The following is a 144,179-nucleotide window of genomic DNA, read 5'->3' on the forward strand; positions in this document are numbered from 1 at the left end:
GAAGGGTAAGAGAAACCATGGTTTTAAAACAGCCTGAAGAAAAGGTTTTGGGAAAAGAAGTGAGGTTAATCTGAAGTCACAAAGTCCTGATGGTGTATTAGTACATTCTTTCATGCCTACTCCCCCTTTGATGGATGTTGTTAGCCCAAATAACATTTTATATCATAGAAGTTGAATAGGGTTATTGTATTGCCAAGGTAGAAGGAAGATTGGGGCACGTACATGTTTAAATACTGTGGGTTTGACACCTGTTTGAAAACAACTTAATGAACAAGAGTTTTAACCCAGAATTTTTTTTTCTCCCAAAGCAGATCTAAATTGTTTACTACCCAGGGTTGGAAAGGGCAGACACCTCTAGTCTTGCTTCTCTGGTTGCCCTCTACCACACCCCTTTCCAGCTCTACTTGGTTCAAGACATTTTCTGAAATGGAAATTCTACTGTTTTTCAAACTGCCATTGATTGTGAGAACTCTGTGTCCCTTGGGATCACCTCTTAGAACTCCAGTTCTCTATCATGTTTGCTGCTACATTTGTAGAATGAACTTTGCCTGTATTGATGGACTTTAACCTAATTTACAGTTCTTTATTTCTAGAGGTTTTGTCTTATCATTTGACCCATGTATAGAATTAGGATACTTTATTTCAGGAGTATACCATAACAGAATACTGGTCCCTGTATTTTTATCTTCACTTAGGCTTTGAATTTGAGTTTGCTTGTTTTGTTTTGTTTTAAATTAGAAGAGTGATAAAACCTATAATCAAGCCAAACTCAAAAAGTTCCCTGTGCTTCAGCACTGTAGTTTCTGCTGACCGTCCGTCCTCAGATGGGGCACTTTTACTTTATGTTGTGCATGTATGATTGTGTTTGTTTTGTTGTTTTTTGCTTTGGGGGCTTTTGTTTTTGTAATAATGAAGCAGAAGAAAAATGCAGTAGTAGGTCAATGACTGGTTACAAACATGTTATGCAGTTTTATTTTATAAAATCTAAGGGGAAAAGTTTAACTCTCTGTAAATCATTTCTTAGCTCTGGTAAAATGCTTATATTGCGCCTCTAAAACATGCTCAATTCAGGCCTTTCTCTTTTTTAAGTGCCTTTTTTTCTCTCCCCTCCCCCCACCCTTTTCAAACTGTTCTCATATACCCTGAAGTACAGGCTAATAAGTCAGGGGATTCAGGAGGAGGAATCTCAAACTTGCCAACTTCATGTCATGCTGTAATGTTCTTCCTTTTCTTTATATGTATATGGATATGTGTATAAGATACATACATACATATATATGTGTATATATATATGTATACATATGTAATATATATATAAAACTAGTAGCTGCTGTACCATTGCATCCTTTCTGAACACTTCCTGTCAGTGTTTGCAAGACTTCTGCCTGTTTATTCCACTGCTTTTAATCAATTCAAATGGATGGACTGGGAAGTTGTCTTTCTCCCTAAGAGCATCTGTTTGTGTGCGTGCGTGTGTGCGTGCATACATACATATATATATAAAATAAGTAGTTATTACAAGTAAAATAAATTTAGCCAACTCATTGACTATTCCTGGGTTGAACCCACTGCCCTATGCCCTTCAAACTTGGCATGAGTAATACTGGAGAAAGCATTGGAGTAACAAGTCTTTTGTGGGTCAAGTCAATAAGGTGCACTATGGCAGGCAAACAGCCATGGGGGAGCTAGAGTTAGAATCATGATATTGTATTTGAATAAGTTTTCAAGGAAGTTAGCAACTTTGTCAACATTGAAACTGCATTTTGGGGAAATTCTTTTCGGAGAATTCATATAGCTATTTTGCATATCTGTCAAAGGTTAATACATTTAGAAGTAGAAGGACTTCAGATGCCGGGGAAAACACTCATATAACCTATAGCATTATTGAAAGATCTTCAGTTTTCATTTGCCAGATAATTACATTTGGCTTAATCTGCTTTTATGACTATTTAAATCCCTCCCTTGAGCCAAATAACATAATTTTTGGCATCTAAGATTCATTTGTTTTTTGTTGAAAACATATTTGACATGTTAAGGGAGACTAAGTTGAACCAGTCCTCAAAACCCAGTACAAATATCTAGTAAGTGCTCCCTTTTAAATACATTTTAATTGGGAAGAGGAGACTAGTGGCTAAAAGGAGAAAGCAGAGGCTCCTGGTAGTGTTACCTGATAGCAACACTGTTATTAGGCAGCCTCTGTTTAGTCGTGTTACTCTTGGATTACTACGTTAGGGGGAATATCATTTAACCTTCGTGCCTCAAGATTACCCATTAGAATGTTGGGTATAATAATATTCACCTACCTCCCAGGGATATCAGAGACTTTACTAGTTCAAAAATACTTTGAGTTTTTCTAAAATGTCCTATATAATTAAAAAAGTATTATCATCGTCCTGCAGAGGCTAAAGAATGGGTATAAAAAGCACCATTTAATTTTTAATTTTAAAAATAAATCACTGGAATTCTAGTTAAGATACATATTTGTTATTTAAGTATTTTATATTTGTGGTGGGGTAAAATGGTTACTTTCAGATTAGTAAGTGGGAAGGGGGAAGTAACACATTGTTTCTTAATCATATGTAGATTTTTTTTTTGCCTTTTATGGTGTTATTTATTACAGGTGTGATTTTTGCCAAGGTTTCAGAGCTGAAACTACGTAAAATTTGGATGGTTTGTCATTGGAGTTGGTTAATGATCCCGAAAGTTTTATCTGCCTCACGTTTCCATCTTCTCCATCTAATTTTCTTGTATTAGTTGTTTGGTGATGCATAGCAAAGCGTTTAACTATCTAAGAAAGAATGGGAGTCTCCTCATTCTTGTAAATTGGAGACAGTGTACTGTTCCTGCAACTATAGGTTTATCCATCTTTGCACTGAAGGGGCAAGCACTACACACAGTCAGCAGGGTACACTTCTAGCCAGTTTCCCTTTGTGATTTATGCTTCTTCAACCCATGGAAGGGTTGTAGGAAAATGGGAGAGGGGAGGCAGGATTCACTTTCTAGCTGGGGCAGGGTTGGGAGACTGGGGGTGGAAGGAAACACGGTTTGCCCATCTCTGAAGAGGAAAGGAAGGTCTTTTTATCCTACCTTCTATCCCAGCGTATTAGGTAGTAATACATAGAATTTTCCTCCTATCATTTAAACAACAGGAAAAATGGATGCTGCCTTTCTAGTTAGGAGTAAATGCTGAGCAACAATTGCTGGGGGTTGAGTGCTGATTTAAATTGTAGCACATGTTCAGGATTAGGAAAGAATATGAAGGAAGGTGAAGAACAAACTATCTAGCTCAAGTGAGTCAGGAGAAAGCAGCAGGCCCAAGCAGACAAAGCACTGGACTGATACCCAGAATTGGCCAAGGCTCATTTAACCTCTAGTGATGGGACGTTTTTATTACTTTTTCCAGATAAGGCCTTAGTAGCCTCTGAGTATCAACTATGCAGATAAATGTACTCTTTATTTTACACATCTTTTCTTATCCATTCTTTAAATAACATGTTAAGACTTCTACCCAAAGAAATAAGGCATTAAGGTTTTGTTGAATGTGTATCTGTTCCGCTAGAGAAAATTAACAGAAGCATAAAATAGAGATATTTTATTTGTTCTTCTATCATAAAATGTGAATCTTATATTAAAAAATTAAGTGCACATCCTTTCACTGGTGCAAAACTTAGAATCATGGAATACCATTGGGTTGTTAAGTTACATTATCACCCTGGCGTTCAATTCTGAGAAAGATTTAGGTTCTGCAGCACAGTGTTCAGGTTCGTAGAACTGAACAGATTGTCCGACTCTAATTTAAAATAGCTTTGAATATTAATGTTGTATTCTTCTTTATTTCCTTTAGTCTTCATTCTTCTTTCCTTTAATTTGAGCTCTTAAGTTAACCATTTCGTCAGCCAGTTGCTACACTGGAGTATTGCGTATTGCGAAGAATCTGGGGAGGAAAGGTTAACCTGTCTTTCACCTCCTTTTCTCACTCACATGGCTATCTACCCTGTGTCCCATTGAATTCAGCAGTAAAGACTACAGTCTGTTCCAGGAGACTGTTTACATCCCAGCACAGACTGAGAGAGAGACGCTAGGGCTTTAATTAGACTGCCACTGAATAACTTGACATTAAATTGCTTTTTTCTTAGCTACTCCCAAAGTACCATTTGCTTGAAAGTAACTATTTGTGGTCTTTAATTTCCTCATACTGTAATATTTCTACTTTACTTCTCAATCTTTCTTACATATTTTCAGTTTATAACAGATTAATACTTAAGTTTCTGACACTTTCCCGAACTGTTAACCAAACAGGTCAAGAGTACTTTCAGAAGTCTTAGTAGTGTAATTAACGGGGTTGATATTTCCAGGAATTAGAATTATCACTGGTGACCAGAATTTTTTTTTCTCTTCTCCTTTGTATTAAAAAATAGATTTCTCTACTATATAATGTAGTAGCTGCAGTTTATGGCTTCTTCTTGATGCTTTCGAGGTTGTTCAGAAGAAGCACAGGCCTTTGTTAGGGGTTTAGTTCTCATAATTCTCTGCCTAGCTTTTTTTCATACTTCCCTGGGGAAAAAAACCTACTTTGCAAAGAGTTAAGTCAAACAGGTCATATGAATCCTTAGTACGAATTTTATGTTTTTTTAGAAAACTCTTTCTACATCATTTGCTCCCATTTTGCTAATAATAATATAATTCTACTAGAAACCCGATGCACAAATTCGTGCACCAGTGGGATTCCCTCGGCCTGGCCTGCGGGATCAGACTGAAACCAGCTCTCCAACTTCCCCCGAGGGGTCCCAGATTGCGAGAGGGTGCAGGCCAGACTGAGGGACCCCACTGGTGCATGGTCGGGGTCGGGGAGGGACGCAGGAGGTTGTCTAGCCTGGGAGGGACTGCGGGAGGGCTCCAGGGCATGTCCAGCCCATCTCGCTCAGTCCTGATCAGCAGGACCTCAGCAGCAAGCTAACCTACCAGTAGGAGTGTCTGCCCCCTGGTGGTCAGTGCACGTCATAGTGACTGGTTGACCAGTCGACTATCTGCCCCCTGATGGTCAGTGCACGTCATAGTGAGTGGTTGAGCGGCCTTAGCATATCATTAGCATATTATGCTTTGATTGGTTGAACAGACGACTGGACACTTAGCATATTAGGCTTTTATTATATAGGATTTTATCTTAAATCTAGTGTTAAAATATTTTATAATGGAGCATTGATGGAAACCTAATTAAATTCAAGCAAGATGACTATTACCCAAGATAACTCGGAAATACTTCAATTTTTTAAGTCAACAGCTCCATTCAGCCTCTAAGCACATTTAGGAGTTAACAGTAACCAAGACCAGCTGTTGATATGTTTTTCTGTTTGACAACCTGCCCTTAATTTGTCAGACCTCAGCTGTCTTGTATTTTCTGTCCTTGCAGCCATAACCTCATGTTTTTTGTTTGTTTTGTTTTTTTGCTTATCTCTGCTGCTTACAAGGGTATTGTGCTCTGTGCCAGCACATGGCATTTTCTTTCCCATACCTGCAAAATTACCAAGGATTACCCTAATTTGGGCTAGAGGCATTAAAAGAGTTTTTCTCAATTAACAAAGGTATTACTGTTTTATATAGTTAGTGAGAAAGTTGGCCACCTTCAGCCAACTTTTAAAGTCCCGGCTCTGCCTACATAATTAATTACATAGACCTTCAGATAAACAAGGGGCCCTTCCACCAGGAGAGGTAGGGTCCAAGGCCAGCCTCCAGAGAACAGACTCAAGCTTGGTACTGTCCTTTGTAGGCTGTCACGGAAAAATTGTATTATAGAAAGTATCAAAAATATTAATTGTTCTTAAGGAGAGTAGGCAGATCTGAGGCTTGCCATTGTGTTTTGCTTGCTAATCATTATCAAGCTTAAAAGAAGAGGAAAAGAAATCTCTGGCTGGCAAAAATTTTGTGCCCCAAATAACGTGTTAAAGTCTACTAAGGTAATGAAGTGATGGGTGTTTTCTCCCTTTTTTATAAGCAAGAAAGTTTATTTGTAGTTGTAAAAATTGTTGTGGGACTGCAGATCTATTTGCTGATTGGAAATACGGATTCTGATTTTTAATCTGGCTAAGCACATATTTCCAACTTTTACGCTATAAATTTTGATAAGGGAAAGACTTGTTTGTTAACAGAAGGAAAAACAGGTCTTAACTTATACAGTGAATGTTCACTCTGTAGAGGAACTTCCCTCCAGTTGCACATCTTCCTCTTACCATAGCCACCTCCACACTTGTTAGAGATGCCAGTGTGTTTCTCCACAATCTTGAAGGAAGGAGCCTGAATAATTGCTGCTCCTTTGAGGGAAAGGCACTGCTTATTGTATCACGTGTATTTATAGGGAGGTGCATTTATACTAACTTGAAGGGATATATTGTATTTTAAATAAGTGTGTGACTTAATATTTGGGGGTTATTTTTCTTCCTTTAAAACTGGACCTGAACAAAGCTTTGAGTTGATATTTGTAATAATCTCAGGACCTGAAAGATTGTAGCATTTAGTGTGTCTTAAAAATTATGTACTGTACCAGCCATGGATTTTTGTAAATATACCTGTCTCCCTTTTTTGTATTATTTTAGTAAAAAAATAATAATAAATTTAAATAAAAGGGGGTGGTAATGACATGTGAATGGGTGTGGTATGTATGTGTGTGTGTTTGTATAAGGCTCTTATGAGATGAACTGGTGCTTGTTTAATTTCTGGCTCTAATCAGAGCAGGAATATGGACAACTGCTGCTACTGTACTCTGCACTGAGCCTAGGTATTTCCATTTTATCTTTCCCAGTGGTTGATTAGAAACGAGCTACCAAGAAATGACTAAGAACTTAAATTCTTCCCACTGCCATCTTGCTCTGTATTCTGAGTTCGCATACCCTTTGAAGTTTAATGGTAAAGCTTTCCAATCTTTGGGGGATTCACTGGTCTCTAGTTTTTAGAGAACTCTTATCACTATTTTCTAAGAAGAAAGAAGGACAGATAATTTTTTTAACCAAAATCACACATTTCATAAAACCCTGATGAGTTATGGATATGTGAGAGGACTTAAACATTCCCGAATATGGATCTTTGAATTTGGTAAATTAACCCCATGGATATACTCCTTCAGTGCAGGGGAACTTTTTCTTTTTTCTTTTTTTGCAACAGCCTTGCTCATATTCCAGGTGTAGCTAGCGAACCCCTGTTTTAAAGCAGGAGCCTTATTTGATTTAGTGTAGTTGTTTCCTGTCAATTCTTTGTGACAGGGCCTTTTACATGCGTGGTTTTTTCTTTTTGTATGTGTTACGTGTTTATTGTATTAAATAAAGAGGAATGTGCATATTATTCTTGTGTCTGTTGTATTATTGGGCTAACTTGGATTTTAACATCTTATTCTTTCAGTAGTTGAGTATTTGTTGTCTGTATCTCACTGCACTAGGCACTATGGGATACAGAAGTAAAGTACACAGTCCCCACCCTCAGTATATCGACAGTTTACAATCACATGACAGGTTAAAAGATGCCAGTTCAAACTTTGTCACAAAGTTGTGGTCCATTGCCACCTGACATTTAGTTGAGAACAAGGGAGAAATTAGACTAGACTGCAGTGATGGCAAACCTTTTGAGCTCGGTGTGTCAGCATTTTGAAAAACCCTAACTTAACTCTGGTGCCGTGTCACATATAGAAATTTTTTGATATTTGCAACCATAGTGAAACAAAGACTTACATTTTTGATATTTATTTTATATATTTAATGCCATTTAACAAAGAAAAATCAACCAAAAAAATGAGTTCGTGTGTTACCTCTGACACGCGTGTCATAGGTTCGCCATCACTGGACCAGAGAAATTTGGGAAGACTTTGTCAAGTGAATGGTAGTTGAGCTGGGCCTCTGAAGATAAGTGGGATTTGGCTAGGAAGAAGGAAAAGGGAATGTCCCGAGTGGACAGGATGGAGCAGTAAGTAGACCAGACTGGTACGAAGTATACATAGGGATTAGTAGCAGCCAGATTGAGGGAGTCCTGGAATGCAGGACTTTGGGTTATAGGGTTTGTGTGTGTATTCCAGAATGCTACTAGGGTCAAGGCTTGAAATGTACACATGGGAATTATCTGCAAAAGTGATCATCTTTTAAAGTCTTACTTATAGAGCACTTCTAGGAACCGTATTATTAAGAGAAAAGAGTAGAAAAAAAAAATTCAGCCTCAGAAACCTAACTAGGGAATGGGAAAAGGGTGAAGAGCTAGAAAGCAACTTGTCAGAAATTGAAAAGTTTGTCATTTACAAGTGTATATAGAAAAGGAGTGGTAGTATGAGTCATTTTTATTTTTCCTTTCACTTAAGTGTGTTTTCAGTGTGTTGTCCTCAGATGAAGAATTTTGAAAAACATGGGTCCTCATGCGTGGGGGAAAGAATAGAAATGCCTTTATTAGAGAAAATAATGTTTAAGGACAGTTTTGCAAAAGTGTGTTCTTGGGAGTAGTAGTCCCTTAAGAAAAGTATGCTTAAATAATTTGACTACACTTAACTATGTTGTCGCCATCTTATAAATGTATTTGACTTTATTTTTTTTAATCCTTGCTTGAGGTTATTTTTCCCATTGACTTTTTTTTTTTTTTTTTCGAGAGTGGAAGGGAGGCAGGAAGGGGAGAGAAAGACACACATCTGTTGGTTGCCTCCCACATTCCCGGAACTGGGGCCAGACCAGGAATCTGCAGGCCGATACTGTAACCACTGAGATAAACCGGCCAGTGCTATATTAACATTTTTAAAGGGCCACTGTTAGACAAGATTTTTTTAACCCATAATTTCCCCTTATTTGACCCTGGGATGCCTTTTTTTAAAAAATATATTTTATTGATTTTTTACAGAGAAGAAGGGAGAGGGATAGAATTAGAAACATCAATGAGAGAAACATCGATCAGCTGCCTCCTGCACACCTCCTACCGAGGATGTGCCCACAACCAAGGTACATGCCCTTGACCGGAATTGAACCTGGGACCCTTCAGTCCATAAGCCAACGCTCTATCCACTAAGCCAAACTGGTTAGGGCTGGGATGCCTTTTTATTATCACTCATACTAGTTTTGTTTTATTATATTTATTTTTTTTAAGTTTTTAAGAAAAAAAAACTATGGCCCAAGGAGTTAAGGATTTCAAGAAGTAAGCAGGTAGAGAAGTGCAACCAATTCTGTAGTGTTGAATGAGAATCAGGTATCCAAAACGTGGGGTTGTTCAAGGGAGTATAGGGAAATATATGAAATGGGAAGTATGTTTTACACTTGACCACGTAGGCAGGAAATGTGTCAGACCTGAGTTTTGGCACAGGAAAATAACTGCTTTTTACAAAATTTTTATAAGGGGAACATGGACTTGTACACAGTTTTCTGAATAAGAATATTCATCTCAATGTTGCTCATAACAGTAAAAGTTTGAAACAATCTAATGCCGTGTTAGAAGGGATTGGTTCAGTAAGTAAAATAATATTAAGTGAAAATTTTAAGATAAGACCAAGATGTGCATGTATTAAATAGAAGAGCAGTTAGAAATGTAAATGCACCTCGGCACAGGGAAACATTTAGGGCACACACCCCAAAATACAGAGTTGTGTTTTATTTAATTGTGTTTTCAATGAACATGAGCAACATGAGTAAGTTCTTTGGGTTTGTTTTGGGGTTTGTTTGTTTTTTGTTGTTTTTTGTTTTTTTAATCCTCACCCCAAGATATTTTTCCATTGATTTTTAGAGAGAGTGGAAGAGAGAAGGAAAGGCAGAGAGAGATATTGATATGAGAGAAATACATCAATTGGTTGCCTCCTGTATGCGGCCTGACCTGGGCCTGAGCTGGCGAGGAGCCTGCAACCAAGGTACATGCCCTTGACTGGAATCGAACCCGGGACCCTTTGGTCTGCAGTCAGATGCTCTATTCACTGAGCCAAACTGGCTAGAGCAGTTCTTTGAGGGTTTTTTTGTTTGTTTGTTTGGGGTTTTTTTGTGTGTTTTTTTTAAGAAACAAACAGGTGGACTTGGTTGAAGGGAGGGAGAAAGAAATGGGAAGAAAACTTATCACTGGGAGAAAGGAAAAGAATTTATTCCACTCAGACCCTACTGGATCCCAAAATTGGGTCTGGCTTGGAGGTCAAAACACAATGACCTGCTTGATTTAAAATGGTGAATTTTTGGAAAAGATTATTCTTGCACTTAGTTTAAAAAAAATACCAAGTCCATACAAAGCATTTATTTCCTACCCATGGTCCCAATTTTCTTTACCCAGAGCAACCACTGTTACCAATTTCTCCAGTTCTAATTATAAATATGTATGTGACTTTTAAACATAAATATACATATCTCTCATACTATACCTAGCATTTCTTCCAAAAAAAATTTTTTTAAGCCCTGACTAGTTTGGCTCAGTGGATAGAGCGTCGGCCTGCAGACTGAAAGGTCCCAGGTTCGATTCCAGTCAAGGGCATGTACCTTGGTTGCAGGCACATCCCCAGTAGTAGGGTGTGCAGGAGGCAGCTGATCGATGTTTCTAACTTTCTATTCCCCTCCCTCTATGTAAAAAATCAATAAAATATATATTTTTTTTTAAAAAAATTTTAAGATATCTTTTTGTTGATTTTTTTTTTTAGATAGGAAGGTAGAGAGAGAGAAACTTCATAAACTGGCTGCCTCCTGCACACCCTCCATCAAGGATCAAGCCTGCAACTCAGGTATGTGCCCCGACTGGGAATCGAACCCGTGACCTCTTGGTTCATGGGTGGACACTCAACCACTGAGCCACACAGGCTGGTCTCTTCCAATTTTCTTGGAGATTACTCCACCTCAGTACCTAGAAGTCTCTATGTTCTTTTTTTACAGCTCATGGTATTCCATAGTTGGGATATCATGACAATGTATTGTATTCATTCTTTACTGGTGGGCATTTAGATTACCATCACAGGTCAAACTGTAATATCCTTTCTATATCTACAGTCTGTGAGTGCATATCAAATGGACAGTTTAAAGTTCATTTTGGCATAGATAATAATGACCTAACCTAGATTTGAAAGTCTGCCTAGAATCTGTGATTGCTTCATATCCCTGTAAGCTTTGAGAAATATGAGAACATAAATCTTGCCCTAACCGGTTTGGCTCAGTGGATAGAGCGTTGGCCTGCGGACTCAAGGGTCCCAGGTTGGATTCCGGTCAAGGACATGTACCTTGGTTGCGGGCGCATCCCCAGTAGGGGGTGTGCAGGAGGCAGCTCATCGATGTTTCTCTCTCATCGATGTTTCTAACTCTCTATCCCTCACCCTTCCTCTGTAAAAAATCAATAAAATATATTTTTAAAAAATAAAAATAAATAAGTAAACATATAAATCTTTTACTTAAAAGAGTTTTGAAAATTGGAGATGAAAGCACAAGAGCTGATTCTGGGTGCACTAAGGGTTGAGTTCCATTGCAAGTGAGATCATGAGCTTTGAAAAGGACAAACCCCTCTGATGCAGATATACTCTGGTCTGTCATGAGTGTCTTTAGCTCAAAAACAATCGCTCTTCCTCATCAATGTGTGCCTCAACATGGCCTGCTTTTTCTGTCTGTATATTTACCTCTTCTGTGTTCTTGTGTCTGCCCCTCCACTACTTGCCCCTATCTTTTCTAGTAGGGTGGCATAGCATGAAGGGAACAGGCTGACATTAAAGACTTGAGTTTACATGACTCTGTGACACTTCCGTCAAGATGGCAGCCTGTTTTCCCATTTGTACAGTGGTAAGACCCAGTGGCGGGTTCCTTGTTGAATTAGTGACATGTATAGAGAGCACCTAGCATAGTGCCTAGCACATAGAGCTAATAAACGGTGGCTACTATTCTTCTGTTTTCTGCCTTTTTTCCTTCTTAAATTCATGCTTCCCTTTGCTCTCCTAATTTCCCCAAATACCTAAGAGAAACCACAGTGTTTTTATTTTTTTTCCTTTTTAAAATTTTATTTTTTTCTTTTTTCTTTTCTTTTCTTTTCATGGTGTTTTTAAAAATATGTATATATATTACAGGCATTGATAAATATCAGTGAAGATTCTTTCATTGCAGGTATCAAACTCCTGGCTTAATAAGTAAAAGGAAACTACCCTAAAAAATAGTCTGTTAAAACAGTAAAGGGAATCTTTTAGTTCATATAACTGAGTAGAAATAAACCTAGTTTAGGTGAAGCTTTATTCAGTGACTTAATGTCACCAAGGACCTGCCCTATCTCTGGCATTCAAAGTGTCAGATTTCACAGGTAGCCTCCGACAACTTCCTGCTCTCCCTTTATAGCCAGAAGTTAGTGTGTGTTGTATCTACTGTATTTTTGCTTTATTGCCCCAAACGCAAAGCAATGCATGAATCATGTGCCTCAATTCATAGGACATGATTATCATCACTCGGTACAAGAACTCACTTTGTTTTTATTATCAATTAAGTTTTTCCTTCCTTAGTCTCCATTGTCCTCAGTCCCGTAGGCACCCACTCTTACTTTTCTAACAGGTGCCCTTGTTATGCCTGCACCCTCCTAAAACAATGTTATTTTATGAGTATGCAATTTAAATTTATACAAATAGCCCGTGTGATAAATTTTGCTGCTTCCTGCCTTTCTCACTTTTCTTAAATTTATCCATGATGCTGTATGTACATCCTATGTGTTGCTTCTTATCTCTGCCTAGTATTCCACACTGTACATCCATCTAATTTTACATATCTGCCCCCTAGAGGTGGATATCTAGATTGCCTCTAATTCCTTACTGCCACTAGAAAGGCTGTAGTCTACTGTGAACTGCCTGTTCATCTCTGCTCATCATTCAATGACATTTCTTCTTTTTTTGACATCTCCATTTTTTTTGTTACAGATAATAACTTATCAGTTTTAGATGTGTCAGATATTTTAGACTTTAGACTGTTACCTGTCTTTTAACTGTGTCAATGGCATCCTTTACTAAACAGAAAACCTTACTTTTTAATGGTTTAATCAATCTACTTTTTGTCTACATTTATGTTTTGAAGGATTTGTTATGAAATATTTGCCTAGCCCTAGGTTGCAAAGATATGCCCTACATTTTCTTATATTGGCTTTATAGTTTTGCCTTTCAGTTTTTCACTTATGATCCAGCTCTTGTCCACCTTTGTATGTTGTATAATAATTATATAGGGATCCAGCTTTACTTTTCTTCATTTAGTGAGGCAATTTTCCCAGCCCTATCTAGTAAGTCAGTACTTCTCCCATTCATTTTTGTTTTTATTTTGTTTTTGTTTATTTCTGTGCCAGTATCAATGTTTTTCAGTACTATAGGTTTATAGTATGCCTTAATACAGAAGTTCTCCCTTATCTGTGATTTTGCTTTTTGCATTTTTAGTTACCCATGGGCAACCGCTAGTCCAAAAATATTAGATGGAAAAAAATCCAGAAATAAACAGTTCATACCTTTTAAATTACGAACCATTCTGAGTAATATGAAATCTCTCACTGTCCGCTCTGTCCCACCCAGGGATGTGAATCATCCTTTTGTCCAGCATCTCCATGCTACCTGTGTGCACTACCTGCCCATTAGTCACTTAGCTGTCTCGGTTATCAGACTGACTATCAAGGCATCGCAGTGCTTGTGTTCATGTCACCCTTATTTTACTTAATAGTGGCCCCAAAGCTCAAGAATAGTGATGCCGGCAATTCAGATATGCCAAGGAGAAGCCTTAGAGTACTTCTGTTGGGTGGATATTCATATATCTATAGGAAAAGACATAGTATATATAGGGTGAAGTGCTGTCGGCCATTTCAGACATCTACTGAGGGTCTTGGAACACTTACCCTTTTGGATAAAGGGGGGACTTATATCTAGTAAGGAGAGTCTCTTTGCTCTTCTATGTTGACTGCTAATTTTGGATTTTTATCCCTTTTTATATTTTAGAATAAAATCTTCAAATTTTATTAAAAACCAAGCTGAAATATATATTATATTTCATTTGTAGGATAGTTTAGGAAGATAAGTGTAATCTATATTCATTTGTGGAAATTCGAATCCTTTTTTATGTCTTTCAATACAGCTTTTATGAGTAGTATATTTTCTCATGGTTTTTGCTGATATCAAGGAATTCTGTTGTTTTTGGAAGTTGAGTTTGCATTCAGTAACTTTTTAAAAAATATATGTTTTTATTGATTTCAGAGAGAGAAAGAGAAGCATCAATGAGAGAGAATTGTAAATAGGCTGTCTCCTCACGCCCCCTACTGGGGATCAAGGCGCAAACCAGGCATGTGCCCTGACCGGAATCAAACTGTGACCTTCTGGTTCATTGGTCCATGCTCAACCACGGAGACACACCAGCCTGGCTGTATCCAGCAATTTTGTTAAACTCTCTTATTCTATAACTAGTCTGATTATTTTCTTAACTTTTCCATGGAAATATTCATATAACTTAAAATAATGACAGTTGAATTTCCTCTCCCAATTCTTTCACTTTTTATGTTTTAGAGCATTACACTGCTTCCTTGATACTGTGTTAGACAGTAGTGGTGAAAGTGGCATCTTTGTTCCTTATGATAATGGAAAAATATATATAAATTTTCTTCATTAAGTGTAGTGTTTATTCTAGATTTTTGTTATGTAATTTTATGAAGTTAAGATAGTTTTCTATCCCTAATCTTATGGGAATGTTATAAATATGAATTGAATTATATTAGGTGATTTCCCATAACACCCGGATATGATCAACACTTGCAGAAAATTTCTTAGAAATGTATTCATAATACATTTTTTATTCTTGTCATCTCTGTGGTATCTGTATTTGTTTTCCTGTTTTCATATTGATTTATTTACATGCATCTTTTTCTTAATCAGTCTTGCCAGGCATTTATTCTTACTAACTTTTAAAGGAACCATTAATTTTTCTGGGTGCATATATGTTTATTGTGGCTATATATTTTGATCTATTTTTTAACCATTATATAATGTCCCTCATTTTTCTTTATGATGTGTTTTGTCCTAATATTAAATTTTATATATCAGCTATGTATATCGTGAATAAGAGTCCATTGTATGAACATATCACATTTTTATTTACCCATTCATCAGCTGATAGGCATTTGGGCTCTTACCACTTTTTGAATACAGTGGTGGGTAAAAGTAGGTTTACAGTTTAAGTTACACAAAACAGTTTATTATTGTATTATTATTTATTATTGTATTATTTATTTGTATTACACTGTAGACCTACTTTTATTTGTATTGCTAATGTAAACCTGCCCCTGTATTATAAATAATGCTGCTATGAACATTTGTGTACAAGTTTTTATGTCAATGTATGTTTCTTGGGTATATACCTAGGAATGGAATTGCTGAATCTCTATGGTAACTTAAACCATTTTTACATTCCCACCAGTGTACTCTTTTCCTTTTTTAAAAAAAATTACAGCTGGTAGGTATAAAGTGATATCACATTCCTTTTGATTTGTATTTCCCTAATGATTGATGGCATTGAACAATCCTTTCATGTGCTTGTTAAATACTTACTACGTTAAGTGTAATTTTCTAAGGCTTGTACATCTAAACGTATCGTCTTTGATTCCTCACATTTAAGTAATAATTTATCTGGCTATAATAGTCTCTAAGTTATTTTTCTTCATCATTTAGAAAATAAACTTCATTGTTGTTGTTGTCTCCAGCGTTTGTGTCAGGGAAAACTAATGCCAATCTATTTCTTATTCTTCAGTGGACAGCTTGTCTCTTCTCTCTAGAAGCTTTTCCAATTTTGTTTTGTCTTTAATTTTTCTAAATTTCATTATAATGTGTCAAAGTTTTGCATTTACCATACTTATTCTGTGTGGTGCTCCATGAGACCTTTGAATTGGAGTCCTTTTATCTTAAATTTTTGTAAGTTCTTTACTTATGATTGCTTTAAGCATTCTCTTCCCTAAGCCCATTTTCTCTCTTCCTGGGACTCATATTTATAAGTACTGACATTATTATTATTTGTTATATGTTCATATTTTCCATCTCTTTCCAGTGCCTTTTGGGAAAGTTGCTTGAACAGATCTAGATCATTACTCATCTTTCAGCTATGTAGCCATTCTTGTGTTTATCCAAGCTATTGGTTTTGTTCAACTAGTACATATTTCCTACCCAGTATTTCCATTTGGTTCTGTATAACTTCTTGTTCCCTATTATTATCCTCTTATCTCTGTGAGGATCTTTATTATGCTCAAGTTCTTGATCTGTCTTGTTCCATTCTGGTTTGTCTAATACAGTTTGTTCCATTACTGTCTCTTATTATGACTTGACTGTCTCTTATTGTGACTGTCTCTTATTGTGACTGTCTCTTATTGTGACTGATTATTTTCACCTGTGAGCTTGTTTTTTCCTGGGGTTATCAGTTTTCTTAGCTGATGATGTACACTAAGGGGAGAGGCCAAGGTCTCTAGCAAAAGAGAGCATTTCCCACAGTGAGATCCCAGGCATCAGAGTCAAACCTTGAACCCAACTGTGTTTTCTTCTAACTTGTTCACAGTAGCTTATCTCTCTGTGTTTGGTGATGTTGTATTATATATCCTTGCACTTTGGAACTTTAGCTATGGACATTCTTCGAAACCTGGATTTAAAGTGTTTTCCTCTGAAGAGTATTTGAGTTTGCTTCTTCCAGGCTCCTGGGAACATTACCAACCCAGGACCACTTCAAACTAAATGTTTAGCTAAAGATTTCGGGGCCACAGCAATAGGACGAATTTCACCACATATGCATTGCTGGTGGTTTAGAACTCCCTTAGCCCTGGCTGGTTTAGCTAAGTGGATAGAGGATCGGCCTGTGGACTGAAGGGTCCCAGGTTCAGTTCCGGTCAAGGGCACATGCCTGGGTTGCAGCTCTGTCCCCAGTAGGGGGCCTGCAGGAGGCAGCCAATCAATGTTTCTGTCTCTCTCCCTTCCTCTCTGAAATCAATAAAAATACATTTTAAAAAAACACACAAAACTGTAGAAGATTCCCTACCTGCCACCCACCCTGAGCTGAGGTTGATTCAGAGAAGCCTCTTCTTGGTGAGGTAAGGGATATTGTTTTTTCATTCCCAGTAATGAGGTCAATCATTGGGCATTCTATCATTTTGCAGGAGTTTATGATCTGACCTCCCACTATGCTAGTCTGAGGCTTTCTTTCCTTCTGACTGCAAATGAAAATCCAGACTCAAGGCCACTGGGAATCAGCAGATATCCTCAAAGCAAATGCTTTTCGTGCTCTCTGACCCATTCCCACTCTCTGACCTCCAGTTACTCTGGCTTCCTTTACTTTGTCAGCTCAGTCATGCTTTGAAAAAGTATTTTTGTGTATTGGCTAAAATTTTTCCAGCACTCTGTGATTATTTTGTTGTTGTTTTGTGGGGTTTTTTTGTTTTTAATTTAAATTCTTTATTGTTTAAAGTATATGATATTTTATATATTGAGATTTTTCTGTACATCTAATCTCCCATAATGTCAAAAACAAAAGTCCTATATGTTTTTTGTGTAAAGATAATTACATCTGTAAACAGGTAATATGTAAGTATTAATGTAATTAATATAAAACTAGAATTGATCATTAATATATAAATACTTAATAGTGCTATATTAGCTGTATATTCACTATATCCGATTCAGAAGTCAGACTGTCCCATATGTCCCCTCCAGGGCATCAGGTGTCCTGATGAAGAACAGGAGTTCCATAGGGAGGAGTGGTTGACAATGGTAATTTCATTTACTAAAATGGGACTCTTTCTGTGTCAGTTTCACCAGAAACCCCAAAGGCTGAGAACAAAACAATAGGTGCCAAGTCCGTCCACACACTAAAGGGAGGAGGAGCTAGAAACTGGGAAGCACCAGTTCCACCCTGGGAAGGATTAGCTCGGCCGCCACCTCCAGGCTATGTAAGAGTATGCTGGACATTTCCCTTCTCACGCTTGGGAGGGTGGGGGTGCTCCCTCTGCACCTCATGCCAAATGAATGGGGGGCACTTCAAGAGGACCATTTGGAGAGCTTGATGCATCCTGTGGAGTTTGAGGGACACAGGAACTGGTGTCTGATTCCCAACAGTCTAAAGACAAATGGTAGGTGACTAGCTCCTTGAGAAGACAGAAGAAGAGAGAAGGCTGCCTTCAGAACAGCTTGCACTCTCAGTGCTCATGAGTTCTTGTGGCCTGATGTGGTTCTCAAGAAAGGGAGCAGATTTGATCAGTTTAAGAAGGAATCCACCCAAGGAAACACCTTGGAGGGGTGAAATGACCTTGGAGGGGAAGCTGCCGGAAACTAAGGGGCTGGGACAGGAATCCTAAGCAGCCAGAGAAGGCATGGCCTACAAGAGAACAACAGGGGAGAGATCCCCAGTGATGGAGAAACCGGAGAACCAGGAGCAAGCACCTATGAGAAAAGCATCAACATTGGGAATACACTTTACAGCTCTACCGATCAGTAAGAGCTTCCCTCTTTCTTGCCTGGCTATCAAAGGACAGCAGCTAGCAAGTGAGGAGACAGTAGTATATGAGACTAGAACTGACAATGACTGTCAACTCCTTTCTCGTTTAGATTTCCAGGCTGGAGGAGGGGAGACATTTTAAATTAACTGATATTTGGAGTTTTAATAGGACACTGGATGAGGCTTGTCAATACCTAGAAAAAGAGATGATTTTAAAAATGATGATAACTCTTTAACCTGTTTGTTACTGAAAATAGACTGGGAAAGCTATCCATTTCATCCAGACATAAGAACAAATTATTACAGAAGGTTCATAGGGACACTCGTGAGAAAATAAAGTTGCTTTCTGTTTATACATCACAAGTCTAGCTTGTTCCACAAGCAGGTTGCATGTGAAGAGTAGAAGAGCAGATCAGGAAGATGGAGAGGTTGGCCATGTCCTCCGACCTGCCCAGTTTTCTTCCCCTGGCAGCCAGCCTCAGCTAACCATGGGGAGACATTTTATGGCTGAGGTTTGGAGTTTCACTGTTACACAGACTGGAATTTTTTAAAACCAAAGAAAAAACGGCTAATTGTCCTGTTATTTCCTGGAAAAGCTGCATGAACCACCCACGATTTCATACTGGAGAGAAAAAAAAAAAAAAAGCAGCCGGGCTAAGAAGAGTAAATTGCTCTCTGTTAGCATCTAGCAAGTCCAGCTTGTTTGTCAATAGTCACATTTACTTCTGAGTATTATAATGTACTGCAATTTATATGCTACAGGATGTTATCAATAAGGTTAAGACCTTTAAATAGCAGCAACTACGATGTAATGGGAAGTACCCATGGAAATCCTGTAAACCATAGAGATTGAGTGATTATCTTGCTGAAAAGTTTTTACAAGAATTGTCAAACTTCAGGATTAATTCTACGAAGCAGGCAAGTGTTTCTCATTTGCTGTCCTCCTCTGTGATGACAAGGGGCTGTTAGGAGTATGCTGCTGTGTGATCTGAAGACTGCTTTTTGGCAGCCAGCATTCATTTCCACATCCTTCTGTGCTACTCTCTGTGTCATACAGAATTACGGAAACTACATTTCCCAAACACCTTTGCCTTCAAGGTTATGGGTGTGATTTCATTTCTGCCAGTGTATTCATGTGAAATTTCGTAGGTGGGAGAAAAAAGTGGCATGACTTTTTCTCTGGCCACACCTAGCAAATTCTGCTGTACTCACCAAGTGACCTCCTTTCAGCCCCCATTTCAGTACTTGGGGCAACTCTGATCAGCAGTGGGGGTTCCCTGCATTTTTCTGATCTGGGTAACAGCAGAAACCTCCTAGTATTCTGAACTTCTGAATGTTAATGGCAACTCCCCTAATTCCTGCAGTTCTTCTGAGAGTGCATAAGCACCTCAGTGCCCTGCACTCAATTTTTTCAGTTTGAAAGGCCTACAATGGTTTCTATTTCTGACTAAGCTGCCTGCTGATATTTTGAAATAAGTGGACATACTTAATGAGTCCCTTTAAGTTAGAAGTAATTTTCTAAATTTATAAGTGAGGTATTAACTGCCTTTTTAAAAGAAACTCATGTAATGAAGAGAGAAATTTGAAAATGGATGTTTAGAAATGTTTATCACCATGTGATTTTGTTGCCCAAAGTAATGTGTTAAACCGAGATTTTCAAAATAATGAAACACACTGAATTATACATTGTTTTCAATAAAATAAACAGTAATAGTTGTTCTTTACTAAGAAAAATTAGGACTTTTTTTTTTACTGTTAATAAAATGAAAATGTTTTCAAAATATTGTTCATTTTTAAAAACATCACTTTTATTTCTGTTTTGTGTATGTTTTAAATGCATACACTACATTGGCTCAGTAGTACATGTATGTGATTTAAAAAAAGATACAAAGACTATGGCAGAGGCACAAGATGTTTACTGCTATCAATACATACAATCAAAAAAGTTTAGAAATCAGTGCTTTAGATGAATAGTGATGTACAGAGACTTGACTTGGGGTGGTGAACACACAATACAGTGTATAGAGGATGTGTTCTAGAATTGTGCACCTGAAACGTGTATAATTTTGTTAATCAGTGTCACCCCAAAAAACCCCATAAAAAATGAAAATAAATGTTTTTTAAAAGACATGCTAGACATGGATATGGTAATAGGTAATTGGGCCAGTACAATTATCATATGGTTCAGAACAAAGTGATCTTGGGATCCTGGGATGCCCAGTACGAAAATATAGAGCAACCCACTAAGATGGCTTTTGATATAAAAACAAAACAGCCCGCCCTAACCGGTTTGGCTAGGTGAATAGAGCGTTGGCCTGTGGACCCAAGGTTGCAGGCTCCTTCCCAGCCCGGGCCCTGGTCAGGGCTCGTGCAGGAGGCAACCAATCAATGTGTCTCTCTCACATTGATGTTTCTCTCTGTCTCTCCCTCTCTCTTCCACTCTCTCTAAAAATCCATGGAAAAATATCCTTGGGTGAGGATTAACAATAAATAAATAGCCCTAACCAGTTTGGCTCAGTGGATAGTGTCGGCCTGCGGACTGAAGGGTTCCAGGTTTGATTCTGGTCAAGGGCATGTACCTTGGTTACGGGCACATCCCCAGTAGGGGGTGTGCAGGAGGTAGCTGATCAATGTTTCTCTCTCATCGATGTTTCTAGCTCTCTATTCCTCTCCCTTCCTCTCTGTAAAAAAATAAATAAAATACATTTTTAAGAAAACAATAAATATAAACAAAAATAAACAAGAAGAAAACAACAAAAGCCCTTATTTCTAAAGAACAAAGGCATAGCCCTAGCTGGTTTGACTGTGGAAAGAGCATCAGCCTGGGGAATGAAGGGTCCCGTGTTTGATTCCTCTGTTGCAGGCTCAATTCCTGTCCCTGGTTGGAGTGTGTACGAAGACAACCAATTGATGTCTCTCTTTCTCTCTCCCACTCTCTCTAAAAATCAATGGAAAAATATCCTCAGGTGAGGATTAAAAAAAATAACAAAGGCATAAAATGAGCTGCCATAATAGAGTAAAACACACACACACACACACAGAATAACCAGTGCCCAGACAAGAGTCAGTTCACAGACCTGAAAGCCCATCAATGAAGGAGGGAACCCAGAAAAGCCTTGAAAAAGGCCCTAAGATGCCATCACATGTAAGTAATGTAGCAATCTTCTGGCCTTCTCCGATGGGATCCACTACCATTTGCCAAGGGTGGCTGTGCACTATAGAGAAAGGACTTGAGGATTACTGAACATTGGCTCTGAGCTATAGTTAATCCATGGATTAACTTTTACTATGGCCCACGGGTCAGAATGAGAACTAATGTGTGTCATGTGAAAGAAAAAGAAGCAATCAGCACTTTTATCCATAGTATCACAGTTGATGGGAATGAGTGCCTACAGATGTATACTCTCAGATACACCCTCTTTGATTAGTCCTGGCTTTTTCCCACCAAAATTTTCCCCAAATATCCATTTGCAAGGCCAGTCACTGCTGTAGCTGCAGCATTAAGACTGGACTCCAGGGGGTCTGTTCACACAGTTTCACTGGGCATAGAAAACTTGTCCCAAAACAACTCATTACCCTCAGAGACCTTGAAGGACAAAATAATGGTGGCCTCACAGTGGCTGGGGAATGGGAGGAGGGTGTCTCTACTTAAAAGTGTGGGTTTTACCCCACCCCAACACTTGCACACATGTAAGCTGAAGATGCCTTCACATTATTTTGGTCTCTACAAAAATGTCACCTTATCAGTTAGGATCTCCCTGAAGACACGATAACGCAGCAGGTCCCAAATCCCTGCCCCTAGCTTTATTGTCCTCCACAGCAATCAACATTTGACAAATTTTATGTTTTATTTATTGTCTGTCCACCTTTCTAGAATGGAAGCTTCATGAGTATAGGACATTTTACCTGCTCTGCTTGCCCCAGATCTAGTCCAGTGTCACTGTGTCAGCCTTGCAAGCTGTAGTGACTGCCTGGTGGTGGTTTCACTGGACTAGATCTGGGGCAGAATTTAGGGTGAAGTTCTTGGCTGTGTAGCTTCCAAGCCTGATACCTAGCCATACCAAGAAATTCTGAGAATCACCCAGAATTTTTTTAATGAAAATTCCTTTTCTGCTATGAAACTTTAACTTTGAAAAAAGGGGGGGACTTTGAGCAAGCTTTTTCGTTCTCTGGACCATGCCCATGCCTTTCCCTCTCTTCTTTCCCCAGGTAAGGGCTATCTCTTTTTCCTAAGCTCCAAGGGCCTTTTTTTTTTGCCTCTGTAACTAATTTCCTGAGTCCACACAGCTCAGCTGGATCACTTTTTTTTTTTTTTTAACCTCGGTGACTTTCTAAATACATTTTCTCTTATAATTTCAAAAAAGAAAAAAAAAAAAAGGTTTTGGCCGCTTCCCGCTGCGTCAGCGAGTGTGGCTGATGGGGGGGTGGGGGGGGGCGGGGGCGTGGGGGGCAAAAAAAAAAGGTTTTGAGTTAAGATTGTGTGGGGTCAAACAGCAGCTTCGCCAATGATCAGTTGGCTAAATCATGAAACTGCTCTGAGATTTGTAAGTTGGTAAAATCAGAGTACTACCTCATAGGATTGTGGTGAGATCAAATGAAACATTACCTGTAAAATGCCCTGGGACATAGCTCGCACACTTGCAACCAGAAGTGTTTTGACAAATAGTGTTGTGTTTAACTGGCTGCTAACACTTAAGTTATGGCATTTCATAAAAATTTTAGATTTATAACTTCTCTTTAAAAAATCAGAAGCTCTGTACTCGCTTCGGCAGCACATATACTAAAATCGGAATAATACAGAGAAGATTAGCATGGTCCCTGAGCAAGGATGACACACAAATTTGAGAAGTGTTCCATATTTTAAAGAAAAAAACAATAAAATTTAAAAAAAATCAGCAGCACTGGCATGACATTCCTACTTTGCAACAATCAGATTGTGTTGAATTGTCTTCAGCGGTTCTCCACCTGTGGGTCGCGACCCCTTTGGGGGTTGAACGACCCTTTAACAGGGGTCGCCTAAGACCATCTGAAAGCACATACATAATTACATATTGTTTTTGTGATTAATCACTGTGCTTTAATTATGTTCAATTTGTAACAATGAAATTGGGCGTCACCACAACATGAGGAACTGTATTAAAGGGTCGCGGCATTAGGAAGGTTGACAACCACTGGCTAGCTAGCTCCTTTGGAGGAGGTGAGAATTCACGGCCTGATTCAATCTATTAACTGCCTGGTCCCAGCTGTAGAGTTTGAATGCGTAGCCCTGTACCAGGAATTTAAAGATTTCTAAAGCTGCAAAACTTAAAACTTCGGCTAAATTGTCTCTAAGAAACTTTTCAGACTAATTTGTTTTCTGATTGCTGCGCAGTAATCAAAACATAGTGGAATTATTTCTAAACAACTGCCATTTTGTTATTTTTTTTTTTAATATATTTTATTATTGATTTTTTACAGAGAGGAAGAGAGAGAGACAAAGAGCTAGAAACACCGATGAGAGAGAGACATCGATCAGCCGCCCCCTGCACATCCCCCACTGGGGAAGTGCCCTCAACCCAGGCACATGCCCTCGACCGGAATCAAACTGGGGACCCTTCAGTCTGCAGGCCGACGCTCCATCCACTGAGCCAAACCGATCTAGGCCATTTTGTTATCTTTAATGTTTCTTTGGATTGACTGGGTTTAGGTGGGCAGTTCTCTGCTCCATATGATGTTGATTGAGACAGTAGTCATCTGGTGCCTCTAGATTGGGACATTCAAGATGGCTCAGTCACATAGTGGGTAATTAGTGCTGTCAGCTGAGGCTAAGCTGGGCCGTCTTAGTACTTCCTCACCTGCCTTGAGGCCTTCCCAGCATGGTAACTAGATAAGAAGCGGGAAGTGAAAGTTGCTGGTTTCAAGGCCTGGGATTCCATAGAAGTCCCAGAATGTCACTTCTGCTACATTCTATTGGTCAAAGCTAGTCACAAGGCTTGCCTGAGATTCAAAAGGGGGAGGGATGCATGGGATGGGAAATAAGCATTTCCTCTTGATATAAGGAACAACACACACGACTTTTGGGAGGGTGGCATCTATGGCGGCTTGTGACTACATAAGAGCTAACTTTTTTATTATTATTAAATATTTTTATTGATATCAGAGATGAAGGGAGAGGGAGAGATAGAAACATCAATGATGAGAGAGAATCATTGACTGACTGCCTCCTGCATGCCCCCTACTGGGGATTAAGCCCAAAACCCAGGCATGTGCCCTGATGGGGTTGGAAATTGAACCCATGACCTCCTGGTTCATAGGTGGATGCTCAGCCACTGAGCCACACTGGCTGGGCTAGAGGTAACTTTTTTAAAAAAATTATTTTTAGAGCTAACATTTTGATTATCTACTTTTAGTGTGAGGATGGCTTAGGATGGAAGAAGTGTCTCTTGGTAGCACAGTAAAAAGGAATTCAAAATTATTTCTTATTGCCCAGCCATTGTGGCTCAGTGTTAACCTATGAGCAGGGAGGTCACGGTTCAATTCCCCGTCAAGGCACGTGCCTGGGTTGTGGCTTGGTCCCCAGTGTGGAGCTTGCAGGAGGCAATCAATGGTTCTCTCTCATCACTGGTGTTTCTATCTCTCCCTCTCTTCCTCTCTTAAGTCAATAGAAATATATTTTTAAAAAAATTACTGATTGCCTCAACAAATTTATATTGAGGATAAATGATAGCATTCTCCCTAACCTCTCCTGCATGCATATTTGCCTTTTAAAATCAGAAACTTGTGAATTACAGGTTGATAAAATGAATATTTTATGTGCTTAACAGGGAGAGTCATTCATTCATATTGTCACACCAGTTTCCTCGTCTATTAATCCTGGAAGTGTCAGGATTGCAGCCAAAATAGGAAAGGGACCCTGGCAGGGACCTGGGGAGCCCTGGTCGAGTGGGCATTTCTGCCTGAAGAGTGGCATCTTGGTTCATGCGGGGACGATGGAGCTGGCCCGTGGCTAACCTGCTGTAGGTAAGTAAAGCCACAGGTCATCCAGAGGAGCCCGCAGAGGGCAGTGCGTCATTCTAACCTCGCCACATTGCCTGCGAGGGCCTGGCCTAAGCTTCCCTAAGAAACTTGAGGCCCGCAAGGTAAACAGGAGATTAATACGGCAGCTAAGTTTCAGGCAGAAAGAGTAACACGGTGGGGAAGAAAACCATCAGTCCAGACACCTGGGCGGAGGGTGAGAGGGAGCCGTGAGCGATGAAGCTGAACAAGGCTCGGTTCAGGCCGGTCCCGGAGTCGGGACACGCAGAGGCCGCGCGGAGCCGCTGGATTGTGGCCAAGGGCTAGCGACCGCCGTGTCCCAGAGAAGCGGCTTGTCCGAGTTACACAGTGAGCAACAGACCCAGGAAAATGAACTCGCTCCCGGCCCTTTCTAGGTAACACATCCTAACGCTCCCGCCCTCCCATGTCTATCCCGGAACCGCCAAACCGGAAGACCAGGCACACATCCCAAGCCGCCACGGGCCCTGCGGAAATGGCCTCAGCCCTTCACCCGGAAACAGACAGTGACCGCGGCTCGCGCCACCTAACGGTCGGCTAGACGCAAAGTCAGTCTGGGAAGCCTTGGAACCGGAAGGGGCCGGCTGTTTCCGGTACGGACCCCACGGAGCAGAGGCTAAAAGGGCGATTCACGGAGACTCGGCCAGTGTGTCCTGCGCGCCCGGCTCCGCAACGTCGCAAGTCTGCTTCTGCGCAGGCGCGGGGACCACCCCGCGGGAAACGCGTCTGCCCGGCCGTGCGCGCGCCCGGTCTCCGCTGGGCGCGACGTTGCCGTTTGGAGGGTAAAGCCTTTGGAGCTGTAACGCAGCCTTTTGTTCTCTTAACTACAACTCCCGGCATGCCTCGGCCCTCATAGTGATGCTAGATGCGGTCTCCCAGGATAGGCTCAAAAGGAACATCAGGGAGGATGACGTACGAAAGGAAAAAAAATTGAATACGTTGTTTCAGGCCATCGTTCACAGAAGCCCCAGTGGCCTAATGGATAAGGCATTGGCCTCCTAAGCCAGGGATTGTGGGTTCGAGTCCCATCTGGGGTGGTGAGGCTTTTTTTTGTTTTCCTTAAGCATCTGTAGTGAAATACGCTAACTTAATTTTACTTTTTATAAATAAGCCATGTATGTGTGGTTCCCCTAGGTGTTAGGTTACAGTTTACGAGAGTCAGCATACTCCATTTTCCGCCTCTGATTTTGGGAAGTCAACACGTTGAATTTTGTTGTCCCCGCTAGAAATAATGTCTTCTCTGCGTGTTCTGTTTCAAATCAACACCCATTCGCGCCAGGCTCTCTCTCTCGAGGCTGGAAAGGTCGGTTAAGCGAATTGGCATCTCCAATGGCGCAGTCCGGAGGGCCTTCCTTCTGCCCGGCCCGGCCCGGCCGCGGCTCGGCTTTCCGCTGCTTTCCCCTTAACGCCTCAGGGCGCGCTCGGCGTTCGACTCGTGAGGCTCCGCAGAGGGAAGTGAGCCCTTCCACTGCTGAGCCGTCGAGGAGAGGAGCAGGCTGGGTTCGACCGTACCATTCGGCGGCGGGGCTGGGGGTGAAGGGGTCGTGGGGCACCGGGCTCCGAGGACGGGAACATGGCGGCGCTCGGGCCGCCGGCGCGCACCCTGCGAGGCCTTCTGCGGGAGTTGCGCTACATGAGCGCCGGCACCGGCCGACCCTATCGCGACACCGAAGCCTATCGCTACCTCGTGAAGGCTTTCCGAGCACATCGGGTACGGAGGCCCGTGTCCGCGTGCTCCAGCGTCCCTTCCCCGGGGTGGGAGGGAGCGCCGGGCCTGAGCGCCCGCCTTTCTGAGGCCGACCCTCCACCCAGCGCCGGTTCCGGCCCAAAAGGCCCCGCTCCACCCGTCTAGGCTCGGGTCCACGGCCTCAGCCCCGAGCCTGGCCCGGACCGCGGGGGCGCAGTCACCGGGTGGAGCCGGCCCCGCGGGTTCCACTGGCCGCCCTTTGCGGAATGAAGGAGAGAGTCGGAGGGAAAGAGCAGAGGTGGACGCCCTGGGGCGGGTGGGGGCCGCCGCCGCCGCATCTCTTCATTTCCTGCCCTTTCCCCGGTGAAGCGATTCTCAGAAGCAAGTTATGAGGCAGAAAGAGAAACTGTAATAGGACATGAAGTATTGGGAGCTTCCTGAGGATCGGGAACTGTTTACCTGACGTTGCATCCCCTGCACCGAACAGGTGGCGCCTCGCAGGACGGAACCAGGAACTTGTAATGAGGTTGCACTGTCAGTCATGACATGAGCGCCATGTATGTCCAGATACATGTCCTTCCGTAGCTGATAAATAGGAACATATGGGGAAACATACGGGGAAACATACTTGAGAAATCGCTTTGTGAAATCCACACTCCATATCACCCTTGGGCAAGAGCGATGAAAGATAGTTTCATTTTTCAAATGGGGCAGCTGAGACTCGGGGACAGTGACCCTCCCAAGGACACGTATGAGAACTAAAATGTAGGTTCCCTACTTCCCAAACGAGAGTCCATTAATGAACGCCTTTGAAGTCAGGGTCTGGCTTGGGGAGAGATTGCAGCCTATCTCAGAAATAATAAATCCGAGCGTCAGTTTGGCTCTGTGGAAGGAAGCTTGCCGTCCTTTGAATAATGTGGGAAACTGGAGATCATTAACCTAAATATTGAATTTCTGAGCCATGGAAGTTAGAATGCAAAATGTCAGAACTAACATTTAGCTAATTGTTCAAAGGTCATAATATTAGGAACCGACAAGAGGATCACTGATCTGCTGCCTCCTGCACCCACTGTGATGGAGCCTGCAACCCCTCACCCGGCATGTGCTCTGACCTCCTGGCTCATAGGTCCACGCTCAACCACTGACCCACGCCGGCCGGGCTCTTTTGGTCTCTCTCATGATTCATTTACAGTTATATTCTTTTTTTTTTTAACCCTCACCTGAGGATTGACTTTTAAAAGGAGTGGAAGGATGGGAGCCAGGGCGTTGGAGAGAGCGAATGATCAGTTTGAGAGAGATACATTAACCAGTTGCCTCCTTATGATTGAACCTGCAGCCCAGGTACATGCCCTTCCCTGGGAATCGAACTCGGAAACCTCTACCAGGGCCAACACTGTCCACTGAAACACACTGGCAAGGCATACTGTTACATTTTGATTGACCCGTGTCTTCACACTCCTTACGATTAAGGCCTAAATCAAGGTCAGTATTCTCTTGTCCTATACCAGCGGTTCTCAACCTGTGGGTCGCGACCCCTTTGGGGGGTCGAAGGACCCTTTCACAGGGGTCACCTAAGGCCATCGGAAAACACATAATTACATATTGTTTTTGTGATTAATCACTATGCTTTAATTATGTCCAATTTGTAACAATGAAAATACATCCTGCATATCAGATATTTACATTATGATTCCTAACAGTAGCAAAATTAGTTATGAAGTAGCAACGAAAATAATTTTATGGTTGGGGGACACCACAACATGAGGAACTGTATTAAAGGATCTCGGCATTAGGAAGGTTGAGAACCACTGTCCTATACTAACAGAATTCTTGTTTCAAATCCTATCAATTTAGGTTTATACACGTGGGTATTACCATTTGTTGATGTTTGACATGATATTAATCTCAAATTTTTAATTATAAAAAAAAATTTTTTAATTGCTTGCCCTGGCCAGTGTGGCTCAGTTGGTTGGAGTGTCAGCCGGTGCACCGGAAGGTCTCGGGTTTGATTCCCAGCCAGGACACATACCTAGGTTGAGGGTTCAATCCCCAGTCATGGCAGATATGGGAGGCAACTGATCAATCTCTCTCTTTCACATTGATGTTTCTCCTTCCCACTCTAAAAAAAAAAAAAAAAATTAAGTTTATTGAAGCAGATGAATTTTGCCTTTTTGAGCAGCTTATGAGTGGCATTTTCCCATATGTGATCTGCAGATCTTAAGCCACACTCTAGTTTTCAGATTCCAACCCTAGGTATTTAAATAAAAGTTTAAGGGGATTCTGTAGGCAGTGGTGCCAGAGATTAACGGACATTGGACAGGGCTCCTTAAGTCATTTGAGGCTATGCACACATCTCCATCTCTACCTTCCTGCCCCTTTCTCACAACCTCAAAACTAGTCAAATAAAGAACAGTGAAATAATTTCCTTCAGCTGGAAATTATGATGAAGAAGAAACAGAGTTTAGAGAACTTCAGAATGGCTATGAAGTCTCCAGCTTCTTAAGGTTATCAAAATCCAGATTTTTCAGGTGGATAAGTAAATTGTGAGAGTGAGTACAAGTAATATGAATATGTGCATATTTTATATGCAAAACCATTTTGTTACTATTGAAGACAAAGCTGTTACTTTACAGACAAAATAAGTTTTAAGTTTTCATTGAAATGAAAGGCATATTCCACATTAACCAAAGTCCACAGTCATAAGAAGCAGCCCTTCATTGGTTTGAAGGGGAGAAAGTTCTACATTATATTTCTGAAGTGATATTAATGATCATGACCTGATTATAATTACCCACCTCTGCCATTAACCAACCACCCAGCCTCTCTGGGCTTTAGTTTTCTTATTTGTAAAATGAGAGAATTGAAACTAAATGACTTTCTTCTAAAATGTGCAATCACTCAATGAAACATCCCAGTGAAACTTTGTAAAACTCTTTTTTTCTCCCCACCTTTAAAAAAAAGTTTTATTTGTCGATTTTAGAAAGAGACAGAAATCAGTTTGTTTTTCCACTTATGCAGTCATTGCTTGCTTCTTGTATATGCCCTGACGGCATGGAACCCGACACGTTGGCCTATTGGGACGTTGCTCTAACCAACTGAGCCACCTGGTGTAAAACTTGTCAGTGAACTGGAGGTCAGCTTTCCTAATCATCACAATTACACAGTTCCTCTATATATCTATTAAGTTTACACAAATACAGGTTTCTCTGCAATTTTCCTTCATTCTAGAGAATGTTGATTATATCTTCCTCTTTGGCCTTTAGCTGGCTGTTGGTAAAGTGTCTGACTTTGCTGCTTCTCTAGGTCACCAGTGAGAAGCTGTGCAGAGCCCAACATGAGCTCCATTTCCAAGCCGCCACCTATCTCTGCCTGCTCCGTAGCACCCGGGAACACGTGGCCCTTCATCAGGAATTTCATGGGAAGGGTGAGCGCTCAGTGGAGGAGGCAGCTGGCTTAGTGGGTCTCAAGTTGCCCCATCAGCCCGGAGGGAAGGGCTGGGAGCCATGAAAATGAAGAGATTCCTTGGATGCTGCCTTCATACAAGAATTTAATTATTTCTATCGATATGTATTTATCATTAAATTTTATTTAAAGTTTAGTGTTTTCCTCTGTAATTTTGTTGTCCAAGTGTTCCTTTTTTTAAGTCTTTTTTTATTTCAAGAAAAACGATCTTAAATATAATGATGTTACATGCAATAAACATTAATATTTCAAGAATAAAAGGATTTTAAGTTTAATAATATTACCAACACTGTACTAACATAGTATGGTATCACAAAAGTTGTAGGAAATATTAAAAATATGCAAATAACAGGATTACTTCTAGAATATTTCCCCCCCTTCCCCTCTGGCTCTATATATTTTTTTTAATTCTTTATTGTTTAAAGTATTACATGAGTCTCTTTTTTTCCTTCATTGACCTCTCCCCCACCTCCACCTCCCCCAAGCACAAGCCCTCACCCCCACTATTGTCTGTGTCCATTGGTTTTGCTCATATGTATGCATGCAAGTCCTTTGGTTGATCTCTTACCCCATCACCCCGCCTTCCCTCATAGATTGTACAGTCTGTTCCATGCTTCTATGACTCTGGTTCTAATTTTGTTCATCAGTTTATGTTGTTCATTGTATTCCACACCTGAGTGAGATTATATGATATTTTTCTCCAACTTGCTTATTTTGCTTAGCATGATTTCTTTTAAAGTCTATTTTGTCGGATATAAGTATTGCTACTCCAGCTTTTTTTCTTTTCCATTTGCATGGAAAATTTTTTCCCATCTCTTCACTTTCATCTTGTGTGTGTCTTTTGTTTTGAGGTGGGTCTCTTGTAGACAGCATATAGTTGGGTCATTTTTTTTTTTTATCCATTCAGCTACCCAAAAGCTTCTGATTGGAGCATTTAATCCATTTACATGTAGGGTTGTTATTGAGAGGTACTTATTTATATCCATTTTAATTCTGTATGGCTAGGTTTCTCTCTGTTTCTCCTCAGCAATCTTTTACAGCATTCCCTTTAGCATTTCTTATAATGCTGGCTTGGTGGTGATGAACTCCTTTAGCATTTTTTTGTCTGGGAAGTTCTTTTTTTTTTAATTTTTTTTTAAATATATTTTATTGATTTTTCACAGAGAGGAAGGGAGAGAGATAGAGTTAGAAACATCTCTCTTTTTTTTATATATATATATTTTATTTATATTTTATTGATTTTTCACAGAGAGGAAGGGAGAGAGATAGAGAGAGTTAGAAACATCGATGAGAGAGAAACATCAGCTGCCTCTTGCACACCCCCCCACCGGGGATGTGCCCACAACCCAGGTACATGCCCTTGACCGGAATCGAACCCGGGACCTCTCAGTCCGCAGGCTGACGCTCTATCCACTGAGCCAAACCGGTTTCGGCTGGGAAGTTCTTTATTTGACTGTCTATTTTGAATGATAGTCTTGCTGGATATAGTCATCCCGGTCTCAGATCCTTGCTTTCCATTACCTTGAGTACTTCATGCCATTCCCTTCTGACCTGTAGAGTTTCTGATGAGAAATCAGGTGTCAGCCTTATGGGAACTCCTTTGTATGTAACAGTTTTCTCTTGCTGCCTTTAAGATTCTCTCTTTGTCTTTAATTTTTGGCATTTTAATTATGATGTGTCTGGGTGTAAGGCTGTTTGGGTTGTTCTTGTTTGGGGTTCTCTGTGCCTCCTGCACTGTGTGACTTTTTCCTTTACCAGATTAGGGAAGTTTCCTACCATTATTTTTTCAAACACCTCTATTCCTTTCTTTATTTCTGCCTCTTCTGGCACACCTACTATTCTAATACTGTTACGTTTCACATTGTCCCACAGCTCCCTTAAGCTGTCGTCCTATTTTTTAATTGTTTTTTCTTTTTGGTTCTCTAATTGAGTGATATTTTCAACTCTGTCTTCTAATTCACTGATTCAATCCTCAGCTTCCCCTAATCTGCTGTGTATTCCTTCCAATGTGTTCTTTGTGTTATGTCATTCTTTATCTCAGACTGTTCTTTTTTCATAGTTACTATATCTTTTTTCATAACTGTTGAGCATTTTTAACATCATTACTCTGAACTCTGTTTCAGATAAATTTTTTTTTTAATATATTTTATTGATTTTTTACAGAGAGGAAGGGAGAGAGAGAGTCAGAAACATCGAGGAGAGAGAAACATCGACCAGCCGCCTCCTGCACATCCCCCACCAGGGATGTGCCCGCAACCCAGGTACATGCCCTTGACCGGAATCGAACCTGGGACCTTTCAGTCCGCAGGCCGACGCTCTATCCACTGAGCCAAACCGGTTTCGGCAGTTTCAGATAAATTTCTTATCCCTGCTTCATTTATCTCTTCAGGAGAATTCATTAGTTCTTTCATTTGGTGGTTTTTTCTTTGTTTCCTCATTTTGGTTGTCTGGGTTTGTGACTATGTTTTAGGTAAATCCTCTATACCTCCCAATCTCTAGTGCAGGACTGTGTTAAAAGCTGTTTCTGGCCGAAACCGGTTTGGCTCGGTGGATAGAGCGTCGGCCTGTGGACTGAAGGGTCCCGGGTTCGATTCCGGTCAAGGGCATGTACCTGGGTTGCGGGCACATCCCCAGTGGGAGATGTGCAGGAGGCAGCTGATCGATGTTTCTCTCTCATCGATGTTTCTGACTCTCTATCCCTCTCCCTTCCTCTCTGTAAAAAAATCAATAAAACATCTTTAAAAAAATCTTAAAAAAAAAAAAAAAAGCTGTTTCTGACTAATTGTATCAGGCAAAGACTTAAAGCCTCCATAGACCACCTCTGCTACAGACTACAGTAGGATTCCAGACTTGAATTGCCCCCAAGCAAATGTCCTCAGGTGTGGTGAGAGTTTTTTCAACAGGGTGGGCAGTTGCTTCTGCCTGGAGGCTAATTGTTACTTTTAATCTCTTAAGTGGTCTCAGGTCAAAGTGTTTTCCAATAGGATGTATCGACTGTTTTCCCCCCAGGCAATGCCGATGTCTATGTGAGAAAGATGCCCTCCACTGTGTGAGGGAATGACTCAGCCCAGGAAACTTGGGGTGTCTACCTTCTGAGTTCTATACCCTGAGTCTCCAGTCATGGGTTCTGCTCTCACAGCTCCAGTCCACTTCACCCTCGCTCTGCCAGAATACAAGGTGGGTGGCTCCACAGGGAATTTTGTGTGTTCGCCCTTTAAGAGGGTGCCTGAACTTTCAGCTGCCACTCCCTGGCAAACAGCACCCCACTGCTTTTCACAGCTACATGTTATGTGGGTACCCTCCTCAGTTTGGTGGTCTCTGCTGGGGAGCCCAGCTTCAGGATTACATCCCAGAGTTCTCAGTGGCAACCCCCCCCCCCCCCCACACACACACACACAGCTGAGATAGCTCTCTGGGACTTCAGTTGACATCTGTGGGAGCCTGGCCAGCCCTTTCGCGCCTCTGCCCCTCCTATCAGTCTCTATGCAGTCTCCACCTTTGGTCCTTGTGTATCAGGGTTCTCCCCTGAGTTTCCCATTGGTTATTCAGGAAGCCTTTCCATATTTCAGTTGTAATTCCAGCTTGTTCCTGGGAGCATGTCCCTGCAGCATCCTCCTACTCTGCCACCATTTTTAATCCCCGTCCAAGTGTTTCTTAGGGAGATTTCATCTTTACTGAACTTCTTACACTAGGCTGATTGATGTTATGAATTTACTTTTAAAACTATTAGTATTTTTATTTTAAAGTAATACAAGCCTATTATTAAGGAATTCAGATGGTATTAACATAAAAGCCCTATTCCTTTGTCCTTTCCTTTTCCTATTCCCAGGTGCTAACTATTACAGTTTGGTGTGCATCTTTCCAGATACTTCTTATGCATATACAAGCATACAATTATATGTACATAGTTATTAAAAATATACAAATATCAAATGTTAATATCCAGGTAGGAAAGAGATGGCACACCCAAATAGGGTTACTGAGTAAAGTTAATGAGATTTATAAAGACACTAGAGGCCCGGTGCACAAAAATTTGTGCACTTGGGGGGGGGTCCCTCAGCCCGGCCTGTCCCCTCTCGCAGTCTGGGACCCCTCGGGAGATAACGACCTGCTGGCTTAGGCCTGCTCCCACGTGGCAGAGGGCAGGCCCAATCCCTAGGTGCAGCCCCTGGTCGGGCTCAGAGCAGGGCCGATTGGGGAGTTGGGGCGCCGCCCCATCATGCACAGAGCAGGGCAGATTGGGAAGTTGTGATGCCACCCTCAGTCATGCTCAGGGTAGGGCCGATTGGGGGGTTGGGGCACCGCCCCCTGTCACACTCAAGGCAGGGTCGATGGGGAGGTTGCGGCGCCACCCCCTGTCATGCACAGAGCAGGGCCAATCAGGGGGTTGGGGCACTGCCCCCTGTCACGCACAGAGCAGGGCCCATCAGGGGGGTTGGGGCTCTGTATCCTGTCATGCACAGAGCAGGGCTGATCAGGGGGTTGGGGTGCCACCCTCTATCACCCACAGAGCAGGGCCGATCAAGGGGTTGGGGTGCCGCCACTGTCACACTCAGGGCAGGGCCGATGGGGAGGTTATGGCTCTACCCTGTCACACACAAGAGCAGGGCCTGTGGAGGGGGGGTTGGGGTGCCGCACCCTGTCACACACAGAGCAGGGCCCGTGGAGGGGGGGTTGGGGTGCTGCACCCTGTCACACACAGAGCAGGGCCAATCAGGGAGTTGGGGCGCCTTCCCCTGTCATGAACAGAGCAGGGCAGATAGGGAGGTTGTGGCCCTGCCCCGTCACACACAGAGCCGCAGGGAGATCAGGGGGTTTGGGTGCTGCCCCGTGTCACACTGATCCCGGTGCCGGGAGGCCTCTCAGCTCTGCTGATCCCGGTGCTGGGAGGCATATTACCCTTTTACTATATAGGATAGAGGCCTGGTGCACGGGCGGGGGCCGGCTGGTTTGCCCTGAAGGGTGTCCTGGATCAGGGTGGGGGTCCCCACTGGGGTGCCTGGCCAGCCTGGGTGAGGGAATGATGGCTGTTTGCAGCTGGTCACACACCATTCAGGGTGGGGGTCCCCACTGGGGTGCCTGGCCAGCCTGGGTGAGGGGATGATGGCTGTTTGCAGCTGCTCACACACCCTTCAGGGTGGGGGTCCCACTGGGGTGCCTGGCCAGTCTGGGTGAGGGGCTGAGGGCTGTTTTCAGGCTGGTGGGTGACTGAAGCTCCCAACTGCTCCTTTTTTCTTTTTTTTTCTTTTTAAATTCTGGGCCAGCTTTAGCTCTGGTTCCAGCTCTGAGGCCTCTGCTGCTGAAAGCAGGTATCTGGTTTGTTTCGGTTCTATAATCGAAACACTGTATCAACTCTAGCTCTGAGATCCCAGCGGGCTGAAAGCGGGTTTCTGGGGTTTTATTTAGCTTCTATATTTGTAACGTTTCAAACTGCAAGCTCAGAGGCCGGCAAGGCAGGCGGGAAACGTTGGTTTCCTCCGTCACTGAAGCAAGCAAACCTCATGTTCAGTTTAAGCTGCCTGGCTGCCGGCCGCCATCTTGGCTGGGAGTTAATTTGCATATCTCGTTGAGTAGCCAATGGGAAGGGTAGCAGACGTATGCTAATTACCATCTTTCTCTTTTATTAGATAGGATGGCCTGAATTAAGGTCAACAGGATGGGCTAACAACAATGTGGCACTATTATGGGGTTGGCAGAAGTGGGTGAATAATAAGTAACACAAAAATAAACTCTGTTTTATGTACTCACAACTATAAACCTACTTTGCCTACTTAGGCATTACCTTCTAGGCCTGACAGAGGTGACTCTTAGGTATAAGAACATGGTCACCACTCAACTATAGGCCTCAGAGAAGAAAACCAAGGAGAGGGAGAAGGAATACACTTCCTTCCTTCTTCTGCCTTCTAATCTTCATGTCAAATTGCTCTTCCTCTTGAATTCTCTATCAGGGTGAAGGGCTCCACCATGCACTTGACCGAGCAACTAAAAATCTTGGGCTTCATTCTGTATTCCTTCTCTCTCTTCATCCAATCAGTCAACAATTTCCACTTCTTTAATAGCTCTAACATCCTTCTCCCCCTCAATCTGCACTGTCTCTGTCCTAGTTCAAGCACTGATAATCTTTTCTCCTTTTTTTTTTTTGCACTGATAATCTTTTAGTTGAACTATTAAACTAGTCTCCTAAATCATCCCCTTGCTTCTAACATGCTGCATTCCTCAAAAATTATTCTTTCTTGCCCTAGCTGGTTTGGCTCAGTGGATAGAGCATCGGCCTGCAAACTGAAGGGCCCCGGGTTTGATTCCGGTCAAGGGCACATGCCCAGGTTGTGGACTCGATCCCTAGTGGGAGGCTTGCAGGAGGCAGCCAATCAATGATTCTCTCTCATCATTGATGTTTCTATCTCTCCCTCTTCTTTCCTTTCTGAAATCAATTTTTTAAAAAAATGTTGGTGTTCCTTGGTTCAGACCTACGTTCTTACCTTACACTCTGCTTTCCCTGGGTGGACACCTCTGTTCTAAGGCTTCAATTATCAACAGGCTAACTCCAGTCCAGGCTCCCCTGCTAAGCTGTAGACCTGTATGTCCCGCTGTCCAGGAGACACCACCATAGATGCCTCAAAGGTATCTCAAATTCAATGCATTCAAATTGGAACCATACCCTCTTCCCCTCTAAATCTCTCTGCTATTCCTTATCAGTTCATGGACACTTTCACTCAGTCACTCAAGTCAGAAATCTAAGTTCTTCTAGACTGCTGTCTTTCTTTCACACCCTCAGTTAAGTAATCATTAATTAGATTCTACCTCTTGAGAGTTCTTGAATCTCTATTACTATACTAGTCCAGACATTTTCTTTTATCTCTTCTCTGACCAATGCTTTAACTTGCTCTCCTCAATCAATCCCATATTCCATTATACACAGATCTAATATTACCACTTTGGCTTACAATCCTTCAAAGTTAAACTTTATCAAAGGCCTCCAGGATCTGGCCGTTGCCAAATCCCTTCAGCCTCATTTCTACTCTCTTTATATTTGACAGTATAACCATATTAAAATTCAGTTTTAGGAGCCAAGATTTTGCTGCTCCTTATTCATGGAAAGCTCTTTCCCCTAATCATATCCTTAATAGACTAGCTCTCAGTTCAGGTTTGGCTCTTGCTATTTCTCTTCTCCATATACTTCAGATGTTTATGCATTTTGACTAGACCTGTCCCTGGCTATACGGTATTAAGTTATTGGTACTTTGTTTGTCCCTTGTCTGCGTAAGTGTTAGGGATAAAAATACAAACCTGATGATAAGAATAAAAGGTTCCCATACTAGGATTATGGGGTCAGGGAGAGAAAGAATCTGTAGTTTTGAACTAAAGGTGAGCTAATCTTTAAGTTTTTTTAAAAAATATATTTTATTGATTTTTTTTTTTTTTTTTTTTTTTTACAGAGAGGAAAGGAGAGGGATAGAGAGAGAGAGAAACATCGATCAGCTGCCACCTGCACACCCTCTACTGGGGATGTGTCCGCAACCAAGGTACATGCCCTTGACCAGAATCGAACCTGGGACCCTTTAGTCCACAGGCCGATGCTCTATCCACTGAGCCAAACTGGTTAGGGCTAAAAGATACTTTATTTACACAGAATTTAATGTTTAAATCTACATTTAAATTAACAGGAACAATGTTTATAAAATTTGATAGTATGTATGTACTGGTGCCCCAGAAGAACTACAGTGTATTTCTTTAAAATTTTTATTGATTTTAGAGGAAGGGAGAGGGGTTGAGAGATAGAAACATATCAGCCAGCCCCCACTGGAGATCGAGCCCACAACCTGGCATGCACCCTGACTGGGACTCCATCCAGCGACCTCTTGGCTCATGAGTTGATATTCAACCACTGAGCCACACCAACCAGGCAGAAGAACTACAATATTAAATTACTACATAGACACATTAATGATATACTATATTTAGTTTATAAATTACAATAAAGAGTTGTCTGCTGTAGATGCCTAGAAAAATAAATATTAATTGTACCTATTCTAATTTTTTTTTTAAATCCTCACCTGAGGATATTTTTCAAATTGATTTCTAGAGAGAGTGGAAGAGAGGCAGAGAAACATCATTAGAGACACACATTGATTGGTTGCCTCTGCCCCTACTGAGGTATGTGCCCTTGACCGGTAATCAAACCTGATACTTGTCGGTCCATGGGTCAACACTCTAACTACTGAGCAAAACGAGCCAGGACTACCTATTCTAGTTTTTAATTACCTAGTTCTAGCATGTATAAATTATATACATATATTACTATAATTCCCATACATATCTTTTCAAATAGATATTCAGCACACAAAGATAATCAGGCACTTAAGAGAACAAGACTTCATAAGTAAAGACCAGGAGAAACAACAGACAATAGAAACACAAAAAACTTCAGATATTATAATGGGCAACTCACATTATAAAATAATTATGTTTATTGGGGTCAAAGAACAGCCAAGTTTAGGAATTTCATCAAGGGACAAGAAACTATAAAAAATAACAGTGATTTGAAAAGAACCCAATAAACACCCAGCCAGTGTTGCTCAGTGGTTGAGCATCACCCTATTAACCAGGAGGTCACAATTCGATTCCCAGTCAGGGCTCAATCAACAGTAGGGGGCGTGCAGGAGGCAGCCGATCAATGATTCTCTCTCATCATTGATGTTTCTATCTCCCTCTCCCTTTCTCTCTGAAATCAATAAATATATTTTAAAAACCAATAACAATTCTAGAATTAAAACAAAGAATTCAATTGATGGATTTAATACCAGTCCAGACACAGCTGAAAGGATATTAGTTTACAGACTCTAAAAGTTCAATGAATTTCAAGCACAATAAATAAAAATAAATCCACACCCAGATACATCACAGTAAATTGCAGAAAACCAAAGGCAAAAAGAACAAAATTGGAGAGCAACAAACTATCTTCCAAAGACTAACAGACGGATAGCTGATTTCTTAGGGGGAATGGAAAGTAAAAGGCAGCAGGAAAGATAGAATCTATGTACCAAAAGAAAGTAACTTCCAACCTAGAATCCTATACCCAATAAAAATATTCACCTGGAATTAAGAAAGACAAAGTAAAGTTTCTCACAGGCAAGCACAAAAACAAACAAGCAAGGTAGGCAAACTTCTGTAAAGAGCCGGATAGTAAGTATTTTAGTCTTGCAGACCATGGTATTTGTTACAACCACTCAACTCTGCCTTTGTAGAGCAAAAGAAACCACAGACAATAGCAAAGGAATGAGCCAGGCAGTATTCCAATGAAAGTATTCACAAAAATAGATAGTAGGCGAGATTTGGCCTGTGGACTATAGATTGCTGATTCCTGTCCTGAAGTTTAAACTTCAGACAAAATGGAAATGATCCCAAATGGAAAGGCAGAGATTCCAGAAGGAATGAAGAGCAAAGAAAGTGGTAAATAAACATCAATTATATGAAACTTGGCTTTAAAAAAAGAAACATAGAACTAAAGAGCATATAACAAGTTAAATGTAGCTGGTTTTCTAGGTTCCTTGTGTTATCTATCTGTGGAAAGGTATTGATGAAATTAGTCATTGATACATTAAAGATGTCTGTCATAACTTCCAGAGTAACCATTAAAAGAATAAAAACGGCCCTAGCTGGTTTGGCTCAGTGGATAGAACGTTGGCCTGTTGACTGAAGGGTCTTGGGTTTGATTCCCATCAAGGGAACATGCCCAGGTTTCGGTCTTGATCCCCAGTAGGGGGCGTGCAGAAGGCAGCCAATCAATGATTCTCTCTCATCATTGATGTTTCTATCTCTCCCTCTTCCTTCCTCTCTGAAATAAAAAATGTATTAAAAAAAAAAACCCAAAAGTGCCGAAACCGGTTTGGCTCAGTGGATAGAGCGTCAGCCTGAGGACTGAGAGGTCCCGGGTTCGATTCCGGTCAAGGGCATGTACCTGGGTTGCGGGCACATCCCCGGTGGGGGATCTGCAGGAGGCAGCTGATCGATGTTTCTCTCTCATTGATGTTTCTAACTCTCTCTATCTCTCTCCCTTCCTCTCTGTGAAAAATCAATAAAATAAAAAAGTAAAAAAAAACCCCAAAAGAATAAAAACGGAATAAAACTTCTAAACTACCAGAAGAGGAAACAGTGGAATGACTAAAAGGCAAGCAAGAAAAGAGAGAAAAATTAAACATAAAACATTCAGACAACTAGACAAAATAAGAGCTTTAAACCCAAAATATGACTAATTACATGAATATAAATGATTAAATGCTTCAATTAAGACAGGAATATCATATTAAAAATGAATAAAACTAGATGATGTTCATAAGAGATGTAAATAACCAGAAAAGTAGAAAGACAAAGTTAAGACTAAAATCTCTTCACTAACATAATTATTCAACATTTTAGTGTTAGTTCCCTCCTGAGCATGTCTATATATATAAAAGCCTAAGTGACCGAGTGACCGGTTGACCTGTCGCTATGATGCGTACTGACCACCATGGGGCAGAAGCTCAATACAGGAGCTGGCCCCGGTGGTCAGTGCACTCCCACAGCAGGAGTGCTGATCAACCAACAGGTGCCAGATGCAGGGCTCACCGCTGCTGCAGAGGTGCAAGCCTCTCCTGATCAATTGGGACTCACTGGGCTGGGATGAGCGTGAGTGGCAGGCAGGAGGGGCAGGCGGCGTTGGACTGCTGGTTTCTGCCTGATCCCCAGCCTGTCCTGCGGGGATTGGGCCGAAACCAGCAGTCCGACATCCCTCAAGGGGTCCAGGATTGCAAGAGGGCACAGGCCACGCTAAGGGACCCCGCCTCCCCCGCACAGATCCATGCACCGGGCCTCTAGTAACGTATATAATAGCATCCCTATTATGTATAAGGATATTAATGTGAACTTTTTTTTTTATTGTAAATAGTTTTCAAAGGATGACAGTCCTAGTACTTGGAGTTGTTTGAATTTTGAGTTACCTAAATAACTGAATGGGAAAACTATTTTGTCAGTTACTGAAGGCAATGTGATTCTAAAATTTTTATTGGCCCAGTATGCATTTAAAAGGATCCAGGGACTATGATTGCTATTTCATGTTAAATTTTTTGTTGTTGTTGTTAATCCTCACCCACGGACATTTTCCCATTGATTTTTAGAGAGAGTGGAAGGGAGCGGGAGAAACAGACACATAGATGTGAGAGAGACTGGTTGCCTCTCGCATGCGCCCAACTGGACTGGGGACCAAGCAGGCCACTGAGGAATGTGCCCTTGATGGGAATTGAACCCACGACCCTATCCACTGAGCTAAACCGGCTAGGGCTATTACATATTAATTTTTTGTTGATCATGCTAATAAAGCTTAAGCTCCATTTGAAATTGTAATGAAACAACAAATTTTACCGTTACTTCCTTTTCAAAGTATCCAGAAGTACTTATGTCTCATTTTAAGGGATTATTTTATAAAAGAAAGTTAAAGCATCAGGGCAAGGCTTTGGGCTGGTCATTTTCTGTTAGCTCATTTAGTCCTCACAACAGTGCTCTGAAGTATCTACAGGGTGTCCTAAAAAACGTATACACACTTGGAATGATTATAGAGTAAGTGTTTATAACCATACAGTTCGTTTTCTAAATTTAAAAGAATTACAGAAATGAATTAATTTTGTCAGTGCGTGTTTCCAAACTGATGACCATTCTGGTCTAAACATTGACAATAACAGGAAGCAATGGAATCACAAACATCAAGAATGAGTCCCTCCAGTATTTGTGTGCCCTCAATTCCTGTTGTGGTTTTGTACCAAATCTTTTATGTGCCCCCATAAAAACAGTGCAGTGGCACATTAGGATACATTTTCTTTGTTTAAAGCTTAGTCTGGCTTCACCCATTATTTCAAACCAGTTAAATCTGAAAAGGAGTGAAAATTAAGTGAATTATCAGCTGTTAGTGTATATAGACTATATTTTTAGGGGACAGCCTGTATTTCCATTAAACATGATGTTAAGAAATAAATTGCTCCAAGTCCCACCACCGGTTTTCAACCCACGGTGATGGCAAGCTATGAACCCACAGGCTTTCTTTTCCGTTGCTGCTGATACAATAAAAAGAGAGGCCTTATTCTTCCAATTTCCCTCTCAGGCAGGAAAACATTTCTCTGCAAGACCACCTCTTCTCAGAATACCGCTTCATCTCCATAGTTCCTAATTTAGGCGAACAGCTTCCTGCTGTTAAGCAATGACCGAGCCGAAATGGGTTACATCTCCTTTTTCCTAGTGTATTCATTTCAGGTGGCATTTCCTTAATTTGACTTATCCCAGTTCGGGGTGGGGGTGAGGGTGCTTAAAAGTCTCTATGAAGGAAAACGACCCAGATGTCAAACCTCCAGGGCGCCTGTGGCAGGGGGTCGGCAGCGCGAGAAAAGGGTTTAGTCTACGATTCCGGGCGGGCCCCCGAAAAGGGGTTAATGGATAGTAAATACTCCTCGGGAAGGCGCCCGTATGAGCTATTGAGACTGCTAACCTCCGTCGAACCGACCCGCCAGGCCTCCACTCACTCTGGACTCGGGCTAACCCTCTGACATTTGATTTGGGTCTGGGTCGCCAGCCGAAGGTGACGCGCTGCCGGGTTCCGACCTGCAGCCGGGAACGAGAGATTTGGCGCCTGAGGCGAACGCCACCCGAGGGTCTGGGGAAAGCACCGGAGTCTCGCGATATCTGGGAGGAAGGGGCGGGAGAACTGGCGTGTACGCGCACGAGAGCCGTTAGGGCGGAACCCCTCCTGGGCGGGGCGGGCGGAGCAAATACAGTTGGACGCCGGTTGGTGGAGACCCGCAGAAAACGACTGAGCGCGAGCAGCGTGCGCGCTCACGTCGCAGCGACGGCGGTGGCGAGCGGCGTCAGAGCTTGAAGGGGGGGCTGACGGCTGCTGGCGGGTGGCGGTGTTGAAGGCGAGAGCTTGCTTAGCCCTTATCGCTTCTGTCTCAGGACTTGGACAGAGATTGAGGGGACGAGGGTCATTTGCGTGGGGCTCTGTCTTCCGCGTGCGCGTGGTCGTCAGGAGCGCAGCCCGGACTCCGCTGTAAATCCTCCGGCTCCTTTCCCGCACGCCTCGAGGTGGCGGCGGCGGCGGCGGCAACCAGAGAGCGTCTTACCTTCCCTCAGCCCTTCCCCTTGTCCCCCCCCTCCCGAAAGGGCCCGGTCTGCGCCCCACCCCCGCCTGTCCACCCGCCCGCTACGCCGCCGCCATGTCGGCGCAGGCCCAGATGCGCGCGATGCTGGACCAGTTGATGGGCACCTCCCGGGACGGTAAGTCTCTGCCAGTGCCCTGGGGGTGGGGGAGGGGACGGGAAAGGCGAGGAGAAGGGGCTCGGCGGGCGCACCTGGGCTTGTGTGTGTGGCTGAGTAAGGGGCTCCCAGATTGGTAACACGAGGTCCCGGCTCCGCTCCCATCCAATCAGGGCTGGGCAGTCGGGCTGGGGGGGCGGTGTCCGAGCGGATTGGCGGGAACTGCTGCCAATGGGCTTAGGCGGGGCCTGGAGGCTGAAGGGGGAGAGTTTGAGCCTTCAGTGTTGACTTGGCTGGGACTGGAGAGCCCACGTCTCTCTTGCGTAGTAGGGCGGCCCATTTTGTGGTCGAATTAGGTACCTGCGGACCGCTAGGGCCTCCGCCCCCTGCACTAATCCCTAACCCAGAGTTTTGGGATCATCTCTCGCCGCCGTCCTCCAGAGCATCCAGAGAGAACCGCCCCCCCCACCCCCAACTGAGTCCGGAGGAAACCTTTGCTGTAAACCCAGTCCTAGAAATGCACTCTCAACCCCCTCAGAAACAACCATTCTTACGAAAATATCTGACCCAAACCATGGCTTCTTGAGTGGGTGTGCTTAGCCCCATTTTATGAAAAAAAAAAAATTATGGCTCGTTTTTCCCCTGAAAGCCCTCCATTTTGTTAGACAATTTAATAGAGGCTTTGTTCAGTTAATTTGACACATCTTGCATGTGCCCCAACTAGAACCATTTTGAAAATGTGGTGCCCAGTGAGGTAGAATTGAAGGAAACGATTCTTTTAGGCACTCAGGTTAGAATTTGTATAGAAAACCACTAATTGCTGGATATCTTTTTGTCATAAAGAGAATTTCCAAATAAGAAATGCTGTTGCTTTTTTGTTGATGATAATTAGTAATGTACTCTTTCAAATTCAGCTCAAATCCATGCTACTGTGGAGGAAAGGTGTAGTTCATTAATTTCTGAAAATGAAATAAAACACTTGTTTATTTTCATATGTTGCTTGTCCTGGTAAATAGTTTCTTAACCATTGAAGAAATGCTTTTTTTCTTAATAAGTTATTTTTATTGCTTGATGTAAGAGAAAAGACACTTAAAATTTTAAGTCGCTCTTATCTTCTTGAGTGCTTTGCAGCAAAATATGTGAGTAGGTTTTTTAAATTTATTGAGTTCAAATATTTTTGGCAATGCATATTTAAAGAATGGCTTTTCAGTATTCACAATTCAGTTTTAATTAAAACCCATATTGGGAACTTTTCTTTGTAGATCACATAGACAAATAGGTGTAGATGGCAAACATACTTGTGGAGGGGAAGATTGGGAAGGAAATGAATTTTCTTTGTGTAGTAAACCCTTGAAAATAAACATTAATTTGAAATGCCACTGGAAGAACTTACCTCTTATCATTTTTCACCTTTAGATAAGAATGGTCATTTTATAGCTGCAGCATGTCTTAACGTTGCTCCTTTTTTATTACGAAGACAGGATTGTGAAGGGGCTTAATATAGGATTTTAGCTGACAATAATCTTTGTATTAAAATTGCAGAAGTCATTTACATGATCTTTTTAGTCCTAGATGGATACCATTTTTGGTACCTTCTGCATGGATTGAATTTTCTAATTTTACTAGGTGGGTAGTTGGATCAAAATACTCTACTATCAGCTGATAAATTTCCGAACTAGGCAGCTAATGTAGCATTCAAAGCTAAACCAAAAATGTGTGTATTGTATGGAGTCAGCAGAAACAGGGATTTCTTAAAATCCATTCTGTTTTGTATACAAATAAATTTTTATTTTTTGTGTGTTACTGGATATTTTTTTTTTTTGGCCTCCAGACCAAAAGGATTTACCAATGAATTCATGTTTATGAGTCCACAATATTATTTAGTTGAAATGACTGAATATTCACTGCTGTGTTGGGCCAGAAGCAAGAAACATACTATTTTCAAGGAAAAGAATGTTTTTTAGGTACAGAAATTCTTTTATGTGTATAAGATAATAATCAGAACATTCTTTTCCTTCTTACCAGAAAACCAGATAGTTAATGAGTTTACATGTTTTATGACTTAAGGCCTTTAAATATCAGGATTGTTCTTTTTTAGCATATAGTCAACTTAAGTTATTCAGGCATAGAGAAAATGGATATGTTCTTCAATAAGACCATGTAATTTGAAATTCTATAATGGGAAGCCTTGTATTGGACACAGGAACAGCTTACAGGGACTGCTGTTGGTTGTCTTTGGCACTAAGAGGTGGATTTGGGGATCCAGGAGGTGGGAGAGAGATGGAAAAGGTAGGTAGGAGGTATTTAAGGCAGCCCTGTTCAAAAAAAATTTTGTTTTTAAATTTTAATCCTAGAGACCACTGTCTTCTAGGATAGTGGGACACAAGGTGGCAGTAATTCCCTCAACCTTTAGTGTCCTGAGACTACCTTGCACCTCCCCCTCCTCCAATAAAAGACTTACTCCTTTTGCTCCTCCCCAAAATCTTTTTAATTAGTTCTTTTTTAAACTCCTTGGAGATTTAAGTCTGTTAAATGTACCTTATTTTGAATTATTTAAATCATTTAGATTATCTAAACTTCACTGAAATCCTCAGGAATAGGAATTTTAGTGGCAGGGAAATGGAGAGGTAATTTTTGATCACTGGGCACTTCCAGAAAGGACAGTCCTGGGTGAGTGGTGGCAGTGGGGGGCTTTGCACAACCAGAGGGCAGCATGATGGTGCTGGGAGGCTGGGTAGGGGGATGACTAGGAGGTGGGAGAGGAATGTATAAGGGAGGTGGGAGGGCCAAAGACAAACTTTGCCTTCTTTGCAATTTTGCCTAGGGCCCTGGTGGTGGCAACCGCCTGTGTGCCACTGAAAATCGTGCCGATGCCTGGCATACTGCATAAATGGAAGCAGGGTACCGCGTGAGTTGAAACATTGGTCACACTATATAAAGTTTGTATATGTGAATCAGTGTAACTCATACCCATGTAACTGGGGGTCTGACTGTATTTGGATTTTTCTGATAAGGCATCATGGGCTAAGGAAAAGAGCACTGGGCTGAGACTCAGGAGACCTTGTTTCTAGCCCCAGCTGTACCTCTAATTGTAATCTTGGGTAAGTCACTTAACCTTTTTGCCTCAAGTTAAATCTGTAATTTGTTAATTGGGAAACCAAGCAATTTCCTATGTTACACTAAAAAAATGTTGGAAAAACATATTTAAAGTTTTTTAGAAGGGAGGAGCCATAAGTAGGTATATATCAGTATCATTTTATATGAAGTGTAAAATATGTTAAATTTTATAAATATCTTTGTTTTAGTTGTTAGCATTGAAAGAAGGGAGAGGGATAATTGATTTTCCCCTAAACATATTCCATTTGAAAACAGAGCAGTAAAGCAGCCCAGGGAAATTCAAGCAGCAGCTAGAGACTTGTCTGTGTGACACTTGGGGGAAACCAGAGTCCTCACACAGACTATGGTCATTTGTGCTGAGTTGGGTTAATTGCAAGGATGACCCTTAGCTAAAGTCCTTTTGCCAACAAAAACAGTTTTTAGTTATGATTAAATCTCTAGTTCTGACTGCAGACAGGCCTGGCAGGGTACAAGGATAGGAATTAAATAAACTTGAGGGTGTGAATTTAGATAACATTCTTAGTTTATTAACTAGGGAAGTTACAGAAGGTAGTTTTGAGGATTTCATACCTCTTAATTGCTATAACCTTTAAATGGGATCAGAGATCATCTCTGAAAGGTTAAAATAGCCGAGGAATGAAAGTCTGCCCTGAAAAATTACCAGTAGACTAATAGTATGTAGCATATAGGATAGAATTTTGTAACATCACTGGTTGTCCATTATGGTTAGGGAGTATAAGGAGCAAGATAAAGCTTTCAGATAATTTTAGCCAATTTTTAAAAATTTATTTTTACTAATAAATACTGTATTTTTTTGTTTTTGTTGATTTCAGAGAGATGAAGGGAGAGGGAGAGAAAGGTAAAACCATTAGTGATGAGAGAGAATCATTGATCGGCCTCCTCCTGTACACCACCTCCTGGGGATTGAGTCAGAAACCTGGGCATGTGCCCTGACTGGGAATTGAACCTTCTGGTTCATAGGCTGACTCTCTAGCACTGAACCACATCAGCCTGCCAATTTTAGCTATTTTTGAGGGTCATCTTCCTAAACATATGATGCTGTACATCCTCAGTTAATACAGTACATTAATCAGAATTAAAAAAAATTTTAATATATATTTTTGTTGATTTCAGAGAGGATGGGAGAGAGAGAGAGAGAGAGAGAGAGAGAGAGAGAAAGAGAAAGAAACATCAAGGCTGCCTCCTGTGTGCTCCACATCAGTCATCAAACCCCCCAAACTGGGCATGTGCCCTGACGGGGAATTGAACCGTGACCTCCTGGTTCATAGATCGACACTCAACTACGTACTGACCCATGCTGGCCAGGCAGAATTTAATATTTTTGTTGATCCATTATATTGTACGGTAGTTGTAGTTTATGGATGTAAAATTAAAAGGATATTCATCCTAGGTAGTAACCAGGAAAATACAGTTCAGAAAATCATTTACTTGTTCCTAATGTAAAGTAGTGATACCTAACAGTTGAACCTATAGGACAGAATGACATTGATGCCTTTCTGCAAAATAAATTATTTAATCACGGATTGAAGCAGTATTTTCTTCAGTGGATTTTCTTCATAAAATCATGTTTACTGTAATCTGTGTTCCTTGACTTATCATCAACATCGAGAGCATTTAGTTTTAATTTTTTTCATTAACATAATGAATCATTTATTTCTTGATCAGTTGTAAGCCATTCTTCTATTCCACTTGAATTGTTTATTTTAAGTGAAGGAGGCATAGCCTTTAATATACAAGCACACATTTAAAAAAATAGTAATGGGGTATTTTCTTACTCTAGAGCTTGTAAATTCTTTAACAGCATGAGAAATTTTAGCAGACATTAGGTTGAACAGTATTTAAACATAAAAAGGTTAAACAGAGTTTTGGTAAATGTTTGACTTAATCAGAGGTCCAGGCATATCAAAATACTGAAAGTTTTGTTGACACCCACATAGTGAATGTATTTAGAAAAACAAACACTCTATTAACTCATTTTGCATTTTGCACTCTGAATAATTTTTCTATCTACAGAACAGCCCAGAAAACAATAGTATCACCTCATATAAACCTGCATTGTCCTTGGATTCTTTACAGTTGTTTAGCTCTCCTTGTCAAGAAAACCTTATGGTTTTGAGACATTCTTTTACTTCAGTTAACAAAATTGAAACCAAAGAAAAATCATTTTGTCTGTCACTGCATAAGCTCAGTAAGCAGCAAATACATGCTCTGATTTGGTTTCATTTGGGTAAAATGTCTAATAAGCATAAATGATAGTGAGAGCTACATATTCAAGACGGGTGGCAGGAAATCAAGGGCAAATAGGTATCATGGATCAGGGTTAGGTTTAGTGATTCGGTAAATTTCTGACAGGTACCTTGTGGATTCAGTACCCGCGGAAAGTCATTCTGTGCCTTTTTGGTTCAAAGCAGGGGTAAGGAACCTTTTTTTGCCATTTGGATATATATAAACGTATATGTATATTTATATTTTTATTGATTTCAGAGAGGAGGGGAGAGGGAGAGATAGAAACATTAATGATAGAGAATCATTGATTGGATGCCTCCTGCACATGCCACACTGGGGATTGAGCCCACAACCCAGGCATGGGCCCCGACTGGTTCATAGCTCAACCACTGAGCCACACTGGCTGGGTTGGAGATTATATATATACTAGATGCCCAGTGCACGAAATTCGTGCACTGGAGGGGCGGGAGAGAAGAGTCCCTCAGCCCGGCCTGCGCCCTCTCCCAGTCCAGGACCCCACTGGCCTAAGCCAGCAGTCAGACATCTCTCTCGCAGTCCCGGGACCCCTGACTCCTTACCACCTGCCTCCAGTGGAGGCAGGAGAGGCTCCTGTCACTGCTGCTGCACTCACCAGCTGTGAGCCAGGCTTCTGGCTCAGTGGCATTCCCCCTGTGGGAGCGCACTGACCACCAGGGGGCAGCTCCTGCATTGAGCTTCTGCCCCCTGATGGTCAGTTAACGTCATAGCAACCAATCATTCCACTGTGGGTCAATTTGCATATTTAGGGTTTTATTATAGAGGATATGTGTACACACACACACACATACATTCACACACATACACATATATTTAATCATTTTTTTAAAAATAATGTTTTATTGATTTTTTACAGAGAGGAAGGGAGAGGAATAGAGAGTTAGAAACATCAATGAAAGAGAAACATTGATCAGCTGCCTCCTGCACACCTCCCACTAGGGAGGTGCCCGCAACCAAGGCACATGCCCCTGACCAGAATCGAACCTGGGACCTTTGAGTCTGCAGGCCGATGCTCTATCCACTAAGCCAAATCAGCCAGGGCTAATCATTTTTTTTAATGTGTATTGTTTAAAGTATTACAGATGTCCCCTTTTTTCCCCCATTGACCCCTTCTAGCCTGGCCCCTTCCTGCCCCACCCCCCTCCCCATTTGGATATTTATAACATCATTCGTGGGCCATACAAAATTATCAACTTAAAAATTACCCTGCTATATTTGGTCAAACATTTAATTAACTCAATACCTTGGCAGGGCCAGACTAAATGATTTCTCTGGCCCTATGTGGTCCGGACATTTCCCAACTGGTTTAAAGTCTCGTGCAGTAGCAGCACTAGTGTAGAAATTGGAAGGGAAGGCCAAAATAGATGAGTTAATAATTTTGCCCTAACTGGTTTGGCTCAGTGGATAGAGCGTCGGCCTGTGGACTGAAGGGTCCCAGGTTCGATTCCGGTCAAGGGCATGTACCGTGGTTGCGGGCACATCCCCAGTGGTGGGTGTGCAGGAAGCAGCTGATTGATGTTTCTCTCTCATCGATGTTTCTAACTCTCTATCTCTCTCCCTTCCTCTCTGTAAAAAAATCAATAAAATATATTAAAAAAAAAATTTTGTAAGTTTACTGAGGCTGTAGAGAAATGTAGCTTGTAAAAACTCTGAAATTGGCTACAGCTTCAATGTTTTTGTTTTAACTGAATAACTTACAACTTTGAAAAGTCAGAGCTGCCATCATAAAGTAATACGTAGCTCAGTCAGTTGAATGTCATAATTTGCTATTTAACATGGGCTAGAGAAGAGGGTCTGTAAATTTTTTTCCTAAAAAAATGATTCTGGCCCAGCCGGTGTTGCTCAGTGGTTGAGCATCAACCTATGAACCAGGAGATCACAGTTTGACTTTCTGTCAGGGCACATGCCGGGGTTGTGGGCTCAATCCCCAGAAGGGGGCATGCAGGAGGCAGCCAATCAATGATTCTCTCTCTTCATTGATGTTTCTATGTCTCCCTCTCCCTTCCTCTCTGAAACCAATAAAAATATATTAAACACACACACACACAAAAGCAAGCAAAGAAACAAACCACTCTAGATACTGATCCATGCATTCTAACATGAAAAGAATTTAACCAGCTGCCCTTACTGAGTCTTTTGTCTCCTGAACATGGTAAATTGTCTTGTTTTTTATCTTCCTGAGACCTCAGTTTTTTGCAGACCTGTCTTCTCTTTCAAAGTTAAACTTTCCAAAGCTTTGCCTTTCAATAAAATAGGTTGGATATTTATTGGATGTTATCTATAGTCTACCTAGTTGTTTAACTGCTTCTGTATTCTGTCCAACTATTAGGTTACACAATATACTCTTTTCATTTACTTGAGGGTATGTTTTAGATCAAGGCTGGCATTATCACCCATCTGCTTTTGTAAATAAAGTTTTATTGGAATACAACCATGCCCATTTGTGTACATAATGTATGTAACTTCTTTGCCTTACCACAGCAGAGTTGAGTCGCACTAGACATACTGCAAGCATAAAATAATTTGCTATCTTGCTCTTTAAGAAAAAGCTTTGGCCAAAACCGGTTTGGCTCAGTGGATAGAGCGTCGGCCTGCGGACTGAAAGGTCCCGGGTTTGATTCCGGTCGAGGGCATGTACCTGGGTTGCGGGCATATCCCCAGTGGTGGGTGTGCAGGAGGCGGCTGGTCGATGTTTCTCTCTCATCGATGTTTCTAACTCTCTCTCTCTCTCCCTTCCTCCCTGTAAAAAATCAATAAAATATATTTAAAAAAAGAAAAAAAAAAAGAAAAGAAAAAGCTTTGTTCTAGATCAGTGATTCTCAATGTGTGATCCTCAGACCAGAATCACCTGGGAACTTGTTAAAAGCCAAAATTAGTGATTCTGCCCCAGGCCTACAGAAATTCTGGGGGTGGAGCCAGCAATCTGTTTTAAGAAGCCTTTCTTATGATTTTGATACACATTAAAGGTTTGAGAAACCTTATTCTAGATAAATTTTTCCCAAGTGTTAGTCACACAGACTAACACCTTTACTATTTATTTAAATATATTTTTATTGATTTCAGAGAGGAAGAGAGAGAAAGAGATCAGTGATGAGAGAAAACCATTGATCGGCTGCCTCTTGTATGCCCCACACTGGGCATCAAGCCCACAACCCAGGCATATGCCCTGACTGGGAATTGAACTGTGACCTGGTTCATAGGTTGACCCTCAACCACTGAGCCACATCAGCTGGGCCCCCTTTACTATTTTTGTCCTGTTTCCTGTTTAATATTTTCTCTTTATGTCAACTCACTTTCTAAAAATTCAAGTTAATTTTAAAGTTTGTGCCCCAGAAAAAATAAATACAATGAAACAATATGGTGTTATAAGAAATAACTAGACTCTGTTGTCACATACTCTATGCTAAAAGTTAGAACTTGTTAGATGTATTAAACACATTATTAAGCTCCAGTGGACGCTTTTTTCTTGACTTATAATAAATAATCACCGCCAAGTGCTTGAGTGGTGCTTAAAACGTCATATTGGTGAAATCAAATAACATCTAAAATCATTCTTTGGACAAATCCCATACTTGAAAAATACTGGTTATTCATGTGAAAGGAAAGTTGCTTTAACTGTATATAGTGATGCCCCTAAAGAGAAATGACTGGCTGGAAATACACACTGTGAGATGGAAAGATGTAGGAATTCATAGGTCCATCTAGGCTTCTTGGGTAAAATTACTTCTTGGCTTGATTTGTCACCCTTCCATTAGTGTTTTGGTGTGGTGGTCAGCAGTTCTGGAAGATTTCACCAACCTGCTCCATAGTAGGACATTGAAAAGGTGCTTGGTTATAGGGAAAGGTGCTTATTAAAGATAACCTCTGGACTAGAAACGGGGGGTAGAGGGGTGAAGTGGTGGTGAGTCTACGTTATGGACTGGAAAAAGTAGGGCATACTTACTAGGAAACAGTTGATCCACCTCAGATTCTAGAAACCATGTATTTGTAAATTGAGAAGTTACTGTGTTACAGCTTAATTTGCCTCAGTATTAAAGGGGATACTTCCCCAGACGTGATCTTCTGTATATTTGTTATCTGATGTGTTTTAGGGTATCACAATTGCTAATAGGAATAGAATCTTAACTTTCTTGAATATCACCAGATTGCTGAGTTGCTTTAGTTATTTCTTTCTTTTTCTTAGAGATGATGGACATATTTGTTTCTGTTGTCTTTTTTTTTTTTAATATTTTATTGATTTTTTACAGAGAAGAAGGGAGAGGGATAGAGAGTTAGAAACATCAATGAGAGAGATCGATCAGCTGCCTCCTGCACGCCCCCCACTGGGGATGTGCCTGCAACCAAGGTACATGCCCTTGACCGGAATCAAACCCGGGACCCTTCGGTCCGCAGGCCGATGCTCCATCCACTGAGCCAAACCGGTTCGGCTATTTCTTCTGTCTTTTGACTCTGCAGTAAAGTAGTGACATAGGACTCGAATCCTAGAAGGACTGAGAGTCTAGTGGGGAGTGAAGAATTTTACCCATGAATAGTTTTGTTTATTTTTTTAAGTGATGAATTCTGTGATACTGATTATAGGTGTCTAATTTTAAAAAATTGTATAAAAAGTACAAAGACAATTCAGAGACTTATGAGAATGACCAAATGTTATTTCGTATATTTTCCCCTACTTGGTATAGGGGACTGTGTAGGAAAACGTAAGGGACTTCATTTGTAATATTTAATTTGAGGAACCTATTTTGTGTATATTTTACACATTATTTCTTCTATGTTTCAGTAGTTGTAAGGCTCAGTCTCCTTCATGGTATTTTCTGTTTTTCACTTTAACTTTCTTCATCATTGAGTTGTCTGTCACTTCTGTCTTTTGATATTCTCATTTTTTTCCCCTTTTTATTTTCGTCACTAGTTTTTAGATTTGGTAAGGCTCTACTTAGCTTTTGTAGTTATCATCAACCAGTGAGAACTTGTCCTTTTAAAAAAGTGTTGCAATTGATTTTTAGAGACGAAGAGAGAGAGAGAGAGAGAGAGAGAGAGAGAGAGAGAGAGAGAGAGAGAGAGAAAGAGAAAGAGAAAGAGAAACATTGACATGAGAAATAAACGTTGATTGTTTGCCTCCCATACACACTCCTACTGGAGACTGAGCCCACAACCTGGGCATGTGCCCTGATGAGGAATTGACCTGGCGACCTTTTGGGGCATGGGGCAACGCTCAACCAACTGAGCCACACCAGCCAGGGCAGAACTTGTCTTTTTTAAAAAATATATATATTTTATTGATTTTATACAGAGAGGAAGGAAGAGAGATAGAGAGTTAGAAACATCGATGGGAGAGAAACATCGATCAGCCGTCTCCTGCACATCTCCTACTGGGGATGTGCCCGCAACCCAGGTACATGCCCTTGACCGGAATCGAACCTGGGACCTTTCAGTCCGCAGGCCAAACCGGTTTCGGCAGAACTTGTCTTTTTAATCAGCCAATTGCTTTTTCCTTGGTTCTTTTCAGCTATTTCTTCATAGCCAGATACAGCTTTTGCTACTTCTAATTTTGTGTATAGGAAGTTCTGGATGATAGAAGACACCAGGTATCCAGAGTACAAGTTTTACTGAATCAGAATTGCAGCTCTGCAAGTAAGTATCAAAATATAAATTTAGCAGGCTGCAACTTTTTAATGACTGACTTTATGACATATATCCATAAGACAAATTCTATATAATTCACTTTTAGAACTTAATTTTTAGGAATCTATTCACCCATTTCTAATATATTTCTTAAAACTAAGAGGAGAAATATGTAGATAGGTATTCTAAAGCATGTATCCTCCTAGAAATGTGATGGCATTAATTCCTGCCAGTGGCCAAGACTCTATGCTTTGTATAATGAGAGAAGAGAAGGTTGTGGCAAGGGGTGAAATAGAGCCTTGAGATATAGCCACTTTAGTATTCTGTTAGCTCTTAGAGTCTATAAGCTCTTTCTCCTACTACCAAGGCTGTTTCCTAGCCTCATTCCTTATAATTTTGTTATTTGGATTTTCATAGACAAGTAGGCTGGTAGGTTTAAGAAATTATTTTAATGAATCTATGATCATATTCAGCAAGAATGAACTTTTTCTGCAAATTTCTTCTGCAGTGGGCATTGCATTTTTTAAAATGTTGGGCTTGTCATAGTATTGTGGTGGAAGTGTTATTAGTATTTGTAATTATAAACCTGTAGGACTATATAAAAGTGTTAAGAGGGATAGCCTTTCTGAACTGTATAGTACCCTTATTTTTGCATTTTCTGGAGGAAAGAAAAGCTGCTGCTCCTTGGTATGACTGTAAGTTGTGTTAGAAAGAAGTGACTTGCTATTTGGAAGAATGAGAATGCCATAGCTGGTTCTTCCCACTGTCATTTTTGGTTGAGTACACTTTCTTTCCTTTCCTTATGTAATAAATACATTCGTGAAAGTTTGATGTGTATCGGATTATATTAAATGTTTTCAAAACATAATGAATTTAAGTTAAGACATAGTGAGTCCTTATATAAGTGAATTATGTACTTTGAATTGTATAGATATGAAGTAAATTAAACAGTGTGTTTATTTAGAAGGGAACATGGGGTACTTCTTTAGGTTAATTACAAAAGAGTTCCTCTAGGTGAGTTTTAGGTAGAATTCTAAAGGAACAATAAAGGTAGGTGGGAGAAGTTAGTAGAGTTGGTGAGAAAATTTGAGAAGGGTGCAAAAGTAATAAAATTGGTTCTTTAGTATGATAGTCACTGTGCAGCAGTAGTCACCTGCTTTTACCTTGGTTCCACATGAAGACATAATGATTTACTAGTACAGGGGAGGTCTTCTGCCCTGCCCTGTCCTAGACTATAAATTGGCCATAGGTCTTTACATGGCCAATTTGTGGATCAGTAGCTTATATTTGAAGAAATGGTAATAAGAGGGTGGAACATTTCTCTGCATTTGAGGACTAAAGGGCACAGGGAAACAAAAAGCTTTAAGTATTTAGTTATATATCTCTCTTTCTAGCTCTGGCTTTCCTTTCACTGAAGAGGTATGGCTTTTATTTTAGAGGGAATGTGCCTATCCTGTCCCAAGCCAACAGGGATATGTGGCCCCTAACGAGTGTACCTGTGGGGAGAGCTTTGGTCGTCACATGGGTGAATATGGGAGGGCTTTCCCCCATTTATAAATGGGTTGTTTTTGTTTGCTTTGTGTGCTGTGCTGTTGGGTTTTCTCCTGTTTTCCCTAAGTTGAGCTTTAAGCTAATTCTGTACAAAATTCTGTACAACTAATTAGTTATTTTTATAAATTGCTTGCAATTAATGCCTGATAATATGCAGTAAAATAAGGTATCTGCATACTATTATGTATGTCAAATATTACAAACTTTAAGGTTCTTTTGAAATTATAATACTAAACTCAGTTCACTTTTGCTTAGCCTTCACAGTTGTTGATCACATAGCATGGTCATCCACTCACAGCTTAAAAAAATACAGGGAGCATCGGAGAGAATGGGTAAAGTAAAATTTTGATGTTTTTAAAATAGCACCTAAATCTGTGAAAGTTGATTTGAATTATTGTTTGTATGGGAGGGAGAGGGTGGGTAGCATTGGAGGGTGGGGGTGGGTATTGGGAAAATAGCATGCACCATGTAAAATGATATCAGATACCATCTGGGCTAAGGTTTTAACTACAGTTTAAGTCTAAGGCAGTTTCAGAAAAAGGCAGGACCATAAAGTGGCAGTGTTGAGATTTACAGTGTGCTTAAAAATTTCCCTTCCAACAGATTGAAGGGGATTTGGAGAATAGCAGTATTTGAGTATAGTTTGGGCAGCACCCTTCTTTTTAATGGTCATATTCCCTGAGTGAAACTGTCTCAGTACCACTTAGGCTCTGTTGCATTACTTAGAGACCCCAAAAGGAATAATACGCATTTCAGTTTTTATTGTACACCTGTGACTCAGGTGTTCCCAAATAAAGGTTATAATTCATGAAACTCATGAAGGGGTTGAGTTGCTGGTAGGAGATATTAATAGAAAATTTGATGCTTCCATTTAAATTCTAAAAACTTAACATTGTAGTTATGTACAAAGTCTAATGAATTATTGTGGAGCTTATAGAACAGAGAGACATCCATGTGGTTATGGGTAGGACATTTTGTTGTTAACGCAAATAACTTGGCCTAATCTCTGCCCCATTATTTTTAAACTTCTAATTTTTTCACTTTGTTTACACACAAAATCTGGATTGAAGAGAACAATGGAAAAAATTATTTCTTTTTCCTTTGGTCAAAGTCCTATTTTTTCTTTAAAATTTGGCTACTCCTTATATGAAGCCTTTCCATATGAAGCCTTTCCTAACCTCTCCAGTCCTTGGTGGTCATTCTAGTCTTAGAATTCCTAAGTACTTGAAATATCAGTTTGGCACTTGGATCAGGCTACATTGTATATTACTTGCTACTTCATTTGAGTGTCCTGTTTCTCTTAGCAAAATCATGGACTCCTTGAGGGTACAGAGCTTGTCTTCTATGCCTCTTTGTAACCCCATTGTCTACCACAGAGGATGTGTTCACTAATAGGTTTGATTCTATGATTTCAATCCGATAATAGTGTAACAGGGTAATTGTTTTTTCTTACTTTAGGTTATTTTTATATGAATATATTCCTAGAACACCCAAAGATAAAGTACATCGAATGCATAAAATAATTCCTTGCATTATAAGGAGATTTGATTCATATTTGTTCTCTATTGATTGTAGTCTCCCCCTCCCCTCCTTTTTCCCCCCCAAATGGGCACTGTTTTACCTAGTTTTGAAAAATATGGTTTGGGCCAGATATCTTGATAGAAACTAAAATTACTGGTATTTTTATTTTAAAATTTTTTTGTTGGTTTTAGCCAAAGGATACTTTTATGGCGTATGCCCAAATTTATTAAGTACTTCATGGACATGGTAATATAGCCAAATTATTTTTAAAAGTTTTAAGTCTCTTAAGTAAAACTTTAAAAATACCAATAAACAGATACTCAGTTGCTAGTCCCTCTCAGGGTATTTCTGTATCTCAAATTACTAGGGATTTTATTATTTTGTTTTTTAAAGTTTCTATAACGTATAGGCTGATTTTTGATAGCTGTGCATATTGTGTTTATTACAGTTATCAAATGTATAAAGAGCAGTCACTTAAATGCAATGAGAAGGTATTTTAAATACTTTTTGGTGTTTATAGAAACTGATTTCTTTTAAAGCTCATCAGGAATGTTTGCTAAATTGATACTTGCAATTGTTCATATTTTATCTGACAGCTGTGTCTTCAGGGCACATGTCTTAGTATTAGATTTAATGTTGTGATTTCTGAAGCAAAAACAGTCGCCCTACTTGAAATGTTTGATTGGTAAAACTTATTGAATCTTGATTTTATTTTAAGGCCTGGTTTATAATCTTTTAGCCATTATTTTGACAGAGCACTGAAACGACACTGCTATTGCATTACTGAAAAGCGTAGATACATGTAGCAAGGGGACTTCTAGCTATGGAAGTTTTTTTATTTTTTTTTTTCCTCAGCTTAAAATATCATCCTTAAATTTCTTAGCATAATTTGGGTGCAGATTTAAAATTAAAAAAAATTTTTTTTACATGCCAAGAAGCAAAAAGCCTGTAATAAGCATTGCCATTTTGTTGTGAGCTTATCATAGTATCATTCTAACAAGAGCGCAAGGCCCTCACTAAAGTCTGAATGAAATAGATCTTTTAAAAAATCTTTAAAAACCCCAGTTGGCCCAAAGACCACTTTCGAGAGCTCCAGCCTTGGACTTTTACCTATGGTTGGGTATAGTCTTCTCTAAGATTACACACTTGTTAAGTCAATATTTAAAAAAATAAAAACACCCTGATTTTGTTCACTTTTGTTTTCATATACAAGAATCTTTACAATCAACATGTACATCTAGATGCTGTATTGAAATTGCTGGCAGAGTCTATTCTATACAAACTGAACAATCTGGCCCCTTGTTTTATTTGTAAAGGTTCAATGTATCTATGCCTGACTACTTCAATCTGCAAGGGAGTGTCAGAAAGGCCCCGCATTCGCCGAGCCGTGAGTTATTGCTAACTTTTCAGATGTGTTAATGAATGTGGAACAAAAGCAGTTGTGTTTAAAAGGAAAAAAGGATCAGTAAAATTACCTTTATTATAGTAGCAGGCGTGAACAATAAATGAATTATTCCACATTGTGGTGTTGGAAATAACCTACTTTAACTAGAGACTAGCCTCTAGAAAACCTATTGTTGAACTTCTCTGAAGCTATCATTTTAGCTATAAATTACTCTTCTTAAAAATACATATTTCCTGCTTACAAATCAGACTTACAATTAAGTATTTTTAACCACATTAAAACAATTTGAACAAAATCTTACCCCACCTAAAAACGACAGTATTTAGTTGACTTTAGTTAGTTGACTCTTCAAAATAAGACCACATAAAAGGGGTAAAGTTTTAACCATTTTTGTAATTCACATGTGAAAAACAGAAATTAATTCAAATAATTGAATCACTTCCTAGGTGAAAGTTTTTGGAGTGCCTCAGGCATCATGTGAAGTACAGATGTGTTTACAATCTATTTTGGTACCAACAGTTCTCGCTTCAGTAATTCACCAGTAGGTTTTCATTCATCAACGATGATATCAATTGAAGGGTAAAATAAAAACACATTTTTTTAGGGCTACCACTCTACATAAAGGAATTGTCATTAAGAGTTTTTTCTTTTTCCAAAGAGGTTCTAAGCAAAAAAAATTACAACTGCCATCTATATTTTGTTATTAGAGTAGTTAGTTACCTTTTGTTCCTTAGAATTTGTAAATTTTTTAGTGGATAGGCATCACTAGCAGGTTGGATGCTTCTATTGCTTAGGAGGTGTATTGTGCTATATGAAGACAGAATTTAAATGTTAGGCCATATATAGCACAGGCTACATAAAACTTGGAGGTGTGGGGCCTTTGGAGGCATTACAGTTAACTTCTCATTTAGGCAATGTGCCTTTGTTTGACTGGTGTGTAAGTCCTTCTTCCAGGTTTGTACACTCTTAAACACGTTATTCTACCCTCTCTAACTCCTCCCAGCAGCAAAAGGGAGACACTTCAGCTGGAACAAAATAGTGGAAGAAATGGCGTCTGGGGTTCAGTGGGGATTCGCAGTGTGTATGCAATATTTGCAAGATTACTTTTTATGTTTTTCAGTTAATTAAATAATTACAAAAGAAATCAATGCTTAGTGTCAAGTAGGGAATGTTGTATACTGGTAGAACTGTCCTAGTGGGTCTACTGCAAGTCGCTTAACCTCTCCAGGCCACAGTTTCCTCATCTGCAATGTGAAGGAGTTGGACTCAATAATCCTTACGGTCCATTCCTGCTCTAAATCCTATGCTTTTCTGAATTACTTTAACAGAATGCATTGCTTTCCCACTTTGACTATTTAAATTACATCTGCAGTACACGTACTGCAACTGCATGTTGTTTAAAATCGTTTTTTTCATAAGATATTATATAAAGAACTAATCCCTCTTGAGCTGATTTATAAATGTGTGTGTGTGTAGCCACACATTAAGAGCTAGCAATAATCGGGCTTTCAGAAAATAAACATTTTCTAGTTGTCTAACCTTGAATGTTATTAACTTTCCTATATTACAGGAGATACTACTCGTCAACGAATCAAATTCAGTGATGACAGAGTATGCAAGAGTCACCTTCTCAACTGTTGTCCCCATGATGTCCTCTCTGGGACTGTACGTATTTATTATATCTATTATCTGATAATTTTATACTATAAAAATGAACTACTAATCTTATTTTTCCTTTTTTTTTGTTTTTACTACTTGATAAAGTTAATTCCTAATCTAATTATTATGCAATGAATTTTTAAAAACTCTTTTTGTTTGTTTTGTTAATCCTCACCTGAGGATATTTTTTCATTGATTTTTAGGGAGAGTAGAAGAGAGAGGGAAAGACAGAGAGAAACATCTATGTGAGAGAAAAACATTGGTTGGTTGCCTCCTGCACGAGCCCTGACCAGGGCCCGGGCCAGGGAGGAGCCTGCAGCCAAGGTACGAGCCCTTGACCAGAACCGAATCTTGGGACCCTTTGGTCTACAGGCAGACCCTCTATCTACTGAGACAAACCAACTGGGGCTATGCTATGATTTTTTTAAAAACAAAAACCACTGCTGTTAGATGAGGAATCTGTATACCTTATTTATTTAGGTTGATGATTTAATCTGCAAGAATGGGATTCCTCAAAATTAATTACTATGCTTTATAATTTTTTCTGTTTCTTGGCAATTTTTCAAAAAGCATTTCTGCCCAGCTGGTGTGGCTCAGTGGTTGAACATTGACTTATGAATCAGGAGATCACGATTTGATTTCCGGTCAGGGCACATGCACGTGTTTCAGGCTTCATTTACCAGTAAAGGGACGTGCAGGAGGCAGCTTATCAATGGTTCTGTCTCATCATTGATGTTTCTATCTCCCTCTCCCTTTATCTCTGAAATTAATTGAAATATTAAAAAATAAAAAAGTGTTTCTTGTTTGGAATTCAGACACAGTAATTCAACAGCATTGCACTTTTAGTTCAGAAATAATACAAGTGATTTAAGAAATAGTTCTTACTTTTGAGCAGAGTACACTTTTATACAAAACACCGTATATTTTTGTTAAAATTTGTGTGCATTTATATTATGGATATAATTGTGGGGAAAAATATATTAGTAAATACTTAAAATCACACAGCTTAATTGCAAGTGGTGTTGCCACTTAAAAAATTCCTTTATATTGCTGACTCAATATAAAGCTCAATTTAGGTTCTATGTCTAATGATGTTGGTTGATCTTAGAGTATCATCATTTTAATTTGGAAGATAATCCATATGATGATGGACCTATTTAAATGGAACAAAGGGTTATATTCCCTTTGGTTTGGATTTGTTTGAAATGATTACTCATTGCAAGAGCTCCCGTTATTAGGCTGCATCTGATGATGTTGGAGGAGGACTAGTAAGGGCTGAACATTTAGTTGACTTTATTTCTCATTTGCCAGAAGTGACTGAAATGAAGGAAAGACTCTTGACTTTGATTTTCAGAAGTGATGAGGTCCCTTAAAGATACCAAAATGAGTGTTTTCTTGGTGAATAGGAAGAATTAAATGCCCCAAACAGATAGATATCAAGGCATACAATCTAGAAAGCACCTCTTTTTCCATTAGGAAAGACTATTGCAACTATATTATGTTAAAATGAAAAAAGGAGCCTACATTTAAAAATATGTGTATAATACTAAATTTTTAAAAAGTATAATACCACAAGAAGGAAATCCAGTTTCTGAGCACTTGAGTTTGTACTGTAACAGATAACTAACCCTCATATATACTCTTCAGAATTTTCATAATTAAAATATTTTCTACTATGCTATAAAAGAAATCTATGATTATTTGTAGTGTACTTTGATTCTCCACATATACTGTTAAATTTAACAGTTAAAATCATTTTATTTACTGGCTAAATTATCACTTCAACTAAATTTTGAGGACAAAATTAACAAAGTAGCAGAATTTAGGTGGTGTTTTTCTTCCTTTTTTAATAAAGCCCAACCATAGCAAGACTCTGGCATATTATATTTTTCAAGTATGGCATTAATAAAAGTGTGACAGCACAGTTGTACTTTACATTTTAGGTACACATAATGTAATTGTACTCATTTATTTCTTGAAACAATTCTGTGAGGATATAATCTATAGTTGGCCTTGATGAGATGGTGACTTATTAAAAATCATTTCGTTCTGTTGTTTTAAAGTAAAACTGGGACCAAACCCAAATTTTCTGAGGTATAGTCTTATTCAACATGTTTGCTATTTTGTAGGGAGTATGTTAAATAAAACATTTCCTTGTAAAATTATTGCTGTTGTATTTATAAGATACACATTTTTTTAAATCTTGACATCTGAAAAATGCATCTCAGAGTTGATAGAAAAATACTTTATTAATTGGTAACATTTTTCTCAGTATAGAATTTAATGATGAGGCTTAAAATTGATATCTTGGATTATACATGAAAAACAGTTACTAAGGAAAGCCCTTCTAAAGGCAGTTGCCAGGGAAACTCTAGGCAAGAAATAATCTTCTTTTTGTCAGTGTAATAGGGAAGGTATTGTTATATGGAAGGACGGTTTTAATAGTTGTGAACCTTTCAGAATTTAAACGTTTTTCAGTACTGGTATATAGGACTTTATGAAATTCCAGGATTGTCCTAGTGTAGTGTTCTTGAGAACTTAGAACCATCCATAGTGTGACATTCTCATGACCCTTATTACTAAAAGGGTATATTTATAACAGTTCATCCTATGTAGAAATGGTTTGTAATTACAGAGCTGTGACTTCTTTACCAGCCAGTCTTGTAGAACAAATGCTTTTCTGGCATAGTTCATACCTCTTTATGTGGAAGATGTCTGTGTGTTTTGGGTTGTTGTCTTTTTTAGTATTAGAGGATGAAAAGAACTGAATTGTAACTGTTGATTTTTATAATGCTTTTTCTTTGCCGTCTAACTAAAGTTTGCTCTTTAGTTTTCATGACCATGTTCCTCAGATCTCTCACTTCCAGCAGAATATGATTCACCAATATTTTGTGTTATTTAACAGCAGAATACATAGAAATGTATTAACTGGCTTTATTCATTGCAAGTGGTTGAAGTTTATATCAAGCACTTGAAGATGGAGAGTATGATTTCTAAAAATGTACTCAACTGACAATTAGTATGGAATACTTTTGGAATTCAGTTTGATAAAAATGCCCTTATAACATTTTATCTTTTATTAATCTGATACTGAATTATAACTAATTCTTTAGTTAATAAATTATTCAGAGGAGGAAAATGTAGAGCAAAGAATCAAAACAATTGTGTGTATATAAATATCTTTGGATTGTGATTTTTAGAAGAAGCATGAATATCTCTTATATCTTAGTAATTTACTGTTTTTCAAAGCCTTGGGTTGTTTCCCTATTCATGTAGAATACTTTCTTGTTTTAGTTCTTTCTTCCTCCCCTTGCACACTTGGTTTCTCCCTGTTCATTCATCCCCTTTCAGATTTAGGCAAAACAAAAAACCTAAGCAGAGTTGTCCTCTTCACCCCCAACACATTGTTTCTGTTACATAGCTTCCCTGAGGAAAGATAAGTATATTAAAGAGCTTTTAAAAACAAAACAAAACAACTTTCCATCTGGTTCTTAGTGATCTAGGGAAAAGATATGTGATAGTAATTTACAGAAGGCATTAAATCTAAAGCAGAGACAGTAACATAAGCTTGAAATGAAGATCTGCAGAGATGAAAATGTATACTCATAGTGTGCCTGTCCTAAGTTCAGAAATGGCCATTACTAATTTTATTATAGCCTTCATCATAGTATAATTTTAGCATTGACAGATTGTCATGTCTTCTTGCATAAGGTTATGATTTCATAGATGGGGAAAAAATTTAAGGCTCAGAAATTGTGCTAGTCAGATATATCATAATTAAAGAATCAATTATTATGCAACATAGGAATCTCGGAGTAATTTAAATCTAAATACTTTAAAAAATATATTTTTATTGATTTCAGAGAGGAAGGGAGAGAGAGAGAAACATCAATGATGAGAATCATTGATCCGCTGCCTCTTGCATGCCCCACACTGGGGATTGAGCCCGCAACCCACTCATTTGCCCTGACCAGGAATTGAATGTGACCTCTTGGTGCATGGGTCAACCCTCAACTGAGCCACGCCAGCCGGGATCTAAATACTTTTTAAAAAGCTTTTTGCTATTATTTTTGATAACCTAGGGTAGTGACTTTTAGATGTTTCTGAAATGTCTTTGGAGGGTTTACATGGATATGGGGATAGGCCAGTCTTTCCTATTTCAGTTAGAATTTTACACATTTTAAATATATAAAATTTCCACGAAATTTTGTCTAAATAAATTCTCAAAAATAGAATTTAAATTTAGAGAACTGATATTGAGAAATAGTCAAGGACAGGGATAAAGTAAAGTTTTATCAGCCTTTTTGAAGTGATTGGATGGGAGTTATTGTCAAAAAATTCTGACTGAGTTTATTTTATGGTGCCCCAGTAGGTTGTGGGTTTTATCTGAAGTGCAATTTTTACTAATTGAAACTCCTTTATTGCTTCTCTAACTCTTTCTTTTAAGGCCTGGTCTAAAATCAGTTACTTGGGTGCATACAAACCTGAACTTTAAAACTACTGAAGTCTCTTTCATAGTACATATGTAAAAGAGCCATGAAAGTATGGAGAAGCAGAATAAGTGATAAGAAGTAAACCTGCACAAAATTTTCTCAACCAGCCACTAGAATGTAAGTTTCATTATAAGGGCAGGGACATTGTTTTGTTCAGTGCTATATCCCCAGCATCTAGAAGGGTCCCTCTGTTGTGTTGAATGAATAATTGATCCACCCAAAACTAGAATGCTCAATAAATCTGTTTCAAAAACTAACTTTGAATTTCAATAATTGATCATTATTAGTGGGCAATGTGTTACCTTTTAACAGATAAGGAGTTGGAGAGTATCTTTGTTTTATTGAGTTGCTTATCAAAATATGACAGCAGTAGTTTCATAAGCAGATGTGAAAAATTAGTCTGTAGATGTTTTAAACCAGCGGTCGCCAACTGCTGGTCCGCGAGGTCCGAAAGGTTGGTGACCGCTGTTTTAAACTATCTCTCAGAAATAGTTTGTTTTGGGCTACTTTGGCTTTTTTCTTTCTTTTTTTAATCCTCACCCAAGGAAATGTTTTTGAATTTTAGAGAAAGAGAGGAAGGGACAGAGAGAGAGAGAGAGAAAGAAACATCATAGTGCAAAGAAACATTGACAGGTTGCCTGCAGTACATGCAACCTAGGCATGAACCCTAACTGGGAACTGAACCCAGGATCTTTGGTTTATGGGATAAAACTCCAACTGAGCCACACTGACTGGAGCTACTTTGGTATTTATTTATTTATTAATATATTTTATTGATTTTATACAGAGAGGAAGGGAGAGGGATAGAGAGTTAGAAACATCGATGAGAGAGAAACATCGATCAGCCGCCTCCTGCACACCCCCAACTGGGGATTTGCCTGCCACCAAGGTACATGCCCTTGACCGGAATCGAACCTGGGACCCTTCAGTCCGCAGGCTGACGCTCTATCCACTGAGCCAGACCAGTCAAGGCTACTTTGGTATTTTTTAACAAGTATTTTTAGCATTGGCCCAGATAGCTGACATGTTTGTTTGCTTGGTTTATTTATGTCACAGTCAATTTCTAGAGTTTACCAATTTGCACAATGCCTGTTAACCCAGGTTTTCTAAGATTTGGCTTTTGAAGTGTATTATGTTCTTATATTAAACAATTTTGTTATTTTTATTTTATTCTTCTCAGTCTATTACAAAAATATGTATTTCTTTAACAAGCATTTTTAGAGATGGCCTAAACCAAAATTACATCTGGGCTCTAGCTGGTTTTGCTCAGTGGGTAGAGAGTTGGACTACGGATCAAAGGGTCCCAGTTTTGATTCCAGTCAAGGGCACGTGCCCTGGTTGTGGGCTCTGTCCCCAGTAGGGGGCATGCAGGAAGCAGCCAATCAATGATTCTCTCTTATCATTGATGTTTCTATCTCTCTCTTTCCCTTCCTCTCTGAAATCAATAAAAAACATATCTTTTAAAACATCACATTTGGTGCCAAGAAAATCAGAGGCACATTAAAAGCTTCCCAGTGAATAATTAAAACTACTGTTAAACTTGAAAAGCCAAGTCCTGAATATAGTTTGGAGCATTGTTGGCAAATTGGTACATATGCTCTTGAGAAAGAACTTTTTCTATCATTCTGAACGTTTTTGCTAGCATTTGTGTGTTTTTCTTCTTTTTTGAAATTTTATCTTCAGAGAGGAAGGGAGAGGGAGGGAGAGAGAGAGAGATTGAACCTGCAACCCAGATACATGCCCTTTGGTGCACAGGCCTACGCTCTAACCACTGAGCAATGCCATCCAGGGGTGAAAATATATATTTTTTAATGTGATGAGTTGTACCCTGATGTGCAGGTGGCAAGACCAAATGTCCTTGTACAGTCTCTCTAGTTTGATGATGATTACTCGTTAGGGGATCTTTTAAAAGCATTTGGTGTTTTACTTTGACCTATATAGAACATAGCACTTTGAATTATATCATCCCATAAACTTTTTTAGGTCTGTGATATCAAAAATATAGGTATGTATATTGATGTACTTGGTTAATATAATTTGTAAATTTCCCAAATTTAGATAGTTTTTTTGTTCTTCCTCCTTTATGATATTAGTTTAATAGTGTATAGGATAATGAAATTTAAGTAATACTGGAATTAAGAAGAGGAAGAAATAGAAAAGGGTAAGCCTGAGATGTCAGTTTAATGAGGGTTGGATGGAGAAAGTAGAGAATTCACAGTAAAAATTAAAAAATTGCCCTTCAAGAAATGATTTATTTTTTTCATCTCTCTGGGAGTGGAGCTGATTGGTGCTGTTAGCATTCATTCGTTCATTTATTCACTCACTTAAGTACTTCTCCAGGACCTAATCTGTCCCATGTGTAGGCTGGGGATACAAAAATGGACACAGGTTTCTGCTTTAATGGTGGGAGCTTACATTCTCATGTGAGACATACACAACCAAGTGTGAGAAGATATAATGTGGTTTTAGTTATGACAAAAAAGCATAGCTGGGTAATTTAGGTTGTTTGAGATAGTGGGCTAGCAGCTACTTTGGCAGGGTGGTTGGAGAAAACTTGATAAAATGATACTTAAAGAGATCTAAATGTGAAGAAAAGAAGATAGTCATTCCTGAGTTGGAATGAACTTACCATATGTTGCTACCACACAGAAATTTTTTGAGGTTTAGTATTGTACATATATGATCAAAAATCTAAAACCCTTAGCCCAGTCTACTTCTCCTTTCAATGAATAAATCATTTGGTCCTCTCTTTCAACCAGACTGTTGTATTACTTGTTATCTCACTACTTTCTTCCCCTCCGTGTTTCTCACTTTTGCCTTCCCCTTTACCTCTTCCTGGAATACCTTTTCTCTACAGATTTAAAATCTGCCTGGCTTGCTGCACAAAATTGCCTGAGCCTACAGCAGTGTAGCCCCTGAAATCCAACCGCTGACGGCACTGAGCGATTGGGGCCCGAGCCAGCAGCAGGTGTGAGTGGTGGCTTCTGCTCTGGCAGCAGGTGCGAGCACTTGGGGGGATTGCGGTGCATGGGAGCAAAGAATTTTCAGTAACTACCAGAGGCTTGCTCTGACGACAATGACCGGCTCCCTGCCTTGGTCTGGCACCCCTGCTCACCTGCTCCACCATCCTGCCCCAGCTGACGCCTGTCATGTTTCACACTCTGCTGCCTGCTGCTGATGCCGCCATGTTCTGCGTGCGCCACCTGGTGGTCAGCACATGTCATAGTGACCGGTTGTTCAGTTCCGCTTTCCGGTCTATTTGCATATTAGCCTTTTATTATGTAGGTAGGATCTTTGCATATCTAGGGTTTGAAATGAATGACAAAAAGTATTTCCTGCCATATTCTCTTTTTTCCCCCCTATTTTGTTTCTTAGTTTACTTTGTTCATTAGATGTCACATATAAGTGAAATCATATAGTACTTGTCTTTCTCTGACTGGCTTATTTCACTTAGCATAATACTCTCTGGGTTGGTCTATCCATGCTGTTGCAAAAGTAAGATTTCCTTTTTATAGCCAAGTAGTGCTCCATTCTATAAACTTACTATATAATTCTTTTATCCACTCATCTACTGATGGGTACTTGGGTTGCTTCTAAATCTTGGCTATTATAAATAACTCTGTAGTGAACATAAGGGTGCATATATTCTTTCCAATTAGTGTTTTGAGTTTCTTCGGATGTATTCCCAGAAGAATTTGAAATTGCTGGGTCATAAAGCAGTTCCATTTTTAATTATTTGAGGAAACTCTATACTGTTTTCCACAGTGGCTGTACTGATCTGCATTCTACCAACAGTGCATGTAGTTTCCTGCTGTTTTAAAAATTATTATTAAAAAGTAGAAGAGTTTTATTTTCCTTTATCTACCCAGTGGAAAATGGAATTGGGTTGGAACATACCTGCGAATAGGCAATTAAAAATTTGGGAAGTCGTAGAAAAACAGGAACTACTTTCTGCATGCACAATGTGTCCCATTCCTCTTCACCCTTCATGTTTGACTTGTTTTGAGCATTGGGATTGTAATTAAGAAAGAAAAACCTTCATTTTTATTTTAAGGCAATAGTGGCATAACAAACATATCCAGGTTTTGTTATTTCAAGGCTTTTCCTATATTATACTAGGTTGGTTTCTTTTTTCATTTTCTTGGGCTGGGTTTTGAAGCAAGCACTGAACCTGGATGGAAAAGAAATTTTATAAATATGAGGAAGGGAGAAACTGAATTACTTGAGAAAAGAGGTGTTCAGGGAGATTAAGTGAATTTCTCAGAGTTAAAGTGATAAGAAGTAAAGGTTCTTTTCGTCTGACTTATTTCACTTAGCACAATACTCAAGATCCATCCATGTTGTCTCAAATGGCAGTATTTTATCATTCATAGCTGAGTAGTATTTCATTGTATATATGTACCATTTTTTTTAAAATTCAAAAATTAGTTGAAGGACCTTTAGGTTCTTTCCATGTCTTGGCCACTGTAAGTAGCGCTACAGTAAACATAGGGATACGTGTATGTTTACAAATGTTTCCAAATTATTCAGGTAGATACCCAAAGAGAGATTGCTGGGTCATTTGGTAGCTTTCTTCTTCATTTTTTGAGGCACCTCTGTATTTCCCATGGTGGCTGTACAAATTTACATTCCCACCAGCAGTCTATGAGAGGTCCTTTTTCCCCAGATCCTCTCTAAGACTTGTTATTTCTTACTGATAATTACAGGCCCAATGCACGAAATTTGTGCGCAGGTAGGGTCCCTAGGCCTGGCCTGCAATCAGGGCCGATTGGGGCCTTCCTTTCCCTGGCTGCTGGCTGCTGGCTGGGGCCTTCCTTCCCCCGGCTTATCTTCGTTCCGCGCCGCTCCTTGGTGGTCAGTACACGTCATAGTGAGCAGTCGAACTCCCGAGGGGACAATTTGCATATTAGCCTTTTATTATATAGGATAACCATTCTAACAGGTGTTAGGTGGGGTTTCAGTGTGATTTTGGTTTGTATTTCCCTTATAACTAGTTATGTTGAAGGTCTTTTTAATGTATCTGTTGACCATCTCTGTCCTCTTTGGAAAATTGTTCAAGTTCTTGCACCATTTTTTAATTGCATTGTTTTTTTGTTGTTGAGTTGTATGAGTTCTTAATATATTTTGGATATTAGCTCCCTGTGGGAGGTATCACTTACAAATATCTTTTCCCATTCTGTTGATTGCCTTTTTGTTTCATTGATGGTTTCTTTTTCTTTCTCTTTTTTAAAAAAAATGTATTTTTATTGATTTCAGAGAGGATGGAAGAGGGAGAGAGAGAAACATCAATGATGAAGAATCATTGATCGACTGCCTCCTGCATGCCACACACTGGGGATCGAGCCTGCAACCCGGGCATGTGCCCTGACTGGAAAATCGACTCGTGACCTCCTGGTTCATAGGTTGACGTTTAACCACTGAGGCAATGACTATTAATATGTCAATATTTTTTGGATCTGTTTTTGCTGTACAGTGGCAATGAAATCCTTGTGTGTATGTTTTTGTGTACATTTGCAACTGTTAATTTAGTTTAATGTCATATTTACATTGAGAATATAAATTCATTGATACAGGAATTAGTCTTACACTATTTTATGATTCCCTTTAGGATTTAGCTTATAGAACCAAGCAAATGTACTAACCTAACAAAGCAAGAATATTTGCAAATACTTAGAGCTGTTACTATGTCTGGTTGCTATCACTGGTATACTCATTGACATATACTGCCATTAGTTTACACTTGGCAGTACACTGTATATTTTTTGTTGAGTATAATTTTTCTGTTACCTCAATATTTTCTTTCAAAATTAAAGTGGCTTTATTGGCTTTCTGATTGTAAAAATAATATATGCTCATTGCATTTAATTTAACAGCTATCAAAAGGTTTATATAAACCAACCTTACAGCAATGTCTGTGTCTAAATTTACAAAACTGGCATTTTATTGTCTTTCTTTGCCGTCTTTTTTCCACTTAGCATTAAGAACACTTTTCTAGCCCTAACCGGTTTGGCTCAGTGGATTGAGCGTCGGCCTGGGGACTGAGGGGTCCCAGGTTCGATGCTGGTCAATGGCATGTACCTTGGTTGCAGGCCCATCCCCAGTAGGGAGTGTGCAGGAGGCAGCTGATCGATGTTTCTCTCTCATCGATGTTTCTAACTCCCTATCCCTCTCCCTTCCTCTCTGTAAAAAATCAATAAAATAAATTTTAAAAAAAGAACACTTTTCTAGCCCTAGCTGGTTTGGCTCAGTGGATAGAGTGTTGGCCTGTGGACTGAAGGGTCCCGGGTTTGATTCCTGCCAAGGGCACATGCCCAAGTTACAGGCTTGATCCCCAGTGGGGGGCATGCAGGCGGCAGCCGATCCATTATTCTCTCTCATCCTGGATGTTTCTCTTTCTCCCTATTCCTTCATCTCTGAAAACAATAAAAATATATTTAATAATAAAAAAAAGAACACTTTTCTAATCGCTATGTCATGTGTCATATGACTATTCCTTAATTCAATTAGTCAAACCGCTGTTGCTAGGATTTTAAAATGTTTCTAACTTTTTAGATCAAAAACACTATTGTTAAATCTTAGTGTTTGTTTATGTGTACTTACTTTATTGTTTCCTCAAATTCTTAGAAGTACAGTTCCTTTATCAAATCATCAAGTTTATTTAATAATCATGGGTTGTGCAGAATCTGTTCTTTTATGTAGAATGAAAAAGAAGAGAAATAAACCATTTTTCTCAGGAAGCTTAGAGTATATTTGGGGAGATAACATTCACTTTTGGAATTTTAAAAGAATTAAAAAGCACTTATCAGCCTGGCTGGCAAGGCTCAGTAGTTGAGTGTTGACTTATGAATCAGGTCACAGTTCGATTCCTGGTCAGGGCACATGCCCTGGGCCAGGCCCAGGGACCCCACCAGTGCACGATTGGGGCCGGGGCAGGATTGCGGGAGGGCTCCAGGAAGTGTCTGGCCCATCTTGTTCATTCCCAATTAGCCAGACCCCAGCAGCAAGCTAACCTGGTGAGAGCATCTGCCCCCTGGTGGTCAGTGCACGTCATAGTGACTGGTCAACTGGTTGACTTTCTGCCCCCTGGTGGTCAGTGCATGTCATAGCGAGTGGTTGAGTGGCCTTAGCATATCATTAGCATATTACGCTTTGACTGGTTGAATGACTGACCAGACACTTAGCATATCAGGCTTTTATTATATAGGACACCCCTTTTGTGTATGGCACAATTCACAGTAGGTGCTTAGTCGTGATGGTGTGGACAAGGGGAAATAACCAATTAGTATCTAGAATTCTGAAAATCTGCCTTGCTCTTTTGTCCTGTTCCATAAAATAAGCACAGGCTATTGTAATCCTCCCCAGCCCCCCAAATCTTTATTATAGCTAGGCCCTTCTAGTGCTTTGGCCCAAAATCTACTATGGTAAGCCAGGTTAGACTGTAAAGTTACATATGCTCATAGCCCAGGAAAGTGAAAAGCCCAGTAGTCTTAATTGCTGGAGGAGAGGAGTAGCTAGAAACACTTAAGAAGGGAAGTAATACAAGCAAAGGAGATAACCCAAGATGAGAAGACCTTCTAAAGCTCAGATCAGTTTTGTCCTGGGATGCATCCTGACCACTCTTGATTGTTAAGCCCAGGGCCTCCTGGGCCAAATGTTCTTCTCTGTCCTCTTTTCCCAGATTGGTTCATTCAATAAATATTAAGTATTTCTCCACACCAGGCATGGGCCTCTCTCTTCAGAAGCTTTCATCAGTATTGTTTTAAAGGTCCCTGGGTCCAGGTTAAGAATCACTGCGCTGGATCAAAAGCATTTCCAGCAGTGACTGCTTAAGCTTTTATGAAATAAGTATAGCCTCTCCTGAGCAACTATAGCTGTGGAAATACATACAGATGCAAAAGAAGTTGTTGGAGTGATTAATGTTAAGATATTAAGGAACCAGTTGTCCCTTGTAGCCAAGAGGATAACAGCATTCTTTGGCCATTAACTTCTTTCATTCCTGTCTTATTTTCCTGCATTTTAAAAAGAATATTAAACTTTTTTCAACAGCCTTTCCATAAATATTGCTTAATAAGCAGCCTTAAATTTTCATACATCTACAGAAAGTTTCAGTTGCTCTTTACTATTACTGGAAAACTACTTGGTTTGTTATAGCCCTTAGAATAATGAACAAGAGCCTGGAAATGAGGCCTGGAAAAACACCACATCCTCAGCAACACAGTGATACTTTAGGTCAGTGGTCGGCAAACCGTGGCTCGCGAGCCACATGCAGCTCTTTGGCCCCTTGAGTGTGGCTCTTCCACAAAATACCACGTGTGGGTGCGCATGTACAGTGCGATGAAACTTCGTGGCCCATGCGCAGAAGTCGGTTTTTGGCCAGGGCGAGTCTATTTTGAAGAAGTGGCGTTAGAAGAAGTGGGGGGTGTCGGTCGGTCTGGTGACCGGAGACTTGGCACAGGCGGGCCACGGGATATGCAGCGTGGAGGAGGTACATTGTTTTGAGGTACGTGTTCGCTGAGATCAACCCCTTCCAACTCTCCCATCCACACTCGTCTATCTGAAACAAGTATATAAGACGAGTGTGAATGGGAGAGTTGGAAGGGGTTGACCTCAGCCAACGTACCTCAATCAGATTGAGGATGTTTTTAGCAAAGGCCAGCTTAGGAGTACCCTAATTAAGTTAATAACAATGTACCTACCTATATAAGTTTAAAAAATTTGGCTCTCAAAAGAAATTTCAATAGTTGTACTGTTGATATTTGGCTCTGTTGACTAATGAATTTGCTGACCACTGCTTTAGAGCCATTATTGTAATGACTTTTTTAATATGGTGAATATTCCTTATAATTTCCCAAAGGATAGCTTTGAGGACATTGTTTACTTAGGTTTTCACATTTGTTCCTTCAAGTAATTAAGAACTGAGATAATATAGTTCTACAGAGAAACTTTTTTAATATAGTCATAAAAATCTCAAGAGTTGGAAGAATAAGTTACTTGATGGTTGAATTCTTTCCACAGTATCCTAGAAAAATGGTTTTCTGAACTGTATTTGAATCTCTCATTTATCTGGTAGCTCAGTAACTCCTGAGGATGCTTAAATGTTTTCTTATAATGAAAGAGTTAAAATAAGACACTATAGAGTCCTTTGGGGCCATAATAAAATCTGTTTCTATTTCATACTGAAAAGTTCTAAACATCATGATTCTTCGCCATCTAATTTTCTTCCTTCCTTCCTCCCCTCCCCTCCCTTTCCGAGAAGAATGGAGGGGAGAGAGAGAGAATCATTGATCGGCCACCCTCTGCATGCCCTGCTACCAGGGATCAAGCCCGCAACCCGGGCATGTACCCTTGGCCAGAATTGAACCCGGGGCCCTTTTGTCCACAGGCCGACGCTCCATCTATTGAGCCAAACCAGCTAGGGCCAGTTAATTATTTCTTTACTTTTGCTTTTTGGTATGGCTTCGTTTTGAGATATTTTGTTGGTTTATTTAGATCCCTTTTGAAATGCGTTAGCACACAAAATGTGTCTTTTGGAGGAGAGAGGGTTTGCTTTTAAAACCAGCCTTTAGTAGGATTTGTCACGTTGTTTGGACTATACCTTGTAAGTTAATTTATCTCAGCCATGCCACACTGTAACCTTTACTCTTGACGAGTAAGTTTTTTAATTTGTCTAATTTTCTGCTCATACCTAGTTATTTGTAAATTTGTCTTCTTAGATATAGCTATAGGACTTCATATTGTTTTTAAATTTTATCTGGTCCATCACTCTTTTTGAACATGACATAATATAGAAAATTGATTAGAAAATTGATATCCTTGTGTTATAAACATATCCATGTTGTTGCTAGGAGCTTTTTTCCCCCAGCTTTGTTTAGATTCAGACAGGCTTTTCCTTGTCAGTCTGTTCTTAAGTACAAAAGTGATCACTTTTCTCACCTATTGGTAGATAGAATTGTCCTTTTTTTTCTTTTTCTTTCTTTTTGGCTCCAAGTTTAATACTTGTTTATGAAATTTTGTAATTTGAAAGTCCATAAACAAAGAAGCATTTGTATGACTTAACATATATTTATGGAGTACTGTGGTTATTAATGAATTGTTAAAAAATGTGTTTTCTGTTTAATGTGTCCTCCCCTTTTTTTTTCCTTCTTAGAGAATGGATCTTGGAGAATGTCTGAAAGTCCATGACCTGGCTTTAAGAGCAGATTATGAAATTGCATCCAAAGAACAAGATTTCTTCTTTGAGCTTGATGTATGTGATTTTATTTTAATGAGTTACATTATCTGTCACAATACAACATCTTGAATATGGATTTTTCTCTTAATGGGGAAAGGCTCTTAGCAAATTATATTCTTCGTGGTTATATGAAGGGTAGTACTAAAATGAAGTGAGATCATGTACTTCCTGACTAACAGTTTTAGAAAATATAAGATGAAACTGTATATTTTAAGGAAATATGTAAAGTCATATAATTTATATACAGGATGTCTCAAAAAATGTGTATGCACATAGCTTGATAGCTCAGTTTTGAAAATGAAATGTTTTTTGTTGTTAATATATTTTTATTTGTTTCAGAGAGAAAGGGAGAGGGAGAGAGAGACAGAAGCGTCATGATGAGAGAGAATCACTGATTGGCTGCCTCCCCACACACCCCACATTGGGGATCAAGACTGTAACCCAGGCATGCACCCAGAATGGGACTCTAACCGTGACCTCCTGTATAAATATTTCTCTTTTTTCCGCATCCAGCATGGCTAGAGAGCGGTCTGGTTCCTGAGTAGATGCGGCTGGGGATTGAGAAAATGACAGAGACAAAGACAGAAGGAAAAAGCTGGGGCTGGGTGGGACAGCTGTCCTGTGATAGAGAGACAGTGGCCCATACCAGGAAGTTTTACTAAAGCCCAAGACAAAGGAGATTATGTGCATTCTTGTGGCTTCTTTGTAATCATCACTTCTGGGTGGGCCGGGATAATCCTGTTTGTTCCTGGTGCGTGGCCGGATTTAGATAATGAAACCCACCTGTTGGTGCCTGAGCTGAAGGTCAGGCTAACAACACACCTGCCTCTGGCAAGGTATGTTTCCAGGGCATGGCTCTGCCAGGCACCACTGGATTCAGATGACAATCAGCTCAGGGACCTTTCCCAGGTGCTCTCTACACTCCTGGTTCATAGGTTGACTCTCAACTACTGAGCGACACCGGGGGTTGAGCCTTGACCAGAATCAAACCTGGGACCCTTTAGTCTGTGGGTTGATGCTCCAACCACTGAGCCAAAACAGCTAGGGCAAAAATGAAATGTATTTTAATAAACCCTGCCTTTATTATTATTCAAAGTGTGTATATACATTTTTTAGTACACCCTATATTCTTCTGAAAATTAAGCATATTTTTCTCAAAGTAGTAATGATTAAGGAAGGTATCAATTTAAACAAATATAAACCAATTTCTAGTGCATGTAAGGCTTTTTATATTCATCATATTGTTACTATTTTTTTAAATTGTTATTTATTTCAGAGAGGAAAGGAGAGGGAGAGGGAGACAGATACATCAATGGTGAGAGAGAATCATTGATTGGCCGCCTCCTGCACTCCCCACACTGGGGATTGAGCCTGCAACCCAGGCATGTTTCCTGACCAAAATCAAACCAGGACCTCCTGGTTCATAGGTCAATGCTCAACCACTGAGCCATGCTGGCTGAGCAATATTCATATTTTTGTACCTGTAAATATACACATAGAGAGGGAGAGTATTAAGGACAATGCTGTTTTTTAATGTAAAATGGAAGAATTATTAGAGGAGATACCATTTAGATATCTGAATGGCTCAAAATCTGACTATTGTGTGTGTGTGTTTTTAATATTTTTTCTTTTTTAAAAATTTGGAACACTTCATGAATTTGCGTGTCATCCTTGCACAGGAGTCGTGCTAATCTCTGTATGTTCTAGTTTTAATATATGTGAGCACTGTTTTTTTAAACAAACATGAGAATTGTATAAAAATAGGGAAACTTTTTTTATCCTTAAATAAAATATACCAGTCAGCATTACATAAAACATACTGATAAGCATAAATCTTATGCTACCTTTTGTAAGTGAGGAGATAGGCATTCTATTTGGTTTGGGAGATAAAGCAGTACAGTAGACCCCCCCCCCCCCCCCCCCCACACACACACACATTTACTTCTGAATTTCCGTTAATGGAAATAAAAACCATCTATGTAAATACAATTTAATACATGGCTGGAAAATTTTGGGGAATCACCATATTCTGACTTAAAAGTGTGATTGGGTTATGATTTATACACATTGGGCATAAAATACAGCAGAAATTTTCTATCATCTAGATGTAAGGGTGTAAAAATTTAGGTTATTTTCAGTCTTTCTCTATTATAGTATGATAATGTATTTTTACTTACCAAGTGTATAGAGTAAGTTCCTAGAAATACAATAACTGAGAGAGTAATTTTGCCAAGTTGCTCTTCATTAGAATTATCAATTTATACTCCCACCAATAATATATGAGATTATCTATTTCCCATCTGACCACATAGTGTGTTTTCAAGATTTGTTTGCAACTTACATGAAATGTGTAATGTAAGTGTAGTTTTAACCCTCATTTCTCTTATGAGTGAGTTTGAACATATTTCATATATTTAAGATGTTTATATTTCCTTTTTAGTGAACTGTCAGTTTACAATTTTTTTTTTTGGCTATTGGCTAATCTTTGATGTCAACATTTATTTTTAGTTGATTTGTACTAACTTGACATGAAAATTAGTCCTTCCCTCAGATAATACTTTGCATTTTCCCCCACCCCGTTTTTCTTTTGGTAGTTATGGGCCTTGCAGAATATTTTTATTGTTATCTAATTAATCTTTTCAAAATCTCTATTGGATTAATTAGAAAGGCCTTCCCTATTCTGAGGTGATGAGTTCTCTATCATTTTCTTCTATTTTCTTTTCTGCTTTTCACTTTCAAGAAATTTTTGGGTTAACCAACCATTTTTAGAATTTGATATGTGCTGAGTAAATTTATATTTTTAAATAAAACCCTTATAATTTAAATTATACATACATTCATATATATCCTATATAATAAAAAGCTAATATGCAAATTGACTGGACGACAGAATGACCGATTGCTATGATGCACACTGACCGCCAGGCGGCAGATGCTCAATGCAGGAGCTGCCCCCCTGGTGGTCAGTGTGTTCCCACAGGAGGAGCGCTGCTCAGCCAAAAGCTGGGCTCACGGCTGGCAAGTACAGCGGTGATGGCAGCAGCCTCTCCTGCCTCCACGGCAGCACTAAGGATGTCTGACTGACAGGCCTAAGCCATCAGTCGGACATTTCCCGAGGGCTCCCGGACTGTGAAAGGGTGCAGGCTGGGCTGAGGGACCCCACCCGCCCCTGAGTGCACGAATTTCATGCACTGGGCCTCTTTTTATATATATGTGTGTGTGTGTGTGTGTGTGTGTGTGTGTGTGTGTGTGTGTGTATATATATATATATATATATAAAATGGAAATATAAACACAGCTGTCAGCTGGAAAGGAAGTGAGATTCTTGATCACTTTCTTTAAAATTGCTCACCCACGGATATGTCTTATTGACTTAAAAGTGTAAGTTTTGAGTAAAGATATTTCTGAAGAAAGTTGATTTTTCTGGAAGTAATTGTCTTTTAATTGAACTTTGTAGGCTATGGATCATCTGCAGTCATTTATTGCCGATTGTGATCGAAGAACAGAAGTGGCCAAGAAAAGATTAGCAGAAACTCAAGAAGAGATTAGTGCTGAAGTGGCAGCAAAGGTAACAATTTCAATCTTTTTTTAAAAAATATATTTCTTGATTTCAAAAAGGAAGGGAGAGGGAGAGATAGAAACGTCAGTGATAAGAGAGAATCATCGATCAGCTGCCTCCCACATGCCCCCCCACTGGGGATCGAGCCCGCAACCCAGGCATGTGCCCTTGGCTGGAATCGAACCTGTAACCCTTAAGTCCGCAGGCCGACGCTCAATCTTTTTAATAGTACAGAATATAATTTCACCTTTTAATTTGAAAAATTACATTCACAGAAGCTTGCAAAGACAAACAGGAAATTCTATGTACTCTTCCTCTAGCTTCCCCTTATGTTAAGATATCTTACACAACCAGTACAATGTCAAAGGCAATAAATTAATTTTGGTCCAGTCTTTGTATTTTATTCAGATTTCACCAGTTAATGCATGCATTTACTTGTTTTTTGTGTGTGTAGCTCTATGCAGTTTTATCACGTGCAAATTGGATAAATATTATAATAATTACATTAATTGTAGCATTATCATCACAAGGCTCCCTCATGTTACCCCTTTATAGCCACACCACCCTTTCCTCTAGCCCCTGGCAGCCACTAACTTATTTTCTGTCTTGATAATTATACTAGGGGCCCTGTGCACAAATTCGTGCACCTTGAAAGGAACTGTGGGCTGAGAGGTTGCGGTGGGCACGGGCGGATCTCGGCCCATCCTCCACGCGCTCTACCCCTTCTCCCCGCCCCTTCTGCTGCAGCCCCTGGTCCCCTGTCTGCTGGCAGTCCTGCTCCCGCCATTCCTGCTGCTGACAGCACCGGCCCCACTGGCACCTGCTGAAGGTGTGGAGCCATTGAGACTGGTGCCAGCAGCAGGTGTGAGCAGGGTTGGCACTGTCAGTGGGTTCGAGCGGCGGCTGCTGCCCCGATCACCCCTCAGGATCAGGGGGAGGTGGAGAAGCCCTGAAGGGCGATCGGGGTCAGCAACCGCCGCTCACACCCGCTGCCGGCTCCCAGCAATCAGCACCGGCAGTGGGAGTGAGTGGGGCCGGGGCTGGCAGCAGGTGTGAGCACTGGGCGGGACCACGGTGTGCGGGAGCAAAGAATTTTCAGTAACCACCAGAGGCTCACCCTGACAGCAACTGCGCCTTGGTCTGGCGCCCTGCCTTGGTCTGGTGCCCCTGTTCACCTGCTTGACCATCCCGCTGCAGCCAACGCCCACCATGTTTCGCGTTCTGATGCCTGCTGCTGACACCCGCATGTTCCGTTCCCCCCCCCCCCGCCCCCCCCTCAGCGCATGTCATAGCAACTGGTTGTTTGCTCTATTTGCATATTAGCCTTTTATTATATAGGATTATTTCACCTAATATCACATAAATGGAATCATGCAGTATGTATCCTCTTAAGATTGGCTTTTTATACTCAACACAACTTGAGATTCATACAAGTTGTATCAGTAGTTCATTCCTTTTTATTTCTGAGTAGTATTCCATGGTATGGATTAGGGTTAGGGTTAGGGATATATTGCAGTTTAACCATTCACATATTGAAGGGGACATTTGGGTTGTTTCTAGTTACTGGCTAATACCAATAAAGCTGCAATAAACATTCATGTACAGATTTTTGTGTGGACATAAGTTTTTATTTCTCTGGGATAAATAACCAAGACTGCAATTGCTAGGTCATATGGTAAGGACATTTTTAGTTTTGGAAGCAAATACCAAACTTTTTTTCTAGAGTGGCTGTACCATTTTACATTCCTACCAGCAGTGTGTTAGTGATCCACTTTGTTCACATTTGTGCCAGCATTTTTTTGTTTTTATTTTTTAAATATATTTTATTGATTCTTTACAGAGAGGAAGGGAGAAGGATAGAGAGTTAGAAGCATTGATGAGAGAGAAACATCGATCTACTGCCTCCTGCACACTCCCCACTGGGTTTGTGCCCACAACCAAGGTACATGCCCTTGACCGGAATCGAACCTGGGACCCGAGTCCGCAGGCCAATGCGCTATCCACTGAGCCAAACCGGTTAGGGCTGTGCCAGCATTTTGATGATGTCACTATTTTATCCATTCTGAAAGGTGTGTTACTACATTTCATTGTGGTTTCAATTTCCCTAATGAGTAATGATTTTATACATCATTTTCATGTGCGTATTTGCCATATGAATATTCTCTTCGGTGAAATATCTGTGTATGTCTTATGCCCATTTTCCAAATGGAATGTTCATTCTTTTTTATAAATATGTTTTTATTGATTTTAAAGAGGGGAAAGGAGAAGGAGAGAATTATCAATGTAAGAGAGATAGATCAATCTGTTGCCTCCCGTTGAACCCGCAACCTGGGCATGTGCCCTAACTGGGAATCAAAATGGTCTCCTTTTGGTGCATGGGACAACACTCAACCAACTGAGCCACACAGGCTAGGGCAAGAATGTTCATTTTTTTTTTTTTAAATATATTTTATTGATTTTCCACAGAGAGGAAAGGAGAGAGAGAGTCAGAAACATCGATGAGAGAGAAACATTGATCAGCCGCCTCCTGCACATCCCCCACTGGGGATGTGCCCTCAACCCAGGCACATGCCCTTGACCGGAATCGAACCCGGGACCCTTCAGTCCGCAGGCCGACGCTCCATCCACTGAGCCAAACCGGTTTTGGCAAGAATGTTCATTTTTTTTTTTTTAATATATTTTATTGATTTTTTACAGAGAGGAAGGGAGAGAGATAGAGAGTCAGAAACATCGATGAGAGAGAAACATCGACCAGCTGCCTCCTGCACATCCCCCACTGGGGATATGCCCGCAACCCAGGCACATGCCCTTGACCGGAATCGAACCCGGGACTCCTCAGTCCGCAGGCCGACGCTCTATCCACTGAGCCAAACCGGTCTCAGCAAGAATGTTCATTTTTTAAATGTTGAGTTTTGTCTACTCACTACTTTTTTTTCTTTTCTTTTTTTTAATACATTTTTATTGGTTTTCGAGAGAGAAGGGAAGGTAGGGGGAGAGAAAAACATTGATGTGAGAAACATTGATTGGCTGCCTTCAGCATGCACTCCAATTGGGGATCAAACCAGAAACCTGGGTATGTGCCTTGACCTGGAATCGAACCGGTAACCTTTGGTGCACAGTACAAGCCTCAACCAACTGAGCTACTTCTACCAGGGCAACTCTCTATTTTTAAAAAATATTTTGTTGTGAACTTACACACAAAAGTAGAGAAAAATACAACAAATCCTAATGGATTCAAAACTGTCAGCTTTCTGTTGTTTCATTATTTTACTAGAGGCCCAGTGCACAAAATTCATGCACTAGGGGCTCCCTCAGCCAGACCTGTGCTCTCTTGCAGTCCAGGACCCCTTGGGGGATGTCCGCCTGCCAGATTAGGCCTGCTCCCCACTAAGCTGGCAGTCGGACATCCCTCTCGCAGCCCGGGACCCCTTGCTCCTTACCGCCTGCCTTCTCGCTGTTCCTTAGCACTGCTGCCGCTGCGCTCCCCAGCCATGAGCCTGGCTTCTGACTGAGCAGTGCTCCCCCGGTGGGGGCTCACTGACAACCAGGGGGCAGCTCCTGGCCGTTTAGGCTTTTATTATATAGATAAGCAACTTCTAAGTGTCGTATCATTTCACCTCTAAAATATAACTACAGAGTCATATCCATGAAGTTAACAAGGTTTAAAAATTACTTAATAAACAGTGTTTATTTTTCCTATATAATCAGAATTCAGAAAAGGTCCATGTATTGCATTTCGTTGGTTTGATGACTTACTATTTTATAACATTCTGTACCATTCCATGTAGTGTGGTACATTTTATGAAAATGCAGAATGCAATAGTTATCCAGGTAGGATTTACATGACAGCATTAAATACTATTATAGTGCTTAGATATGTATGTACAAAGGGAAGTGGATTCCCTTATTTGTGAAAAGGTTACTTTCAACCAACTTCTGAAAAGTTCTCTGAAGATCAGGATTATAAAGATGGACATACTAAAGTACAAGGGATCATGGTTGAAAGGGATCCAAAATTGCTGGCTAGACCCCAAGTTGTATTGGTTATCCATCACTACCAAAATGCAGTTTAACAAACTACCTCAAAATTCAGGGAATGGAAAAAGTAAGTATTTATTTAGCTCATTGACTACTGATTTAGGCTGAACTTGACTGGGTATTTATTCCTGTCTTAGCGGGGCCCTCTTCCTTGTCTCCCAATCAGCTGGAGGTTACTGAACTAATTTCTCACAGTGAGAGTTGAGGTACAAAAGCTCATTCATATAAGCACTTTTCAAGCCATTCCTTGTGTCATGTTTGCTACCGTCCTGTTAACCAAAGGCAGTTAACTATGTGGCCAAGTTCAGATTCAGAATATGATGATACTTGATAAAATAGTGAAGGACATGGGTACAGGGAAGGATGAAGAGTTTGGGGCATTAATGCAATCATTCAAAGAAAAATACCACTTTGTTAAAGAGGTAATGATAATAGAGTTGGAAATTTCTTTGAGGGGTGAATATCTTGGATTGAAGGAAATTTGAGAAGTAAAGATTATTTGAGAAGTCTTATTTTATTGAGATCAGATGTCCATATCAAATTAGAACCTTCTTTGCTAATATAATTGATTTGCTAATATAATGTAATCAATTGTAAATAAATATTTACTTATGGCCAAAAAATAGTCTGTGTGTGTCTGTCAAGTGCCATTAAAAGAAAAGGAATGAACTAGGATGATGGTGGTGCTGAAGATGAAGAGGAGGAGGAGGAGACATATCAAATCCCAAGGAAAAAATTAATCCCAGTGAAAAGACATGGACTAAGGGAGAAGGGTTGTCATGCTATTATACTAAAAATCAGTAATGTACTGCGCAGTGTATGTGCAAGGCACATTTTCTTGTTTCTCATAGCTTTGTGAGATATTAATTCCTACTAGTCAGATGAGGAAGTAGATTCAGGTGAAATAATATGACCAAAATTGTACACCTAGTAACTGACTTGCCCATAAGCCAGATATCTAAAGTCATATTTTCATTCAAAGAGAATTCATCAGCACCAGTTTATATCTTTAACTCATATTTGAGCTGATGCTATTTGTTGGACATTGGAAATACAAAGATGAGAAATATATATAGCTATCTTTAATGTGGTATGATATACACTGAGTGGCCAGATTATTATGACCACTCCATCAGTACAATGAAGTGAATTAGTTATGCAGATAATAATAATAATAAAACCTTGAGAGTATTTGCTTAGGAAGTTTCCAGTATTCAGTATTTTTGGAAGTATCAATGAAATACTGATGGGGTGGTCATAATAATCTGGCCGGTCATAATAATCTGGCCACTCAGTGTATATAAAAGTAATAGTAAAAGATACAAAAGTAACACAAAAGAGGATTTGGCTCTCTGCTTTTGTGTGTAAGTGGAGGTGAAATATAATGATTGATCAAGAACGTTTCACAGAATAGACTCCAGTTGGATCTTGTTCAGTGAATAGACATTCACTAGGCCAGCAAGTGAGGTAAAGGGGTGACATCCCAAGAAGAAAAGGTATTTTATACTTGGAATACACTGCCAAAGCCGAGGATGCAAAGTTCTAGTTTATATAGAGATCAGATGTATCCCTGACTTCACCGAAGTGAAGGCAGGCAAGCTCAAAACATCCTAATGTCTCACGAATTTATGATGTGCTCAGAAAGCATTGTTTATAATTATATTGCCTCATATAATAACTCTTCTGAGCATTTCTGAAATACTTTGACACTTTGTCAGCTTTTTCTTCATGATCTTTTTTTCTATTACTTTCTAGGCAGAACGTGTTCATGAGTTAAATGAAGAAATTGGTAAATTGTTGGCTAAAGTGGAACAACTAGGAGCTGAAGGAAATGTGGAAGAATCTCAAAAAGTAATGGATGAAGTAGAGAAAGCACGGGCAAAGAAAAGAGAAGCAGAGGTAACTAAATTCTTAATGTTGGTCTATAGAGCCTTATTATCTATACTTTATTTATTCTTTAATCCTTACTGGAGGAGTGAGGATATTTTTTCCTTTTTTTTTTATTATTTTTTTTTTAGAGAGCGTGGAAGGGAGGGGGAGAGAGAAGGGGAGGGGAGAGGAGAGGAGAAACATTGATGTGAGAGGGACATATTGGTTGTGTGCCTCCTGCTTGAGCCCTGACCAGGGCCAGGGATTGAACCTGCAACCAAGGTAACATGCCCTTGGCCTGGAATTGAACCTAAGAACTTTTGGCCCCCAGACTGGCAAGCTAACCACTGAACAAAACTGGCCAGGGCAGTATGTACTTCTCAGAACATATGTAATTAGTCCATGTCATACTGATGGGTTATATATCAAAATTTGTGGTTTTTGGAATTTGGAGCCATTGATATGAAATTTATAATTGGTAAATAAAATTAATTAACTAGTCATATACAGCAGTCATTTGTGTCTGTGTGCGCGTGCACACACACTGCATATATCTGGTTACTATGATACCCTATTCTCCATTTTACATCCATACAACTGTAGCATTCTCCCTTCTTTTCCCACCTCAGTACAGTCCTCTAGCACCTTGGGAGCCTCAGCTCTTCCTCCACAGCACAGTTAAAATCTGATATCCTGCACACAAAGTTCTATTATGTTTGGCCCAAATTCTATTTTGTTTTTTAAGAAATTGAATGCCTTCATATGAGATTATATTTTCCACTTTTGCAGTAGTCTCCATTGCTTATAACTGCATCACACCTGGGTTTAATTTGTTATAGACTTGGGCAGAGAAGCTTAGGTCATTGATTTTAGACCATTTAATGTTATATGTTTTCTTTTAAGCACAACTATAGCTGCATCCCACAGATTTTCATTGTAATTCAATTAAAAATATTTACCTATTATTGCTTGTGATTTCTTCTCCCCTCCCCTCTCCTTCCCACCCTCCTCTCCCGTCCTCCTCTCCTCTCCTTCCTCTTCCTCCTCTTCCAACTGTTTATGATAGCAAAAACAGTTGATTAACACAGATTTTGTATGTTTAAGTATTATATACAATATTCTTACAATAAAGTAAGGTAGTGAAATGAAAATATACTACTACACTGCATTTATCGATATCGTAAGTTTGTCATCTGCTTCATCTTCAGTACCAACATCAGTACTGTCTTACATGATACAAAATACTATAGCTGTTTAACATATGACTAACACTAGACATCAGAAATGAAAAAGATAATGTGAAAAAGAACTTTATGTTTATTTACAGATATAATAATAATTCATGCTAAAATAATGGAGAAGCAGTAATAGTCATCTGATGGCACACATAAACTAATTACTAAAATTCCATGGCACACCAAAAATATATTTTTTGCCAATCTGTATAATTTTAATTCATTTACACTCGATGACTATTGTGTTGGCTGGTTTTTTTGGGGTTTTTTTTTTTTTTTGAAGTCTTTTATTAAAGCCTTTTTTTTTAGAGAGAGGAAGGGAGAGGGGAGAGACCAGACAGGCATCGATATAAGAGAAACATCAATTGATTGCCCCCCTTAAAAGCCCCAACTGTGGGGTTGAACTGCAACCTGGGTATGTACCGAGATCAGGAATCAAACCTGTCACCCTTTGGTGTATGGAACCACAGTTCAACCAACCCAGTCACACTGGCTAGGGCTATTGTCATTTTTTTACTTGGCAATCTAAGGGAAAAGAGGTCAGTGCCCCTGACTAAATAGTCAGGTATTGCATGTTTTAAAATTTTTTGTGGCATACCGGTTGAAAATATCTGGCCTAGTATAATCAATAAGATTGCGTCACAGTAGCCTAGCCTATACACTAATGAATCATCACAAAATTTTAATGGCATACTGCCCTGACTGGCTTGGCTCAGTGGATAGAGTGTCGGCTTGTGGACTGAAGGGTCCCAGGTTCGATTCCAGTCAGGGGCACATATCTGGTTGTAGGTTCGATCCGCAGTAGGGGGCCTTCAGGAGGCAGCTGATCAGTGATTCTCATCATTGATGTTTCTCTCTCCCTGTCCTTTCCTCTCTGAAATCAATAAAAATATTTTTAAAAAATTTTAATGGCATACAGTATTCTAAGTGATATTCATAATACAGTATTGGAGACATCATTATATATATATATATTTCTTTTTAATTGATTTCAGAGAGGAAGGGAGAGGGAGAAAGAGAAACAATGATGAGAGAGAATCATTTGGGTGCCATGCTATTAATGTTTATGGTATTGCACTTAAACGCAATGGAACATATGCAAGAAGCTCAAGAGATCACTTTTTACTGTGTACTCTAGAGACGAGCTGATCACATACTTGTTTTGTGAAATGTCCTTAAGTTTGGATTTGTCTGATTTTTGTTAGATTTTGTCAGGAATACCACTAAAGTAATGTTACATCCTGTCAGAAGGCCCATGTTAGTGGTTTGTCCCATAACTATGATGTTACTATGTTAGTGTTTGGTATTGACATTTTGAAACTCTAAGTATTCTGTTTTCCATCACTTTTTGATTCACAGGTTATTGGTTACTTTTGTCTGAATGTATTGACTCCCTTTTAAAGAACTTTCCTATAGATTATATCCAGCAATGTCCACTTATATCTATATTTTCTTAGAGCTACACAGAAGCTTGGAAATGTTAACTGTGTATGCTCAAAACAAAAATCAGAATTCTGTCAAGAAAAAATGATACAGTGGTTATACCAACCCACTAATATTAATTACTTCATTAATGAACTTAATATAAATAAAATGGTTGGGTATAAGATATTTAAATCTTAGTAAGGCATTTTTCATCACTTGTCTTATAAATTGTTACTTTTAGTAGGAAGTTTATTATTTGTCCCATCCACATTTCCAAAGGGATGTGTAAGAAAGAAGGCAATGGAAGGAAGCTGTAATGATAGAGAAAACGTGCATGCCTTCTCTGCAAGCATTGGGCGACTTCTACTTCCTTGATCCTTCACTGATAAAGTTTTGGGGTTGCTACATCTCATTTTTAACAAAAATTACAGAAAACAGAACATTGAGAAAAACTTTCAGAAAGTTGTGTTCTGTATCATGGTAGATATAGTAGTTCTTGGTAAAAAGTATTCGGGGCTCCAATTTTTTTTTATCCCCAGTGAAGAGGTCCTGAAACAGAGGATGGGGGGTTATGGAGAATCTAGAATTTTCATGACAAAATGCCATGCTTTTGTGTATTCATTGAAAACATTTTGTTCTTTAGAAAAGTGTATTTTATTTAATTGTATGATGTTCCATGAAGTTTATATGAACATTGTTTTTCACTTTTGTCTAGGAAGTGTATCGGAATTCTATGCCAGCTTCCAGTTTCCAACAGCAGAAACTTCGAGTCTGTGAAGTCTGCTCTGCTTATTTAGGTCTTCATGATAATGACAGACGACTGGCTGATCATTTTGGGGGTAAACTGCACCTGGGATTTATTGAAATAAGAGAGAAGCTTGAAGAATTAAAGGTATATTGTTAAATTAGTATCACTTTATCTAATTTAACCACTCATTCTTTTTTTTTTATATATATATATATTTTATTGATTTTTTACAGAGAGGAAGGGAGAGAGATAGAGTTAGAAACATCGATGGGAGAGAAACATCAATCAGCCGCCTCCTGCACATCTCCTACTGGGGATGTGATCGCAACCCAGGTACATGCCCTTGACCAGAATCGAACCTGGGACCTTTCAGTCCGCAGGCTGACGCTCTATCCACTGAGCCAAACCGGTTTCAGCACCACTCATTCTTTTGATCTGTATTAGTTGTCTTTTCATATAGTAATCTTGACCGTGAGTCCCTTTCACAACTCATACTGAATAGTGTAGGATTTCAAATGGAGATACCATTGGTTTAATGGATAATATTTGAGAGACAGACCTTTAATTACTATTCCCGTATTCTTGGAGGTAATAGTTGAATATGACAGAGTAGGAATCTTGGAAACTGGTTTTAAACTATTTTATACAAAGTCCCCTAAGTTTTTCTCTTTTTCCTATAAAATAAATAATATTTACTCTAAAGGAAGTTTGAGAAAATGAACCAAATATTTAGTTGAAATATTTTGCAGTTCTTCACTACATAGCAATCTGGTAGGACCTCTGGTTTTATTTTACACTCCTGCCTCCATTTCAGAAAGGAGTTAGAATGAAACCTATTTTTTAAAAATGGACAATCACTGTCAAATACGTAAGCTGTCCTGAGAAAGGCAACAAGTTCTTACTCATCTGCTGAGTTCTTTTGAGAGGATAAGCAAACAAAAGGTATATCTGAGGAGTTAAACATAAACAGAGTGGATGAGTATTGTAGTTAATAGTGGCTCTGTATTCTGAGTAGCTAAGATGATCTCGCTCAGGTAAGTTTTAAAAAACTGACGAAATGAGTTTCAGTATGGCAAATGATACCTACTTGGGAGTCTTTGCAGATAGACCTAGCAACAGAACAGTTTAGCATTTTGCTGTTTTTAAAACAGCAGCATCAGGATGGTAATTGGAAGTGACAAAACATTTCTATATTGGAAATCATAGAGCATGGGAACTTGTGATTTATAATGGTTGATTTCTTTTAAAAAATACAAAATAATGCCAAAAAGTATTCAGAGGAGAAAAAATTTATAGAACTAATTTTCAGTTCTGTTAGAGTGTCATCCTGATATGCCAAGGTGCGAGTTCGATCCCTGGTCAGGGTATATACAATAAGCAACCAGAATGCACAAATAGTGGAACAACAAATCAGTGTTTCTCTCTTCCTCTCCCCTTCCCCTTCCCCTTCTCCTCACCCTCTCCTCACTTTTTCTCCTGCCTCTGTCTTTCTAAAAATCAATAAGTAAATTTTAAAAAAAAATAGAAGTAGTCATGGAGGACCATGAAATTTTATAAATTTTACAAAAAGATAAAAGATTTTAGAAACCAGACCTGTAAGTCCAATGATTTTCTTTATCAAAATTGAATTGTTATTAGCAAATTTTGATGTTACTTGTACAATATTGGAAACCAGATCTGGCTAAAGTTTAGGATAATGCTCATTAAGAATGGACCCAATAAATAATGCTTCTCATTTATTATTATTTAAACTTAGTTTTTTTTGTGTGTGTGTGTGTTTTGTTTGTTTTTTGTCTTTTAAGAGAGTGGTAGCTGAGAAGCAGGAGAAAAGAAACCAGGAACGCCTGAAGCGAAGAGAAGAAAGGGAGAGAGAAGAAAGGGAAAAGTTGAGGAGGTATGGAGTGATGAATTGAATAGTCCAAGTATTTGAAGTTGAAACTTCTGTTTCAACTTTGAGATGTGATTGGTATAAGATTTTAGATGTTAGCAAATGTAGACATGGGAAATCTTGTTTACTCTTTAAAATGCTACCATGCAAAACAGTGTTTGTGCAAGTATGTTAACGTAATGGCCATTAAAGTCAAGGCCCTTTTTTCCTTTAAAGTGTATTAAAGAAGTAATAAAGAGAGAGTCACATCTTTGTTTTGTAAGCTATGTAAAACTCTTTTCTAGCCCCCTGATTTTCATGATGGAATAGATTTGTACCAGGTTGGCACGGAACTATTTTTATGATATATTTTATGCTTGATAAAACGTTTGGGTTTTTTGTTTTATTGATTAAATTTACTTTCATTCTACACTCAATTCTAGGGGCTATAAACTTTTAAAATGTTTATTTAATAATAAATTATTTTTAATTGGTATTAATAGTTATTTTTATATTGGTATTGGTTGATAGAATCATATAAATCTTCATTTTTACAATGTTTAAATGTTCTGGGTTACTTTTATTCATTATCAACAAACTGCTTGGCACTCTGGTGGCAACATTCTTTGTATGTGTTGTTCATAACTTCAACAATTTTAGGATGGGCAGGTATGCCACAAAAGATTCACCTGTAGTTCTAATTTATAGTCTTCCCTTAATTGTATTACACATCTCTGAAATTTAAATGCCTTACCCTTGATAATATGTATAGGTCATGCCAACTTCCTCCAAGCTTTTTTTTTTAAAAATATTTTTATTGATTTTAGAGAGGGAGAAAGATAGGAAACATCAGTGATGAGAGAGAATCATTGATTGGCTGTCTCCTGCACCTCCTACTGGTGATCGAGTCTGCAGCCCTGGGCATGTGCTATGACTGAGAATCAAACCGTGACCTCCTGGTTCATAGGTTGACACTAAGCCACTGAGCCATGATGGCCGGGCCATCTTCCTCTTTGGGGAAGTGCTGTCATTCCTCCATTGATGTTTATGTTCTTCATTTACCATAAAGGTCACCTCACAGCTTTAGCTCTATTCTCTTTCGTGTACTCAAATGGTGATATTGCCCAATATTGTAATATTTAAAATAATATAAATGGCATTAGAAATCTCAGTTTCACTTAAAATTCAACTGAATGTAGTGCCACTAATATAAATGATTCAACGGAGGTAAATCAAATGAGAAAAAAAATATTCTTTGCTGAAGTACATTTTCACATTCGTAGATGACAAGAAAGTACATTGCATCTTCTCTGTTGCCACTTGACAAATTCTTGTAAACAATAATTATAAACGCAATGTATTTCAGTAATGCTTTTTAAAAAATTTTAATCAATATATGAACTGAAGTATTATAGCTAAGTATGGAAGATGAGGAAATTGCAAGTGAGTTCAAAATTATACCGCATAGGATTCCAGCTGTGGTACTGAAAAGGGTAATGATAAAAATTACTATTACTTACGAGCGCTATTTTCCAGGCACTGTGCTAAGAATTTATCTCTAGCAGTTCATCTAATTTTTACAACCCCCTGTGAAATTGATATCACTGTCCCTCTTTTACAAATGACAAACTAAGCTGACGGGAATATATATGTCTGCCAAGGTCACACAGATGGTGAGTGGTGGAACCAGAGTTGAAACATCAGGCTGATTCTAAAGCCATGCTTCCACCATTTTATAGTCTCCACAAAAAAACTATAATATTGGCTATTACTATCTATTGAGTGTTAATTGTGTGCTAGGAAATATAAGAGTGTTTTATGTGTCATGTGCCTCCTGGCCTGGTGGCTTGGTTGGTGTGTCATCTTGTATACCAAAAGGTTTCCAGTTCAATCCCCAGTTGGGGCGCATGCAGGAGGCAGCTGATCAGTGTTTCTTTCATATTGATGTTTCTTTCTCTACCCCTTCCTCTCTCTCTCAAAAAACAATAAAACATACCCTTGGGTGGGGAGAAAGGAGGGGGGGTGGGAGGGAAAACATGTTACAAGATTGATTTGGGTGTTCTAGAGATTATAGTATGAGTTTGCAGATCCAAAGTGTATACATCTCAGATCATAGAAATTTTATTCTGTTCCCAGAGGGAAGGAAGAAATGACACTGAATTTTTCCAGCGTTGGAAAGTAAGTGGTTTCTGGAGAATTAGTGAGTTGTGATGTACTGTGTTAAGAACCAGGTTTCTTAGTTAAGAGAATTCATATGCCAAGGTGGGGAAGTCTGTAGAGTTTGTGGTGTATTTTGAAAAATTTTCTGTGCATACACATGCCTTATATTTATAAAATTAACATAAAATTTACAAATCAGAAAGAATGTAATTTTTAACAGCCCAGCATACTTATTCCCATTTATAGTTACTTTTCTAAAAATAGATTTTATTGTTTGTTTTTTTTTAGGTCTCGATCACATAGCAAGAATCCCAAAAGGTAGGTATAATACAAGTTAAGCAGTGAAGCTGGTTTTTTTTTTTTTCCAAATATGGGTGTTATAGATAAAATGCCTTTTAAAAATGAACGAGAATTAATAGATTAGTACACTTAATATTTTTGTAGTTCAAGTTCAAGCAGTATCTTTTGAGAAGAAACTGTTCAGAAGATACGCATGCACTATAGTTTAGTTTTATCAAAGTAAAATTATATAAACAGTGCCCTGGAGTTAGGGGGGAAACTTAAAACATTTCAGAGTATTTATTTTTCAATTTTTTTTTTATTTTTATTGATTTCAGAGAGGAAGAGAGAGATAGAAACATCAATGATTGGCTGCCTCCTGCATGCCCGCTACTGGGGATCAGCCCACCGCCTGGGCATGTGACCTGACCTCCTGGTTCATAGGTCAACTTTCAACCATTGAACCACACCGGCTGGGCCAGAGTATTTCTTTCTTTTTTTAATTGGCATTTGTGTGCACTTTTTTTTTTTTTTAAGGCAAAGTTAGCTTCTTAAAATTATTTTTAAATTTTTATTGATTTCAGAGAGGAAGGAAGAGAGAGATAGAGACACCAATAATGAGAGAGAATTACTTATTGGCTGCCTCCTGCATGCTTCCTACTGGGGATTGAGCCTGCAACCTGGGCATGTGCTCTTGACCAGAATTGAAACCGGGACCCTTCAGTCTACAGGCTAATGCTCTAAACACTGAGCTAAACCAGCTAGGGCCAGAGTATTTCTTTAAAATCTTTAGAAGCTCAGGGTAAATATGTGACAGGATTTTTTTTTTTTTTTAATCAATTTGGGTGGTGCATCTAAGAAACATTCTAAGAGGTGTTGAAAATGTAAGTAGGTTAAATAATTGAATACATTTTTGAATGAGAGGTTCATGGTGGGTTAGTAAGGGAAACTAAAATGTTTAGTTTAGCCCTGGCCAGTGTGTACTGTGAACTGTGCACTGAAAGGTCACCATTACCATTTCGATTGCTGGTCAGGGCACATATGAAAATGCCCTGTCAGAGTGCAAACGGGAAGCAGCTGATCGCTGTTCCTCATAACAGTGTTTCTCTCTCTCTCCCCTTCTCCCTTTCTCTCTCTCTCTAAAAATATCAATAAAAACATATTAAAAATAAAATGTTTACTTTATGCCTCAATCTTGACTTTCTATGAGTTAGTACTTTACTACCCTTGGTAACTGATCACAAAAAGCTTGAAAGGGGCACTCACAGCCTTCAAGAGGAAAAGGACATGATAACACTTTTCTTTGACTTCTGGATTTCATATTTGGAGGCTTTTTGAAGCCTTTCTGTACAATTTTTACTAGCTACTGATAACTGTTTTCTATCTGAGAAAGGTGGGAAAACATGGTGTGCTTTATCTTTCTTAATTCTTCACTTGCCATTCTCATTCTTATTCTTGACTCTTTCTCATGAATTTATTCCCACTTAGAATGCCCTTTCTCATTCTTACTGAAATTCTAGTATTCCTCTTGTTCAGATGACATTTTTTTGAAACATTCTAAGTACTCCTAGTTCTTTTTTTTTTTTTTAAATTAAATCTTTATTGTTCAGATTATTACATTTGTTCCTCTTTTTTCCCCCCCATAACTCCCCTCCTCCCAGTTCCCGCCCCACCCTCCGCCCTCACTCCCCACCCACTGTCCTCATCCATAGGTGCACGATTTTTGTCCAGTCTCTTCCCGCATCTCCCACACCCCTTTCCCCCCCAAGAATAGTCAGTCCATTCCCTTTCTATGTCCCTGATTCTATTATAATCAACAGTTCATTCTGTTCATCGGATTATTTATTCACTTGATTCTTAGATTCACTTGTTGATAGATGCATATTTGTTGTTCATAATTTGTATCTTTACCTTTTTCTTCCTCTTCCTCTTCTTAAAGGATACCTTTCAGCATTTCATATAATCCTGGTTTGGTGGTGATGAACTCCTTTAGCTTTTCCTTATCTGTGAAGCTCTTTATCTGACCTTCAATTCTGAATGATAGCTTTGCTGGATAAAGTAATCTTGGTTGTAGGTTCTTGGTGTTCATCACTTTGAATATTTCTTGCCACTCCCTTCTGGCCTGCAAAGTTTCTGTTGAGAAATCAGCTGACAGTCGTATGGGTATTCCCTTGTAGGTAACTGAGTTTCTTTCTCTTGCTGTTTTTAAGATTCTCTCTTTATCTTTTGCTCTTGGCATTTTAATTATGATGTGTCTTGGTGTGGTCCTCTTTGGGTTCCTTTTGTTTGGGGTTCTCCGCGCTTCTTGGACCTGTAAGTCCATTTCTTTCACCAGGTGAGGGAAGTTTTCTGTCATTATTTCTTCAAATAGGTTTTCAATATCTTGCTCTCTCTCATCTTCTGGCACCCCTATAATTCTGATGTTGGTACGCTTGAAGCTGTCCCAGAGGCTCCTTACACTATCCTCACATTTTTGGATTCTTTTTTCATTTTGCTTTTCCGGTTGGGTGTTTTTTGCTTCCTCGCATTTCAAATCATTGACTTGATTCTTGCGCTCCTCTGTTCTGCTGTCGGGAGTCTGTATAATATTCTTTATTTCAGTCAGTGTATGCTTAATTTCTAGTTGGTTCCCCAATATAACATCGAGGGTCTCATTAGTTTTCTTGTAGATCTCATTAAGTTTATCGGCGGCTTCTAAACAGTTCTTGAGAGACCTTAACAGTGTGGTTCTGAACTCTATATCTTCCATTGACAATTTTGTCCTGTTTCTTTGTCTCCGCATTTTGTTATGCTTCCTTGGTGCACCCCCTAGTGGTCTTTGTGCGCAGTCTTATAGTTAAATCTTGTAGCTAATTCCAGGGAGGGTTTGACCTCCAGGCCCAGTGGCTATGAGAATCAGCTGTGTCAGCAGTGAGAGAACTTCTGTCCTCTAGGGAGGTGCTAATCTAGCCTTTGCCTGAGGCTATCCGGCAAATGCCTCTGTGCAGGGCTTGGGCGGGGCGGGTCGCACAGGATCAACAGGGTGGGCCGGAGAGAGCAGTTATGTCGGCTCTCAGTCCTGTCCCCAGGGGCTCTGCCTCTCTGAGTCCCGGCACCCGCTGCAAAGCTCGGAGAGAAAGCTGCACTCGCTCTGACCGAAGCCAGGCAGACCTGCTTCTCCCGTTTGAGTCTGGGTCCCTAAAGACTCGCCCGGATCTGGAGCTCAGAGTCTGCGACTCCCTCCCGATTGAAAACGCCAACCGCGCCCTCCGCCGCCAGCCCGCTCCGCGCGCGCACTCCGCACCTCAGAATTTGACTTCAGCGCTGCGCCTCCTCTGAGTGTCCGTATGCGTTTCTCTTTCCTCCTAGTTGTAGGACTTCCACTCAGCCAGCGTTCCAGTGGTTCTGGGTGATGTCCCTCCGTCTTTTAGTTTCACTTTTGAAGTAGTTGTTCAAAGCAGCAAACTCCGGCGTTAACCTATGCCGCCATCTTGGTTCTCTATATCAGTACTCCTAGTTCTAATGAGTAACTATTTCCCAAGAACTTTTCCCTCTAAACTGGAGCATTTGTCTTTATAAAAGAAAAACCTGCCTTATCTGGTTTGGCTCAGTGGATAGAACGTCGGCCTGCAGACTGAAGGGTCCCGGGTTTGATTCTGGTCAAGGGCATATGCCTGGGTTACGGGCTCAATCCCTAGTAGGGGGCTGCAGGAGGCAGCCAATCAATGATTCTGTCTCATCATTGGTGTTTCTATCTCTCGCTCTTCTCTCTGAAATTAATACAAACATTTTTTTTAAAAACAAAACCTTATATGTTTTAGATGCCCCTAAGTGCTTCTTAGCCTTTCAGTTATTGTTCTGCTTAAAGCACTAAAAAACTAAGACATTAGTAAACAAAGAGGACAGGTGTGTTAGCTATTTACGATGTGAGTTTCTCACATCCAGAGTAGAAGGATAAACATCAAGTGATGATACTGTTCTGTTCATTGGTTGGTTAATGCAAGCTGGTTACCTTTGCTGACAAAAGTATTTAAACGATTTGTATAAGTGAAATAAATCCTGTCAGCTCTGTTTAAGTCCTCCAAAGACACTCCATTTCTTTTTTTACTACCTCACCTATTTTTATTGCCCACATATCTGGAATATTTGGTTTGGTCAAAAGTAGGTTTACAATTGTGTGGAAAATACAGTAATTAATAAGTATCAATACAAGAATAAACTGTGTTTCCCTTAAAACTATAAACATACTCTTGCCCACCCGTGTAATTGCAACACAATCTTAGAACAATGCAGTAGGCATCCAGTAAATATTTTTTGAATGATGGATAACTTTAAAAAGATACATGAAGTAATACATTGAAAGAAGTAGATTTATTATAATAGCTCAAAATGAGTGATTAACCAAAATATAATTTGGCAAAACTTGTATTGAATGAATTTTATGCTCTTCCCCCCTGCATAAAATTGTATCTTGTGAATTTTCATGTCAAGGAAGAAATCTAACTTCTTTAAGATTCTGAATCTGCCCTGTGAAGCTAACTGTATTTAACAACGCATACCTATTGTGCAGATTAAACAACAATATATTAGAATGTGTCTGCTCTGTGGATGTGCACCAGCTCCAAGAAATATGGAAAACAAAATAATTTTGTTTTGTTTTGTTAAACCTCACCTGAGGATATTTTCCCATTGATTTTTAGAAAGAGTAGGAGAGGGAGAGACAGGAGAACATCGATGAGAGACAGAGAGAGAAAGAGACAATAAATGTTCGCCTCCCAAAGATTTCCCAACGAGAGTACATGCCCTTTACAAGAATTGAATCTGTGACCCTTCAGTGTGCAGGCTGACTCTATCCACTGAGTCAAACCGCCTAAGGCTCCCCCTGCTTCTTATCAGAAATATTTTAAAAAATCTTTTTTATTGCCTACCTGGTGTTGCTCAGTGGTTGAGCGTTGGCCTACGAATGGGGAAGTCATGGTTTGATTCCTGGCCCAAGTTGTGAGCTCAATCCCCACTAGGGCGTGTAGCAGGCAGCCAGTCAATGATTCTCATTTTTCCATCTTTCGCTCCTTCTCCCTTCCTCTCTTTGATCAATAAAAATGTAATACAAATATTTTTACTGATTTTTAGAGAGAGAGGAAGGGAAGGGGGAAAGAGAAAGAAAAACAATGTAAAATCGGAACATCGATTGGCTGCCTCTGCACGCCCCTTTGGGAATCGAGCCCAAAACCTGTGCCCTGACAAGGAATCAAACCAGCAACCTCTAGCTACTTGAGAGAATGCCCAACCAACTGGACAGGGCCAGAAATGTTCTTTTCAAGTGTGAAATACTCTATTCAGTTATGGTTGTTAATGTCCACAGTATGTGCCTTTCTTTGACCATGATGTTGACATATACTAAATGCTTTAAAGTTCACTTAACAAAGTAATCATTGGAAAATAAAATCAGTTTGCACATGTAACACCTCAATAATGTGCTTTTGTACTATTATATTAAGTGACTCTTCTAACAAAGTTTCATACCTTTATTTCTCATTTTTTCCCCTCAGTTCTCTGTCTTCCGCATATGCCATCCTCTCACCACACACAGTATACAAGTTAGTTTTGTGACCAAGTGGAGGCTACAGAAGTGTTTTTCCTTTTAGGTTTTTTTTTAATATGTTTTTATTGGTTTCAGAAAAAAGAAGGTGGGGGGGTGGGGAGAAAGAGAGAGAAATCAGTGATGAGAATCAATAGGCTGCCTACTGCATGCCCCCTACTGGGAATTGAGCCCACAATCTGGTCATGTGCCCTGACCAGGAATCCAACCGTGATCTCTTGATTCATAGGTCGATGCTAAACCACAGAGCCACACTAGCCAGGCTGTCTTATTCTGTTTGGATTATACTGTGACTAGGCATATTGTGGACATTCAAACTTCTTCCTTTCTTTCTTTCTTTTTTTTTTTTTAAATATATTTTATTGATTTTTTACAGAGAGGAAGGGAGAGAGATAGAGAGTTAGAAACATCGATGAGAGAGAAGCATCGATCAGCCGCCTCCTGCACATCTCCCACTGGGGATATGCCCGCAACCCAGGTACATGCCCTTGACCGGAATCGAACCTGGGACCTTTCAGTCCGCAGGCCGACGCTCTATCCACTGAGCCAAACCGGTTTCGGCCTTCCTTTCTTTTTTTAAATATATTTTTATTGATTTCAGAGAGGGAGAGAGTAACATCAATGATGAGAGAGAATCATTGATTGGCTGCCTTCTGTGTGCTCCCCACTGGGGATCGAGTCTGCAACCCAAGTGTGTGCACTGACCAGGAATTGAACCATGACCCCCTGGATCATAGGTCAACACTCAACCACTGAGCCACGTCAGCTGGGCCAAACTTACTTTAGTGGTCATACAAAACCTCTCTAATCCAGAGAGCTGAAGTTTATTCTAAACAATATTTTTTTCATGCCTCTCCTCCCTTCTATCCATGTCCATCAGGTACATGCTTTATCTAAAGTATACTAAAAGTCTTAGAAGTTTAAATGAAATTTATTCCATAAAGCATCTAGAATCTACAATAATCCTACATAATACAATCCCTGATGTGTAGTAGTGATACAGATTGGTTTCCTGCCTTTTTTTATATTCCTGATGTAAATTTATACACTTTTTTAAAAAACATTTTTAAAAAAATATTTTTTTGTTGATTTCAGAGAGGAAAGAAGAGGGAGAGAGAGAGAAAAACATCAGCGATGAGAATCATTGATCCACAACCCAGGCATGTGCCCTTGACCGGAATTGAACCTGGGACCCCCCAGTCCGCAGGCCTATGCTCTATCCATTGAGCCAAACCAGCCAGGGCAATTTATACACTATTGATTGACCTCTGTGCGTGTCATAGCAACTGGTCATTCTGGCGTTTGGTCAATTTGCATATTAGCCTTTTATTATATAGGATACCAGCAGTTTTAGTGTGTATTTAGTTGACTTGAATAGAATTGGCTTTAAGCAAAGCTACTAAGGGATAGTTTCTGTTTAAAGAGAGGCTTTAGTCAATGAGCAGTGTAGTGTTGACAAAGCTAAAAAGTAAGTGTTTTTTTTATAGATCCAGGTCCAGAGAGCATCGCCGACATCGATCTCGCTCCATGTCACGAGAACGGAAGAGGAGAACTCGGTCTAAATCTCGGGAGAAGCGCCACCGCCACAGATCTCGCTCTAGCAGTCGAAGTCGCAGCCGCAGCCACCAGAGAAGTGGGCACAGTTCTAGAGACAGAAGCAGAGAGCGATCCAGGAGGAGGTACTGAGGTGTCCATAAGAGGACATGGAACTACCTTTATGGTTTAGAATTGGAATACTATTGGTTTGAAACTTGCATCTGGTAATATGTACACATTTGTGTGTGGGTGTATTAACAGTTTTTTCCCTGATTGTATGGGTAGTTCAGAAAGAATATTCTTATGAGCCAGAGAAAGACATTTGGAACAAATATGTGCAGAGGTTATGCTTTTCTCTGCGTGGTATGTTTTTGGCAGGGGGCGGGGGGGGGGGGGAGATGACGTATTTCATGGGCAAATAATTTTAGGTACCAATAGTCTTAGAGTTTTTTTTTCTGTATGTATTGATGAATTAGGGGCTCTGAGCAGTCCTTTCATTGAATTGTTCAGCTTTGTTTGACAATGTTTTCCGTACTTCTTTGAGCTGGTGCACTTCCGCAGAGCAGACACATTCTAGTATGTTGTTGTTATATACAGTTAGCTTGACAGGGCAGATTCAGAGTCTTAAAGAAGTTAGACTTCTTCCTTGACATGAAAATTCACAAGATACAAGGAGTGCAGACCCAGGGTGAAGTAAGTTTAAGGACCTGGAAATTTCATCGGGACAAAGGATAACAATGTGGTGAAGCCTTAGTACTCAGTCTATGTAGACCAAACTCCCAAAGTGTCTCAGGTTACACGATGGTCCTTAAGCTAGTTCATTTCTATGGAGCATAAACCACACTTCAGGTTGCTTTTTTTCTTGACAACTCTTTTTTTTTTTATTTCAGAGAGGAAGTGGGGGAGAGAGAGTGTAACATCAGTGATGAGAGAGAATCATCAATCTGCTGCCTCCTGCAAGCCCCCCCGCTGGGGATCGAGCTCACAACCCAGGCATGTGCCCTGATTGGGAATCAACCGTGTGTGATCTGGTTCATAGGTCGATGCTCAACCACTGAGCAACGCTGGCCCGGGCCTTGAAAACTCTTCTTAAACATGCATATGATTTTTTGAGTTCCTGGTCTCTATTGGTTTTAAATTGTCTATGGGTTATGCTACATAAAAACCAGAATCCACAGAATGCTGTTTAAACTTTCTGTGTTTTTTTGATCCCTAACCAGCCATTCCCTGAAACCACTCACAAGCTGAGTTAGTTCATAGGCTGTCAATCAATATTTATTATATTCTTGATTTGTTCCAAGTAGGTCTTTCCTCTCCAGCTTTATTGAGGTATAATTGGCAAATAAAATTCTAAGATATTTAAAGTGTGCACTGTGGTGATTTGAGGTACATATACATTACAAAAACATTTTCACCATTAGTTAATTATCACCTCACATATTTATCTCTCTCTCTTGTTTTTGGTGAGAACATTTAAGTTCTACTCTCTTAGCAAACCAAGAAGTTCTTAAAGTTACTTAAGGTAACTTTAATCAGGAAGAACTGTATACGTTCTACTGTAGGTCTAGTAAACAATACCAAATATAACATAGTTGAGCAACTTTATTCAAGTGAGTTAGAACACAGGACTAACATCTTGGACAACAGACTGATATAAAACCTAGCATATTATAAAATGCTAAACTGTATGTCATAGAGTAATACAGGAGTGTAGATGTGGGACGTTCCAGAGCAATAAAAAAAATGGCTCAGGTAGTAGATAAAACTTGAATAAAGTGGGTATCATTTGAACAGATAAAACCAGGTAGGAAAAGATACTATAAAGTGTTATCAGGCAAATGTAGAGAATGAGCAGGGAATTTATGTAAGGGATAGTTTCTGATAGTGTGATTTGCCACTTATCTCAAATTCTTAAAACTGTAGGCATGGTGCCATGCCCAGAAAAATGCATTTAAAAAATTCTCTATGAATTTTAACTGCACTGTAAATTTTGGGAATCATTCTGCTGGTTGATGGATGGTCGACAATTACTCTGGAGAGCCCGCCCACCTTTCATTGTTTCTGGTGTCTGTCACCTCTTTTATGGTGGTTGAGATAGAAGGGTTGCTCATCTGAGATTGTGTTATTCTAGTCCCTAATGCTTCCTGCATTTATGAAGTTGTATAGGACATTTTCCCACCATACACGTGATACCTCTAAATTTTCAGCATGTCCTAAAGAGGATTATTTTTGTAAAAGTTTTGTTTTTCTCTAGAGCACTTCTAATCTTCAAATTATTCTTTCAAAGTAATAGTCTTTGTTTTTACCAAAAATTATTGGAAAGTTGCCATTAAAACCTATATGTTATTACAAGTTATTGCTATATATTTGAGTTTAATTTTCAAAGTAAAAATCTCAGTTAAGAGTCTTTAATGATTTGTTGTTCCCCTGCCCCAGCTGAAATACTGGTCTCTGATATAAGCATATTCTGTTTGGGAACTTTCCCTTGCAACAGTTACTCTTGGTAAATGAGGGCCATTTTCATTTTCCTGCTTCCTACTCTGTTCAGACATATAGTGCAGACCCTGGAGTCAGACTACTTGGGTTCGGTGGCCTGGGCTAAGTAATTTAATTATCCTACCTTTTCTTTTCCCGTCTACTAGGTAGAGATAGATGGTAAGAATACCTGCTTCATTAGGACTATTGGTAATTTGAGTGAAATAGTGAATGGAAACTGCTAGTGTATAGTCATTGTGATTTCTCACAAAGCATTAGTTGATGCTCATCTCATAGTTGATTTTCAGTTATTATTACTGACCTCTTACTCATCATCTCCATATTCCATTCTCATGAAGTATGGATAGGATTAATGTTGCCAGATGTGTACTGTGTGGTGGTGTTTCTTACACATCACTTTTAAATTAAGCTCATTAAAATCTTATTAAGCAGAATGCTTGAAGTTGGCATTACTTTATCTTTCTACCTTTTTAGTTTAATCCTCCTTAACTATATTTCTAGAACTGAGTATGGTAGTAGTTTTTTCCTGCCATAGATGTTGAAAATATTACTTAATCAGGCCTCAGATCCAAATTCTGAACATGGGTTAAGTGAGGTAATTATGTAAAAGTATTATCTCACCTATAAAGAATGAAATAAACATAATATGTGGTACTGATTCATTCTAGATGTTGAAAGTATAGAAAATTCCATATTAATTCTGATCCCGTAATGTCCTTTGGTTTTTCTACTGACTGAATCTCTGATATGAGCTTGTTTTGTTATTATTTACTTTGTTGAAGTTGGGTGTGGGAATAGAGAGGCGGTATTAAGAAACAGTCATGGTTGGGGACTCTTTCCCCCTCCTCACGTGGGAGTCTGTGCTTGTTTCTCAATAAATTTCCACCATTGCTATAAAAAGAAAGAAAAAGAGTCACGGTTAATCAAGATTTATAATAGTGTGATTGTATTTTTCTGTCTTCCATCCTGATTTTTTTTCTGTTGGTTGAATGAGCTAACTCAGGAGGAGTAAAGCAGATTTTTAAAATAATGAATGGTTACCTTGTCATTAAATGAGTAGTTTTCTTATCTAAGTTGCCTGCAGGCCAAATCTGGCCCCCTAACCTGTTTTTGTATAGGCAGCAACCTATGGATGGTTTTTACATCGTTAAAGGGTCGGTAAAGAAAAGGCAGAAGAATACACCACAGAGACTGTGTGTGACCTCAAAACCTAAAGTATTTACTCTGACCAGACAGCACAAAAAGTTTACAGAGCCCCTGTTTAAGACATTGATTTCCATCCTATGTGGGATCTACATTCTATTATATATTTTAAAATAAGATAATACCTTTTGCTTTTTTAAGTTATTGTCTATAAATTCTTATGTTAAATGCATTTGCTATGAATTGGAGAAGCTTTTTTGATTGCCTCTCAGAATGAGAATGTCCTATAATTTTCGCATATGGTTTTCACCCTTAGCTGTTTGTTTTCACCCATGTCTTTGTTTTAGATAGACCCTTACCAGATATGGTAGTGCTCTTTTCTGTCAGAACACTGACTCTTGTCTTTCTTGGATATATTCTGTATGTCTTCAGCAGTCATACCTTAATATTTATCCGATTCTTTCTCTTGGATTTTGGGTTCCCCAACACATTTTGCTCCTTAAATTAATATTTTTCAGATCCTCAAAAGAAAGATTCAGAGACCAAGACTTAGCATCACGTGACAGAGACAGGAATTCAAGAGACAGATCACCTCGTGACAGAGATCGAAAAGATAAGAAGCGGTCCTATGAGAGCGCTAATGGCAGATCAGAAGACAGGAGGAGCTCTGAAGAGCGCGAAGCAGGGGAGATATAATTAGCTGTGTACATATCCTCAATCCTTAAGCTTCCTATGGAGTTACATACTATTGTTTAGTTTACAGCTGTTTGGGGTGACACAGGGAGCAGTTCCAGACACCGATCCAGCTAGGCTAGATATACAGTATCTAACTTGATCTGAACTGAACTTGTTTTCCTGATGAAGCCTAAACTACATCTATAGTTTCTGGTGAACCTGTAATGCAGTTCTGAAAATACAGTTTTATAAAAGACGCAGAGGTCTTTATTCTTTCAAGTAGGAGTGATAGTGAATGAATTGTGTAACTTGTCTTGGGATTTTTTGAGCATTTGTAAAATGCTGTCTTCCTTTCTAGTACAAACTGCAGCCTTTGGAATTTTCCTTTTTAATTCTTCTTCCTCTGACTTTTGTATCCCCTAATACCTCCGACCCTCTAATTATAAGAGAAAGGGGGGTAGGGAAGCAATATAACTTCTAAGGTTCTGTTCCCATTAATTACTAGCTGATTACAGTTCAGAGCATTTATACTGGAATGTGTGCTGGAGAAATTTAAATATTGGGAATTTTTGTTTGTTTTAGAGTTGAAAGTTAAACAGCTGTTGCATTACATACTTTGCTTTTTTTATTGACAATTTGAAATCAAACAAGTCTTGATTTTTCTGTTGTATTGAATTGCTACATTCGGGGTGTTTTTGAAAAGGGGGTGGGGGCAGGGACTTTTTCATAAGCACTTCTTGTTTTCTTTTGTGTGTGTGGAATATAAAGGCTACACCCTTATTGTAACAAATAATAGTAAAGTGAAAGAAACAATCACCACCACCATCATTAAACTGTAACCTGTCTTAGTAAATTGTCACTAGAACTATGCTGTGGGCATACCTTCTATTCTGTTATATCATTAATAGTGCCTTACTGTGCAAGGCACCAAAGGAAATCAAATTATACTTGCGACGATTCAAGATGAACTGTTCACCTGGGTCCTTGCCGACTATATTCCAGCTGCTTCAGGGCTGTCTGTAACAACTGCTATCAAGACAGACTGGACCTGCAGAAGAAATTGGGGTTTTCATTTGTTTTTGTTTTGTATTTCTTCTCATTTAGCAAACTGAAATAAAAACATGGTATAACTAACATAATGAGGCTATTTCTGCATTGAAAAGCTGTATATACCCAGTATGATTTAAACGGGTATCACGTGATTCTAGAAAGTCTGAGGAACAAAAATACATTAAATAATGAAATTAGTGTCTGTGAGTATAATTATCTAAGACCACCTTTCAAGAACCATTTTTAATTTGTTCCCCTAAGTGTGAGGAATGCAGGCTTCATGGAATTTAGAGTGTAAATCTGAGACCATCACATCTCTCGAGGTTGATGGTTGACAGCCTGAGAAACTCTTCAGAACCTCAGTCCACCATCATATGCTGTAACTAAATATTTTTTAAAAAAATTTTTTCTACTTGAAAAAACAAAAGCTGTTTACATCCTGATTTTATTATATCCTGACTTGATATTTAGATTTTCCCAGGATATAAATAAGGCAATACAAAGTTGTCCTCATTTTTCTTTCCATTGCCTGCTCTAATTAGAAAAAGCAATCCCAGCTTCAGGGGAGTTAGGAAATGCTGGGGAGGACTCAGAGAACAGGGTTTTGATGACAGAGGCAGATTGGGGGACCAGGTAGGGGTCTACCAGCAGAACGGTGCTGGGACCACAGGTGTGCAGGGCCTTCATGCATTTTTTCCAGGTATCAGCAGAGAAACCAAGATGTCGATGGTTCTGGGTCTACAAGAGGGGTGGGCAAACTTTTTGACTCGAGGGCCACAATGGGTTCTTAAACTGGACCGGAGGGCCGGAACAAAAGCATGGATGGAGTGTTTGTGTGAACTAATATAAATTCAAAGTAAACATCATTACATAAAAGGGTACGGTCTTTTTTTTTTTTAGTTTTATTCATTTCAAATGGGCCGGATCCTGCCCGCGGGCCGTAGTTTGCCCACGGCTGGTCTACAAGCACATCTGGGATTAGACCAAATTAATGGCCAGCATAGTAGGGTTTAGGCTGAAAGCAAGGCATTCAGACTCAACTGGGCTCTCAGTCAAGGATCCATCAAAGAGACAAGGCCGTATGGAAGTCAAAGAGGCCCTCAAAGTCCCAACTGTAGTACACTCCTCTGTCGATACTGTTGGCTGCCTGTAGCAGAAGATCCAACTCAAATGGGCTTGAACAATGAAGGGTGCCTTGGCTCCCATGGTTGAGTTCCATGTGACAGCCCCATACTGAGCCTTATATCCAGATGAAACTTTTTCTTTGTGTCTAAAGAGCAAGGCGACTTTTCTCAGAAGCCTCGGGCAACCATTTTCTCACATCTCTGTGACCCAAATTAAGTTAATGGTGGAATTGCAGTTACATAGAAGAATATCCTTATTTTGAGGAGCTGCAAGCTGAAGTATTTATGGGTGACGTGTGTTGATGTCTGTAACATTTTCAAATTGTTCAATTTTATATATACATAAGGGTAAATGGCAAAATGTTTATTGTTAGAGCTAGGTAGATAGCATATGGGTGTTCATGTCACTCTTTAAATTCTGCATATTGAAATACCCTATTTCACAAAGTTGGGAGATATTTTAGATTTTCCATTTAAATCACTTAAAACATTGCCCTGTGGGCATGGATGTTTTAGGTGGGATTTCTCTAAATACGGTCTCTGGACCATCAGTATCAGAATCACAAAAGAAATATATGAATGGCCAAATGAGTTCATGAAAAAAACTCAATATTCTCAGCCATCAGGAAAATGCAAATCAAAACCACATTGAGATTCCACTACACACCCACCGTAATGGACTAAGTGTAAGAAGACTGGCAACAAGTGTTGACAAGGATGTGGAGCAACTGGAACTCTTGTGTTGTGGTGGATTGTAAAATGGCACAGCTGCTTTGGAAAACAGTTTGGCAGTTTCTTATAAATTAAACATATCCTTACCATACACCCCCAGGTAATCTTACCCCAGGTACCCATGAGAAATGAAAACCTATGTCCACACAAAGCCTTGTATTCCAATGTTCACAGCTATATTCATAACAGCCTCAAACTGGAGGTAACCGTGGTATCACCAATTAGAGAGGAGCTGAACAAATCCTGATACATTCCTACAAAGCAAAGACCTAATAAGTGCAGCAACATGAATAAGTCTTTAAAACCTTATACTTAGCTAAAACAGCAGATACCAAGCAGTACGTACTGTACAATTTTATATGAAATCCTGGAACAAGCTAAACTTAATCTGAAGAGATCAAAAGCAGATTTATTTGCTTGGGGCTAAAGGTCCAAGAGGGAGGGTTGTTGACAGCAAAGGGACGTGAGAACTTTTTAGAGCAGCCGTGGGCAAACTATGGCCTGCGGGCCGGATCTGGCCCGGTTGAAATTAATAAAACAAACAGAAAAGACTACCCTTTTATGTAATGATGTTTACTTTGAATTTATATTCGTTCACACAAACACTCCATCCATGCTTTTGTTCCGGCCCTCCGGTCCAGTTTAAGAACCCATTGTGGCCCTCGAGTCAAAAAGTTTGCCCACCCGTTCTAGAGTATTGGTGCTATTCCATATCTTGATTGGCAATGGTTCTGCAAGTGCCTACCTTTGTCAGCAGGTGCTCCTGAGATGAATGCATTTCCTTTGGTGCAAATTAGACCTCAAAGTTGACTTAAAAAATATACATATATACTTTATTTTTTTCTGGTAGCAAGATGGGCTCTTTTAGACAGGGTTTCTCAGAATGTGGCTTCTGGCCCCTCTGCATGAGAATCACCAAGAAAGCTGGTAGAAACCTCATGTGAGGGCCCTGACCCACTGAATCAAAAACTCGGTACTTGGGGGATGGTGAGTTCCATGTGCTTAACAAAGATGACTATTCAAGACTATATGTCCAGAGCTGCTCCTCAGGGGCTATGGGCTGCTGCGCCCTCCGGTGTCAGAGGCTGTTCTTGAAAGCACATGGAACAAGCCAGTGCTGGTAGCAGCATTACTAGACGTGAATTTCAAACAATAGCACCTGGCAGTGCCTGGTGGGAAAGACTAGAAACATTACTCAGAGGAATTCCATGCAGACCAACCTGCTGTGTGACTTCTCCAGCTTCTGTTTCATAGGAAGGGAAAGACATGCTCCGAAGGTGATGCAGAAACTTACTTGTGAGCATGTACCTCTGTGATGGGTGATTACAGGCCGGAGGGAAAGGCAGCAGTGGCATTGTTTTCTGAAGCTAGTAGTTCTCAAGCCGGCTGCATATCAGACTCTTGTGGACCTTTTTAAAAAAAACTTCTTTTTAATTTAATTTCTCTTTTTATCAAAGTAGGACATAAATATGAGTCTTGTGTATTTTTTAAAAATGTGAATATGATTTTAAGTTAGTACTACTAAAGGATGTGTTTTTAAAAAATCAGTTCTACATGATGAAGTTAAGGACAAAGCTTTTGAACTGGAGCTCACCTGGGTTGGTGAAATAACTAAAAGACATAAAATTGTTCCAAAATATATAAGGGAAGATGTGGAGAAATATGCTAAGGAACCTTTCATTTTTTAATGTTTTTATTGATTTTTTAGAGAGGGAGACAAACATTGATCAGCTGCCTCCCACACGCCCCATCAGGGATTGAGTTCAAAACCCAGGCATGTGCCCTGACCAGTAATAGAACTGGCAACCTTTTGGTGCACCGACGACACTCAATCAACTGAGCCACACCAGCCAGGGAGCCAAGGAATCTTTGAAGGAAGATGAATCAGGTGATGATAATATGTAACATTTACTTCAGCATTTATTTTAAATTTCTAACAGTCTCCAGGTAACTATTTAGACCCCAAATAATTATGTACCCAGTGACCAATTTTCTTAAAAAAATATATAAATGTATGTATTATATAATTATATATATATATACACACATACATATATATATATACATATATATACATATATCCTATGCAAATTGAATGGTGAATGACTGGTCACTATGATGCACACTGACCACCAGGGGGCACTCACACAGGAGCTGCCCCTGGTGGTCAGTGCGCTCCTACAGGGGGAGCACTGCTCAGCCAGAAGTCCTGCCATGTGCAGTGGTGGTGGCAGGAGCCTCTCCCTCTCCATAGCAGCACTAAGGATGTCTGACTGCTGGCTTAGGCCCACTCCCCATCAGTTGGACATCCCCCAAGGGCTCCTGGACTGCGAGAGGCTGGGCTGAGGGAACCCCCTCCCCAAGTGCACAAATCTTGTCCACTGAGCCTCTAGTGTGTGTGTGTGTGTGTGTGTGTGTGTGTGTGTGTGTGTGTGTGCGCGCGCATATGTATATATATATAATCAGTCTAATGATTATTCCTGGTCTTTAAAGACAGATGTTACTTTTTAACCTTAAGCATAACAGCTTGGTGACTTTTTATGCAGCTATACTCAACCCACCCAGATCAAGATCTAGAGTAGACCATGCCCAGCACCCAGGATGTTCCCTGGCTCCTCTGCCCAGTTATTAGCCACGATTCTGACTTCTGTCATCAATTTTAATTGCTTTATAATTATTTTCGCAATTCTAGTACTTGTCTCCATATTTCTAAATGATAAGCTTACACTTTTGATTTCTTGGTTTGCCAACTTTGGACAGTAACTAGTAACGTCCTAATAAGCTCATTCTCTTACTCCCCTTCTTCACCAAGTGAAGCTGAGTAACTCAGATTTCCAGCCCTCAGCACCACACTCCAGGCACCGCCACAGTTGATTCTCAGTGGCACCTGTGTCCTGGGATCCCCAAGCCCTGGTACTCGGCCCTGAAGCTGGGAGGAACCCAAAGGCTCTTGATGTTGAACCAGCCTGATGCACCAGGCACAGAGTGTCTGCTGAGAAGGGCTTTGGAGTGAAAATCAAACATGTTATCAAGCCCTGGGGTTAATTTGCTGTTGGAATGAGAGCCAGAGTGCTTCTAAGACTCATTGCTTGTCAAGTGCGTTGTTGCGGACTCGCACATACATCCTATACATGCTACTGGTTTAAATGAACCAACACAGGCTTCTCCCAGGGAAATTTGGAAAGGAAAGTTTGTATCACAGTTGTGTGGAATGTTCAGCACCAAGATTAGATGCAGGTACAGCCTCCTGTCAGACCCCGTGCTTTGCAGGAACTTCGCCTACCATGGTGGTCCCCTCCCCATTGCCCCAGCCTTGGCCATCAGTGTGCAACCTCCCTCCTCCTCCGGGGAACACCACTTCTCACCTGCTGACACGGGTCATCAGCTGTGTGCCCCTCGCCTGGAAACGGCATTTATAGCAAGGATGACACTGCTGACAAGCCCTCTGGCCACAAACCAGTGGAACACTCATTTCATGGCTCCATGTCCACTCAGATGGGGCTCACCTGTGATCACTAATCCTTTCCGTTCCCCTAGGACTGAAGGGTGCATTGTGATGAAGCAGGTAAAGGAGAGAATGGGTAATGGCCATTTTCATGAGGGAGAGACCAAGGCTCAGAAATGCAAAAAAAAAAAAAACCATCTCAAGGTCTCTGAACAAATCCTCTTCAGCAGCTGGAGGCGAAGATGGGCCACAGAAAGCCTTCCCCGGAGGTGATCTTCCTGCAACAGAGGCCCAGCTCCCCACTTCGCTCAGGCAGGGCCCCAGGCACCAAGCAGGGAGCGGCGGGAGCCTGGGTCCAGGGAACAGGCCCCCCCTCCGGGGAGGGGAGGTGGACTGTATGCCCCCAACAGGGTTGGAATGGGCAGAACCCCAGTCAGTTGGTCCCCTGGGCACAGACCCAGGGTCTTGAAGAGGTGCAGTCCAAAGCCATGAGCTTGCCTCCCTCCAGGCCCGCGCACTTGAGACCCGGCTGGTCCTTGTCTTCTTCTGGGAGTCTGGGGAAGGATGAGAGGAAGGAGGGCGCTCAGGGTGTCGCAGGCCCTCCAGCCTGCATACCCACTGGCCAGGCCCGGGGTGTGGAAGGAGCCCTGCGGCAGGAGTCGTGAGGATGCCCCTGGCTCAGCACTGGGTGAACCAGTAAACCTCTCTGAGTCGCACACATGTTTCTCATCTGTAGAACAGGGTGCCAGTCCTGCTTGGGTGATGGTACTGGGGGTCTAGATAAGGGATGGGGTGGTGGGGACTAAACAAAACCAGGCCCTGAGCATGGGTATGGGGTTAACCGAGAGGCATTCAGGCTGGGGTGGAGCAGGGGGACTGAGTGTCGGGAGATGGTGGCTCCAGATGGCAGTGGGGGAGGTGTCTGCAGGGGGGAAGGCCTCCAACCCCCCTTTGGCGCTTGCTGTGATGTTACTCTGGTCACATTGGGGAGCCCATGCTAGTGGAATAGGGATAGGAGGCCCCCCCCCACCCCCCCGCCCACAGTCACTCACAGCTGGGGTGGCAGGGGGCCCCCGTCGATCCAGTGCCAGCCCTGGGGGCCTCGCCGGGCCCCCACCCAGGAGTACGTGGTGACAGGGTATCTGCCCAGGAAGTCCTGAGGGAGAGAAGCAGCTGGTCACTTCTCTGGATGCTGGCTCGTCTCACCAGGACTTTTGTAAGTTCCCAGCTGGCCAGGCCAGAGAAGCAACTCAGCTCAACCCAACTTGCCCAAACACCAGGAATCGGGAAGTTGGATGGGTTGCTTGCTGGTTGCCAGGTGCTGCACTCAGGATGGGGCCCAGAAATGGGGGCGATCCCATCTCAGCCCCCAAGGCGAGGGGATGTGAATGTCAATCCCTACTGAGCAAGAGGAACAGAGGCTCCGAGAAGAGGCGGGGAAAGGCATGAGCAAAGCTGGGAGGAGGTGAGTGATGGGATGGATCAGGCTGCAGGGGCCTCCTGGGAGCAGATGGTCAACAACATAATTGCCAGCAAGAGCACCAGTTACATTGTCTCAGTTCAGTGTGAGAACTGATTAAGACCATTAAAAAAATAGGAAGTCCATGGAGCACTACAGGGGAAAGGTGTAGCACGGGGCTGTAGTATGTGCAGGGTCACAGAAAGTGAAAAAGCTGAATCACAGTTGTGGCTTGATTATAATAATGAAAAAGTATGTACATACAGAGACACAAACATGAGGAACAGCAAGAATGAAAACAAGTGTGTTAGCTATTAGAAATGATCATTTTAACGATTTATCCTTGATGTCAGGTTTTTAACAAAACATGGTATTAACGTTAAATTCAAAATTTTCAACTTGTTTTTCAATTGCAATTCAATTACACTTAAAAGGTGTTTCTACATTGAAATTCCCGGTGCGATGCTGCCGGTCCACACTGGCCCAGTCCTTCTGGAACATAACTTGGGGCTACGCCCATAACAAGATCAGGAACACGGTTCTAGTCACTTGGATGGGTGATTCCACGTTGGGGAGTAAATCCAAGAGAATAAAGGGGAGTAAATGAATTTACCCGCAGGTAACACAGTCCATTTATAAAGAACAATTGAAAGCCACCCAAATGCCCAGCAATGGGGAAATAACCAGGCCAATTATGGGATAGCAACACGATGGAAAATTGCAGTGCTGTTAGAGATGACAAGGACATAAAAAATGTAGTTACGCAAGAAAATGTAAATATGAAAGGATGCTGTGGAAAAGGCAGACCACACCAGCAATCGCACCTCGCCCACAATGATAAGAAGCATATAGTCACGTTAGTGAAGCGGGTGGTATAAATGGATTTAACGACATAGTCAGGTCTTCCCCAGAAAATGGTTTCAGTTGACAAAGATGAAACCTCTATTTAACCCTGGGAATTAGCAAGTGAGTACTGGAGTGATGACCGTGCCACTCCTATTCATCCTTAAGTCTCACTCACCATGGACCAGCAGAGCCCAGCAGTCGGCCAGCTCAGCAAAACTGCCTCCCCGTGACCCTGCCGGTAACCACCAAGGGCCCCGGCCAACACTGGGCCACCACCACAGCTGTATGCCCCAGAGGTGTAAGCACACATACATCTTACTCCCAAGGGAGCACCAGCCAGTCAGTAGCTGTGAGGGGCCAGAAGCAACTTCCAGGTAACCTTGCTAAGCTGACCCATCTGAGATCCCAGAGATCAGACGGCATATGAAAATGGAGAGTGATGAGAACAGGCAGGACACACACAAGCCCTGCCTTAGCTGGCTTTTTCCTCTTGGCTCCATGCCCCCAGCTGGGGCCCATGGGCAGGGCTGGGAGGGGAGCTCTGGAGAGGATGAGGCTGGCCCTGAGGTGTGAGTCAGAAGGCAGAGCAGCCCAAGCATCTTGCTGCATGGCTGCACAGACCTGCCCTCCGGGGAGAGGTCAGCTGCTGGTTGGGAAAGGCACACCAGGGCTTAGAGGCGAGCTGTCACTGTGAAGCGTAGAGCTTTGGAGCCAGGCTGTCCCACGTTCAAACTCTGGTTCTGTTGACTTGCTGGGCTGTGACCTAAGGCAGCTTACCCAGCCTTTCAGAGCTTCAGCAAGGTCCACTGTAGAATGGGGACGTTTGCAATGAGGCCCGAGATAGCATGTATAGAGCCCAGGGCACAGAGTACACACTCACTACATCCCCTCTGTGGAGGAAGCCCCATTTCTGCTGGGTGGTGTGCAAAGCTTTGCGCCCTGCTCCCCACACGACCTCATCTGATGCTTACAGCAATGCCAAGGGCACCCTGGCCTTCCTGTCCTAGCTCTGGCCTCCTGGTGACAGGAGCCTTGGCCTGTCCCATGCAGCAATACCCTCTCCATTCGGCCGCTTTCCCTTGTTGTCCCACGGGTCAGGGCAGCTCAGACTCCATTAACCTGTTCTCACTGATAGAAAAAATAGTGGTGTGGGAAAAGCATTGTCAAGAATTATATGCCCTAGCCGACTTGGCGCAGTGGATAGAGCGTCAGCCTGTGGACTGAAGGGTCCCAGGTTTGATTCCGGCCAAGGGCACATGCCTGGGTTGCAGGCTCGATCCCCAGTAGGGGGTGTGCAGGAGGCAGCCGATCAATGATTCTCTCTCATCATTGATGTTTCTATCCCTCTCTCCTCCCTTTCTCTCTGAAACCAATAAATAAATACATTAAAAAAAAAGAATTATAAATTACAGAAACTTGCACTCAAAGGACTGCTCGATAATGATGGCACAGCGATCCTGGGGCCTTGCCACCTCCCGCGGGTGCGTCTCCAACTTTCCCACCAGTGCGGGGAGGGAAATTCTGATCCTGGGCATAATGTACTTGAAATCTCATGTTTTACACCTTAAAAGTCAGGCGAAGTATTTTCTATATCTTCATACACTTTTTAAAATTGTGGTAAATTACACAGCTGGTGTGTACATTTAAGGTAGCTTCTCCTTTCCTCACCCTGCAAAATGAAGCTGTCATGGAGCCAATGGAGAGTGGGTCTGAGATGACATAGGTGGCCTGAAACTCTCCTTTTTGCTAACTGAGCAAAACCCGCTCTGGGGATGAGCCGTGTGCACTCCCTGGTACCATGGCATGTCCTGGGGCTTGTGCATCCCAGCTCAGGAAGCTTGGCCTTTGCCAGCCTGTGCTTCCCACCCCTGGCTCGGCACCTCCCGGAGCTTCTGGCCCTGGTCCAAACCTGGGGAGGATTCCAGAGCTCAGTCAACACAGGCCGGATTTTAACTGCCTGGACCCAAATCTTAGTGTGGGTCTCTCTGCAAGGGGCTTTTTAGAAGTTCTTTTTTGGAAGGAGCTTATTCAGGCCCTGTAACATATTTTCTGAATATTTACTTATGTTTCAATCGATTGATCCTGTGTGTTTTTTTTTAATCTGTTAAACCCGGCTCCCCTTTTGAGGACCCACTAGCCAGGAGGCCATTGCTCAGTTGAGGTCCAAGGTCATTCTGGATTGACCATGACTGATGAAGGCCTGAAGGGCACTGGCTTTCTGATGACACTTGCTGTGCCCAGTGACTCTGTCTCAGGAAATGGAAAAATGATGCAGGGCTGCCAAGTCCCTGCCCTGCTAGGCTCCCTCCCCAGCTTCAAGCCATCTAGGGACCTGCCCATGTTCCCACTGGTTTTTAACTTGCAGGTGTGATCAGGCTGGGTCCTTTGATGCAGGGGCCTGGATAGGTTTCTCTGCCCAGCCTGATCTCATCTCACAATGATAAGAACTCAAGGTCCAGTCCAGGCCCTGGGCAAAAACTGTTTTATACCCATCTCTTACCTCCATGGGCTAGAAAAAATCAAATATCACTCGAAATCTTGCCTCCTCTACATGCCAACTACCATTAAAATATTAGCATGTTTATTCTTCACATCTATATTTACCATAGTGGGAAATTTTTTCAGTCTACTCTGGACCTTCTTCATTTCACCATGTTTTTTGAGATATGTTATTTCTACTACTATAATAATCTATGTTCACTGTAAAACATTTTCTCCAGCAGATTTTTATGTCTACTTCCAGGAGTTCTTCCAGAGAAAAGAAAAAGACAGAAGTTGCGCTCCCTGTGGTATGGGGCAGAAATCGTTTATTGCAGAACTGAGCGGGAGCAATTTAAGAAAATGAAATTGTATGCATACAAAGATCTAAAATTCTTGATTAATGTCTGCTTCACTCATTGCTCTCTTAGCCATCAAAGATGGAGGCTGTGCTGTTCAGGCTCACCACTGAATTCCACCCTCCCCCCAAAACAATATAGAGAAAGTGCTCAATAAAGATTTATTGATGCTGCATTTTCCTAGATAAGAGAACAGCTAACATAGATTCTTGGCACCTAAATTAGATAAAATGAAGTCAAGGTCCTCTTTTATAGCCACTCTCAAACCCACCGGTTGGATTATTATCCAGCAAATAGTCACTCTTCTCCCCGCTCCCCAGGGGATGGAGATCCTATGCTGTCTGTCCCCGTGATGTTGGGCTTGGCCTTGTTATTTGCTTTGGCTAATGGAATGTTAGCCGATATAACATCAGCAGAAGCCTTAACCGGTGCTTGATTCTTGCCCTTCTGCCATTTTTCTTATGAAGACTTTCCCTCGGGTAGAAGGACCAGAGAGTCACGGAGTAAACCCCGCTGGGCTCAAGGCCAGCCCCGCAATCTGTATCTGAAGCTGAGCTGTCTGACAAACCAAGATCAGCCCAACAACAGTCCTCCCACAGATCAAGACATGCTGTGGTCTAAAGTCACCGACTTTAGCGGTGATTTGTCACCCTGCGTTATTATAGCAAGACCTGAATAGCATACCCACTAAATGTAATTAATTTTTCATATAACCTCCCAAGAGTAAGCATGTGTCTCCCTCAGATCTGCCAGCGCAGACTGGTTCCTAAGCTCCCTGTTGGCTCCATGGCCACCACACGGGACGAGGGCAGCCCTGCTCTGGTCCTCCAGGTCCACCTCCACCTCCACCACTTAGAATGAAGAGGAAATTGAAGGCCTTGGCGATCAGAAGTCTAGTGCCCCTGCGTGCCACTGTCTTTCTCCAAGCCTGGTGACTTTTTCTGAAATGTGGAGTTGGACTAGATCCTTGCGATTCCTTCCAGGGCTAGCAACCTGTACACTGTAATGATACGCACACCCCTCCACTGCCCACCCTCCTTCCCTCCCTCCCTCCTTACCTGGGTGTGGCTCAGCAGGGGGAGGGTAGCATGGTGGGCGGAGCAGAAAGCCTGGCTGGCCTCCCAGGCTTGAGCTTCAGTAGAGAGGTAGTAACAGTGCTCCCCAGACCACAGCCAGCCATGGGGACACGGCCGGCACACGGCCCCTGAAAGCAGAGACCACAGGTGAGCTGCAAGGTAAACTAATGAGCTGAGTGCGTGCTCCTTAAAAATATTAAAACCTGGCCACCGCCTTGACTGAGGGGCAAGCAGGTGGGCAGGGACTGCAGAAGGCTGTACAGTTTGTGTGGGGCCCAAAGACCCCCAGGCAGGGGCTGACCCCCGACTGCCTGTCAAAGCACAGCTGGGAGGAGGCACCATACCTGTTCTAGAGGCCAGGGCCACAATGGCAACCGTGGACACTGCCAGGAGCACAGCCATGACCGCCAGGGCCCAGCGCAGGGACTTCATGTACATGGGCAGCCCTGGGGAGGGGAAGGGACAACCAGGAGAGACAGGTTAGAACCACTGACTTATACCCCAGCATCATGCCCACAGGAGCACCCCCACCCTCGGCCCAGACACCAGGATAAGCCACTCGATTTAGGTGAGAACAGCCTATCTGGGAGAAAAATGCTAGATGTTTACTTCTTAAATAAGATCCTATTCAAGAAAGAGAACAAGCCCCGGCCAGGTGGCTCCGTTGGTTAGAGCGTTGTCCTGATAGGCTAAGGCCAAGTTCAACCCCTGGTCAGGGTGCATACAGGAGTCAACCAATAAATGCAGAAACAAGTGGAACAACAATTTGATGTTTCTTGCTCTCTCCCTTCCTAGCTCTCTAAAATCAATAAATAAAAGTTTTTAAAAAGAGGACAAATAACTGGCTAACAAGCATTTACTGTGCAGCTAATGTGCCCTAGACACGGTATAAATTCACAAGAACAGGGCAAGGCCCCTGCACTCAAGCAGCTAATAGACTGGGCAAAGGTACCCGGAGATAAAATTACAAATGAGAGAGGAACGAGGGCTAGATTTGGAGTTTGACAGACCTGGGTTCAAGTTCTGACTCAAGAGTTCTTGGTGTTTTCAGTTTTAACACTGAAGTCACACCTGCCTCTTTTGTCTGTCCAGGTCTGGAGGCCACCAAGGGAAGCCTCATAGGTCCAGAGAGCACTTCGCAGGCTGCAGAGCACTAGGCAAGTGTGAGTTGTCAGCAGCCCAAAGCCCCAGGGGCCCAGATGGCTGGCATGAGGTTGCAGGGGGGAGGGGGGGGGGCACGGGACCTAACCACATCATGGATGACCTTAAAAACACTATGTGCTAAGTGAAAGAAGCCAGACACAAAAGGACATGTGTTATATGCAAACCCATCGAGACAGACAGTAGACTAGTGGCTGCCTGGGCTGGGGGATGATCGCTAGAAGATACAGCACTTTTCGGAGTGATGAAAGTATTATAAAATGGACTGGTGATGGTCACACAACTCTCCATATACTAAAAACCACTGAATTGTATGCTTTAAATGGGTGAATTGTGTTATGTAAGTCATAGCTCAGTGAAGGTGTTACCCAAATAAGCGATTTGAAAATGCGTGGAATAAAAGATACATAAACTGCCAGTCTTAAAATAACAAAAGCAGAACTAAAAAGTCTGGAGAAGCAAAGGAAAATAACCCTGCCAACCACCTCAGTAAATATACATATTGTGATGGAACAGTAAATTCAGCTCCAACCTTTCAGAAAACAGAGCAGTAAAAAATACAGTCAGTTACTAAAGTCGCAGACACCTTCCACACTCAGCTGCAACGCAGACCTGGGAGACGGCCCCCCGCAGCCATTTGTCTCCCAAACTTCCAGGCAAAGAAGAAGTCCTACACACTCCCTTTAGAAAGCAATTTTTTTTTTTTAAGTTTCTATTGATTTTCAGAGAGGAAGGGAGAGGGATAGGGATAGAAACATCATCCATCGGCTGCCTCCTGCACGCCCCCTACTGGGTGGGGATCCAACCCGCACTCCGGGCATGTACCCTGACCGGGAATATGGACAGTGACCTCTTGGTTCCTGGGTCGATGCTCAAACCTTGAGCTGAGCTACACCAGCCGGGCTAGAACGCAATTTTTAATCACACAAGTAGCAAATACATTCTCCTTGTAAAAAAAAAAAAAATGAAAATACAGCCTGGCTGGTGTGGCTCAGTGGTTGAGCATTGACCCATGAACTAGGTCACTGGTTGATTCCGGTCAGGGCACTCGCCTGGGTTTCCCCGCTCCATCCCCAGGAGGCAGCCCATCAACGATGTTTCTCCTTCACCGAAGTTTCTATTTCTCTATCCCTCTCTAAAAATCAATAAGAAAATTTATGAAAGAAAATACAGATGAAACCACTACCCTTCCCCTCAAAACAAACCAACCAACCAACCAACCCTCCTACTTACCGTCCAAGGCTTAGCTCCAGGAAGCTTTCCCAGCCACTCCCTCGGGGCTCCCGGTCCAGGATTGCTTATTTGTTTCTATCTTTTCCAGGCTCTTTCTTATTCCCTGCCGATCGCCTCCCTGCCCCACCCCGCAAAGAAACGCACACACACCCTAACTGTCTCAGCAGAAGTGGCTGCAGGGATGAGTGGGGGCGGTGGGGGGTGAGACAAGTGTTCCTCGGTGCACAGTGGACGGAGAGGGAGCCTGAGCTGCGAGCGGGCGGCCCGGAGCCGGGAGCCGCGGACTGCGCTCCCGCCCCGGGAACCGCCCCCCCCTCCCCCCCCGGGCTGCTCAAAGATGTTGCGCAAAGACCGGGGCTGTGGAAGTTGTCGGGAGAACGTAAGGGGGAAGAACAGTGGTTGTATACTTTCATCGAAAACCATGTGGATTATAATTACGTAGACCAGAATGCTGCCAGTTCCAAGCCAGAGAGAGCACAGGTGGGGTCGGACACTAGGAAGGTCGCCCGGGTCCCCTAGTCCCTCCAGAGCAGGGCCCAGGGCTGGTGGCTGTTGGGGACCTCGGGCTGCGAGGCCGACCCGGCGGCGCGCGTACCTATGAGCCTGACAGCCGGGTGCAGCTTCAGGTCGCCGTCCGCCTCGGCGCGCTGCAGCAGCGCGGCGTCCTCCTTCCCCAGCTCCTGGCGGCGGCAGCGGCACGTGGGGCAGCCCGGGGACTCCGCGCCCCCTTCCGTGGGGCTGCTCTGGCCCTCCGCGTCGAGGCCGTGCTCCGCCCGGGCGGCGGCCAGTGGCGAGCCGCGGCTCCACGTGCTGCCCAAGGACGCGGTCCGCGGCAGGAGCGGGTACACGGGGGCGGCGTGGCGGGAGAAGGCGGGGGACTCGGGCACCGGGACGGTGATGAAGCGCCGGGAGGGCGCAGGCGAGGGCGTGCAGCTGCCGCCGGCCGCGCCCACGGGCTTCACGCGCACGTCCACCTGCAGCTCCACGGGCGCCCAGCTGCCGGGCGCCGGCTCCCCCGGCGCGGCCCAGGGCACCAGCTCGGCTCCCGCCGCCTCGCCGTCCCGGGGCAGCTCGGCCGCAGCGGGCCTCGGCGACGGCGGCTCGGGGCCAGCGGACAACTGGCGGCGGAAGGCGCCGTAGCCCAGGCTGGCGGGCAGCACCCGCGGGCGCGCGGGGCGAGGCGAGGGCAGCTTCTTCCCGCCCGAGGGGTCCTGGCCCGCGCCGGTCGCCTCCTGCACGGCCGCGGCCGGGCTGCTCTCGGGACTTTCTGGCCGTCGCTCCTCCGCGGGGGCCTGCGGCTGCCCCAGCCCCGGCTCCTGGCTTTCCAAGGGCTCCATTGGCAACTCGGCTCCGGCTCGGTCTCCTCTGGGTGCCGCCCGGGCTCCCTCCATCCCGGGCGCGGAGTCGCCGAGAGACGCACGGTGCCGCTCACCTGGGCCCAGGTAGGGGTCCGTTTCGCCTCCCGGGTCGGGATTGGTCCAGCTGAGCGGCTGAAGTTGTGGAACCACGCCCCTCCCCGGGGTGCCCCACCCTCCAACCAGCTCCCCTCGGGGATTGGCTGCAGTTGGGTTGGCCACGCCCCCCAGGGCCCCGGCCCCTCCTTCGCCAGGCAGCGGGGAGTGCGGGGCGGAAGGGCCTGGGTGTGCGGTTTTCCGGGGAAGGTCTGGGAGCAGCTTTCAGGGAGAACCCCGAGCCCCGCCTGCCTCTTCGCTCTTCTTTGTGCTGCGTCCCACGCACTTCCTCTCCCACCCCAGCCCTCAGGCTCCGGCGCATTTGGAAAGTTACAACTTGGGCGGGGCGGGTTGGTCAAGTCTTGCAGAGATCCTCAGACCCCAGAAAAACCAGGGGCTCCAAAAGAAATGGGGCGGCCTGCGGAAAAGCAGCCGAGCGGGTTGTCCCGACAATGTAGTGAGAGGAGGGGCGCCACACCTGAGAGGATCCCCGACCCCTTCCCGCGCAATCCCAGGGACAGCTACTCTGGGGGCCTGACTCCTGCCAGCTCGCCCCTTCAAGACTGAGGAATGAAAATGTGCTTTTTCTTTATATATATTATTGATTTTTTACAGAGAGGAAGGGAGAGGGATAGAGCGTTAGACACATCGATCAGCTGCCTCCTGCACACCCCCTACTGGGTAGTATGTGCCCGCAACCAAGGTACATGCCCTTGACCGGAATCGAACCAGGGACCCTGGAGTCCGCAGGCTGACGCTCTATCCACTGAGCCCAACCGGTCAGGGCAAAATGTGTCTTTTCATGGTGGCAGGAGCTGGTCCCCTGCCAGCCTGGTGAAACGGAATTCTTGGACTGGAACCCGGATTCTTTGTCCGCCAAAGTCAAAGAATGAACCCACGGACAGAGAGTAGTATAGCAAAGGTGGACATTTATTGAAGAACAAGTACAGACTCCCACATGGGGAGGGGGGAGGGTCCCACTGAGTTCCCTTTCCCTATGGCTTATAAAGGCTGCAGAGCCTGGTGCCTTGGCATCCCCGCTGATTGGTCACTACTCCCTTAGACTGGATACTATAGTAACTCCTGAGCTCAGAGGTCAAACACCACCAGGGACATGTGATGCCCTCCTCCCTCATTGTTCTTTTCTGTCTGGCTTTCTTCCGTCTTCTTTATTTTGTAAATATTATAGACCTTTTTGGCTACTCCCAGCTCCCTTGTCTTATGTAAACACAACTATTGCTGCTCCCTGCACCTGGCTTCCTTGTGTTATGGAGATGTACCTTCTCCCAATTTGTAGCCCTGTGTTTTTCCATGGTCCCCAATTCTAAAAATTCCCTTCGCCTGCCTATATTCCCCTAAAATTCCTGCTTCGCTGGTGTGCTGGAATACAGGTTTCCCAACCCTGCCAGTGAGCTGAACGCCATTAAAAAAAAAATAACAACAAATTCCTGGCTGGGCTCCACCCAGTCCTACGGAATCTCACAAGGGGAAGAGGTCAGTGGTATTTTTATCAAGTGCCCCAGGGTAGGATTGGCAGATAAAGTACAAGCCAATCTGTTAAATCTGAATTTCAGATAAACTAGAGGTTTTGTGTGTGTGTGTGTGTGTGTTTATAAGTATGTCCTAAGTGTTGTGTGGGATACACTTATATTTTAAAATTGTTATCTAGAATTTAACCTGCCTCCTATATTCTTATTTGCTAAGTCTGGCCACCCTACCCCAGGAACCTCTGGAGAGGCATGAATCAGATTCCCCCTTGGAGCCCTCAGAAAGAACCAGTCCTGCTGACACCTTGATCTTGGGCTTCCAGCCTCCAGAACTGTACATTTCTGTCTTTTCAGTCATTCCGTTTGTTATGGGAGCCCTAGGAGTCACCTGTCCAGATGGCTGCCTGCCCCGGGACCACTCTCCCGACTCAGGTGGTCTCCGCACCCCCACCCTTCACCATCGCTGGCTCAGCTGTGCCATTCAGATTCTCTCTCATGAGAAGTTGGCACTTGCTCTGAGTGAGATGCCCAAAGGTGGAAGTTGTCACGAGTCTCAATAGGCTAGCTCTCTGGAGAGGAGGCCCACAAACTGCCCCCAGGGCACTGGAGTCTCTCTAATTTCAGCCCTTCCTAAAGATTGCTTGTTTAGCCCTTTCCGGTTGGATGGGCATCCTCTGGTGCATCAAGAAGTCGTGGGTTCCATTCCTGGTCAGGGCACATGCCTGAGTTAGAGGGCCTGCAGGAGGCAGCCGATCACAGTAAGTAATGTTTCTCTCTCTCTCTCCCTCTCCTCCCGGTCTAAAAAAAAAAAAAAAAAAAAAAGATTGCTTGTTCAACTCTGGATTTCTAGGACCCTACCCTCTTTACCTTATTTGTTTGTTAGTTTTTGGTTAATACTGACTGGAAGATATTTTTTCCACTGATTTTTAGAGAGTGGAAGGAAGGGAGGGACAGATTAAGAGAGAGGGAGAAACATCGATTGGTTGACTCCCACATGCAGGGGGTCAAACCTGCAGCCCAGATATGAGCCCTTGACCGAGAATCAAGCCTTCAACCCTCCATGTGTGGGCTGATGCTCTAACCATTTAGAAACACTGGCTGGGGCTTCTTTATTTATTGAGTTGAGAGAGGAAGGGAGAGAGAGACAGAGAGACACTGATTTCTTTTTTCACTTATTTATGCATTCATTGGTTGATTCTGTATGTGTCCTGACGGGAGATCTATCCTGCAACCTTGGCATATTGGGATGATGCTCTAACCAACTGAGCTACCCGGGCAGGGCTTTTCTGCTTGAAGTGAGCATAACGTTCACCACTCTGATTGCCAGTGGAAAAACCCCAAGTCCAACCACCACTGCCTTGGGCCCCGCGGGGCTCTCTCGGAGATGAGCATCAGGCTTTGGAGTAGCTTCCGTTGTGCCTTCCATGGCAGAGTCACAGGGGCCCTGGCATCACAACTTCCAAGGCCATTTACAACTTCCATGGTGGTGAACCCTAACGCAGGTGAATCGCCCAAATGTGTCCAGGGGGTCCGGACCCTGGCTAGCCAAAAAGAACAAGTAAGTACTGCAGTCCTTTCCTCCATCCTTCCCTCTCACTTTAAAACCCCCTTTCTACCACACCAGCAATACATGCCCGTGATTCAGAAGTTAAATATTACAGAAATGCACACTGTGCAAAGTGAAGGTCCCCAGTACTTCATGCCCCAGAGACCTCCATTACGAATGTTTGGGTGTACACTCTCCTGGCTCTTTCTCTATGCACACCCTGACCTCTATTGTGATGATATGTAGATATTTTTTATTTCCAAAACTTCCCTCACAATGACATGTAACCTAGACCTAGTTTATTTAAGCCGCCTCCCTCCAGTGCACATTCGAGCTGTTTCCATTGGTGACATATTGCTGCAATGCTGCAAATGCCACAGTTATAATTCAGTGACCATCCTTGCACATTTAAAAAAAAATCACATCTCTGAAGCTATTTTCAGAAGAGATTAATTAAAATGGAACTGCTCAGCCAAAGGGTGCTCCGACGGACAATGCCACAATGACCCAATTACTTACAAGAGAGCGGGTGGCTCCCCACAGCCTCACCAGCACTTGAAATTATCAGTCTCTTAGTCTTTCCCAATCTGGTGGGTGAAAATATGAAATTTCAACTTGCATTTTAAAAAAATATATTTTATTGATTTTTTTACAGAGAGGAAGGGAGAGGGATAGAGAGTTAGAAACATCGATGAGAGAGAAACATCGATCAGCTGTCTCCTGCACAGCTCCTACTGAGGATGTGCCCGCAACAAGGTACATGCGTTGACCGGAATCGAACCTGGGACCCTTCAGTCCTCAGGCCGATGCTCTATCCACTGAGCCAAACCGGTTATGGCTCAACTTGCATTTTTTAATTATAAATGAGGTTGAAGTTCTTTTCATTTGTTAACTGTGTTATGAGAAGGGTCTTTGCCAGCCTCAGGGCTGTGTGGAGGGCCACTGGGCCTCCTCCAGGTCACCAGCTGGTTCCAGGAAGTGATTCAGTAGGAACCAGGGTTCACTGGTCCAGGGAGGTGATGGTATCTGGCCTGTCTAAACAGACCAAAGCGTTCTAAGAGCATAAATAAACCATGGCTGGCTGCTCCAAAGAGGAAACAAACATGCCCACCCCTGGCATTTGGAATCTTCTAGGGCCCCTGGACACAGATAACGAGGAGGATGGGGGTTTCTGCATGGCCAGCTCCCGGGCACGGTCAGTCCATCCTCACATTCCATCTGCTCAGAGACTCAGGGGCACCCAAGCCAGGATGGCACTCTCACCCCCAGCTCCCCGTCCCTCACCTGGGGACTGTCTTCATAGCACTCAGCACTGTTTTCAGCCACCTGTGCACATATGCGTCTTGTTATTTAATGTCTGTCACTGGCATTAAATGCTAGAAAGCATTACTGTAGCCCCAGAACAGAATGGTATCTGGTATGCCCATCCTTGGTTCTTGGCTGGTCACCCCGGTGAATATTTGTGAATAAAAACTGCTGAACAGGTGCTTGACATACCTTGTCTTTATTATTTCTCTCCCTCAATTTTTATTTGACAGATATTAAGCATTAAGAAAAATGAAAGGAGCCCAAGCCAGTTTGGCTCAATGGATAGAGCACTGGCCCTTGGACTGAAGGGTCCTGGGTTTGATTCCGGTCCAGGGCCATACCTCGATTGCAGGCTTGATCCCTGGCCCTGGTCTGGGTGCATGCGGGAGACAACCAATCGATGTGTCTCTCTCACATCAGTGTTTCTCTCTCTCTGTCTCTCCCCTTCCCTTCCACTCTCTCTAAAAATCAATGGAAGAAAGAAAAATTAAAAGAATAAAAACAAAAACAAAAAACAAACAAACAAAAAGAATAAAAACACTTGAATACCCTCCACCTAGACTCAGCAGTTAGCATTTCACCATATTTGCTTTGTCTTTATCTTCATGCAAACATACTTTTGTGGTTATTTCCATGAAACATTTGCATGGACTGCAGACCTGGAGAAATTTCACCCTTAAATACTCAGCATATATATTCTATGAACACACGTTTCTACCTAAGTACAGTGTCATTCTCACACCAAGGAATGAGCAATTAGTCCATGCTAGATGATATGTACAAGTCATATTTAAATTTCTCCAATTTTTTCAAACCAGGATCTAATCAAGTCTCATACATTGCATTTGACTGTTATGTCTATTTCCTCTTCCTATTAACTGTGAGGAAGGCATGAAAATGCCTACTTTACAGGTGAGGAAAGTGAGAGTCAGGGAGGTGGAGTAACCTGCCAGACCACGTGACTCTAGGATGGGAAAGTCAAGCTGTCTTCATGTGTCTCTGCCTCCCAAACATGTCTCTTCTCCCTCTTTCCTGCATCTCACTCCCCTATCTGGGTTCCCTAGAGGTTGCATTTCCAGATCCTGGTGTGTCTGGTCCATGCAAGTCATGGCTGGGGCCACGGTGGAGGCGCCAACCCCATTACCTAGCCAACTAGGCTTCACTTTCAAGTCCCTCCAGCCACACCCCCGCTGCAACAGAGATTGAGAAAACATTCCACCTGGGTACCTGCATGCTCACCCAAGGAGACTTAAGGAAGAGCCCTAACAGGCAGAAAAACATCTCCCTGAGTCATCAGCTGCTGCTCTCTGCAAGTCAAAACACAGACTTGCTGGGAGCTCCACCCCTAGAATTCATTCCTGTAGACTGCAGTGCGCTAGGATTGTGAGTATAGCTAACGTGTGTGAGCAGACAGCCTGGTGTCTGATCGGCCAGACCCCAGCAGCAAGCTAACCTACTGTTCGGAGCGTCTGCCCCTCATGGTTAGTGCACATCATAGTGACTGATTGAACAGCTGAATGGACGGTTGGACACTTAGCATATTAGGCTTTTATTATATAGGAGTATTGATTATATTCTCTATGCTGTACTATTTTCTTTAAATATATTTTTATTCATTTCAGGGACTTTGCTGAATACTATTTTTTAACTACCAATTTGTACTTAATCCCTTTGTGTTTTTCACCAAGTCCCCTAACCCCCCTCCCCTTTGGCAACCCTCAATTTGTTCTCTGTGTCTAGGATTCTGTTTTTGTTTTGTTTATTTTGTTTTTTAGATTCTACATATAAGTGAAATCATATAGTAGTTGTCTTTCCCTGTATGACTTATTTTACTTAACATAATACCCTTTAAGTCCATCCATGTTGTCACAAATGGTAAGATTTCATTCTTCTTTTTATGGCTGAGTAATATTCCATTGTATATATGAACCACATCTTCTTTATCCAATTGTCTATTGGTGGCTTGTCTGGCCGATTGATTGCTTCCACATCTTGGCTATTGTAAATAACACTGCCATGAACCTAGAGGCACATGTATACTTTTGAATTAGTGCTCTGGATTTCTTCAGATATATACCCAGAAGTGGAATTGCTGAGTCATAAGGGAGTTTTATTTTTAATTTTTCGAGGAACCTCCATACTGTTTTCCATAGGGGTTGCACCAATTTGCAACCCCACCAACAGTGCACGAGGGTTCCCATTTCTCTACATCCTCTCCAGCACTTGCTGTTTGTTGATTTATTGATGATAACCATTCTGACAGGTGTGAGGTGGTACCTCATTGCAGTTTTAATTCGAATTTCTCTGATGATTAGTGATGTTGAACATCTTTTCATTTTTTAATTGGATTGTTGTGGGGGTTTTGGTATTGAGTTGTATGTGTTCTTTGAAAGTTTTGGATATTAACCCTTTATTATTAGTGAGTATCTTCTCCCATTCCATAGGCTGTCTTTTCATTTTGTTGATGGTTTCCTTTGCTGTGCAAAAACTCTTTAGTTTGATGTGGTCCCATTTGTTGTTTTTTGCTTTTCTTTCCCTAGCCGGAGGATATATATCAGAAACGTTTTTATTAAAAGAAATGTCAGAGCTTACTGTCTATGTTTTCTTCTAGGAGTTTTATGGTTTCAGGTCTTACATTTAAGTCTTTAATACATTTAAGTTTATTGTGTATGATGTAAGAAGGTGGCCTAGTTTACATTATTTTTGCAGGTATCCAGTTTTCCCAGTGCCATTTATTGAATAGACTGTCTTTACCCTATTGAATAGTCTTGCTTCCTTTGTCATAGATTAACTGACCATGTAGGTTTACGATTATTTCTGGGCTTTCTCTTCTGTTCCATTGGTCTATATGTCAGTTTTTATGCCAGTGTCATGCTGTTTTAACTACTACAGCCTTGTACTATAGTGATACCATGTACTGTGATCCCTCCATCTTTGCTCCTCTTTCTCAATATTGCTGTGGCTATTTGGGGTCTTTTGTGGTTCCATATTAATTTTAGAATTATTTGTTCTAGTTCTGTGATAAATGACATTGGTATCGTGATAGGGATTGCATTGGATCTATGGATTGCTTTGGGTAGTATGGACATTTTAACGATGTCAGGTCTTCCTATCCATGAACACAGTATATGCTTCTATTCATTTGTAACTTCTTCAATTTCTTTTTTCAAGATTTTATAATTTCTGAGTACAGGTCTTTTACCTCCTTGGTTAAATTTATTCCTAGGTATTTCATTTTTTTGATGCAATTGTTAATGGGATTGCTTTCTTTTTTTAAAAAAAAATATTTTATCGATTTTTTACAGAGAGGAAGGGAGAGAGATAGAGAGCTAGAAACATCGATGAGAGAGAAACATCAATCAGCTGCCTCCTGCACATCCCCCATTGGGGATGTGCCCACAACCCAGGTACATGCCCTTGACTGGAATTGAACCTGGGACCCTTCAGTCCGCAGGCCGACGCTCTATCCACTGAGCCAAACCGGTTTCGGCGGGATTGCTTTCTTAATTCCTCTTTCTGATAGTTCATTGTTGGTGTATAAAATGAAACCAGTTTGTTAATATTAATTTTGTATCCTGGTACTTGACTGAATTCATTGACCAGTTCTAGTAGTTTCTGGTGCAATCTTTAGGGTTCTCTGTATATAGTATCATGCTGGAAAGATGGCTGACTTTAAATCAGACTAATCCTACTCATCAGGTTTGTTACTTTACTGCTGTCAGGAGAGGGCTGGTGAGGTGCTCCCCTCAGGGATGCTCAGCCTTCAGAGTCTAGGTGTGTGGCACTCCTTGGGCTTAGGAGCTCACAGCCTGCACTTGAATGCACGCCCTGGTCAAGAGAACCTCTGCTGGACCCTGGTGGATGAGGATCAAACCAGTGGGAAAATGAGAGAGAGGGAAGTGAGTTGGACCCGTTTTTGTCCTAATTATGCACATTGTGTGTCCTGTGGCTGAGCAGAAGTTGTCTGCCATTCAGCTCTGGCTGACACAAACGAAAGCCTTCCATAACGGCAAACTGCTGGAGGAATATCTTACCTCTCTAACAATCTTGGACCAAGTTCATGGACTCCATCAAGGTCCACCCTTCTCCACAAAGAAATAGACACTTCTATTCCTGGGGGCCCACCCGAGACCCCAGGCCACCAGGGACCACATCACATGCCGTTTGTGACCATAAGAACCTAGCCTGCACATCTCAACTGTAAATCTCCATACACAACCTGGACAGGCGTGCCACGGCCCAGATTGGGGGATTAACCATTATCAAGTGGAAAGGTCTTGCTCCCATTGCTAACAATTCTAAATTTCATGATGAACTTCTACACTTGGGAAGAAAATTGAATTTACTGTTTTACCATAAAGACCTGTTAGTGAATGGGAGTTTTCGGGGTAGTAACTCTTAATCGTTTTTGTATGGATCCCTTTGTGAGTCTAATGAAAGCTGGGAGCCCTCTCCCTAGTAAAATATAAGTATACATTTTGCAGTTTTCAGTTTTCAGGGTCACAGATCCCCTGAAGCCCACCCATGAGCAGTGATGGAAGAGCTCCTGTTCTGCAGGGTGAAGCTCTAACCAGCTGGCTCACTGATTGCTCTGTGTTTTTGCCCATGGCGCTTTCATAGGCCATTTGAGAGCAGTTTTACCTGTCTCACCAGGTTCCCAAACTGGGATTCTGGATGACTTTTATATGCAACAGACTTGAAAACCATGGCTCAGGTAGCATGGGAGCCAATTTGGCCACGTTGCTCAAGAATTAAGCACTGAGTTCCAGCCAGAACTGTAACAGTCCTGCGAGCAAATTATGTAAACTAGAACAGGCATTTACGCTATTGTTAACTTCAGGGAGGCCTTCATCGTGATGATTAAGAAAGCTTATACTTTCAAGCCTGAAGGGGCAACCTCCTGCAAGGTCTATGACAGCTCACACTGACTGGGTCGGCCAGGCCTTCCACAGACCCGTGTTTCTCTGGCCTGTTTGAAACCTCCCTCTCCTTTGTGGTCTGGGATGACACATAAATTAGAGGCTGTCTGGCTTGTTTGTCTCTTAGAGATTTTATTGGTTACCCGGGGATCAGACACAATCTTGAGACAAACCTGCACACACAAAAAAAGCTTTCTAATAGCATTTATCAGTTGAACTTCCCCTGTCCCTCCAGCATCTCCTCCTGTTACCATGGCAATGGGTAGAAGATGAGGGTTGTAGTGCTATCTTCTTTGGGGATCTTCCTGTAGGTTGATTTGTATACCCCCTTCTCCATACATGTATTGGAGTCCTAACCCCTGACTCCCCCTAATGCGACCTCACTTGGAGATAGAATCACTGCAGATGTGATTAGTTAAGGTGAGGTCATTAGGGTTGGCCCTAACCCAAAATACTGGGTCCTTAGAAAAAGGGGAAATTTGGGGACACACACACAGGGAGAGCATCCTGTGAAGGAAGACAGATTGGGGTGATGTGTCTACAAACCGAAGAATGGCCTCCAAACCAGCAGAAGCTCAGGGAGAGGCATGGAACAGATCCTTCCTTACAGCCCTCGGCAGGAACCAATTCTGCCGAGACCTTGATCTTGGACTTCAGACTCCAGAACTGTGAGACCATATGCTCTGTTGTTCAAGCCACCTAGTCTGTGGTACTTTGTTACAGCGACCCCAGCAAATGAATACAGAAGTGAGCCGGGGCCCACAGAAGCCGAGGAGACCTGGGCTGGGGCTCCGGGCAGGAGCCTTTTCTCCAAGGAGGGTCTGGGCACTCCCCGCAGGCAGCAACGGGGGCCCGTCTGTGCCTTTGTGAGAATTAGCAACACAGCGACGCACAGCCTGAAGGACTCAGGCCCTGCTCGCAGAGAGCAGGTGAATTTGAAAGGTGCACCCCTTCCTCCAGCACACAGCCCCCTGCCAGGTGGCAGTGGCTTTGTGACCAGATAAGGGTAGAATTCCAGCTCCCAATGGTGCCCCAGGGCAGGCTCCCCGTGTGACTTACATAAACATACAGGGCAGCTGATTGCTTGATCTCTCCTCAGGTTGCATCTGCTTCTCTTTCTATCCACACTATTGTCCCACATGGGTGGGGGGTTTGTCCGGTCGCCCATGAACGGCAGCAAAAGCCCAGAGCGATGGGTAAGGTGCTAAGTGCCCCGACTTCTATTCTCGGTGCCCGGAACCCCAGCATGCAGGCCGAGCCAGCTGCCGGGCGTATGGGCGGTGCCTATTGAGAACCTTCTTTTCCTCCCCTCACCGCAATGTCAGACCACGGGAGGGAGGAGGTGACCCCCTTTGGGAGCCGAGTGCTGGTGGAGAGACGTTATCCCCTTAGAAGGGGTGGTGCTTTCCCTCCGTGAGGCCAATGTGGGGGCTGCAGGAAAACCCCTCGTAAGGATTAGGGGTGTCTGAAGGGGGAGAGGCGACTCACCTGGCCTGAATGTTTGCTGAGCTGTGGGGCATACCTGCTCCTTGGGTCTGTGCCTGGAGCGGTTGGGATGGGGGGTAGCTCTTGGGGAGATGGTTCCAGGAAGCTGGGAGCCTGCCCTCCCCTCTCTGTCTCCAGGGTCGATAACAGGTGCACTGTCTCCCAGAACACCTTACTGACGACCCCCAACAAATAGTGGGGTTTCCTAAGCCAGCAGCCTTACAGACAGGTCTTACGCCTAACGGGGGCTCCCAGAACCAAGGTCAGGGGGGTCACAGGCTTCCCCCTTTGAAAGGAGGAGGGTACTGCCAACAGGAGGCCCCTGGCGATGTTTGGACCAGAACGCCCTTCCTCTGTGGAGGGGGTCACCAGTCCTCCCCCCAACAGGGTCTGGAATTGGGCCCGCTCCCCACCAGAGGGCTGCCCCTCCTTGTCCCCCCAAACCAGAGCCTTCCAAAGTTGCCCGCTAGACGCCTTCCGGTCAGAAGGTAGCCGTCTGACTCGCTGCCACTAGATGGCGACCCTGTAAAGGCAAAGCCACGGGCACAGGCGCCGCCACGCCGGGCCGCCTAAGGCCCCGGGACCGAGGACCGCGGACCTTCGCCCAGGCGGGGTGCCTCGAAGGATCAGGACTAGCGAGGCTGAATAACGGGGCGCTGCTTTCCTGTCCGCCAGCCCAGGGATCGGGGCAGGGGGCGGTTCCGGAGGGCAGTTCCTCCCCTGGCCCAGGCCAGGGGACCCGACCCCGACCCCCTCCCCGGAGCTCAGGCTGTGCGCAGAAGCAAGTGGCACTTCGCCGCGGGATGGGGCACCTGTTGGGACAAGGACTTGAGCCTTGAGGGAGGAGAAGAGAACACCCGCCGGAGGGCCGGGGCCTCGGAGGCACAGCCCCCGGGTCAAGGCCACGGCCAAGGGGGCGCCGGTGCGCAGGGAGCAGCGCGCGACCCGCAGGATCCGAAGGCAATTAATTCGGCGTCTCGAAATGCGCTTGGCAGCTCGTGGAACTGCTGCGCAGGCCACAGCCCCAAAACCACGGTTCTGCGTGCGGATGAGTGGAACGAGGCGCGAACAGGGCATGGTTAGCGACATTTCTGCAACACGATTAGCCCTCAGCTGACGTCAGTGCACTCTGCCCCGCGAATATGCGGGCCCAGGGGCCGGACCCTCTGCCCAGGACGCCAGGTGGGGGCGCCCCCGGGCCGTGGGTGCCGCCTGTGGGTCATCGACAGAGAAGGAATGAGGGTGGGCGGGGCTTCAGAGACACTTGCTCCCCTCGTGGGTTCCAAAGCCAAACCAACGGATGTACGGATGTTAAAAAAAAAAAAAGGCTGTATTTTTATTCCATTCAAAGTGGAAATAGTTTTAGTTCTACAGGAAACTGCTTATTCTTACAACACTCACTGTATTAACTCCAGTTTTGTTTAAAAAACAAGTATTTAAGTATACTCAAAAAGTGCTTAGAAGCACATACTAGTATAATATACCAAACTTAAAGAAAAGTTGTTTTAAAAATGTATATATTGTTTGCATGAAAATAGCCTATGTATTCGTTTTGTAATTAGAGCATCTGTGTTTATTTTTGTCGATTTGGGGTTTTTCCTTCAGGTGGAGCTGTTTTCCGTCCCTTGTCCCTTGCAGGTCCTGCTACCCTTAGGGAGAGGGCTAATGCAGACACAGCGGTTAGGGCAGGGTTGTTACTGAGATGTCATTCGCCTCCAGCAGTCAGTCTCTGGGCCAGGACTGGCTTTTCTTTTCTTTAAAAAATATTTTTATTGATTTCAGAGAGGAAGGGAGAGGGAGAGAGAGATAGAAACATCAATGATGAGAGGAAATCATTGATTGGCTGCCTCCTCCACACCACCTACTGGTGATGGAGCCCACAACCTGGGCATGTGCTCTTGACTGGAATCAAACCTGGGAGCAGTCCGCAGGCCGCTGCTGTACCCACTGAGCAACACCAGCTAGGGCCAGGGCTGGCTTTTCTTGACTGCAGATTGTGGTTCTGTCAGGAAGTGCTAAACAGGTTTGCCCTTTTACTCTCAGAGCCGGTACCCAGGCACTTGCCTTTGTGATGAGTGGGGCCTGGTGGTCTCCCACCCAGGAACCAAGAGGCTGGGCTCCCATCCACACCTCTCGGTAGACGCACACAGACACCCGTTCTGCATGCACTTCTGCTCCCTGCTTTCTTCTTGGTTTATCTTGGAGATGTTTCAGATCAGCAGAGGCAGATGCACTCTGTTATTTTCAAAGGGCTGCTTTCACTCTTCCCAGGTATATATGGCGAACATTTGCTGTTCTTTCTTGACCAGCAGCCGGTCCCCTTTCTTCCGGCAGCAGGAGCCTGTATTTCTCCACTCTCAGTCCCATGTTTTGGGAGGGGGTGACCCTGAGCCAACTCCAGGCATGGACCTACGACTCAGACCTTTACCACAGTCATTGGTTCAGGGATGGACACAGGGACAGGGTGGGGACAATGCAGTCAGGGCCAGGACTGACCTATGAAGGGAATAGGAGCTCTCTTCTGCAGGCTCTGCACCTGGGAAGGGGCAGTGCTGGGCATTTCCCATTAAATGGAGTCTGAGAATGAAGGCAAAGTGGAGAAGAGCAGAGACAAATTATGAGAGAGCCAGTGCCTGTCTTGATGACATAGTTTAAGAGTCTGGTTCAGCTTATACCTGGAGCCTTCCCTCTCCACCTGAATTTTCAGTTACATGAGCCATTGTGGGTAGGGCTTTCTGTGAGTACCCTGTGGGTACTCTTGATGCCAGAGTCCTGGTACAGAAACTGGCATCAAGAATGGGGGCTTGCTAGTGACCATGGAATACAGAATTGACTGAAGAGCATGTGCTGATATACCAAGGTTGAGGGTTCAATCCCCAGTCAGGGCATATACCAAAATCAACCCATGAATACATTAATAGGTGGAACAAGGGAATTCTCTCTCTCTCTCTCTCTCTCTCTCTCTCTCTCTCTCTCTATCAGTAAATAAAAACTAGAAAATAAGAGAATTGACTGAGCCAACTCAAGATGGACACCCATCTCCTCTTGGCTACAAATTGCCCATTCTTGTTATGCAGTCTTGAAGCAACGAATTACATTGTTCCTCAGACTAAGTGTTTTTGGCGCTGGGAGTCAGGAGGCTAAGTAACAGTTGATGAGCTTGTCTGCTGTTTTCAGTAAGATCATACATGCAGGAAATGAACAGGAGATTATGACGTGGATAGTACAACGTGGATGCAACTTGATGACATTATGCTAAGCTAAATGTCAGTCACAAGAAGAAAAACACTGGAGTATTCTACTTATAAGCCTTATCTAGACTAGTCGAATTCACAGGGAGAGAAAGTAGGGCAGAGGCTGCCAGGGGCGGGGGGAGAGGGGAATACGGAGCCGTTGTTTAATGGGTCCAGAGCCCCCGTTTTGCAAGATGACAGTTCAGGAGATGGATGGTGGTGATGGCTGTACAACACCGTACACTTAAAAATGGTGAAGGTGGTACATTTTATGTTATGTATAATTTCCTACAAGTTAAAAAGCACATACGCAGAAGGAAGAAAATACAGTTTTTTTTTTCAGAGATGTCCCTTCTTTCTGCCGTGGCCTGCGGCCCAGCATGGCTGAGTCTGGTCAAGCCACAGTGGAGAAGCTGAATTTTCTTCCATGAGCTGGAGTTACGGAGAGCAAAGGCTGAGGGGCAGAAACCAGGAAGAGAGGAGGTGGGATCAGGAGAATAATGACATGATCCATGTATGAACTCTACATATATGAATTTGCCACTCTTAACAACCCTCTGAGGAAGGTGCTGGTTTACAGATGAGGCAAAGAAAGGCCTGAGGAAGTTAAATGAACAAAGGGGCAGAGCCAGGACTGTGACGGGGCAGGCAGTGGCTCTGTTACTACACCACTGCATTGGGGAGCCAAAGGCCTGACATCCTAAGGGAACCGCATGGTTAGAGGCCTGGGCTCTGGCTCCAAAGGCTGGTGTTGGCTTCCTGCAGCTCCTGCTGCCCCTTCCCGCCCCCCCCCCCCCCCCCCCCAGCAGCAGCTGTGCCTCAGCCCGGGTGCGGAAAAGTGGACGTGGGATTGAAAAGCTGCCACGCTTGCCCACCCCCGTCTTCACTGTCAGCCTTTAACTCCCATGGACTCCCTTCCTGAGGACAATCCGGGAGCAGCTGGGGGAAACACTGGCTATGCAAAAGGATTTGCGCTTCCGAGACTGTTCACCACAGTCCTCTTCAATGTGCGTAAGTCCAGGAACTGGCAAGCCCACGCTCATTCCCTGGGCCACAGTGGCACTGGCGATGTGTCTCCCAGTTGGCTCCGAGACTGGGACATCTCTTGGCCAACGTGCTTTGATGACACTCCTTATTTCTGCTTCGGACAATCTATTTCTGCGCACTCCTTGGGGTCCCAAATAGGGCTGAGTATAAAGATTGGGCTGCGCATGAGAGAGATTCGGCGTGGTCCCCTGGCCTGAGAAGGGGCTGATGGGAACCAGCAGAGGACGAATCACATCCCCAGGAACGTGTAGCAAAAAGGACGGGACAGAGGAGTGGTCCTTCCCTGCTGGGGAGACGTATTCTAGCAAGACGAGCCCCGGTCCAGAGAGAAGCACAGGTGAACTTGACAGAGGGCGGCTTCGCCCCAGTGGAGAGGCATTTCTTCAATAGATGGACCCCCGCCCCGTTCCACAAAAAGGACAGTGTCTTCTCGAGGCCCAGGAAGAAGGACCTTGCAGACCCCGTGGCTCCCGGCTGAGTAGTGAGTCATACTGTGATACTCACGCACTTGGCAATGAGAATTTGACTGTTGACAGCCAAGAACGGCCCTGTGAGGGAGACGATGCCGAACTACAACCGCCTAATAAAATACATTCTACTACCAGCACTTAGGCTTTCTTCTCCTTGTCCCGACAGGCACTGGCTCACCCTCTGCTTCTTAATTTTCCCACTTTATTCACTTATGGGCAGTAAAGTGATTTATCATTGTTATTACAAATCGTCTCTTTCTAGCCCTCTTCTGCCAAGAGCTGAGACCTCCTGGTTCCCACGGTCCTGTGCGATTTGGTTGCAGGTTTCAGGTGAGTTCATTGACTCCCGGGGTGTGCCAGTCTGGGGGGAGGGGGTGGCAATGCCACCTTGTAAACCCAGCCCAAAGGAGTGAGCGGAGGAGCCCATCACCTGTATGTAGGTGAAGGCCTCATCCACATGGAGATACTTTCCTGACACCCTCCCAGCTCAGCGCCTGCTCATCCCCATAACAAACCCCTCCCTCCCTCACCTAACGAGCAGTGAGCATGTTCCCTTCCTGGTGGGGGAAGCAGGCCAGCTAATGAAGGCCTGGATATATGGGGGTGTTTGACTTTGAGGTTCTCATCCAATGACCCTTTTCCCCAAGGGCTGTGACATCTTGTGCTCAGCTGGGTCCCTGACACTCTGACTCAGATGCATTGTCAGCGGTAGCTCAGAGATGGACAGCACCCTGCAGGTGTCTATATTGTGGTTGCCTGCCTTTTGGTGTTACACCGTGTTTTCTATTAAAAATGTGAATTATTTGCCAGCATTAAAAATTACAAGGTTTCACGTAACACAGATTTCCAACTCCTTTGGAAAACGAGGCAGTGCTGCTAAAGTGGAGCAGCATTCCCGCTTGGCAGGGACCGCCGGCCTCAGCGAGGGGCTCCTCAGCCCCACCCATGGGATCTACTCCTTCCTGCGACCTGGTCCCTGGAGATTGGAGTTTACAACTCTGTGCCCTCCAAGTTCAGTTGACACTAACAACCTTCCCAAACTGCTCAGGGCCCACAGGGAAATGATGAAGAGCTTGGGTCTACCCACCAAACTTGGCAGGCGGCAGGAGAATGTATTGTAATAAAATGTGTGTTTGTCTCTCTACATATTTCCTAATTGTAAGCAAATCACCAGGCTTTGTATCCCTTTGCCTAAAGGACTTGGGAGGGGGTGGGGAGGAGGGGGGACACAGAGAGCAAAGCAGCCTGAAATTGAAGCTGATCTGTACTAAAAACCTAGGCGCACTGAAGAGATGACAGGGCATCCTGCAGAGGGAGGGGGTGGGAGGGGGGCTTGGGGAGGTGGGGACGTGAGAGGGGGAGCCCCTGCCTGGGAAGGCCTGAGAGGTTGGGGCTCCTCCGGGCAGTAGGGCCCCCCACCACTCCATGGTAGCCCCTGGAGGTGGCCACAGGACAGCGTGGCCAGGAGGGCAGGACTCTGGGCCCAGAATCTCAGCACCATCCAAGACCCCATATCCCATGAAAGGGAGGAAGCAGGACCCGTGGGCTCCGAGGGACATGCTGATTTGACAATAGGTGTCATCCGGGACTTCCCTGTTAAGGCGTGGGGGTTCTCATGCAACCTGGGAAGGGCAGGGACCCTCAAAATGGACTGAGGTGAAAGGAATGGAGGACTGACACAGGCTACAGCAAGGATGACCCTGGAGAACATGCCAAGTGAAGAAGCCAGTCACAAAAGACCACACACTGTGTGATCCTGCTTTTATGGAATGTCCAGCATAAGCAAAGCCATAGAGACAGGAAGCAGACTGGTGGCTTCCAGGGGCTGGGGGAGAGGGGGTGGGGAGGGACTGCCTGGTGGGCGCCGGGTTTCTTTTAGGGTGATGAACACATTCTGGACTTAGATAGTGGTGACGGCTGCACGACATGGTGAGCCACATTAGAAGACACTGCAATGCGACTTCAAAATAGTTAAAGCGGTGCATTTTGTTATATAAATTTTATCACAATGAAAACATTTTTAAAAATCTGAGACGGGATTTTCTCTCACCAAATGGGATGGTGACCTAAAGTTAAAATTAAGTTGATTTAAAAGAAGAAAAGGTGCCCTAGCTGGCTGGCTCCGCAGACTGAAGGGTCATGGGTTTGATTCCGGTCAAGGGCACGTCCCTTGGTTGCGGGCTCCATCCCTGGCCCTAGTCGGGGGAGGTGTGGGGTGTGGGGTGTGGGGGAGGTGTGGGAGGCAACCAATTGATGTGTCTCTCTCACATCAATGTTTCTCTCTCCCTTCCACTCTCTCTAAAACTCAATGGAAAAATATCCTTGGGTGAGGATATTAATAAAAAAGGGGGGGGGGGAAGGACTAGAAAAAGGAATGTTGGTATTTTTCCTTTGAAAGAATGAATTCTTATTACCCAACTCTAAGGAAAGGAGACTGAGTCAATATCCTGAGACAGGGTCACACGGGTTTACCTGGGTGGAGCCATCTAGAGAAAGGGGCATGCGGTGCGTCGGAAAGTGGTGAGAAACCATGCCCAGCGGACAAAGGGAAGGGTGGTGCTGGCCAGGGAAAGTGTGAGCTGTTCCCAGACCTCTGCTTCTTAAGCTGGGAGAGCGTACCCCAATTCTGATCAAGTATCTGTTAGGCCTCCTTACCAGTTATGTGATCTGGGGTTCCCTGGGAAATTTTGGTATCTCGTGGAAGAACCAAAGGATCTGATAGCAGAGGATTTGGTTCCTGCTCCACCCTCGTCAGACGAAACTGAGTGCCCACCAGGTGGGTAGCACACCCTGCTTGCTCCTAGGGCACAGCGGCCACAGCCTTGCCACCCACATGCCCGAGGAGGGCCAGCTCAAAAACTCTGTGCTCTCTCAGAGGCAGGGCAGGGTGCCTGGGGGGGTTTCACCCTCTAGCCTCTCTTGGTGACTGCAGCAGCCCCTTCGATTTACTAGTAGACAGCCCCAATTGCCATTGTCTTAGCTGGGGTTTCACCAGAGCAGACCCTGGCCTGGGGATTGAGTGCAAGCAGTTTGTCTGGGAAGTGATCCCAGGAAGCTTTGGTGGGAGCAGGGAAGCCCATAAGGGCACGTGAGGACTCTGGGAGCTGAGTCCTTACCGCTGATCAGGTCCTCAGGGCTGCGGATCGGCCCCTGGGATGCTGCTTAGGTCAGGGCCACCGCCAGGGCTTTGGTACTACGTGTTGTTACTGCTTAGCTCCACTGGCTACTGCAGGAGCGTCCTCCCTGTCCTGCCACCCCCAGCCTTGCACCTGATACCACAGTTGCTGTTCCTGAAGCATGTGGCGGTCAGGACATGCCCTGCTCCGATGCCTTTGATGCTTCCGTATGTCGATGTGACCACATGTGGAGCTTTAGGTCCTGTGTTCCAACCAGGCAGTGGGTAGAGGCAGGGGATATCGCAGTGCCTGCCCCCACGCAGCTGACCATCTGGCTGGGGAGACGAGCAGTGACAACAGGGTGTGGTCTGGGCTATGGTTGGAAAGGGAGAGGGTGTCCTAGGAACCCCAAGGACAGGTGCCAGACACAGTCTTGAGTCACAGAAGCTTTTGATGTAGAAACTGTTGGTTGAGCATGGGATCCCTTCTCCCCTCCTTGCCTAACAGATCTCCTGCATTTGGGGGAGTGGCAATGACTCTCGCTAAACACCCCACGCTCCCCAGACTTCCTGGCTGATAGAAGCGGTCAGTGAGCGATAAGAGGAAGTCGCTGGGTTTCCAGAAAAGCTCTGGTACCAGGTGAGATGGCTAGAACTACAGTGGCCATATTGTGACTATGAGGGAATCTTGAAGATGGATGTACATACATGCTAGGGATGATGAGCAGAAAGAGAGGAGCCTGGGTCTCTGAAGACCTCTGAGCTCTCAACTCAGTCCTGAACTGACCACCTCCAGACTTTAAAAAAAATATATATATATATATATATATATATATATATATATATATATATATATATTTCAGAGAGGAAGGGAGAGGGAGAGAGAGATAGAAAGGTCAGTGATGAGAGAGAATCATTGGTCAGCTGCCTCCTCCACGCCCCGCACTGGGGATTGAGCCCGCAACCCAGGCATGTGCCCTTGACAGGAATTAAGCCCAGGACCCTTCAGTCCGCAGGCCGATATTCCATCCACTGAGCCAAACCAACCAGGGCCAGACTTCTTTTATGAGAGAAAAAGTCAACTTTTTCCTACTTTAGCCGCTGTTACTGGGGTTTTCTCTTATTTTCTACTGCCCCTAATTGAATGAATGCAGTGTCCTAGGATGTGCAATCTGCAGCATTAGCGGAAGTTAGAGAGGCAAACGGGGATTCGAGGGGCTGCAGGGAGGGGTTGAGAAGGCCCAGGAGGAAAGGTGTTTGAGGCAGAGGGGAGTGTTCAAAGGCCAGAGGAAAGACAGAACAGTGGGGTGTGTCCGGGGCCAGCAGAGAAGGGGTAGAGGAGATGGAGCCTGAAATGCCAGCAGGACTAGGACCCTGAGGGACTTTGCAGCCTGGTAACCCACAGGCAGAGGGAGCCCAGACACTGGTGAGGTTTTCACTTTAGGAAGATCCCTTGGTGCCCAGACAGAGGGGCTGGATTTGAGGGAAGGAGAGTTGACGACACCTTATGAGGCTGCTGCTGTGGTCAGATAGATGGAATTGGTTTGCACTCGGCCAGTGGCTGTAGGAACAGAAAGAAATGGGCCGACCAGACCTTAAAAGGGAGAATTCCTCGTTGTTGATGGGTGGTTGGATGTGCGGGGAGAGAGCAGGAGGAGCTGAGGACCAGGAGCCACAGATGAGATAGGAAAGAGGTGAGAAGTTCAGGGCTGGAGGCCTGCAGCTGGAGGCGAGGCTGAGCCGGGAAGGAGTCGGGGGTGGGGAAGGAGCCCTGGCCTGGGAGCATGAGAGCGGCCACCCACACACTTGATGGTGCCGCCTTCAAAATTGCCCTTGGCCTCTTTAATTCCAGTTCTCAATCTAAACCGGGGCTGTTGTCCGCTGATTTTATTTATTTTTATTATCTTTAAAAATACGTATTTTTATTAATTTCAGAGAGGAAGGGAGAGGGGGAGAGAGAGAAACATCAGTGATGAGAGGGAACCATTGATCAGCTGCCTCCTGCACGCCCGGCACTGGGGATCGACCGAAACCCCAGCATGTGTCCTTGACATGATTCGAACCCAGGACCCTTCAGTCCGCAGGCCGACGCTCTATCCACTGCGCCACACCGGCGAGGGCTCGTCAGCGAATTCATAAAAGTTCCTGCGCTTAGTGCAATGTTACCGAGTCTGAAGTGTTGCTCCCCGGGCCCCCTCCAACCCCCGCACTCCCGGTGCGCCCCGATTCTGTCCTTTCCTCTGTCAAGGGTCGGGGCCAAGTCCCGGCCGCGCCCTCTGCTCAGGCGCCGGGGCAGCCCGGAGGAAAGCCCCTCACCGTAGAGCCGCCCCGGCCCCGAAACTTCTCATCCGTTTTGACGGAGCGGAACGGGAAGGAGGCTGGGGCGGGGCTGGCTGCGAAGCCAGGTGTCCGGGGTTAGGATCCTCGCTCCCCGTCGGCAGCACCTGGTCTCCGGCCGCGGCCCGGCTGCGGGCGGGGTGTCCCTGCTCCTCCCCACCCCCGGCGCGCCCTCCCGGCTCCTCCCCGCCCTCCCGCCCGCGGTGCGCGGAGGCTGCGGCGCGCAGGGCAGGCGAGTGCCGGGCAGCGGCCACCGGGCGCAGCGGGCCGCGCGGGGAGCCGGCCGAGCCCCTGCCTGCGAGCCGCGGCCTCGCCCGCCGAGGTCGGCCTGGGGGGCCCGCAGGGCACGCGGAGCGCCGAGTGCGCGTGGGGCTGGGCCCCGCACCCGGGCGCAGGAGCGCGGGCGCGGCGGGGCGGAGCGCCGGGCATGGAGCCGGCCCGAGAGCCCCCCGCGCGGGCCCGGCCGCCGCCGCCCCCCGCCGCCCGCCCCGCGCCCGCCCCCACCGCGCCCAGGCCGCGCTCGCCGGCGGAGGCGGAGGCCCGCGGCCCCGAGGGGCTGCTGCGGCGATCGGGCTCCGGCTACGAGGGCAGCACCAGCTGGAAGGCGGCCTTGGAGGGTAAGGTGCAGCGGCCTCCGTGCCCTGACCCGGGACCGGGGACCGGGGACCGGGAAGGCGGGGAGAGTCACCTTGGCTGGTGTCCCGGAAGGGGGTGGGGGTGGGGCGGCGAGCGGGACTCTGGAATGCCCGGGGTTGGCTTGGGGCAATTAGATGACACCCTCGGGGGAGGGGGGTAATTGGGGACCACCCATAGGTACAGCCTGGACCCTGTCTCTTCCGCTCACTCACTCTGACCTTGGGAGCAGGCTCCACACTCCGAGCCTCAGCTTCCTCCTGAGTGTCTGGTCCTTGCCTGGGGGCAGGAGGGGTGCTTGACTGTGGGTGGCAGTGGAAATGCTTTGGGCAAAGCGAGGGAAGCTGTAGACCCCAGAGGTGTTGCCAGTGTCAGGGGGCACCTGGTGGGGACCGGCCACTCGGGAGGGAGAGGTGGTGGACCCTGGCTGGCCCAGGGCCGGTGAGCCAGGTGGAAAACAGATTCCATGCTCATGAGTTCTAGAAAACTTGTTTTGGCCCCTGGTGCCGTGTGCCGTGTGCCGTGGAGACGCCCTAGTTGGCAGGACGGAGGACCTGTCTTCAGGAGGCTTCTCACACTCCCGACACCCAGTTCCAGGGCGAGGCCCGGGCAGCGGTACCCGGGGAAGCCCAGAGTCCGGCTCACCCAGCCCTTAGGGAGGGCGAGTCAGAAAGGAGAGCTTCCTGGGGTAGGTGGCCTCTCAGGAGACTGGGGAGGAGGAGAAGGGCTGCCAGGCGCAAGGAGTGACATGGTCAGGGGCCAGGTGGCCAGAGCCAGCCTGTCCCTTGTGGGGAACTGAACTCATGAACACCAGGAATGGGGAGGGGGCGGGAGGGATGAGCCTGGAGGACGGAGCCAAAGAGTTTGAACTTTGTCTGAAGGAGCCATAGAGAGATTAAAGCACAGAATGAGACAGTGGGTTTGTTCTTGGAAAAGCAGCGGTGTCGAAGGGGGGTTAGACCTAGACCAGGTCAGTGAGGCAAGTGGGCAGTGGTGGGTTGGGGCGCGCAGACCATTACCAGCACCTGGCAGGGCAAGTGCCTTGTGGAGGAGGGGGAGGTGGGGATCTACATGTCAGTGTTTGGCCCGAAGGCTGGTGAACGGGGGTGCAGACTCTGGAGGGGAAGGCCGGTGCCTGGGTGGTGATTTGGGACAAAGGAGGTAAAGATGTTGGCTCTTGGAGCAGCGAGCCGCTGCGGCGGAGCAGCAGGCTGAGGAGAGCTGAGTGGGATCGAGGCGGGGCAAACCGCTCTCTCTGAAATAGTCTCCAGGTGGTAGCATTGCTGGATTTGCCTGTGACCCTCCCCTCTCCGCTTCCCTCCTGCCTACCGTATTTCCTGTAGTTGTTCACTCCTCTTGCCTGTATTTCTTCATTCATTCATTTGTAAGATTTCTGCAGGGTCTGTCCCAAGCTAACTCTAACCCCCAATGGTTAGGGTCATTTCAGGGTGGCGCGGTCTCCTTCAATGCTTGGGGCTTACCTCTGCTTCCTACTCCCAGCTGTGGCTGGGCCTGTAAGTGAGGCAGGAAATAACCCAGCATCTCTCTTGAGACACTGGGTCTTCCAGCCCCTGGGGAGCCCACTCCCTGCTTAGTGCCTTCCTTTCTGCCCAGCCTTGTCTCCGTGTCCTGGTCTGGCTCCCTACCTGGCCTGTCTCTGTGTCTCACGCTCCCTCTGGCACTGCCTCCTCCAGCGGCTCCCCCAGCATCAGCCCCTCCCTTGATGCCTGTGGTCCCTGGGGGCTCAGCATCTGGGGCCTATGAGCTTTCCCACAGGTGTTTTAGGATCCGCTGTGAGCCTCCCCCACCAGTCCTCT

The 144,179-nt window shown here is 42.7% G+C and overlaps 4 protein-coding genes across 9 annotated transcripts in view; 3 read left to right on the top strand and 1 right to left on the bottom strand.

Moving 5' to 3' along the window:
- Positions 1-26,899: 26,899 nt before the first annotated feature.
- On the top strand, positions 26,900-30,742 carry FMC1 (formation of mitochondrial complex V assembly factor 1 homolog). The gene is made up of 2 exons (XM_081102465.1): positions 26,900-27,168; positions 30,448-30,742. Exons 1-2 carry the CDS (start codon positions 27,031-27,033, stop codon positions 30,649-30,651), a joined length of 342 nt encoding a protein of 113 aa, XP_080958591.1. The 5' UTR covers positions 26,900-27,030; the 3' UTR covers positions 30,652-30,742.
- A 12,685-nt stretch (positions 30,743-43,427) lies between these two features.
- Positions 43,428-105,643, top strand: LOC308527121 (putative RNA-binding protein Luc7-like 2; the record flags this gene model as incomplete). 6 transcript variants are annotated; one of them, XM_081102461.1, is made up of 11 exons in its annotated part: positions 43,428-43,902; positions 46,706-46,789; positions 60,948-61,042; positions 75,677-75,775; positions 79,218-79,328; positions 85,113-85,256; positions 88,602-88,778; positions 90,437-90,528; positions 92,950-92,979; positions 100,006-100,197; positions 104,212-105,643. In XM_081102461.1, 8 exons carry the CDS (start codon positions 75,680-75,682, stop codon positions 104,387-104,389), a joined length of 1,020 nt encoding a protein of 339 aa, XP_080958587.1. In that variant the 3' UTR covers positions 104,390-105,643. The 6 variants fall into 6 exon arrangements, with proteins under 6 accessions (XP_080958587.1, XP_080958585.1, XP_080958586.1 ...); XM_081102460.1 differs by lacking the exon at positions 46,706-46,789 and adding an exon at positions 59,289-59,359 and having other exon boundaries at positions 43,469-43,902; XM_081102463.1 differs by having other exon boundaries at positions 43,480-43,902; positions 46,706-46,982.
- Positions 105,644-111,051: 5,408 nt separating this feature from the next.
- KLRG2 (killer cell lectin like receptor G2) lies at positions 111,052-120,722 on the bottom strand (the record flags this gene model as incomplete). The annotated part of the gene is made up of 5 exons (XM_081102466.1): positions 111,052-111,273; positions 111,772-111,875; positions 116,920-117,065; positions 117,282-117,383; positions 119,927-120,722. 5 exons carry the CDS (start codon positions 120,720-120,722, stop codon positions 111,153-111,155), a joined length of 1,269 nt encoding a protein of 422 aa, XP_080958592.1. The 3' UTR covers positions 111,052-111,152.
- Positions 120,723-142,156: 21,434 nt separating this feature from the next.
- Positions 142,157-144,179, top strand: part of CLEC2L (C-type lectin domain family 2 member L) — a gene marked incomplete at its 5' end in the record, with an annotated part of 18,602 nt that continues 16,579 nt past the window's right edge. The window contains one exon of the mRNA XM_081102370.1: positions 142,157-142,346. Coding sequence (XP_080958496.1) covers positions 142,157-142,346 — 190 coding nt within the window. The remainder of the gene's footprint in view (positions 142,347-144,179) is intronic.

This window comes from Myotis nattereri (genome assembly GCF_964212035.1).
Source record: "Myotis nattereri genome assembly, chromosome: 11".
Lineage (NCBI taxonomy): Eukaryota > Metazoa > Chordata > Mammalia > Chiroptera > Vespertilionidae > Myotis > Myotis nattereri.

Excerpts from the sequence above, each read along its gene's own strand:
- FMC1 (XM_081102465.1), top strand. The coding sequence starts at position 27,031 with ATGGCGGCGCTCGGGCCGCCGGCGCGCACCCTGCGAGGCCTTCTGCGG. Across the intron at positions 27,169-30,447 it reads AGGCTTTCCGAGCACATCGG|GTCACCAGTGAGAAGCTGTG; the intron begins GTACGGAGGCCC and ends CTGCTTCTCTAG.